We start from the raw sequence: 144,179 nt of genomic DNA on the forward strand, positions 1-144,179 counted from the left end.
ACACAACACACACACACACACACACACACACACACACACACACACACACACACACACACACACACACACACACACACACACACATAGTGTGGACAATGACAACAAGCACTATGCCAGAGAAAGGGCAAGAGGCATGTGAAAGAGCAATTTGCCAATTTTCAACTGCACAAACAGAAAAGAACACACAAACACGTATACACACACACACACACACACACACACACACACACAGTGATAATGAAAAACTCACATTAAAACCTTATGAGGAAAAATGTGTTCTGCCTAGATCAAATTCTCTACAAACTCCTTTAATCTCTGGGGGCAGTTGTATTTGTATGTTCAATGAATGCCACATAATTGGTGGCTTGTTAGCTAGCTTAGTCACTTAAAAATGATGTAATATTATTCAACAAAAATACATTACAAATTGTTTGTGTTAAATGTTTAAAATGGTGCTGCACAACACACAGCAGTCAGAGCTGAAATCATCAACACGTTGTTGTCCATTGTACATTTACAGTGTTTGTTCTGCTGCCGTACTGTATGTCAGTATATACAGCACAGTGTGACTCAATAGCCTACATCCTCCTGTGTAATATAATAGTGCAATTGGGCTTGCTGATTCAAACTTAATCTGTTACTGCAGTTGTTCAGCCGAGTCTCTGCTGTGAGTCTAGTTTGTGTGTGTGTGTGTGTGTGTGTGTGTGTGTGTGTGTGCGTGTGTGTGTGCGTGTGCGCGCGCGCATGCAGGGAACGTGGCAGCAGGCAGCAATTCCCCCTGAGGATCCTCGCTCATTACCCAGAGGTCACAGCCCACGCCTGGCCACTTCCTGCCTGACCTCCCTCCAGAGAGCAGAGCATGCTGGGCTGTGGATCACACGTGCTGGTCAAAAACAATCCTACTTCCTGTCCCAGTTTGGGTTAGAGTGAATAGAAAGAGAGACATAGAGAGGGAGAGAGAGACAGTCCTGGCTTCTATCTGCCACTTGCTGTGCTCACTTCCTCCATTCTCACGCTCTCTCTCTGTCTCTCGCTCTTATTCATTAGCCTCCTGACTATTCACCCCGGCCCAGCCGGACCAGCCTCAGTACTCGGAACAAAATACTCACTGGCCATCTTGTTCCAAACTTCCTCCCACACTCCTCTGTATAAAGACATGAGTCATATGGGCCTGAATCAATTTTGAATGAAGAGGTTTTTGGCACATTCTCAGCGCATTGAGTGTGATCTGAAGATAGTAAGTCGTTGTGCTGTTCTACATGGTTGGACCTAGGTAGCAACTTGTGCCATTAACGGTTTCTTATGATCTCAACCAAACATGAACCGAAAGGCTCAATGTTAACATTGTCGTTGTGAGCATGTTAGCATGCTGATGTTAGCATTTAGCTCAAAGCACTGACTTTTAGTCTTGTTTATTTGTTACTGTAAAAATGTAAATTGATGTTTGGTTTGTAGGTGACGGTTTAGAGGTGTGATTTAGAGGCACAAAATCACTGTATAAGAGGCACAGACACCAATTTCTCGACTAACCAAATTGGAATGATATAATTCACATTTTGGGTCTCTTTCTGAACTGGAAAACCTCTCGCTTTGATGCATAAAATACCCGCAGCATGCAATATTGTCCTCAGAAAACTCTATACACACTCACACAAACATTGCGATGAGAGGTGTGAGCTGTGATCTGAGACAGCAAACAGATAAAGAGGCCAACCAGTCTCATCCATCACCCTGAGAGATCACATCTGATCAGAGACCTGACCATACATGCTGCCTCACTAAAGGTCCTCAGGGGGATCTGTGTTAGTGTGTGAATGTTGATCTGTTTTTTCTACATGTAAATGTGTGCACCATCCAGTTTGTGTGTGAGTATATGTGTGTGAAATGGTTGCATGTGTAATCTTAAAGGGAATCACCATCTGGATTTTCTTAGAGTTAGTGCTGCATGGGTTGTGCTGCTCCTCACAATCACGCCTTGGTGAATAGCAGAATTGGACTGAACACCAGGAATCTGATCAATATGATAAATTGGGGCGTCACTGCACTGTGCAAGCTAATTCCAGCTAATTGGGACTTTTCACACATATCTCCAGAGCAGAATGCCTTCCCTAATGAGTGTGGCTGCATCCCTCTCTGATTTGTGGGCAGCAGCAGGAGCCTGGCCTGGCTGACCTGCTCGTCCCCCGGTGGTCAGCGCTGAGCCGGACACAACTCCCGGCTCAGCTCCAATGAATAGCTGCTCATCCCCTGTTCTCTGCAGGAGACCTCGGTCTTCTGAGCTCCAGGTCTGACCCCACGGGAGGGGAGCGGGCCAGGGTCAGGTCCCAGAGTCAACAGCCCTGGACCAGCCGCCACATCAGCGCGCTGCCCTCCGACCACCAGCCTCTACTGCCCTGACCTCGCTCAGGCCTTGCTGGGCCCCTGTGGTGAGTCAGGGGGTCAGTCTCCTGGAGGGTCATTGTATGATGATAAAAGGGCTTGTGGTCATGCCAAGGAGCCATGAAAGCGAGGGGATAGCAGCACCCCTGCCACTGCAGTCTAATTTGGCAGGATGCTGGTACGTCAGCGACAGACGCTGGACCAACAATGGCTCGACACTGGTAAACAATAATGTTTGTGCAAGGTCTCTTTCTTAGGGCCAATCTACTGCTCACACAGCCCATCTGGCATCAATAACATGTCCTGAGATGCTATTCAGCACATCGGTCTTCATTTTACCCAGCTTTTCAGCAAAGGACCTCTCTGGATGCTCAATACCCAGTGTTGGCTTACGCTTATGAAGTGACAGATGCTATAGATCTAAAGTTCTGGAGGTAAAGTGAGCATATGTGAAATCTATCTGCTATTAAATTCAAGATTTCATGCATGTGAAAGCGTGAAAAGACACAGTTGATGAGACAAGATTATTGATTTAGAAGCAACAAGTAAATGACTTGCCTTTAAAGGACAAATCCAGCGCAAAATGAACCTAGGGGTTAATAACACGTGTAATGAGTCGACCGTTCTCTGGGATTTGTTTTCATGCTAATCGAATGTGACCAGTTTTAGTGCAAACTGCCGTCGGGGCACAGGTAAAGCATAAAGAAATCAATATTTCTATGCCATGTATGACGAACGCTGTGTAACCAGTAATCAGTAACATAGCTCAAGCACGGCGTTTTTTGTTGGGACTGTTTTCCCAAGATGGCGCCTGCCTGTATACATGAACGGTACTGTCTTTTTAATAAACTGTCTGTACACTTACAAAGTTCTCAATGTTTCGATTTACATGTAGGGACCCTCATTATACTACCGTGGAAGTGTGGTGCTATTTTGAGCCTTGTTAGTGGTATAGAAATAGCGATTTCTTTTTACTTTAACCATGCCCCGACGACTAGCGTTATAAGCTAATTAGCAGTTTGCGCTAAAACTGATCACATTCAATTAGCATGAAAACAAATCTCAAAGAACTGTCAAATTGGTACACGTCTTATTAACCCCTAGGTTCATTTTGCACCGGATATGTCCTTTAAGAAACAAGAGAACAAAGAGTAAAACATGATAAGAACAACAACAATTATATTGTTCACTATTCACAGAAATGAAGAAATGAATAGAGTGCATCTTAGATTAACTTCTCTACATCTGATTTGGCTGATGATTGGGCCTTTCTTATTCATCATAAGAAGAAGGAGTTTATTTACAAACAGTGTTGCCATCACAGTACATAGTTTTCATAGTAAATAAACATGGTCACAATTCTTACATACAAATAAATTGAAGGCTGATACATCGTTACTGGATTATTTTAAACTCTCAAATATCAATATTGGTATTGGCCTTTAAAAATCCAGTATTGGTTGGATGCTAACAAGCAGACACAACAGGATCTTTCTTCATGGCTTTTCATGTTTTCTTCTACAGTCCTTGATGAACATGGTAGTTATTCTGTTTCGGTCTGTTTACATGCAGGTAATGTTTACAATTTTCAGCATCTTAGTTTAACTCTGAGCTATATGTTATATTTAATATCTCCAGATCAAAATGCGCGAGGTTCTCCATGCGATTGTAGTCTATCCAGAAGCTTTTTAATCCGGCCTGGAACTTCAGTGACTTTTTGGAGACCTTGCACAATAATTCCAATACAATAAATCCATGACTGAATGGGAATTTCATCTTTTTTTGTTATATTAAAAGCGATTGTTTACTATTAGCCACCGCCATCTTGGCTGCTGACAGGGAGTTTGCTCAGCCAATAGATAACCCTAACTGGATACAAGCAGGAGAGTATTTTATGCAGTGTGTGTATGTAGGCAGACAGACACAGGCAGGTCAGATGCAGCTCTGGATGTGTAAATGAGTTTGATTTGGCCTCCTGATGTCTCATAGCAGACAGGAAATGCATTGGAGATGGCACAACTAACTTTTTTGATAAAAGCGTATGGATTTTTCAGGGGAAAAATCTAAATATTTTTATATTTGTGTTAGTTACGGTGTTTATTTTTGTTTCCCCTGATTGCCAAGAACAATTTCCAAAAGCCAAAAGTCTACATTATTTTTCTCTGTGTGATTTCAATACATTTCTGTGAGATTAAATTTCCGTTTAGTTTTTTCTTATGTATTTATAGTAGGGCTGCATGATATGACCTAAAATCAAAATCACGATTAATTTGCACATTTTACCGCGATAACGATAAATGAACAATAATTAATCAAGTTTTTCTAAATCATCTTTTCTGAATGCTTGTTTCTGAATGAAATGTTTCCAAACGATGGACGCTGAGTTTTTGGGGGCACAAGTTGCTCAGTTGACTCGGCCTCGGTGTTTGAGTTATCCTCCATTATGCTTTCCATGCGGCTGACTGGTCCGGGCGAAATCACGTGACTACCCACGTGGTAGAATGTTTTTAAGGAGAAAGTAGGCCTATGAAAAGGAATAAATTATCGAAATTATCACCATGGGAAAAATATGTCGATAATAGCTTCAGAATTTCGATGTTTTGGATTAATCGTCCAGCCCTAATTTATAGTCATATTACAATTTATCCTCGATATCCCTGCAACACACTGTACATATCCTGATAGCCCAGGTTGTAATGAAAAAAGGATATCTATATTTTGTTTGTGCATAACAAGGTTGAGGTTAACAAGTATTAATACACTAATACACAAGGAAACCAGGCGAACCAAAGATTGGAAAAAATGGCTTAGACCTCAAAGGGTATTAAGTGGGTGTTCGCATGCAGACATTTGCTAATCAGCACATAACACAAAGTACAGCTGAAGGTGATGGGGATATCATCAGTTTTGCAGGTGTTTGTTGTGAAAACACAATACTGGACACATTTGACATTTAGACAGAAAGTAAAGGGATCAACAAAGTGATTGAAATTCATCCTAGGGGGGACATTTATCTGTGTATCAAATTTGGCAAACATGGCAATCCATCCAACAGTTGTCAGGACATTTAACTCAAAACCACAAATGATGGTGGCGCTAGATGAAAAGTCAGGGTATCCTCAGTCATTAGGATTAATCCTCTGGGAAACATGAATGTCTGGACAAAAATTCATGACAATCCATCCTGCAGTTGTGGAGATATTTCAGTCTGAACCAAAGTGGTGCACTGACCTACTGACAGACCCACATTACCATCCCTAGAGTACACAACAAAACACACAACCAGTCTACAAATGGCTCCAGCCTTCCGCATGCACCTCTGGTTTTTAGGCTGAATTGAGAGGGGGAAAAAGTGAAGAGGTCAGGAGGTGAACTGATAACACACAAAGACAGGTTGTGCCTTGTTCCATAAGACACCCTCATGTCTGTCTCCCCTCATCCATCCATCCATCCACCGAACCATACATCCATCTCTCTCTGTCGAGTGTGTGACTGAGCTCAGGCTTGGAGAGGAAGCCCCTGTCAAGATAGGGTCCTTATCATGACTAGGTCAGCCCCTCCTGTTCCCATCATCCATCAGACAGGCAGCCACCTGGACGACAGCTGACCCTCGCTACAACCTGATTGTACAGCCAGGCAGAGGGGACACACAGGAGTGGAAGAGATAAGATAGACAACAAGCCTGAGCACATTCTTGTGATTCAGCATTTTTTCCTCATGACATAGCAAGGGTTTGGGAGTCCATCATTTTTTTTTTCATCCAACAGGACCAGGAAGCCCATTCTCTTCTGGAGTTCAAGTCAATCTGGCCAATTTAAGCTGCCCTGGACTGTATTTTCATGACCTGTGGAAGTGTGAAAAGCCATCAGACCCCCTTTAGAGACATACTCCCTCTCCCTCACTCTACTCCTTTCATCCTCTTCACCTCCTCCTATTCTGTTTGTTTTGCTGGTATTAGTACCCCGGTGGACCGAATTATGGATCAACGGAGGAACATCCATCTCCATCTCGCTTAGCCTCCCGCTCGTGCTAAAATAAGTGGCCAATTAACTTGGCGGCGACCGTTTGTGCTTGTCCCCTTCTGACTGTAGATTAATGACCGGCCGATGCTTTCCCTCCCCAGGCCCATTTATCAGAACCAGCAACTAGGTCACATGATGATTAAACGTCCGGGCCGCCACAGCCTCTAGGGGCCGAGGTCCCAGCACGACTGTAGGCAATTGGATTTAATTGCTCGCCTTTAGCTTGGCTGTGAGAGGAAAAAGAGACAAGTCCATTGGCAGGTCCTATTAGCCTGTGAGGCGACAAGAGCTGAGGAGTCTGGGATGTCGCACGTCCTGTGAGTGTAGGTTTGAAGAGGAATTGTCGTCCACTTCATTAAAACATTCCCACTTAGGTGCAGTTGGACTTTCCTTAGACTCACTGCAGTGTCTCCCGTCTTATATCAAAGACTTGATAACATGTGATGAGTTGGTACAGTAGTAGAGGAGGGTGACTTATTAAAGGGGAATTCAAGTTTTGGACAACTTGGGTCTAATTTGTTGTAGTTTGGGCCTTATTTTCTATTTATAATAATAATGCATTGTCTTGAGCATGTTTTGTGATGATTCTATACAATGTGCTTTTGTTTCAAAAATATTACAGTAAAACACAACATCCATCAAGCTCATCTAAATTCCAATCCACATTCCCATACCTCTTGTATGTAAACTCTTCAATCAGTTCAGCTTTGTCCCAAATGGAGCCCAAAACATTCATCACAAAATGTAAACACCCCGAGCTTGTCAACAGAGAATTTAGCACTCCTCAGTAACATGATTATCCTTATTAATAATGTGTCCTAAAGTGAGGCTTATGTTACTTCAGTGGCCCTTGATGCTCCCACACCACTTCATCTCCCTGCCCACCTCATTGATCAGTATTAGTTTGGCTGAAAATGTGATTAGTGTGTGTAGGTTAGCGAGAGACACTTAATGAAATTAGGCTCACAGACGTAATAGAATTAACGTGTGGGTCAGTCTCTATGGTCTGAAGACATTAGCAGCTTTGAAAGTCGAAGTGAATCAGGAGTCTGGCAATGTCTTTTATCAGCCGCTAATTGAGTCCTGAGTCAACAAATGGAGGCTGTATGGAGCGTGTGTGTGTGTGTGTGTGTGTGTGTGTGTGTGTGTGTGTGTGTGTGTGTGTGTGTGTGTGTGTGTGTGTGTGTGTGTGTGTGTGTGTGTGTGTGCGTGTATGTGTGTGCGCGTGTGTGGTGGGATGAGAGACGGCATCCTGCAATACACCTTAAATCCTTTCATAAAATCTTAAATTACAAATTAAACGACAAGCATTAGTCCAGCAGCAAAACACATCTCTCTTGAGAATGAGACCCTTTGTCTCAATGAGATTACCTGTATAGATAAAAGTTAAATACAATTTTAAAAAGCCAATCATGGGGTTATTGGCATTATCTGATTTTCTTTAGTTGTACTGTATCTGAATATAAGATACTGTACGGTACTTGGAACACTATTAAATAATTTGTTCTTCCCCAGTAAAGGAATTTGCTTAAAGATACTTGACTCACTTTGGACGCTGTTTGGACAGCTAGCAGCATAAAATCGTTTTTTGGGTTACAAATGAAAGGAGGAAGAAGGGAATGCACCTTTGAATCCACAGAATATGATTGGTAACAAGACATAAGGCTTATTTTATCTTAACATTGGTAATACGGTAGTTTTCTAAATTCAATTGGTCTTATATAATATAATATTAATATATTTTGACATTTTACATTCTTAATGATTAGCTGATGCTCCTATCTAAAGCAATGCCATCCTCTGGTGATCACATCAGAAGTTGTCCATGACTGGGTGCTCGCCATGCAGAGATGGCCAGAAAGGAGGGAATCGATGGCATTTGAAAGGCAACAGAGCACTGCAGCCAGTCTGACCCTGTCCTGCCACGGCCTTTCAGCGCTGGGCCTTTCAGACATGGCTGGACAATACCGACTACTCTCCGGCCTTCGACTGGCTTCTGAGCCGATTAGGAACCGGACCTGCCACGGAGGGACAGAGCCATGGCCTGACACCACCCACATTCAACAACACCCCCCCCCCTTACTGGGCCTACGAAGGGGCTGCTGGGGGCCAAGGTCAGCGGACAAGCTGACCTCTGATCTCCCGCCATGTTTGGACACGTCCACACACAATGCGAGGCCCAAGGCAGCTGATTATAATATGGAGGAGATGAAAGAGGGCAAGAGGGCTCCGGACTGTTGCAGGCAGTGTGTGGGTGTGTGTGTGTGTGTGTGTGTGTGTGTGTGTGTGTGTGTGTGTGTGTGTGTGTGTGTGTGTGTGTGTGTGTGTGTGTGTTTGTTGTTGGCATAGCGACTGGTCAGTGACTGTCGGACCACCGGACCTTCCCTGAACCCCCTCCCCTCCCCCAGATGTGCAGCTCTTGTCCCAGGTCTCTTTGTTAGGGGCCAGGAGGGAGGAATTACACCAGGGATGATCCCGTATTACTGGGCCTGCCTGCCTTTCAGGTTGGGCTTAGTTTTGTTTGCTGGGTCTGGTCTTACCCTCCTCCCAGTGTTGCCAGCACTGAGCTGATCCCTTTGATGTCCTCATACACTGACCACCACATTGCAACAATTCACATCTTGTGGAGGAAATGTGTTGGATTTGGTGCAAAGGTAATTTGCAACACAGAGGAAGAAATAACTGAGGAATTCAGTTTCAATATGAGGTGAAAAAAATTGCACTTATGACATAAACATAGTTGGTTGGGGAAAAACTCAAGTTATTTCTATACATCATTTGCTATAAAGGTCACTTACAAAAAAACTGACACCTAAAATGACGTAAAGAGCCAAACATTTCATAGTGTGTTCTGTGGATAATTGTAATGTAGTTCTAAAGTAGCTCCAATGAAACTGTTGACAGTAATTGTGGGACTAAGTGGGACACTGATTCTCTAAAGACATAATGTAAATTACATTAATCTTTATTGTATTACGGTGCGTATCATTTAAAAACAAAATGGCTAAATACTACAGAGGTTAAATTTCAATTCAGTTCAATTTTATTTATAGTATCAATTCATAACAAGAGTTATCTCGAGATACTTTACAGATAGAGTAGGTCTAGACCACACTCTATAATTTACAAAGCCCCAACAATTTTAATAATTCCCCCAAGAGCAAGCTGAGCGACAGTGGCGAGGAAAAACTCCCTGTGGGACGGGATGCACAGAGATGAAAAGTGAGAGGAGAGAGCAGTCAAAGGAAAGAGGAGAGGAGAGAGTCAAAGGAAGGAAGTCCCCCGGACAGTCTAAAACTATAACAGCATAACTAAGAGTATAACTAAGAGAGACAGGCAGTTTAAGGAGAGGAGCCTGTTCGGGCTTGGAACTCTCCCCTGCCGGATCGGGCTGTACTAGCCTGCCTCCCTCTACTTTTGTTATATTATTAATCTGATGACTATGAAAAGAAGCAGGTGGGCCGGGTTAGGCGGACACTGCAACTCCTCCTCCCTAACTATAAGCTTTATCAAAGAGGATAGTTTTTAGTTTATTCTTAAAAGTGGTGATGGTGTATGCCTCCCAAACCCAGACTGGGAGCTGGTTCCACAGGAGCGGAGCCTGGTAGCTGAAGGCTCTGGCTCCCATTCTACTTTTAGAGACTCTAGGAACCACTAGTAGATCTGCATTCTGGGAGCGCAGTGCTCTAGCGGGACAATAAGGTACTAAGAGCTCTTCTAGATATGATGGTGCTTGACCATTTAGAGCTTTGTAGGTCAGGAGGAGGATTTTAAATTCAATCCTGGATTTTACAGGAAGCCAATGCAGAGAAGCTAATACAGGAGAAATATGATCTCTTTTCTTAGTTCTTGTCAGAACACGCGCTGCAGTGTTCTGGATCAGCTGGAGAGTCTTAAGGGACTTATTTGAGCAACCTGACAGTAGGGAATTACAATAGTCCAGCCTGGAAGTAACATGAGAGAATATGTTTATGTTTTTTGTGATATCGTGACATATTATAGAGACCGATAAGGACAAGAAGAAAGAGGGATTATATTTTACTTTGAGTCTGACATTCCCCAGAAAACCATAGTAACCTATTTGTGCATTACAGATGTGTGATTTGTGATTGCTATGCAATTGTTGGTATTATAAAAAACGTGCTGACCATCACGATAAAAACGAGATAAACATGTTTGTGTACACAAATCAAATTAAATTACGTGACCATTTCACGAACTGCTGTGAGACTGTGTTGGTATGTATGATGCCATCAGTCTATAAATCTTTCTTGGTCTACAGCACATAATGCTGCATGTGTGTTCATTTTCTTTCTTGCTTGCTTTATCCCCTCTGATCTTGTGTCCCATGTTTAATTATTTCTTTAGATAATAAATGATAAAATGTAGTTCAGTATTTAATTTACTACATTTTGTTAGTCTGTGCATCATTCCTTCTTACCGCTCTTCTTTCCTCCTTTCTCACTTCCCTCCTCTTTTTCTTCAACCTTATCAAGGTATGTTTTAAGAGGTCCAAGGCTGTTTTATCTTTTGTAACATTCTCTGTTTCCCTCTATAAAACAATCACACTCAATGCAAAAATGAACATTAGTTCTGAAACACACAGGAACTAAACAAACAGAGCTGCTCCTCGTCTCTACAGCTCCCCCTGTCCTGCCCATTTGGACTGTATTAACCTGCGACCCACAACTAACCCCTCACCTCCCAGCTGTGTGTGTGTGTGTGTGTGTGTGTGTGTGTGTGTGTGTGTGTGTTTAGTGAGACGCCTTGTGCATGACCAGTGGTCCATACATTTTTAACTGTTTGGTGCTGTGCACACCCAGAGGGTATGTGTATGTTGCTATGTGTGTGTGTGCGTGTCATGGTGGAGCAGGAATGTCCAGGGGTCTCGCTCTGACGCCCCTGTGTGTACTCATTCAGCACAGAGGTCGTGTGTCAGGGGTCAAAGGGTCTTTGGAGGGGAGGGAAGGGGGGGGGGGCCTCAGGGGGTGGGGGTGAAGGTGCACATGCCCCCAAGAAAGGTAGACTATCTCAATTGGCCACTGGAGACTTCAGGGAACGTGTGTGTGTGTTTTCTGAGACATGAGTTTTCTTTTTCATATTTATTGTCTGCTTTGCTGGTTTCCAAATGCATCACTTATGGTCGGCCTTTTTCAATTGATCAATTGTATTGCATACATTGTTAATTTAGTGGCCAGGTGGACTACTGAGCCAAACATCAATGTCCTCTTGAAATTTGTGTTAGTGTGGCTACTGTTGTGGCAGTATGTCTTTCTTGTCTTGTTTGTTGTCACCGTGATTGGGCAACCAAACTAGTTTTCACTCTGGGGATTGATGAAGTTATCTAACCTTATCTAATATAAATCTAAAAAACAAAAGCAAACTTGGAGGTGAAACAGATGAACTTAGAAGAAAGATAATAAACATGATTATTTAGAATAATAGAAAGAGGAATAAGAAACAGTTGTGAAGTTAATGAACACACTTTGTAGTGAATTCCTGGTAAAACATTGCTAATTTGGGAATATAAATCCAAATGAAAAAGCAAAAAAACAATATGAAAATACAGTGTAAGGTGATTAATTTAAACTATGCGTGGTTGTTAAAAGAGTGAACACGTGTTTGAGATTCTAAATCCTCAAAGAGAACTGAAAGTGTGTGAGAAATAAGAAAGACTAAACGTATACATTTCTTCTATACGTTCTTTATATCTTCTGTTTAGGAGAGCTGTCGGTCCGTGTGTGTGTCTGTCTGTCTGTGTGTGTATAGGCTGCCATGGTCCTGTTTGCTCAGGGACAGTCAGTCTTGTGCCCTGCGACCACATTATCCACCTATTAAAGTCCTGCCATTATTTACCTTCCTCCTCTTAAAGGGACGGGCCATGTCTGCCTGATAAAAGGCTGCAGAGTGTCTGTTTCAATTGAGGCTGGAGAGACGACGACAACTACAGTCACTGAGTGTTGGCAGAGCAAACATTCCTAAGCACCCAGGATCTCACTCTCATAGACACACACACACACACACACACACACACACAATGCAGAGGAAGGACACACACACAGCTCTGAAAAACTATTTAAAGGAAACAATCTCACATAATGGAAATTGATTGATTAACTGATAATGGAGACCATAACTGTGTCCAAATTCCACACTACATAGTAATAGTATTTAGAATGTGTTGTTTACTAATTGTCACATATAGCATAGTTTCTTCAGATGGTAAACAAAAAATCTATGTACTCTGTAGTTTTATACTGACAGGAAATTGTGTGGTAACTGCGCTGATGAATGCCACTGCCAAATTAACTTGATAAAGCAAATTTTTTGTGTTTGTTGTTTGATTGATTTCAGCAATCTTTCTGGAGGTGTCGCTCACCATTCACAAATTATTTTAAGTTTTTGCTGCTTTGTGTAGCTCTTCTATTTCCTTTGTACATTGCATTGTGGGACAATAAACATCACACGTCTACAGCTCACTGACAAATCAAGTGCATTTAGCACACATCCTTTTTAAAATATACTTTTATGCTTTTTTCAGGGTGAAACACCTGAAAACATACTAAAAACCTGTTTAAATTAGTATGTAGTATGGATTTGGGACACAACATACATTTATTGTACAATGTGTGTGCACCGTCTACACACTTAAATTGGGTTGTACTAAAAGAGATTCATCTAAAATAAGGGTTGAACATAACTGGTCCTAAAACGATAAATCTAGATTTGACTTTGAACTTAATTTACAAACTTTCAAACTGATTTAACATTAGAAACTTTCAGTTGAAACTGTCACATACTTGGGTGAACCAGTGATGACTGAAAAAATAATATTATTATATAGAATGTTTTTGGAACAATAGGGCTGTTGTTAATTCTAAAGGACTAAACTGAGATTTAAAGAAAGGTTTAAGATGAGCCTTGTTTACTTCAAAAGTTTGAAATTTTGATGTAATAAAAGAATGGTAAAATAAACCACAATTTAATCTAGGTTAATAGTTCATTCTAGTTGGTGTAGCCAATTGGTGTGTATCACTTATACACCCAGACACATGTGCTTAAACCAAGTGCACGCTATCACTACACACACACACACACACACACACACACACACACACACACACACACACACACACACACACACACACACACACACACACACACACACACACACACACACACACACACACACACACACACACACACACACACGCGCCTGCTGTTGCTGTTGTCCAGTGGTGGTACAGCTGTTCTCCAGCAACAGTCAAACAGCAGAGAAACCCTGACTGACTGGTTCAATATTTGCTGGTCCAGAGAGGAGGCGTGTGGAGGCTGCAGGGGGTCAGGAGGTCAGGGGGGCGAAGCGGTGGCCTTTCAGACTGGGCACGACTGACCGGCAGGTGAACAAACAGAGAGGCTGTAGCAGAGGAGGAACACAATGATGACATGATGATAGGGTGCCACAGAGATGGATTTCACTTTAAACATTTTAAAGTTTAGTTTTAAAATATGTACAGATGAACAACAACAAAAAAACAAACAGAAAAGCCCAAATCCATGACCAGTGTTAGTAGAACTTTTTTAGGAATATTAGGAGACACCGAAAGACAGAGAAACATTATAGTTTCAATATTCATTCAGCTATTCATTCACTTTCACTCCTCCATGTGTGTTACATCTTTACATCAGTAAATCAGAACAAGATGTTCTGGAGGACATGCTACATGTTAATTTCCCCAAACGTCTCAGAGCTGTTCGTAATTCAGTTCAACATCTTCTTAAATCTCTTCTTATCTTATATTCAACTTTTTTTGTGCAAAGGTCATGTGAAAGAAAAACAGTTTTTGTGAAGCAAATGTGCAAGAATTCCTGACAGCACTAAATATGTAACGTGGCAATTCCCTTGTCTTAATCTGATGTGGTGTCAGACAGAAAACACTGAACTATTCATTTAGATAAGCCTGTTTTACCGTTTAAGTCCAAAAACACATGTAAAACAGGCGTGTTCGAAAATGCAAATCTAATTAAAAGTATAAGCTCAGTGAAAATCAGATCAGGACTTCCTGAAAAGAGACAAAAACTCACAACTTGATCACTTTACCAGGCCTGTTGTTATTTCTGCTCTGCGTCAACACACGATGCTCCTAAAGTGACAGAGCCTCGCCTCAAACATTCACACTCAGGCTCACTGCGTGTTTGCTTTTGGTTTTAGCCCCTGCTAAGATACTATTGATGGCCAGTCAAGTAATGTCACCAGACCGTTTTTGGTCTGGCCTCACTGTGGCACTTAGATGATGAAAGCCGGTCCTCAGTGTCTCCCATCCGGCAACAAGCAGCCCCCTGTCAGCGCCACTCTGCAGGAGTAGGCAGATCAGCCTGACTGACGTAAGTAGTGTGGACAGATACAATATCAGCCTGGCAACGCAGCCAGGGTCTGGCAACCCTTCTCTGTGTTTACGTAAAGGCTAAGGCAGCTGAGCCCAGACCTCACCTGCTGGCCTCACTGGTTGCCATGAATGTCCACATAATCCCACTAAATCCATGCAAACCCAGAGACGCTTCTTGTGCTAAAAACTCAGAATCCCTCCCACTTACTAAGACCTCCACTCGATTAAGAAACAGTTTGTGCCACGATCAGTTTTTCCATGGCAACTTTGCATAACTCCATTCTGCAGCGGAAAGTTCCCACCGTTCTGTTGTTACACACACATACACACAGACACACTCACACACACACCCCTTTGCTTTCTTCACCCACTGTTTCAGCATTTTATCACTCAAGTCACACTTTACCCGTCATCTTGGGGACGCCGGTATGCCTTAAAACCAAATTCCTCAAAGTATTACAGTCTTTATGCCAGCGTGTAAACTGCAGGCTCATTTTGGTTACACTGTTCTTGCTGATTTTAGGACACATTTCAGTGGAAGTATTTTTGAAAACATTGTTTTTAACCAAAGTATAATCAAATCAGCTGTTTGGCTTTGTTTTCATTTGTGCTTAGTTCTGCATGCTAACACTGATTTAACTGAGCTGGTGTGAGCGACAGAAATTATGCCTGTTGCAGGTGAATATTGTCACATTTGAGCATTCAAAATAAAGATTTCCTTCTCTTTGGTATGAGTCTTAGAGGAGAGGTTTGTTGAAGAAGCCACCTGATGGGACAACCATTATAGAAAGGATCCTGCACACTGTCTGTGTCTGAAGCTCAGAACTACAGCATTTAACTGACAAGCAGACATTATTTTAATTTGAGGAAGATCCTCATCAGATTGAAACATCTCCTGTTTTGTCAATAAGTAGTTGTAATCTGCAGACGTGTGTGGGATCACTGGAGGTCATGTTTTTTGGAGACATACTGTATATTGGGATCCAATTTAGTAGTCCAGGTAGGTACTGTATTTGGGGAATGGTTCATTCATGCATTGCATCTTGTGGAATTAGTAGGAAAATCTAAATCCACCATGAGGGATTTATTAATGGAGTTTTCCCCCTCCACAATTAGCTGATTCATGTATGACGTCCTGTGAGACGATGAGGTCATTTTATAGATTATTTAAGGGTGGATGTCAGACTTGAATGGTGAGAACATTCAGTTGTCCTCTGCCTGGCCACCCCTGTAGAAAGACACACACACACACACACACACACACACACACACACACACACACACAACCACCGCAGGATTCACACGGTCGAACCTCCTTCAATTCCTAAAATTGAAGCACTGAGTGCTACCATAATTTATAGCTCACACAGAATAAGAACAGAGCTCTCTGTATATGTGTGTGTGTGTGTGTGTGTGTGTTGGGGTGTAACAAGAAGGGTCACTGACCTCTGTGACTTGGCTAAAATCCCCATGGGCCTAATTCAGCATTGGAATGGACCCCACAGCGCAATGGGAAGATGCCTCTAACATAATGAACACAAAGGCCAATTGTGACGCTATTCTCTGCAGGGCAGAAAGCAGCGGGCCCCGGGGACAGTAGAAGGTTTTGTTGGCTGAAACGGAGAAGGAAGCCTGTTGCTCCAACAAGCTTCTGATAAGATTCATCAGTGGTGATTCAACAGTGGCAGTTTGTCTCCCGGGGCGTAAAGTGTTAGATTTACATCCACTGTATTTCTGCACTTGTTGACTGGAGTGCTGATAAGTGACTCTCATAGGCCAAATTAGTGTCTTTTATGTGTTTTGGTGTCTCCTCAAATATTTCACATTCATGTCAGTATTTGTTATGGTCACAGGACCAAACTGGGCCATTCTGGGATGAAGTGCTCTTTTGCTCAGGTCATCATGGATGGGTTATCATTCAGTGGTCTTATAAGACTAATAAATAATAAGAAGAATAAGAAAATAACAGCATGGGTTTACTGTGCATGCATGCAAAAATAATAAGCTCCCGAAACTTAAATCTAAAGTATTTTCCGTTAAATATATGAAATATGCAACAATGCAAATTAAACTTAGGAAAAAAAAATTTCTTATTTATGAAAACTCAAAAACCCAGCTATTGTGCTTCAGCATGCTAAACTGATTGGTGAATGATTAGTGTACAGAAATACGTGACATCACCTTTGTCCACCTGGGTCCTGCCCACAATAATATAGAAAATCTCCCCAAAACAGTTTGAACTGTCACAGAAAATATTGTGTATATGTAGGACGCAAATATTTTAACGGCTTTTAACCAGTAATTTCTATCAAAATCTGAATTTAGAAACACTTGTTTACATTACTTTTAGAGCTTAATAGATTCAGATTTTCTTAAAGGTGGCATGTAACTCCACTTTCTCCAATATGTAGGTATACATCTTTACCCTTCTTGCACTTGTACCTTGTGAGTTTTAATGATTTATTACACAATCTTTAAAGTGGACTTTTTAAATCATTATACGTTTGGTAAATGTCCACCTGCTTTAAAGCACATATGCAGTGCCAACTAGTCAAAGTAAATTGACGGCCACTTAGACATACATTAATCTGGTTGCCAGAATCTCTGCCTCTCCCACAACACACGGCTCGATAACAGAGGGGGACAGAAAGACGAGAACAAAGCCAGTGTCGCCAACAAGAAGGCAAACAAATGCTAACACTGCTGCTACTGCCAAAAAACGCCCATCCTCACAATTTATTGCCCTTTTCTAAGACTTATTCAAAGTTTTCATCATATACCGACCAGCCACACCCCCTGCCAAAACACCCAGAATGTCTCTGTGTGATGAGGTGGGGGATTAAAGAAACGAAGCAACAAGATCGGCCCTTTCTTTTTCTTAAGAAAGACTAGAAATGAAGCTTTGTGCACGTCCGCTGCTGTGGCACATTTGAACAGTCTGGCCCGGCTGCTTTTGTGTCACCAACATAATGGGGATTGAGCGAAAACACAAACTGAACCACTGTGCCGTTGTGGCACTGGCTATTAGTCAACGTGACGGCCTTTGCAGATGCTAATGGTGTATAGTGTGTCCCGGCCGGCCTCCCTCCTCCCAGAACGTGGCTATCTGATAGCACAAAGGCCTTCTGCTGGAGGTTGACTTTTCCCCCCTTTCTTTTCTCGGCTGCTACAAAGTCATTAGGCTTTTTTCACTCCTTTTCTCTTGTTTTTGAGAAAACGGGAATATAATGGCCACACAGAAAATAGAAAGTTGACGTGAGGCAGTTATCTCTATGTGTAAAGCCTCAGGTGATGGTAGTGAGGATGAGGCCTCCCCCCTGTACATCCTCCCCTCCCACTCTGTTTCCCTTTGAGCAATGTGGAGATGAAGTAACAACCAGGCTCTTGTGAAAGAAGAGAGGATGCCCAGGAGTGGAGGACCTCTGGACTCGGACTTATTAATCAGTCAGGCAGGCCCTCAGCTGCATGCCGCCTCTCCCTAGCTGCTGCCTCAGGCTGCAACGTGTCTTCAGCCTGCTCAGGGTTGAGATAACAGCCTGCGGAGTTAAATACTCCGAGGGTTTGGCCAGACCTGGAGCAGAGGCCTCATCACATCAGCAATCAGGTCACTGCATCCAGATGCAACCAACTGTAGGACAACAGCACACTTTGTATTAAAAAAAAACTGCACAACTCTCAAAGGATGAGAGGAAAACAATGCATCAAAGGTGATTGCCGAGAACTTGCCAGGTCTTTATATAACTAAACATCTATTGGATGGATTACCACGGAATTTTCTACACACTCATTGAACCTAGAGGACGACTTGTGCAAGCAGCATCATCAGGTGCAGATTTTAAAATGTGTACTTTAGAGTATATATAATACTTTAGTTTGATTTATTTAAGTACGTAAAATATTGTCATTCTGAGCATCTTAGCATTTATCTCAAGACACTGTTAAAGTTACCATGTATGGGGTAGACGCTGGATCATATCCACCAAACGAGTCCCCGCTTGAAACTGGAATACTCCGCGAGTGTCAACAATTAAGTTAGCAGCTAGCTAGTTAGGTTAAAAGACTGGGTTTGGGTCACATATTCTTGTATAATAAATTATTAAGTAGATGATTTCTGCGTTTGGTCTTATTTTTTCATCACGTCACATAGTAGCAGGGTTCAAATAACTGTGGGCTTACGCCTGCGCAGAAAACCTGTCTTGTCGTTCGCTGGGTGCGATCTAGCATCTACCCTACCTTGGCTGTTGACGCTTAGTCTTGTTTTATTATGAGTTTTACTGTTAATTCTTAAACCTTGGAAACAATCTTACAACAACATGCATTTAGTTGTTTGGGTCATTTCATTTTTTTTTCTTTTCTGAGCATTTATGGACTTCAAGTCCATGTTGGCTCAAAAAAATCAAAAGAAATGATTGATTTGTCAGATGTCAACTTTTTTCAAGGTCAAGAATCGAACTTTGACTTTTAAGCAGACATGGAGAAGAAGTCTTTAACAGGCTTGGAAAAAATTTTTAAATTTGAAAACGTTTTCATAACTGGGCAAACTTCATCTGCTGGTAAAGATCATACAGTATATGGTCAGAAGCTCCACAAGAGCTACTAAATGGACTTTGAGATGAAATTGTTGTCAACATTTTATTTGGGTTTCTCACTGGCTGGATGACAATGCACTCAACAGCAGGCCACTTCAAATGTGCAAACAGGTCTACCACTGACTGGTCCAACTGACACGTCCTGGAAAAAAAAAAAAAGTCATTTTTATTCACGTCAATTTTATTTTCACTTTTTTTCCTTTTAAACACAAATTAAATAAATAAAGCACATCTGATGGGGTACACCATGCAAACATTACTTTCTACAACATTAAACAGTTTTTTGAACCAACTCACAGATTATCGGTTACACAAGTTGCTCACTCTGCATACACGTGCTGTACATGATAGTAGCTCCATGACTTTCCATTAACTTCACCTGTACAAAATGCACGGCCTATTATATATATATATATATTTTTTACACCCATATACACATGAATGAGTGGATAGGGTTAAAGCAGTCTCTCACCCCTCTTTAGGTCAAGCATCAGACAGTTTTTCAAGCTGGGACGAGTAAGTGGATGTCTATGTGGGTGATGGAAAGAGTCAGAATAGTCCAAATGATGGAGGTGGCTGTGAGATAAGGGGTTCTAGATGAGAATAAGGAGGAAGCACAAGATTGGGAGCCATGTGGAAACATCCGGTGCTGGACGATGACTTGTAGAATAATCAGTGAGTTGACAAAAAGCATATACTTTCAGTTTAAAATTAACCCATCAGTATGTTAAATATTTTCCTTTTTTTCTTAACTTTGGAGGACAATTCCTGTTCCCTTGGTTTTCGGGTGTTTGATCTCGTCCGTGAAGCAGCAAGAAGATCTTAATGACCATTCACAGACAGGAGAGGAAAAGTGAATAAGTACAAGCGCACCTGTGCTGTGTACATGTAGGAGACATAACTGTGCTGCCAAATAAACAGGACGTCAAACCTGGTGCAGACTGGAAATACATCAGAAGATCCCACCTTCTCTTGTGTAAGTGGAGGCGTGTTAACTGACAGATAGTTTCATAGCTTTGAAAATCAAATGAAATATACCTCTAAAGAGAAGAGAGTGCATTTTTATACAATTATTATGACATCTTTAACCGATGATGCAATGTGGCTATTGAGTAATGATGTCTTAAACCTAAGAAATAGGTATAACAATGTGATATTAATCAGTTAAAAAACTGCAGCACTAATTCATTTTATATGTCTAAACTATCTAGAAGCATTCTGAAGTTATGTTTAATTACAGTTTCAATCTATTGAGAGGGTGTCCTTATATGATTTTTTGGAAGTTGTATTATCATCTGTCAGTTGCAACATGGGGAGAGTATAGATTAAATGCTAACGTACATTGATGGAAATGCAAACATCCCAAACACGGAGACAGAAACAAAAGGCTGCACGACCAGGGCATTATGTGCATTTGGCAGACATATAAACATAGTATTGTCAAATAAACCCCATTAGATCAAAATAATAAGAAATATATCTATACATAATATTCTTTCCAGCACCTTCAGAGCTGATCGTATCCTGTTATTGAGTGGTGGTTGTGGTGTTACAATGGGGAGTGTTGATGGGAGGGAAGCTGAATATTGAACCAGGTAGTGGCTTTCTATTCTTCTTAGATTTAAGGGGATGACATCTGCTGGAACTAAACACGGTCTCATTATAGGGGTACATGGACCTGTAGAGTATAGCTGCAGCTTGGAGGGATAACTTAAGTGCTTTGGATCTGAAGTGCAACTAAAAAGAACTGTTAAATGTTAAATAGAGACTAGTTCTTGTGTACCAGATGGGTATCACGGTGTATTTTAGGAGCACCAGGTATGAAATTCAAGGTGGTTTCACCCATCAGCCAATAGTGTTTCTTTGTACAGAGATCAGTGAAGACACACTTCTAATCACATGTACACGGACACCATCAGCTGAAAAATAATTTAAAAAAATGTACACGATCCTCATTTATTGAAAATGAGTCAGATGTCTGTCAACACTGTGCACACTTCTCCACTCCTCCTGATCTGACTGTGTTTGGGCTTCTGTGCAAAAGCCCCCCTCTTGACGCAGGACAGTCGCAAGAGAAAAAGAAAACATAAAAAAAATCAAAGAGAAAGCTTGAAAACGGTTTCCTCTAGTTCAGGTCCATCGGCGCCAAAGGGGGACATGAAGCCAAGCCGCGGGTATTAAAGTCAGGTGAGTGGTGTGGGAAGGGGGTGATGACTGCCATTTACAGATTTAGTTGTCTTTGTTCAGTGCATTTCTCTGTTGTAATCCGTACATTTTCTTCCAATAGTTCTGTAAAGAAAAGGGGAAAAGGCACAACAGATCACATTTACATATGGTACACGCTTACCCTTTTCCCATTGCCAGTACAGATTTAGGATCTTGTTACGGCAATTTAAACACTATTATTTAACAACTGTTCAATTCATAATCCAATAATAAGTGCTTTGATTTTGCTGCATTACTGATGATCACTTCGGTAAAGGTAACTGTTACTACATAGTAGTAGAGTAGAGACAAATACCTGCTTCTCTTATTTTTCCTTGTGAAGAGCTTCGATGAAGGCTTCAAGTTTCTCCTGGATCTCACGAACTTTCTCTGCAGAAAAGCACAAAAAGTAGGCTGGTTAGTCAAACCCCTGATAAATACACACAAAAAAACACTTCCAGAACAGAAGCAATGTTAATTAATTAATTAGTCAACCAACAGAAAATTGGCAACGGCTGTTTTTAAGTCCTTTTTTAAGAAAAAAAGATGCCAAGAATTCACTATGTCAGCTTAGTAAACATGATCTGTTGCTCTTCTTTTTCTTCGACAATAGTAAACCGTACAGCTGAAACAATTAGTTATTTAATCAGTTAGTTAGCAGCAATCACTATGGTAATTGAGTAGGGCTGGATGATTAATCGAAAAATAATCGAAACCGAAATTCAGAGCCTATAACCAACGTAATTTTACCAAGTAGGATATTTCAGTCTTTTATTCATATTAATATTTCCGAGGCCGCTCATTGTGTGTTAATGTACTTTCCCATTAAAACATATTACGGCCGCTGCGTGTGTAGTCACGTGACTGCGCCCCGTCCAGTCTGCGACATTGAAGCAACATGGAGGAGAACTCAAACACCGAGTCAACTCAGCAACAGGAGCCGGAGCCGCTTGTACCAAAAAAACACGAAGTGTCCGTCGTTTGGACACATTTTGGTTTCAATAAAGACGACACCGAACAAACTCAAGTCAAATGCAAACACTGAAGAAAAACTGTTACAGCGACCAAAGGTAATACCAGCAATCTATTTCAACACCTGGAGCGCAATCACATTACCGAATATGAACAGTGCATGGCTCAAAAAAAAGAGAGAGGCTGACAATCGCCCAGCAACAAGTGCCTCCACAAAGCAGGTGTCGATAACACACGCATTTACAAATGCTACACAATATGAAAAGGATTCAAGAAAATGGAGAGAAATAACTGACGCCATTAGTTACTACATCGCGAAGGACATGGCTCCCATAGCTATGGTGGAGCACAGTGGGTTTAAACAACTCGTTAAAACACTCGACAGAAGATACACTGTGCCATCGCGACACTATTTTTCCCAAACTGCGCTGCCCAACATGTACCAAACATGTCGTAAAAAAGTAGCTGCTGAACTTAAGTCTGTTCAACACTTTGAAAAGGTAAACATGCTAGTGTTTCTTAGTAAGAACCTGGAGTAAATGCTTATGCATAGAGAGTGACAGGACAAGATCCCTGAGAGGAAGATCAAAAGGTTTACAAAGGATACAAGTTATATTTTGGCAATATTTACTTAATTTTAATTTATTTTATTTACAATAATTTATTTTGTTTACAAGACAGAAATTATATTTTACTTTTAAGATGGCATGGCAATATTTACCATCATTTTGTTTACAAAAAGAACTATTTTTAAAAGTTATTTATTTTCTACATTTTTAGGAAACTTTTTTTACATTAAAACTTAAATTACTTTATAAGACGTTTTTATTTCATTGTAAAATCTGTTATAGATTTCAGTTCAGTTGTTTGAAATATTTAATAAATAAGCATTAATTGCTATCTGTGTGGTGTTTCCTTATTTTAGAATCACAAAGATAGGATTATATGCACTCTTTCATTAGAAAAAATAACCGTGAACATATTTACAGTATAAGAATTTTTTTTTTTAAATAATCGTTCAATAATCGTTATCGAGGTAACTTGTTCGATTAATCGTGATTATGATTTTAGCCAAAATCGTCCAGCCCTATAATTGAGTAATCTTTTAGTAATTTTTCTCAGGCTTCTCAGATGTAAGGATTTGCAGCTTTTTCGTTTAAATATCTTTTGGTTTTGGACTGTTGGTCGGACAAAACAAGACGATATTTGAGGACGTCAGCTTGGACTCTGGGAAATTGCAATGAGCTTTAAAAAAACAACTACTTTCTGATGTTTAATAGACTGAACAATAATGGATTTACTGAGAAAATAATTGTTAGATAAATCAACAATGAAAAGAATCATTGCTTGTAGCCCGAGTAAGCTGAATGTGTTTTGGACTGTTGGTCTGACAAGGCAAAACAACCAAGTGTACTCTTGGAAACAGTGATTTACATTTTTTTTTTTTACATTATATAAATCAAATGATTAATTGGTCATCAGGAAACTAATCAACAAGTCCATTGACAATGGACATAATTGATAGCTGCAAACCTAAACACTTCCAATGATTTTCTTTAAGCATCAACTAGTTTCCTTCAAAACATATTGAGTACTAATGAAGCAACATCAGGATGGGTAGCAGGTTATAAACCTGCTCTTTAAACGGAGAAAATATAAAAAACTACAGTATATTCCCATCCCTAACCGTATACTTCTGCAGGTAGAAATTCCCTCCACACATTTTTCACCAAAACACCAGATGGTCTCCCCTCTGACAGTGACAGCAAAACCTCAAGGCAGACCTTCACACATCTGATGATGAGGCTTGTGTACCCTTTCCCAGTTAGCATAGACCACATCAAAGCTCTCACCCTCCCCTCCTCATGGTATGTACCTCACGGGCACATTGCTAATGGACAGAGGGAGATACCATAACAACATTTCACATGAAAGGGGGGAATCTACTGAAAAAACAGTCAGTCACTTCTTTTCAGGATTACACTCCTATTGACCGAAGACTGCAAAAGACGAGCAATCCCTCCACCCAACATGTACTGTCACACGAGATGAGCGAGCCATCTAAAGCGCTCTTAATCGCTGATTAAACAGTGGCTGAAGGAAGTCTGTGGGCCCACATGGAGGAAAAAGGAAGCCGTGGCTCCCAATGCCAGCTGCACCTCCAGGCCTGGCTTGCTCTCCAGCTTTCCTGTCACCCTCGCTAATCTGTCTGGATCTCCCCCAAGCACAAACTCAAACACCGGCTCCGAAAAACAAACTAGCACTGCTCCATCTTGATCAATCAGCCACACGAGATCCATAGGCGACCTATTGTCGATTATTTTCCTACGAGAAGGCCCAATGAAAACACAGCTTTAAAAAGATTTCCCGGTTTTTTTAGGGAGATAAATCATTTTGGTTTGGACCGCAGAGCAACAGTGTCCCAAGTGTCCATTTCAGGTCAGCACAAAGGTGATAACTGTGTGCGTGCTTTGGAGTGAAACTAAATATCGTACTTGGGGGCTTGTGTGCAGCCCCCTTTTGAAGGGAGCACGGCTGCTGAGGTATCCTTTTCCTGATGGATGAAAAGCGCACGGCTGTTAGGAGAGATGCAGGCACACCCCCACACACCCCCCCTGAAACGCCAGCAGAGTTGAGAAGTGCTGGATCTCACACCACACACACACACACACACACACACACAACACACACACACACAGGAATTCGGCAGAACTGAGAAAAGTAACTGACAGCCAGAAAAGCTTGGCCCTGAAAGAGACAAAGACAAAACCACCCTAATGTCTTGAAACCAGCTAGAGCTGTACAGTCATGCCACCTCCACCTCTTTTCACCTTCCTACACACTCACCGCTGGCAGGTGGCAAGAAAAAAATCCCCGGCCTTTGATACTGTTAACACACTCAGGCAAAATGGCAGGGCGTTAGGGGGAGATTACAACACCTAATGGAGGCATTAAGAGGGCCTGTCAAGGGGCACGCTGACAAGTCACTGCAGCAGGTGTGGGGTTGAATGAAACATAACCCTGCGGTACGCCCTTCCAACACCCAGCATACCGCAGGGCACGGCTCAAAGGCAACTGACAGAGTTCAGCCGTGTGGGCTGCATGCTCTGACCACAGAACAACACAGCTCCATCCAAGTCAATCAGAGCAGAATTACCAACATCTGTCCAACCTGAAGAAAAGGAGATGTGAGGTACAGGGGTGGAGCTTTGGTCGGTGTCAGGAAAGGAGGCTACTGTCAGATCATCAAAACATGGAAATCCCCTGGCTCAAGCTTCAAAGCTTCCAAGTTGGTTAAGATGTGGCTGATGATAAGGTGCTCCATGGAGCCTCAGTGCTTTACATGTAGACCGCTTAACATGGGTCAAACATTAAGGATCCTGCCAACTGTTGGGCAGAGACACTGATAAACACATTTTTTTTATGCAACCCAAAATCACAAGTCACTCATTTGCCTCAGAAAGCTTTACACTCTGTACAACATTTGACACCCTTCATCCTCAGGCCACATTCAGGCTGACTCCAGTACTGCATTGAAAAAAAACGCAACTCGTACATTTAATGCATTTTTTTATGTTCTAAGTCTCAACACCCACATCACCTCAATATAAATTTTAAAAAACTCGACGAAAAAACATTTTGGAAAAGAAAATAATAGGAAGAATGCACAGGAAGACCAGCGAACAGAAGTTACAGGAGTGTAATTACATTTTGGATAAGTAACAGGACAGTCAAGTGTAAAGTAAATATTACAGTAAGTGCAACTTCTAGGTTCCATCAAGTACAAAACCTCCTGTGTCACCCTGCAGGGTTCCTTCTTAACATCAGATTCAAGGACTTTCCAGGCCCAATTCCCTCAAATTCAAGGACCCAACACGACATAGTTTAAGACACGGATTAAGGTGAATTACTGTAACGCTGAAAATGTTTACAATGAGAACCAGCAGTCTTTACAGAAGCTTACAGACAAATAAAAAGACAGAGGATTGAATGTGTGAACACTTCTCAGTTATGCTGAGATACAGTGATGGCAGACTACGTGGTCTCTTGCACAGCAATACATTATATAGCCTATTTACTAAAGTTAAGTAAAAAATATATCAAAAGAACATAACATATAGAAATTCTAGCGTTTTCAACAACCCATGTCTATTTCAAAATCTTTCAAGGATTTTTTTCAGTGATTCCAAGGACCCGTGGGAACCATGCCGCTATGTGTCACAATGTTGGGAAAACGACCAGCCACCTATCCTAATATACATTTTAGTTTTACCTGTGCCTGGCTACTTGCGCAATTAGAGTTCCACCATGACATTTTGGAGAGAAGACCGAGATCTAGATGAGAACAGCAAAACCCATCAATCATTCCCCTACTGCGGGATGCTTAATGATTTTAAAATGAGCCCTCAGCAGCTTTCAGGAGCCCAGGAGGCCACCGGTAAATGTGAATGGTGTCTTTCAGAAAAGCCAATATTCTGTGGATAAAAACTGTGAGAAACAGATATTTTTTCCCCCCACACCATCTGTTTGCCACCAAAAGACAGCAGCAAAGGGAAGAAAAGGCCACAACAAGGCTTTCTTTTCTCCGTACTGTGGAAATGCAACAAAAACACAGTGGACAGAGTCACCATTGCCTGTTCCTCACGGAGCAGTGGGAGTAGCGATCTAAAACTCCATTTAGGCTCCTGTTTACCTAAGAGATGAGCCCCAAAACACAGTCATTCAACCGCTCACCCCTTTATCTGGTCATGAATATTCCCATAATCCTCTGGCCTCTATCCCAGAGGCCCCTTCTTTAAGATGCTGGGTGTTGTGTGGGTTGGCGAGGATGGAGGGACTCTTGCCCATTGAGAGAAAGAGAGGGGAGCCTTTTCCCCCAAATTCCCTCTTTCAAGGCCTTCTCTCGGCTGATCGCCACATGAAATGATATCTCATTCACTCTCACTCTTTCGAGTCCCCTAAGCCTGCTACGGCCGAAGCGCTGGCAGAAGGAGGGCTGAGCCACAAAGCCTTTAATTGACCTGTAATTAGACTGTGAAACTGCGTGGCCCTGCTGGACAAGTAGCCAACACAGAGGAGAGAAGAGAACATAGGAGAGAAAAAGATGAGAGGGAGAGGACAGGGAGGCCTGCAATTTACTGTGAGATAGAAAAAAAACTAATCCTCTCACTATGGGAGATGGCCACTCTCCCACTCTCCTGTAAAGAAAGGGTGGCTGTTATGAAAAAGTGGCAACAGAAAGCTATCAGCGTAAAAAGTTAGGTGCCAAGGTTGAGGCTACTTTAGCATGCAGCTCTTAATGTTTTCTACTGACAACTGAGCAGCAATTCATAGCACTAGTCACTAGAGAGACTGGGACGGAGGGTTTGGTTCCTGTTCCACCCGGTCATCATTCATGAAGAAACTTTTTATATCTCATGACTGCCAGGGTCACAGTGTAGGTGGGGACACTGAACACGTTAACACTCGGTAGTTTCCTTCTTTGAAAGCTGATCTCTTAATGTAACAAACAGAAAAGCCTTTTTCCTCAGCATGCTGCTTGATTTGTCACTAAATCTGGATTGTCATGCTATAAAAACTGGGCCATAGGGGACGTGGACACGGTCAGAGCAAGGATGTCGACGGCCCAAACGCCATGTCAGTGACAGAGCAATGAATCAGCCCTCGCACTCACGGCTCTTATCTAGAAAACAGATGCCTGGGAGTGAGCAGCCCAACCTGGGAGAGACATACGTAGGTCTGAACAGGTCAAAGTTTGAGGTCAGCCATAGGGCAGACTAAACAAAAACTGCAAAAAAAAAAAAACAGGGAAGAATCCTTGGAAAGAGCCAGGTGACAATTGTCGTTGGTCTGTGAGGGACAGGTTTTATTGCCAAGCATTGCTTGTGCCTTTGAAGGGCCAGACAAGAGTTCAGTACAGCGGGTTATAAAGATTAGCACAGTGGTGACAACATTTGAAAGATAGTTGGTTTAGCTTTAGGTCTGATGGGTTTTACTGAGGGAAGAGCTACAAAATTAAATGATGATGAACATAGACTAACTTAAATTGATCATCCAAATATAACCGTAAACGCGGTCGCCATCACTTCCCAAACGCATTCCTAAAAATGAACAGGTCTGAGACAGTAAGTCTACTTATGACTTGTGGTGTAAATCACAGAAAGTCAGGGCTGAAGTTTTCCAAGGCTCACCTTTTACTGTCAAACGGAGCCCTGTGCTGCTGAGGCTAAGTGGCAATCAATCTTGAGAAACCACATGGGCCTGGGACGTGAGGCTGACAAGTCTGGTTTAAACCGAGATCCTGTCATAATCCCTCAGAGAAACTCCCCTCTGCTGAATCGGACACAGGTGTGTGAACCAAGTTAACTAATGCTGAACTGAGCACACAAAACAAACACACGCACGTTTGAAAAGGCACGCATACATCCAGTCCTGTTCATACCTGGGCCTAAATGTAAAGGATCCATTTTTAATCACCTTCTCTCAGTCCCTTCTTGACATAGCACTGACCCCAAATCAGTCTGATCAAACAAGACGACAGAGGGAGATAAGACAGGCCAGGTCTCCTCTTCCCTCTGCTGCCCTCAGGTAAATACATGTTTCCAGCTGCTCTAGACCCCACACACCGTCACATCCATAGAACACTGAACTGAGGAGACAGCAAAGGCACCTGGAATTCCTTTGAGCCTTCAGCAAAGGCTGGAGTCACTGGACTGCAGGTGTTTTACTTGCAAAGGCAAACAGAAGTAGTACTTGTGCCTTAAAAAGTGCCATAGTAATTAATAGAGGTAACATTACTACACTAGAGAATTTCAAGAACCAGTTCATCTCTTTCTTGATGCTCAATACTGAAAAATGCCAGTGTAAATTAGTCAGGCTCTGCATTATCTTCATGACAGCATAGAGGAAACACATTGTATAGTGTGTTCCACTTCTTAAAGTCAGTCTAATTGGAAACAAAGTGTGTCCTATCTGAACAACATATTCTCAGCCCCAGGAACGGTTTGATAAACAAGATCCAAAATGCCTGTCTGTTAACAAGACAACAGTAAATCAGAAGAGGGTTAGACTGAACTCCTAGGGCAGTATGGTCATGACATGAGAAAATGCCAACCTAAAGTTTCCATCCCACCCCCTCCCAACCTTTCATAGAGAGGAAGTATATGGTTTTCCTATAACCTCATCTTAATCCATGGCAGATCATGGCATGTGTGCGAGTGACAGGAGGATCACGGGAATGGGTCCCTGGTGGCCACACTGTGCTGGAAACATGTGAACAGAAGCACACACATCCTTCTCTTTCCTACTTTCCCACACTATCTCTCTCTCTCTCTCTCTCTCTCTCTGAAGAGAATGAAAGATAGCTTCACATTCCCCTTCATAGTTTTACTTCTTTAATACCACTTCCATTGCCTGTTGGTTGGTTGTCATCTAATACATACAGCCCTTTTTCCTTGTTTCCTTTTGTTCAATGGATTTATTTCCTCAGTTTGTATACAGGAAGGATATTCAAAAGCAGCCAAATCACCTGCAGATTGTTCATTAGCCAACTAAACCTGACTTTCAATGCAACAACTGGTAATGTCTAAATGTTATCAACAACTTTAATGTAAGATATTTGGTATGGAGTATGAACGTAGGGACCCTAGAGTACAAGTGTGTGTAAAACCCACAGTGTTAGTACTGTACAATTTATTTTCTAATTAAACTAATATATAAAGATACTTTAGTGCTTTATCTAAGCCTGGCCATTGATCAACAGCTGTGTTATCAAAAGCCTGTCAATCTGATGCTGGATTGCTACGTGCAAAATTTCTTAGAAAGACATTCCTGGTTCCTGACATGAGAGGAAGGATGGCTGTACAGGAGTGAAGGGGGGAACCAGCCAGAGGGATGGGGAGGGAATACAGGGGGAGACGGATGGTGGGAAAGTGGAAAGAGACGCAGGTCACAACTTTGGTAAATGGGGGCAGATGGCTGGTTGAAGTCTTGATGAAGTGAGGTGAATTAGGAAGAGGACGACAAGCAGAGGTGAAAGAGTCTTCTGTCTTATACAGAAATTTAAAAAAATACTGACCGTTCACAGCAGAGTATAACCGACAGTAAGAAACTGGGGAGCTATGATAATGGGAGAGGGAGACGTAAAGAGGAAGTAAATGCAGAAGAGTTTAACAACGAAAACAGAGAGATGCCACATGCTTAACATCAGTCATGCTTCTTGTGATCTGTCTTGTGATGAGAGAAGGAAAAAGTTAGAGACAGTCAGAGTGGAGTAAAGAGCAACTATGACTGTGTGAAAGAGACAAGAAGCTGACAACTGGAGCAATACAGTCTATCAAAGTCAAACGCTAGACTGTGAAACAAAATAGTTTATTGGCGAAAATGAAATGTAGTGTTCAAAAGAAAACTAAGTGAATTGAAACTATATATGGGCAGTATCAAAACAAGAGCAGCAGGAATCCAGATATGATGACAATGATGTCTTTCATACTGAAACATTGTTCTCTTTAATAATCTAGTGGTGGCCACAGAACAAAAAAAAGCCAGCAAAGGAAGTGGAAAGAAATTATCAAGGCATTTACAGATGTTTTAGGGTGCCTTGTGATAGAAAAGTCAGTTCACTTTGGAAGTCACTTTTACACATTAACAATATAAGATAAAATGCAGGAGGGGCAGCTTCAACTGTGCTAGTGTTATGACAACTGTGGTTCTACGGTTTGTGTACATGATGCTCCCAGGAAGAAAATGGATCATTTGGCAGCAACTCTGCAGCCTGAGGTTTCCTCCTCCGTGGGAAAAAAACCCACTTATATTGTATCACTACTACTGTAAGACTTCTTAGTTTACAGAGCGACATTGCTGTCTAACTAGTGTCTATTTAATTCAGAGTCAAAAAAGATCGTAGCAGAAAGATTGGGATTGTTGAGTGTAAAAAAGAAAAGAAAGAGCAATTAAAGTGAAAAAAAAGAGGGAGCAAAAGACAGAAATGAGAGATATAGAAGCAAGGCAGTGTGGGAGGGAGTGAAATGGAGAGTGGCGACAACAGAAAGAGGTGTAGATGGAGAAACAAAACAACAGAGGAAGTAATTCAAATTCATAAACGTCATATTTAAGAGTGTGTTTAAGGGCAACAGGTCTGCCAACTCTCTCATTGCACAAAACCACCCCCACATTCCAAAATGCAGATCAGTTGACTTAGACCATGACTGCAATCATGCAGATACATTTCAAACTGCATCTTTTTATGGTTATTTATTGGTTTTCCATCCTAAAGTGCCATTTTCGACCCCTGAACTTGTTTTTTTTTTTCAAAAGATTGTCCACAGTGGGCAGTGATTACGAAGGATTGTGATGCAGTGTGGATGGTGAAAACTTAACTTATTAAAAAATGCTGATGCGTGTCAACTAGGGCTGGGCGATATGGACAAAATCAAATATCACAATATTTTTGACCAAATACCTCGATATCGATACCGCAACGATATTGTAGTGTTGACTATTGGTGCTTTCACAAAATATTAACACAATGAGATTTTTGAAATATAATCATCAGTAATGTGGATATAATAACTAAGTGGGTAAAGGGAAATAATAGAACAACAGTCTGGTAAGTTCAGAAAATGACATGTTTACTGTAATGCAGCCTTTAAAACCAGTAAAAGACAACACTTATGCCATATTACGATATAACGATATCCTAAATCTAAAACGATATTTAGTCTCATATCACGATGTCCATATAATATCGATATATTGCCCAGCTCTAGTGTCAACGTTCATTCACACAAACATCATCAGATACTACATCTAGCAGCAACGTAAAAAAGCTAAATTTCTGTATTTACTCAGTAAGTATGTCAACACAGCCAAACAGCTGTCTCACACGTACACTGACATAAAATAGTGATCTGATCTGTGGTCTCAATGCAGCAAGCCAGAAATGAGTGTCACTGGCTTTGGAGAAGCATTAGTAAACTGTGATCACGCAGGCACATGTGCACACAACACCTTAGGACGATACGTCATCAGAGGAGCACTTCTCATTGAGCCCTCACTAATCACTCTGAAGGAAGCTGCTCAAAGGAGGAGAGGAGGGGGATGAAAGGAAACAAAGTGAGCGTGAGGCTGAGAGGGCATTCCGGTGAGCAAGCCCAGACAACCAGAGCTTTATTGTATTCTGCTTCCCCACAAGAGAAAGGAAAAAGGAGAAAGTGACGGCAAGTGCAAACATGCAAACACTTCACACATTATCACTGTTCTTGAGAGCACCTTCTTTTGACACCTTTAATTCCTTAACCCTTAAATAGCCTAAAAACAAAAAAATCTTTTATTATCTGCACATTGTCCCAATTCATCAGTGGCAGTACAGTACACTGAACTCATTTTAAAAGGTTGTGTGTTGGCCACATGTTCATTTGAATGCGATCTTCCAAAAATGTGCCAGCAACCAGCAAAGTGGGACATTAATGGACTTGATTTCAGTGTCTGAAAACGTAAACACTGTAAAATGCTTTACTTCAAGAATAGAGATAATGTACTGTCCAGGATGTTTCCAAACCAATAAAAATAAAGCAGGAGGAAACTCACATACTCACTCACCACTTATCCTTAACCCTCACTCTGAATATACCAACTGTGAAACACATCTTTGAGTGGACAATACTATTTATGCTTAGGATTCTGTTCAATTAGCCTAGGAGAAATTATAACTCTTTTTTGATGCACTGCAAGACAAATGTTAACTTTTAAGATAGATATAGGAATATATCTGTGTTGTGACCAGATTTACTATTGCAAGGATCGTAGAATATAACTACTTTGGCTTCAGGCTCTATAAAAGAGTTAATGCAATAATCTGAAAAATGTAAAATATTTTGCCAAGGGTTGATCCAAAACACTAACGCAAAACTGCAAAAAAAACAACAAAACATTTGCTTGGACTAAAAAAACATGTTCTTATAAGAAAAGTACAACAAAGGAGACACACCCATACGTATATACTACGTCAGGGTCTCTCACATAACCCCTTTCCCATGACTAAGGTTTTAAACTCAACTGACCTCAACTTCACACAAAAGAGCTGATGTAATAATGTGTCAATAACAGCCGCAGGGTGTGTGACTGTGTGTGCATGCAGGTGCTCGTGCCAGTGCACTGTACACAAACTCTTGATCAAGCAGACAAGGCGGTTAAAAGCCACCACGAGGAAAGTGACAGCCAGGAACTGCTTCTTCCCAGTCATGGGCGGACAAATTCATGTGACAGAGGAAGAGGTGAAGCAGGAGGAATAGAAAAGAACAATGACTGCAATTTACACAGCAATTTGCCAACACTGTAAATGAAAAAAAAAAGAAGTGAAAGGCTATAGGTCACAGGTAGACAGAAATATTGACAGTCAAGGTAATAAGGGGTAAAACAAAATGGTTAAATAAGCCCTGAAGCTATAATAACCATTAAATCCCACCAACAGCTCCTTTGAAAAGGGGGTCTACTGTATACGTTTTACATGACAAATGTCCCATATGACATTTATGGTAGTTAGGTTTTATGTTCAAAAGTGGAAAGTATCTGGAAGCTCACAATATTAAATATGATGCCCAATACTTTATAATAGAGTAGTAACTCTGGAAACACTCTGGTATAGTGCACTTTCTCAACTCAGGCACCACAGTGCAACACTTTTTTCCTTGCTGCATGCGCGGCAACGAAGCAGCCAAGCGACATCCCAGTGGACTCCTAAGAGGCCTTTGCTTGAACATTAGGCCTGGGCTGTGCTCCAGAGACGGCACTGTGCCATACAGCTGGCACTGGCACACACACCTCTTTGCAGTGCACATTGTACCACTCATTAATAGTGCTTTCACGCTCTCACTCACTGAGGCACACACCTGACCTGTATTTGTAACCTGAGCAATGCTGAGCCTGCCTGCGAGTAGGGGCAAATACAGCTTAACAACTAACTGCCCCTGGGAGCACATTTCTGCCTTTGTTAAGTGTGTTTATCCTTTCTCCCGCCTCCTGTCTGCCCCTCTTCTCCCTCCTGTCTCCCCTCCTCTTTCTATAGTAGAGGTTGTGAGGTGAAGGTGGGCTCTCCACTATTTTTCTTATTCTTTAGAATAGAGAGGGGCAGGGTCAGTGGGAAATAATTTGACAGAGGCATGGAAAAAGTGATAGAAAGATCCAGAGAGATGGAAAAGAAAGTTAGCTGGATCAAGTAGCTTGTTGTATTAGCTGGCTGACCTGTGGGGTCAGACCATAGTTTGGACCTAAGGCGAACTGACCTGCTGTCTTTTGAAGGACTGAAGAATGCAACAGCTCTGAAGAATTATTTTTTAATAAATCAAGAAAGGTTGCTTCATAGTCATATAGAAAATCCCTTTTCCTGTAGAACACTGCATGCCTGTAAACAGGTGCCCTAAACCCCTCCTTTAAATAATCACACTACAAACAAATGTTTTCACAGGTTGGTGTCCTATAAATTGGGTGTATCTTGACCGATCCAAATTCCTGATAATACAGAATGCACAAAGAAATTATGCATATTTTCCCCCCAGATACCAAAAATCAGAGTCATTAAAGCTAGACCTTGCAGTAATTGGACATATTGAGGACAACAAGACTTTTAAAGACATTTTAAGAGCACCAACAGTGAAAAAACGTTTCTACAGATACTTATTTTGTTTAAAAGACTTTTGCCCCTTAGATTCTTGCTCACTTTGTGCTTTGAGGCATGTCACAGAGTCGGCCCATCAGCCATGCAGTTCAGTCTAGACTGATGGACCCACATACCCACGCCCACACACATGGGTCTAGGATGCATTATACAGAAAAGTCTGTGCAAAGTGTCAGACAGCTAATGACCCAGATCCTCCACTCACCCACTAACTCAACCAGACAGACTGACAAATCAAAAACTCTGAAACGTACATTTTCTTGATAAGAGGAAAAGAAAAATCTGCCATCACCATAAAATTAGGTCTTAGTGATATAAGCATGCTGAGAGGAATATTTGCAGAATATATTACAGGTATGAGTTACAACAAAATGAGGTGTTTTTTTGGGGGTATTTTCATGCAGCTTCTGGAGAGTAGACAGTAGAAACAGACAGGAAATAAGGAAGGAGAGACATGGGGAATAACATGCAACAACGCAGCATAAGGCGAACCAGGAACGGTGTGGTTAATGGTCAGCGCCATAAACCCCTAGAGCACCAGGGCGCCCAGAGTGGTTAGGTTTAGCTTTGCTAAATATATTTACATCTTTTCTCAAACTCTTTTACATCACACAACCATTGTAGAGTAGCAGGAATATTTTTTTTTTTACATCCCATGCTAGACCCCATGAGTCTGTGAAAGGATATGGTGTACATGCACAAGTGTGCTTCTACCTTCTAGATCCCATGACAGATTCCAACAACATTCCCACATCTATCAGTGTGTGGAGTCTTAGGTGGTGGGAAGTGTGGGAATGTCATGCCTGTTTGGGAAAGTTTAGGAGCGACTTGCCTTATAGGATATGCAAGGCCAGGCAGGTGTGGACATTCCTGACAGTGTGTAATGGAGACTGTGTGTGTGCGTGCGTGCGTGCGTGTGTCTGCGCGCGCTCTCCTATCGGCTGGTGTCACAGAACACCTGACTCCACTTCAGACTGAATGAAAACAGTCCCCTACAAAAACAACAGTGTGCATGTGTATCTCTTTTCTAGGTGTCTCTCCATGTAGTCTTACTGTGCCTTTATGCACCGTAAAGGTATGCTTTGTGAAAACTGTCTGCTTGATGCACAATATAGTCTCTATCCAGTATGTATATGATCTACATGTGTGTTTTCAATGGTAGTAAAGGAGAGAAAAGTCAATGAAGGTGTGTGTGTTTTCTCAGGGCGATAATTGAGTCTTGGTCAACCAAACCAAACACACAGATAGACCAACCACTAAAAGTCTTGCATCACTTATTTGTGGGTCTTTACAACACGAGTCCCCTATCAGTAGTCAGAAAGTGCATATAATGGCGGGAAACAATAGGGATTGTTTGCGCGTGTAAGAGTTTAAATAAATGTAGATTACAGGATTAATTTTGAATGGGTGTTGCCGGGTCCTCAAACATTCAATTAGATTCTGTATATAGAAGCCAAGAATATCTGGCAGCAGGAGCCAGAGGGCAAAGCACTGCAAATGGAATCATGTCACTACGTAGCCAGAATCAGAAATATGGCTGATGTACGAGTCATAAGGTCAGGGTATCTGCAAGTTGTAAAAACTCTAATAAAAAGTTCATGTGAAATTGGATTTTAGATCAAAATCAAGTGACTATTAATGATTGAGAATAGCCAATGAAAAGCTGAAAATACAAACTTTAAGTTCAAGAAAACATCTCAAGAAAACAGTCAATCTTGACTGAAGTCATTCAGCCTAGTGTTACTACAAAAATCATAAAAGGATATTCAAGAAAACTAAACATTAATGGATTATATTTTTAATTACCTCTAATTAGTGCATCTAAGGCTTTTTAATGTATATTATGCGAGCATTTGCAGGAGTTTTGAAGATTGTTGTTGTAAATGAGAGTATAGTGGTGTGTGTGTGTGTGTGCAACTTTGAGGTGGCTGTGTGAAAATTATGCTTGCCAGTGTGTGCCTTTGTGATGACTGGAACTATGATTATGTGTGTGTGTGTGTGTGTGTGTGTGTGTGTTTCGAAATGGCAGCAAGCCTTCACGTGCTGCTTTATAAATACAGACTTTGCTTAGCAAGCAGAGTTTTCCTAAATAAGACCAAAGCTGGAGAGGACTCAACCCTCAAGCTGTTAATAGGAGCCATTAGCAAGCAGACAGGTAAAAAATAGCAGATATGTCAGGCCCACCCCCAAGAAAAGTCTTCCAAGACTTCAAAAAACAAAACCGTGCAAAAATAGTACATGTGCACAGGGTCATTTTACAAACACTACATTCAGTACATACCTAAATGCTTCTTAACCAATGTAAAAGAGACAAATTCCTGCACATTTACTGATTCTGTATCTATTATTGCAACGCACATTCGTACATAGGCAGGAAACAAGTTTCCCACAGATCATGGTCAGGGTAAAGGAGAAGATTGGTCATCTGCTTTAACTGCCTCTCCACAGCAGGTTTATGGCTTTAATTCCTGTATAAGCAGGGAAACATTAGGCAAGAAATCCTAATTCATTGCACTCCCAACAACTGCTGTCAGTGGATGCTAACCAGCAGTGTGCCTTAATCAACCCCCTGTAAATAAATCAAGATTTACATATCCATGGAAACACAGGACAATATGTACAGGTCTGGTCATGTCACTGGTGGCACACTCCAAGACATGATTAATAGTCAACAACTAGAGGGGTTGCTAGCGGTGCCAAAAACAAAGAACTCTTCTCCATCTGTCTCTGGTTACCATTAACACTACGCTCAAACTGAGACCAGGGAACATACTGGTGGTCTGACTCATAGAAGCCTCATCAACCCAAACATACAACAAACCTACACAATATTGTGTGCTTGGGTTTCGTTCATGATGTTTAAAAAGACAAGGAGTTTCCAAATTTTTTTACTTTAAAAAAAATTAAAATAAATTTTTTTTTTTTGTATTAGTGTGTACTAAAACTATACACACACAAAAAAAACAATACCCAACCTTAATACTGACTCTAGATTCAAATGTGTGACTAGATTCACACATTTTTCTTTTGTTTACAGTAAATAAATAAATAAATAATAAACAAATAAAAATCTTAAAATCAAGTTCATAAAGTAGAGATGCACAGATTACAATTTTCTAGGCTGATTCCGATTTCCGACTTTTCGAATACCGATTTTAGCCGATTCCAATTTCATTTTTTCTAACCACTTTACAGCACACACAAATATTTATGTTCTATCCTTTCCTTAATAGAATATTTTACATTTTGCATAGAACATTTTTTGAATAGAAAATCGATCACTATAAAATAGAACTATATAAATTACTCCTGGTGTGGGAAATTCACACACACATCTAAAGTGCAATGTTATGGAAGAACCATTTCCTTCTTTTCACATCCAATATCCAACAAAAAAAAAGTGATATATTTAGATAAATAAACTTCTGTATGTATGAAAACAGGGAGAACAGGTAATGGCAATAAAATATATAAATAACAAATAAAAATAAAATAAATAAAGCCTTGCAGTTCAAAGATATTTCTCAAAACACACACACGCCTGTTTGAACGTGAACAGTAACGTTACCTGAAAAGAGCGTGTAGTTGTCGGAGGAATACAGCGTCTCTTTTTTTTAAGCTCTGTTTAAGCGGCCAGCGGGGCGTCAGAGGCAGAGGGACCACAGCGTTCTCTAACGTTAGCTTCTTGTCTCATTCATTCATTCATAAATTCATCAAAGTCAGTGTGCCCAATGCTATTTTCCGATAAACTGTAGCTGTCATATTTCACGGACCCGCGTGAGTGCGGTTTTCATGTTCCAGTTGTTCAGCCTCAGAGGGGAGAGAGAGAGTGGCTGACTGTTCACCTGAGATCAGTAGAGCAGACTGCTCTGCAGAGCCGTGTATAATTACGACTTTGACATAAAGCAGCTGATGCGGCAGTGCGCCGCTGCTACATGCATATATCGGAAACCCTGCATGTGCACGTGTGGTGCTGATGTTGCGCGCTGTAAATCACGCGGCGCCCAAGTGAATTTGACCGGCATAAAATCGGCATGTGTCAGACTGAGCGGCAGGTTGCCGGTCATGGCAGATGACGTGAAAATCGGCCAATTCCGGTCACCAGCCGGTCAATCGGTGCATCTCTATCATAAAGTAACTTTCTTTGCATTCATTTGATTCACAATTAAGATACACTGGTAAGAAGTGCTTTCCATTGTTAATATGTACTTAAAAACAGTTCTGAAATGCAAAATAATGTCCAAACTTTTGACTGGTACTGTATAACATAACTTTAGATCTACCCAACAAAGGTTGCCAGCAGTGTGTGTAAATCATTCAAAGTCGTGAATATCCAATTTTGGAACCAGAATTTTCAGAAGTATGCAGGAACACTTAAGGCTTCTAGAGCATTTTAGATGGCGATTTCTAATTTTAAGTGACTGAAAACATTTTACCCAAGTTCAGAGATCAAAGTGAAAGAGGGTTTGATTATAATGTATGTATGGTCGCTGAATAAGTAATAGTCAACATGCTCTGATGTGTATTTGTATCAGAAAGAGAGTCTGATGGACACACAGAGACAGAGAGCAAGTCTGGGCTTGTCTTTTAGGCATGTGGGCAATCTGCATATTGTGCTGTGTTTAATCAGCAGGGTTGAGAGCAGAGAGCTGGGCTGGTGGCTACACCTAACAGGCAGACAGCCAGCACATTGCTGCTACCGGTCAGACAGACACACACTTACTCTCTCACACACCAATTAAAGACTCCAAATATATAGTAAAAAACATATTTTTACATATGAGGGATTTCATTTTAGTCTCGTGGTGCAGAATACACATATAAATGTGTACAAAACCCTGTTTACAACATGGCAGCATTACTGATTATTATACCTTAAAAAGAAGCTTAAAAGGCAAATTGCCAGTTAACATCCAAGTTATTTTAACTTTCTTGCACGGTAACAGTTTGATGCTTCAACCGAATGAATACTGCTATATCAGACTGGTCAACACTATTTTCTTTAGTACTACTGCCACCTGTTGACAACTTCAAGAATTTCTATAAAAGAAACATTTACTAAACAGACCACATGTTGCGTATGGAAGCAAGTGTATGAGTTGCACTGGGGTCTAGTAGTTTTGGTAATTCAAATCAATTGTATGGTCCTTATAACAACCAATGGGACAAGCTGACAAACTGCCTCCTTAATCATGGCCTTCAAGTATACACTTGTGTTTTTATTTAAGTTATTAACGGTCATATTCTTCTGCTGGAAGTCATTGTGTGTCTTACTGAGATCCTCGGCCAGCTGGACTCGGCGGCCAGTGATGAGGTGGGTCTTCTTCTCCATGTCTTCCCCAAAGTCATCTAACACCTCCTTCACATTTTTCTCCAATCGACGCACTGAGAAGACGAATAGAGGAAAACACACACACACACACACACACACACACACACACACACACACACACACACACACACACACACACACACACACACACACACACACACACACACACACACACACACACACACACACACACACACACACACACACACAATATTCAATCAAACAACAATGCATCAGATTTTCTTCCCCGTTGTTGAATTATATGATCAACACAATTTACCATCGTAAATGATTGAGAAGGGAATTGTCTCTTCTCACTATACCCAAATACATGACAATTACACAATTTATCCAAATTTGAGAAGCAATGCGAGGCCAACTATGAGGCGCGAATATGTGAAAATAAACAGTGGCTAAGAGTTGGATATACTGTATAATCAAAACAGGATTTCAAAATAATCCATATTAACCCTTTTTTCCTTTAAATGATGGATACCATATTTTGTATCCCCAGTTCTTACCCTCAGTGTTGGTGAGCTGCTGTCGAAGAGTGTTGGCTGTGATGACCAGCATCCTCTGAATTCTCCAGAACAGTACCACATCATTGCACTCCAACTGGAAAAAAAACATGCAGGCAATCAGCTTTTCACACACTGACCTTAAATATAGCTGAGAATAAGGTGGAAAAGAAAGACAACTCAGGATTACTCATCCTCTCCCCTTACCTCAGAGTCAACAAAGTGTCTCTGGTAGTAGTAGAAACCTCTCCTGCAGAGGTTACAGTGAGACAGCGCCTTCTGCAAGAAGTGTCGGCGATACAGCTGATGCCACGTGTCCTTGATCTGACCAGGTAAGGAGATCCGTTATTCAGCAGTTAAGGGACAGTGAGCATTATGAAAGGGGGCATTGTACAGTTGAAAAATAGCAAGCTTGTGTTTAAAATTAGCAAAGAACAATATGATTAAAACTTGCAAAACAATTATTAAATTGAGAAATAATGAGCATTGGATTTTCACTATTGTCAGCATTTATAAAATTAACATATTTGTCCTATCTCTTGTTTAGAAACACAAGTGTTTTGATCTCACCAGCACAGGGTCAACTTCAACCCCTCGGCCCTCCAGATTCTTCCTGACTGTTGTGACCTCGTCATTGGCCAAGTAGGCTGTGTGCTCATCGTGTAGCTTCAGCAAGCGGTCCAGCTCATTTTTTGTTTCATTACGAACATGCTACAAGGTCAAACAAAAGGAAGTGAGCACTGTCCTCATGGTGGCAAATGGGTGTTGAGATGTACATGGTCATGTCATGTATTGTGTGCTTCTTTCAAGCTCTTAGACTTTAAGTACTGTGCATGAGGATCGACACTAATGGGGCAATTGGTATTATACCAGTTTAATAAGTGTATAATAGTTACAATCCTTCCACTTTTGTGGTGCTTCTAAAAAACCAGCTTGTTATACCCAGAAATTTGGAGAGAACTCTAGAACTCTGACCTGATCTGGTGTGCGATTAACCCAGTTCATCCACCTCTGCCTCCAGCCTGGACCCACCATATCTCTGATTACTGACTCAGCTAAAAAATAAAAAAAAATAAAAAAAGACATACACAAAGAGAATGAGATGTATGTTGTGAGTTTGTTACTTACTGTAGTAGCCACTTCTATCCACAGTTTTTCAAACAACCATGACATCATATGTCATGAACATTCATGGCGCACCGGAAACAGAGCTCTAACTGGAACACTAGACAAGATATCACATAAGCATGCCCTCTTCCTAATATGTGTGTCTGTGGTAATTTACCCCAAACTGTGGCAAATGTGCCAGAGCAAATTTAAGAATTTGATCTGTAATTTAAATGGATCTGACTTGACTATGTTCAAACAATAACCTTGTATCCTAATGGGGAGGAAGTATAAAAACAGTGCTAGCCAGGTAGAGAAGGCACTGAACAACCATTCTACTCACTGATGTGCAATCTTTGTTACAATTGTAACTGTGCAACTGTGTTAGTGCCATACTTTGTCAACTGGTCTACACATGGGGCTATGAGACATTTTGACAGGTAAGTTATTTTAGACTAGAAAGGGAATCTAGTACAGGGTAAGTGACACTGTATGAGGCCATCATGACTAACATACTGTCTTTGAGGCGTGACTGCAGGGTTTCCTCCATGAACTGGATGGCTGCGTCCCACTGGGGCTTGTCTGTGATGGAGCGGTCTTCTAGGGCGTTGTGCTGGATCACCCTCTGGCACACACAAACAGGGCAAGAAGAAAAACTTAGTTGAGCCGCAAAGTAATTGCAATGCATATTAGTATCAATGTAGGCAATACCAGTTTCTTGATATTCAGTGCACTTGATCATGAAAGTGTGTCTGCTTCAGGAAGTGTTAAATCAACTAGTGTGTTTGCTCTCTGTACCCTTGCACACAGGGTGAGTGGATTTACTGTGTGTTTACCAGGCTGTCCATGGCCCTCTCATTCCACTTGTGCCTCTTGATGCTCTCGTCCTTCACAGCCTCCTTCAACTTGTCAAAAATGTCGTCCTGGTCTTTGCCTTTGTATTCAGCCATGAAGCGGGCAAACTCTTCCTGCAGTGTCTCCCAGGCAATCTAATGGGAGGCCAAATATATTGTGGAAAGAGGAGGCTCATATTACCACAAGGCCATTGCCCTATTGAATATTTCTTAAACTTCTGCAGTCTGTGGCACAGTTATGGAACTAAATATAAGTAGTAAAGAACAATTAATTTATTATTTAGAAATGTCCTCATACAGTGCCTTGCGAAAGTATTCGGCCCCCTTGAACTTTTCGACCTTTTGCCACATTTCAGGCCTCAAACATAAAGATATAAAACTGTAATTTTTTGTGAAGAATCAACAACAAGTGGGACACACAAAGAAGTGGAACGGAATTTTATGGATATTTCAAACCTTTTAAAACAAATAAAAACTGAAATATTGGGCTGCAAAATTATTCAGCCCCTTAAGTTAATACTTTGTAGCGCCACCTTTTACTGCGATTACAGCTGTAAGTCGGTTGGGGTATGTCTCTATCAGTTTTGCACATCGAGAGACTGACATTTTTGCCCATTCCTCCTTGCAAAACAGCTCGAGCTCAGTGAGGTTGGATGGAGGCGTTGTGAACAGCAGTTTTCAGTTCTTTCCACAGATTCTCGATTGGATTCAGGTCTGGGATTTTGACTTGGCCATTCTAACACCTGGATATGTTTATTTGTGAACCATTCCATTGTAGATTTTGCTTTATGTTTTGGATCATTGTCTTGTTGGAAGACAAATCTCAGTCCCAGTCTCAGGTCTTTTGCAGACTCCATCAGGTTTTCTTCCAGAATGGTCCTGTATTTGGCTCCATCCATCTTCCCATCAATTTTAACCATCTTCCCTGTCCCTGCTGAAGAAAAGCAGGCCCAAACCATGATGCTGCCACCACCATGTTTGACAGTGGGGATGGTGTGTTCAGGGTGATGAGCTGTGTTGCTTTTACGCCAAACATAACGTTTTGCATTGTTGCCAAAAAGTTCGATTTTGGTTTCATCTGACCACAGCACCTTCTTCCACATGTTTGGTGTGTCTCCCAGGTGGCTTTTGGCAAACTTTAAACGACACTTTTATGGATATCTTTAAGAAATGGCTTTCTTCTTGCCACTCTTCCATAAAGGCCAGATTTGTGCAGTATACGACTGATTGTTGTCCTATGGACAGAGTCTCCCACCTCAGCTGTAGATCTCTGCAGTTCATCCAGAGTGATCATGGGCCTCTTTTTGGCTGCATCTCTGATCAGTCTTCTCATTGTATGAGCTGAAAGTTTAGAGGGACGGCCGGGTCTTCGTAGATTTGTAGTGGTCTGATACTCCTTCCATTTCAATATTATCGCTTGCACAGTGCTCCTTGGGATGTTTAAAGCTTGGGAAATCTTTTTGTATCCAACCGGCTTTAAACTTCTCCACAACAGTATCTCGGACCTGCCTGGTGTGTTCCTTGTTCTTCATGATGCTCTCGCTTTTACACGGACCTCTGAGACTATCACGCAGCAGGTGCATTTATACGGAGACTTGATTACACACAGCTGGATTCTATTTATCATCATTAGTCATTTAGGTCAACATTGGATCATTCAGAGATCCTCACTGAACTTCTGGAGAGAGTTTGCTGCACTGAAAGTAAAGGGGCTGAATAATTTTGCACGCCCACTTTTTCAGTTTTTTATTTGTTAAAAAAGTTTGAAATAGCCAATGAATTTCGTTCCACTTCATAATTGGGACCCACTTGTTGTTGATTCTTCACAAAAAATTACAGTTTTATATCTTTATGTTTGAGGCCTGAAATGTGGCAAAAGGTCGAAATGTTCAAGGGGGCCGAATACTTTCGCAAGGCACTGTATCTGCAGAGGGGTAATTTAGGAGTTCTGATCTAACCAAAGAATGATTTGATTTACATCCCCCTTTAAACAATCTGAATTACCAATTGACCAGTTGTATAAAGACAGTGTGCATTACCTCCAGCGCTTTGTGTGGAAGCTGCTTGTCGGTCCACTGCTTGAGTTTGATGTCTACGGTGGTGTTAAAGGTCCCCGAGTCCATTGTTTGGGCAGCAGGCAGGTAGATGTTCTCAATCACATGGGTGGAAACACGTTCCCACAGCTTCTTCTGCAAGATGGCCTCCCTGGGAGAGAAAAAGATGAGTCATGCCAACTTTGAGTAACTTGAGGGAAGAAGATATCTTTTGATTGGCCCCTCTAGCTGTTGTGATTTTGGTTCTCACTGTTCTGACTTCTAGTAACATGCTGAAGGTGCTTGGAACATACACTAGATGCATGTAACTTTTTTTGTGGGGATTCTAATCATTATTGTTTTAGATTCAGATTTAGGATCTAAAAAGCAAGAGTGTTTGTAACAAAGTTGCTTCCAGGTGTCCAGCTCAGACAGTTAAGTGACTCAATAGGGTAAGAAAACAATGAGTGAAGAGGGATCGCTCTTGGCTGCGCTGCTTTAACTCGTGTAGTCAGTGCTGCTGCAATTGCACTTGACTGTAGATTCCAATACAGCTCCAGTCTGACCCTGTTAACAGCTAACAGCCTCCACACTCTCGCTCTCTCTCTATAGGGCAGTGTGACAATGGAACAAAACCCTACCCAAGTCCACCTGAGACCAGGGCAGTGTTGTGCCTCACTCATTTATCATAAACGCACACCCATATTTCATTAGGCTGCCCTTTTGTTCAGGATAGCACTCCTCACTGTCAATAAGCGCTATGTCCAATACTGCTGTCTGGCTGCTGGCTGGCTGGCTAACAGGGCCACCCCTGTTCCCGTCTATTGGCCATTCATCAGAGTATTGATCTGATGGCACGCACACTGGGGACGGCCACAACACCATGCATTAATCTCATTTAGCAAGGTTTTCCTCATTGGGGGTGAGGTATAACTATACATTCATGCACAGATAAATGCACCCAGAGATAGAGACTTGCAGTTTGCTCTAAAAATAGCTTTCCACTCATGTCTGGTTGAGTGCTGGAGCAGTGCAAATACATTATCTAATTGCTTTTAAGCAAAGACCAGGTAGACAATTTTACACAGTTCAAGGGTGGCATCTCATTAAGAACAATATCCCATATAGTGTGGATAATACACTAATACTAACAATAGTAAAATGATGATCTATATTTCCAATGCTAGAACCACCATCTGACCCAACTAAAGGAGGAATTAATGTGCATTTTAAGAACCGGATCACATCTTTACTCCCAAAATAAAAAAAGAAAACATCTTGCACTTGGGTCCTTGATAAGTTAAAAAAAAAAGGTTTAACTACAGTTCAAAATGTTGGTGCTGCTAATGGTATTTAAATGTATACATTTTATATAAAAATAGAAAAATCAGTTGAACCTAAATTTCTGTTTTATAAAAGATTTTTACCCGTTTTCAAAATTAACACTGGCAGCAGCATTGAGAGATATATATATAATTTTTTTGTTTTTTTTTGTTTAAGATAGCAACCAAAAATAATTACCCCAGAAATTAGCTCATCATTAACTTACCAGTGTTGTGGGGTTACTTGACTCAAACTAATGACTTCATCCAAAATTTCATTTTTGGCCTTTTCGAATAGTTCATTCTGCAAAAAACAAAACAAAATAAATATCTGTATTGTTACTATAACGTCTTTGGAAAACTTTATTGGTGTGCAGCTGTTGTTTATCTTTACACAAATCCTTTGTTTTCCAAACATGCTACCACTTTTTTCTCTCCATCCTTCGTTTTTTGTCGCGCCTCTATTAAAAAGCAATGTAAATGTGTCATTTAAGTGCCACTGCAGTTTGTATTTCTCACTCTGTCCAGCTCTCTCAGACGAGGGTAGTTGTTCTTCCATTCGGTCTCCAGGTTGAAGCGAGATGCTGGGGTGAGGAGGAACAGTGAAATGAAGATTTGAATTAAAACAAACATTGGACAACTTTATATTTTACATAAGTTAAATTATAGTTGAATATTAATGGTTTCATTATAGCCTTAAACTTAACCAGGCCTCTTAAAATATCTAACTAAATCTACCTTGATACGCGTCAACTGTGCTCATTCTCATGCCTGGACGAAACATATCTCTTACCATCTCCTATTTTTTTTATTGCTTTTTCAGCTTTGATGTTACCCTCCATCAAACAGTAATTATCTATAGTCGGCAGGCATTGACCATACAGGGACAGGGCCTGCTTTGTTTAACTTGCTTAGTTTTCAGACTGCAAATGGTGCCTATCCCTTAATAAAAAAGTGGGTGTGTACTTTGCACACTAACTCTCTTAACTGGTCCCTTAGGAGATGAGGGGATGGGGCCAATCACAAACTCGTAATCAAAAGTCTGAGTTTTAGTTCTCATATATGCACACTCAACACGCACTCCACACCTCCCTATCCACAGTGGAGATTAGGCTAATTGCTGGTTTGTGGGGCCACGGTGGCGCCAAGCATGGAGAATTGAGGCCGGCAGTGCGTGATTTGATGGGCTATGGATCGATACGCTACACAATGGACCTATGGGAACTGCAGTCTCACAGCCATAAATCTCCTGTACTGTTAGCAAAGGGCTTGAGATGTCGAGACCAACTGCAGTTGGAAGGCAGGACTGAGGGAGTGGAAAAGTGTGGCGTGGTGAGCAGAAGCAGAAGAGGAGTAGTAGCACCCCCACCTGTTCCCTGTACAGTAAGGGCGTTTTCACACCGACAGCCGTAAGTTCAGTTGAATCGAACTAGAGTTTGTTTGTCCCGCTGGTGCGGTTCGTTTGGGCAGGTGAGAACGCAGCAATCGAACTCGGGTGCGCACCAAAATTTCTTGCTCCCTCCCACAGACATATCCGACAAATAAGAAGGCTGGATGTTCTTGTCTGATTTGTAATGACGCATTTTGGTACGCTTGGATTTTTCCAGGTGTGAAACCAAACCAAACAGAGGGCAAATCGCTCCAAGTTTACTACCTCACCAATTGATGCGGACCAAAGCAAACGAACTACAGGTGTGAAAACGCCCTAAATGGATAAAATCCTACCATGTGCATTCACAATATTAAAACGTGCCTGGGAATGTAAAAGGCATTAGATATAAACAGTCACTTAATGGCACAAATAACAAGGCACATAAATCAGTCAACCCTCCCTGGGATAACAGTCATAAGCAGTCATACCTTTGAAGACATCAGCCTGCTGCTCAACAGACTCTCTAACCATCTTCCAAAAGCAGTCAGAGACGGCCAGACTCAAGTTCTTTGTTGTCACCTGGTGGGCCTTCAGCATGCCATCCCTATTTGCACACACACATTCATTGTCAGATTTTGATTAATGATTTGACTGAATTCATTTGATGAAGCATTAATGTTTGCTGAATCATGTGTGCCTTAGTAATCTGGAGTTCTGGAAGAAGTCTTCCTCATAGTCTTTAATGGAGTCTATGCTTTCACCACTGCTCCCTGCACACAAGAAGACAGCAGAACAAGGTGTAAGTAAAAAAACAACATTACAGAATAATCATAACTAATTGTATGTGATCACAGTAGTAGTGCTACACAGTTCAGGTTATACAGGGCAAAACATTCCTCCAAAAGAATGTATGCAAATAACAATATGTTGGAAAAACGCCAAGTAACTTCAATCTAGCTCCATGGTGTCTAAAACTAAGTTAGTGAATTCAGACATGATCATGACCTGAAAGTTCTCATGAAATAATGTGAAATTAAATGCAGCATGATGGACTACTCAGTTGCAGATGTTACCTTTTCCTGTCACCACTGCAAAGTAGCCCAGGGCCTTCATGGGAAACAGCTTCCCTTCCACTATTTGCTGGATCTGAAAAGGAAAATGTAAAATAAATGACTTAAATTCACACCAGTCCACTCTGTAGTACAAGCTTCTACAACATTTGCTCACTGAGGGATAATTTGGTTAGAATAAAAAGTACTGAGCTCCCTCTAGTGGAGCAGCTGCATATAGCGTCACTCACAGGGGCTGGCACTTTATCCAATGGTTTGCAACGGTTTTGAAATCGGAATCTCCAAATGCAGATGTTTTGTAAATTAAAATCAGCTTTTTGCTGTCTTTGCTCCCTATTTCTGCCATCTCCTTGCCATTTAAGTAGGACTTGAATTGACGAGTCAAGAACATGATGACTGACAATGCAAATTTCAACTGTGTTATTGTCCCTTTTAATGACGACAATATATAAATAAAGAGCCTGTAGACAGATCCATGCTTTCATTACAATATTTGTGATAAATTAAATAAGTGCCAAGCTATTAATATATATAGTATAGTCCTTTACATACAAAGACACATTTTGTTGTATTTAACTTTTGGGACAGTTCAGCATTCTTACTCTGTTCGGGCTGGCCAGGTTCTTCTCAGCCAAGTCCACCTTGGTCAGGACAAAGATGGTCCTCTTCCCCTGGGGGTCCATCTGGCTAACCAAGTCTGTTACAATGCTCCTCTCTGCATCCACACTGCCATCTGGAAGGAGGCAAGGAGGGCACAGGAGATGTAATAATGGTGTACATATCATAACAAGGAGGATGGTAAGGAGGATAAAAACAACGATAGACTGAGATTTGGTGTTTTGCTTAAGAACACAACAACTGGACATAAGTGGAAGGGTATTTTAAGTTCTCTGACAGACTATCTCCTGTTTACTACGACAAATGCTCCCTTTATATGCGATTATTGCAACTGTTAATAGTATCGTCACAGCTCACCCTGAATACAGAGGATGATTGCATTGGGGTTCTGCATGTAGGCCTTGCTGATGCTGAAGATGGTTTCCTTAGTATCTGAGGCCATGCCTGCAGTCACAGTCTGAGAGACACACACATTAAAAAAACTTTAAAAGACTATTTGTGAAGACAAGTTTTGTCTACTGGCTTTGATTTGAGAAAAATGAATTATCTGGAACACAATCATGCAAACAATAATATATAAAATGTTTAGCAATAATGTGTATACATTACAGAAAGTATCCAGTATACATTTGTAAACATTCCCACCCTTATTAAGAATGTATACTCACACTGATGACTCCTGGTAAGTCAACAAGCACCATCCTCTGGATGCCGGGGCCTTTGACACTCAAGGATATTGTCTGATATGCAAAAATTAAACATCATTATTCTATGAAACATTAAAAAGATGTAAATCGGCAAGTAGCAGCTTTGTTAGCAATCTGAATGGAAGCATTATGTCCAACCTCACAGCTGACGGTCTGTCCCTGCTTCACACTCTTCCTCATCCTCAGCTCAATCTCATGCCTCAGAGCAGCCAGCTACAGTACAGAGGCAGAGATGCCAGTCATAATGAGGTTAACAGGTAAAAACATTTGTGAGAAAATTGATCTTAGGTTGATGGAGTGAGTGACTTTGTGACTTACGTCTTCCTCCTTGGTGAGGTCAAACTCTCGGCCACTGTCCTTAAACATGGCCACGTGGTGGGGGCCTTCGCTTAGTGTTACCTGCAGAAAGAAGATCAGTATTGTCAAGGATGCAGATAAACTACAGAAATCCATCAGAGCTGGGTTCCTACACATTTTCCTTTCACACAAAACCTTAAGTGTCGATTCTTGCTCACAACTGCTGTCAATGCCGTCATTTTAGGACAACACATTCTGACAACATGTTCAGTACAAATAAAGGGGTGAATCTTTTTTTCTGTCCTTTTAAAAAGGAAAGATTACATAAAACATCGGCCAGTGTGGTCCCACATACCTTGACAGGAGAGCGGGTCATCATCTCTCCTGAGCCCCTGGGGAAGATCCTGGCCTGGGCTATCATCTCCAGCACGCTAGTCTTCCCAGCACTCTGATCCCCAACCACAACCACCTGAAACCGAAGGAAGAGGAACAGACAGAAGAGGAGGAGGACATAGTGGAAAAGGGAACAGGAGGTAAGTGATTAGGATCCAAAGTAATATAATATAAAAGTAATATATAAAGTAAAATAACACACATTTATAAATTTGGTGTAAAGAGGATTTAATTTAATTAAGATATTAGAAACAAAAAACTGGTTAGAAAATAAATCCTTCTAGCATTTTGTGAATGGAGGGCTAACAGACCCTCTTTGATAAAATCCATTTCCCATGAACAGTAGAACTACATTTAACTGCTCCTCCTTACCCTGGGTAGGTGGTCCTGGGTGTTGTAGTTGGCATCATAATCAGACAAGATGTCCAGGACTTCAGAATACAAATCAATAAGGGATTTCTAGGAGACAATAACAATGAATATTAAAGATATGTATATTTACATTGTAATTAGCTGACACTCTTATCCAGTGGCAATGACAGCCAGGAATAACTAAAGGAATAGAGGAATAACTAAACTAATATAACAGGCAACAAACAGCAGCATTACAGTCACTATACACAAAGAATTTAAGAAAACATTTCTGTATCTGTATAATTGTTATGCTTAATAAAGCAATGCCAAGTATTGAAAAATCCAAGCGTAATGGGAAAAACTATTAAATCGTTGGCGTGTTTATTTAGTGTATGTGTTCATATGTGCAACCCACCTTCACTTTCCGCTGATGAATCCCCTTATCATCTTTTTGCAGCACCACTTTCCTTAACTCTTTATTCTCCTTCTCCAGTCTCTCCAGCATGCGCTGATATTTTAGCTATGGGATTAATGGTAGAATCTAATCAACAATCAGCAGCAACAGAAACATTTTTGTCCAAAAACTGGTGGTATTTGATCTAATGGTGAAATTGTGGGACTTACCACCTTTTTGAGATGTATGAACAGTATAGTACAACTAATTATTTATGTAGGTTTAACAAAGACCTTTAAAAGGGTTGTACTCAAAATACAAAAAAATATAAAAAATCAGAAGGCTGGGATTGCCTTCACACAGCTCTCACAGACAATTCTCCAATAAGTGAAGTACCTACGTTTTTTCACGGCCACATGCACTAACATGCATGTGCAGCTGGACCGGCCATCACAATAAAGAACAGAGAAGCTCAGATAACAAGACATACAGAGGAAGAGTGACTTCATTCTCTGTACAGAACATCATTATTCCACTATAGCTTTACATAGCAAATATTTGTTTAATGCTATATTAATGTTCTGAATGTCGAGTACAGTCCGTTTAACCTATTTGACTTTTTGGCCATGTTTGGCAATTTCATTTTCACATCAGGACAAGCATTCCTCCGATCTACCAAGACACAGATTATATCAAAAGTAACACACATCTACTGTACCTGCGTACGGAGCAGTTCTTCTTGAAGCTGGTCTATCTTTTCTTTGTCTGATGACTAGAGGTTGGAGTAGAAAAATAGAAAAAGAACAGCAACAAATTGAGTTAATGCTTTCTTTCGGTTTTGAAAATAAGGGCCTTCCGTTACTCTCACTGTGCAACTTCACAAGCACGAAATCCCACCAGCACCACGAAGGTTCATAACGTGCACACTGTATTTCAGAGAGAACCAGAGTTGAGAGTCAAGTTAATACATTAAGAGAGAGGGAAAAAAAAAAATTTAAAATAAAAATTCAGGCAGACACTACTCATTCTGGTATAACTCCGCCCTGATCAACAAGCTCTTATTCCCAAACAGGTACAAATCCCACAGCCAAAATTAATAGCAAAGTCATTTAGTCATGACAGCTTGAATTTTTTATGATTGGGCAAACCATATTTAATTATATATTTTGTACACTTAGAACGTGTTTGTTAGGATGAGAGACAGGACAGAAAGCAGGAGACACAGCATACATGAACAAATGGGATTGGCAGCAGAAGAAAGGAAATTTAACAAGACACACCAAACAACTTCATGAAAAACTATTTCTACACTACAAAAATAAGTGCGCTATAAGCTACCTTCTAGCAATATGCGCCAACAGTGTACTAAAATGTTTTAAATTTCCATAATTAAGACACCTATTTAGGCAATACAAAACTATTCATAAGCTTAAGGCTTCTCGGTTGCTGTTGACAACATAGTCAACTCTCAAATTATTATATAGCTGGATGCATTCATGGTTGCTTCCAAAAGTGCAGCTCACACCATGCAGCTGGTTTCCACTTCACTCCATGCAGTGTTTCCGTACATTAATGAAGGGATGCTGATGATTATCCATCCATTTGCATGAGAGTGAGCTACGTCACTGTGCTTCTGGAACCAGGCTATGAAGGTCCATGCATGCCTTCTCAACAACCAAAGCTTAGTGTGGCAGACTACGGGTTGATACATGGAGGCTGCTGTTGGGTATTGTAGGGGACAGACTGAAGTATTGACAGGCCAATTCGTCTGCTCTACAAATATTAAAGTAGAGGGCTAGACACCTGTAAAATAAAATGCAATCCAATGCAATAGCAATGCAATAAATACAGTCAGAGAGGAGGTGTATAATTTATGGTGCTGTTGTACTGTGTAGCATTTTATCTTAAGACGTTGCTGTCTATGTGGTCTGCATAACACACATTGCAATTATTGCAAGGCCACAGCACTGGAATGAGTTATTGTGTTAATAAATTACATTTTGCAGCTGTTCATGTTGTTGTGTCTACCATACCCTGTATATTAGGGTGTAACAGAAATCAATCAACTTCAATTCTTTTATAAGAAATATTCAGCCAGCTCTATTCTTACAAATTAAGTTAGTTGAAGAGCAACTTAACATCAGCTGAAAATCTTGTTTTTGTGACCTCTAGTGGTTTAACGTCTCACCCTGCTGAAGTGATGTTGAAGTTCAGATCCAACTACACCAATTAGGGATGACAGTTGTGGTCAGAGGTGCAACAGACTTCAAACTTTTTACCACAGAGGACAGTGAAACACTGCTTTTCAGCCTGGTGTTAAATTACTCTATTATTTGACAAGGCGGCTGCTAGAAATGAAATTGTCCTAGAATATATATACATATGTATACTCTATTTTTTCTCTGCAGCTGTGACCTTTTAGGAGACTTTGGTAGGATAGGGCGGATCTAAGTGGGGTGGGACCTTCACCTTGCGTTTCTGTTGAGGGGGGCTGGGGTTCGGAGGCGGACTGGGAGCAGGCTCTGGTGGTGGGGGACACGCACTATTGGCTGCTGCGGCCCGCCGGACCTCCTCCTCGTGCAGCTGGATCTGCTGCTGAATAAGAATGAGCTCGCCAAGCAGACCCTGCTGGGGTACGTCATAATGAGAGACAGGTAGGAGCAGCAACAAAGACATGAGCCAGCCACTGGGCTCAGCCATACACGCAAATGCTGCATCCAATCAGAGGGCTACAACAGAGGAAACCTGGCCTGTGTCTCAGTCACTGGCATTGGTGCTGTTAAAGTTAGAGAATGAGGATCCGGTCGAAGCTCAAGTTTAACAGAATCAAGGTCTTTGGCTTTGTTGATCTTGCCACCATAATCGATGCTACCCAACAAAGTCAGTCTCTCACAAACACAAAGCGGAGATGCCATACTTTGCCAGACTAAAGGCTGAAGAGGTGACTAATACCACAACCAGCACCTCTCAGCAAGCGCCAAAAACAGTGAATCCATTCTCTTTTCTCGTCATTATTCACCAATGAGGATTGATGACTAATCACCAGACAACCCTATAACTGATTTTCATATTTAAACTTAGCAGTATAAAATACCATAAGAGAGTAGAAATTCTGGTTTTACTGTCACAGTAAAATAATAACCAAGTTAAGACGATGATCTTTTAATGTGCTGCAACACAATGATGTTAGGCGGTCCTGAACATCATCTGTCTGATGATGCTAAAGATGATGATGATTAAAATAAGCAAAGCCAGCACTGGGATATTTCTTTATCAGGGGTGAAGCACAAAGCATACAGTATAGCAGGTGAAATCTGTTTAGGTCAGGGGTCCCCAACATGACGATCATCATTAAACTCTAAGCTGTTTGCTTCTTTCTGCTGTGAAATACACATACCGTACAATATTTGTTAAATGTAATTTTAAGCGAAACATCAACTTGTAAGAGTTGTGTTGTGTTATATGTGCTCATGTTGGAGACCATGATTGCAGAGTAAAAGCAGGGTATAGGAGAGGAAAGGCAACATCTATTTTCTTCTTTTTTTAAATGCAGCTTTTCTTAATATTTGATGTCAAACCTTCACATAATGTTTTCATTGTTTAAACTTTAACTGTGTACAGTGATAAAAACACACACAAAAACATAAAAAATAGAACAGAGGGACACTGAAACTGGTTGGTTTGCAGAAAAGAACAAAACACAAAAGGAACAAGAAAAAGAGAGGACAACAGCAACGAAAACAAATGTGCATACAAAGTCTTCGGCCAGAGACAGGTGTTTAATATAAAGCTAGAAAAATGAGTGGTCTCCATAAACTCGATTTCTGGAACAGATGCATGACAAGTAGTAAAGGTACTTTAAATGCAATGATAAATATCTGTGTGCATACACTGTAAGCTCATGCTCAACAGAATGCGTGCCATACAGTACGTACATGGTAATGGTGATTTGGAATCACACAGTTACTGCTATTGTTCTTACCATAACATTGCCACATGGACTTAAAAACTTTGCTTGATTATACTCTGGGCTGCCAGAGTGTGAAACTCAAAATTCACATTCAGATGAACTGATTGAATCAAAACACACTCAAAAAGATTTCACTTCCCCATATTAAAAAATATATGCCAGTTAGGGATCACTTTTATTCAAAGTGCTCAGGTCCCTCAAATGCTATGGTTTGTGCCTTGATCAATACAAACTCATGTATACGTTTGAGTAGATTTGGATTCAATCCACAACAGTTCCTTCCACTGAAGTGAGAGATAGCCAAGCTGCAGAGAGGAGCGGAGTGAAACTAAGCAGTGGTAAAGTAGAGAGGACAAAGCTGAGAAGTGTCAGCAGGTTTTACAAACTTGCCTTTTTGTATTGTTTGTCGCTGCCATCTTGTGTGGCTGCAGCAGAAGAATCTGTGGCTTTGAGAGGAGGATCGCCTGAGGTTTCTACCAGAGGAGACACAACAAAACAAAATGAGGTTACTTGTGAAAATGCATCTTTGAATACTGAATATAAACAAGCTTAGGGAGACAATAATGCCCATAGCAAAAATATGCCAGATAGCATCATTTAAAGCATGCATATGATTAAAGAAATAAAGACCAGAGTGATTCAATTTCAAATGTTTGGAAAATCTTGCACGGGGAGATAGGTCGACCATTGACCAAAAATAAAAAATTGCCAAACTCAACTTTAGTCTTAACGGAATAACGCAGTCCAATCAAGATCTTGAATTTATTGTGATTATAGTATTATTGATCCAAGTAATCATTTGCAGTAACTTTACTTATTGTAGTGTTTTATAATGTGAAGTAATGTATTAATAGTGCAGGCCAATTAAAAAAATTATATAATTAGTTCCAGTAAGAGGAAAAAGTATCTTTAAAAGGTGCTCTAAGCGATGTCACGCGTTTTTTTAGGCTACAACTTTTTTTTGTCACATACAGCAAACATCTCCTCACTATCCGCGAGCTGCCTGTCCCCTGAACACACTGTAAAAAAAATAAAAAATAAAACACGGTCTCTGAAGACAGCCCAGGCTCCACAAATGCCAACAAAAACAAACTGTGCCAACCTGCACCACGAAACATAACAAACAGTCTTCCAGCGTTCCAGCCAATAACCGACAAGATTTGGGGGTGGGGGTTGTGGGGGTTAGTGCGTGGAAGCACGGAAGGGAAGGAGAGGGGACGGGATGAGGAGGAGGGAGGGGTGAGCTAGCCTCGTTTTGTTTGAAAATACTTTGAACATCAACAAGAAGGGCCGTCACCCAACATCGCTTAGAGCACCTTTAACATATTTAGTGCACCTGGAGTTCTTTATACAACTGGCAATAAAACGATCACACCGTTTACTGAAATTTTGACTGGTGAAATAAAACACCCTGACAATAACGATGTCCAAAGAAAACTACCACTGAATGCTGAAATAAAAACAAGAAATAATTAAGATCTTTAAACAAATGTAAAAACACACACTGAATATTAAGATCCACTTTGTCTAAAGTGATTAACTATGAACTAACATGCTGATATTGCCTTGCACAAAGCAAAGTCTGCTTAGCCATATAAATGAGGCAGGTGTTTACAAAGGCACCACACTGTAATGTGATGCAGAGGCAAACGTAACATCTAAGTACATAAAAATATATAAATATAAAAACATGAAACTCGAAACATATTTGAAACGTATTTTCCTTAAGCCATGAAAGGGTGGTAAGTTGAGAGGAGCTAAGAACACTCCTTTGCTGATTTTATGACTCACAGCAGAGGTGTGGTCCATCTGGCCTGGCAATGTCTTTGAAATATAAGGCACTTCCATGTAACACTGTACATGACCACTATTTAACACTATTTGACATAATTTAAAAGAGAAATCATTTAAAAGAGAAATATTTAGGGTACATATGCCAACATTCCTGACTTATTAAAATTTCAACGGATATGTAAAATGTATTCTGTGTGCATTTTCCAAACATTTGAGAATTAAATAATTGAAATATCTAAAAGCAGATGGAGACCACCCCAAAGATTAGTAAATGTGAGTGTAATTATAGAAAGCAGCCCATACAGGCCAGGGGAGAGAGGGAATGGAAGTCAAAGGAGGCAAAAACCACACAGAGAGGACAAAGTACAGCCAAGGACAGTCAGGTTAAAGAAAGTCTAAGGGGAAGAGGGGGATATACTAAAGGCGAACACAATGGATCTGCATTTGAGTTAAAATTTAAAATGATGGCGTGTTATTGACACTATTTAACACTTTGTGTGTGTGTGTGTGTGTGTCTCTGAGTGTTTATACAAGAACTATGGAATATTAACCAGGATATTAAAATAATTGAGAAAGGAGGAGTGGATTTTAAAGAGTGAGGCTTTTAAAATTGGATGCCTGCATTAATATAAGCATACTTTTTAAGAAACTTTTGCACCATCTTAGTGACAGGTCATAGATTTCACTGAATACAGAACCTGTGTTAACCATGAACACTGCCATTTAGGACAGCAGCACTGGTCTGCAACCTGGAAGCCAACGTCCTGGGAAGATTCTCTGCTACCGCCTTTAGAGCTGGACCATGGCGAGCAGGAACCCACAACCATACCAATATTGTGGTGGTCAAGCGCCACAGAGAAAAGAGGGGAGTGGGCAGTGCTACTGCGGGGTTTACACACCTAACAACAGATGCAGACCAGAAGCTCCTTTGACTTCACTACCCAAACTCACACCTGTGAAGAATGTGGAGGAGGACAGGAGGGTTGGGGAGGAGGAGAAAGGAAGAACAACACAAGATAAAAAAATCATAAAAGACAGAAGCAGAGGGATGGTGGTCAAAGCAGGGACACGGCTTGATGATGTGTATTAAAACAAAGCCACTGCTGTGCTTGAGCTTCGAGTGAAGTAGCCACTTAATGAGAAACTGTTAAAAGAGATAAGTACACACCAAACTGGGCCTTTCCTCTTCCTATTTTAAAAAGGTATTTCTTCCACTTGCTAGTGATTTTATAGGCAAAATAAGATTTATCTGTCAATGTTGCATTATGACATTAAACATTAGGACTACCATTTCCCTTGTAACTTGATGCAACTCCAATTGCTGAATTCAAAACACCCGGGACGAAATTTTTCAATTTGTTTGTGTTGTTAGATAATGTTTTAAATAAATGAAGTTATTGAACATAAAATTGTTTATTTATTATATACACCGGTATATAAACCTTAATATTTGACAAAAGTCTTTCCAGGACTGCTCACCAATGTGCACCTGGTCCCATCTAAATAAATGACTGTTTGCAACACCATGGTACAAGACATGTGTTTTAGCATTGCCTACAAAACCACTGATCCAAAACACGTTGCTTATAGGTTATTTGGTGTAAAGGAGGGTTCTTTGTAGAAAAATATAGCAACCACAACCGTAGACAGGATGGCTGTTGCAGAAAAGGTAGAAATTTAGAGCATGAAGCAAGCTACTTCCCTTATATTGCTGTAATAATATGTATGATATTACTTTTGTTAAGGTCACTTTGAGGCAGGACAAACCGCAGATACCATACTTTAAGTATCGCGTAGGGCAACCAACTAAGCCGTTAGATACAGTAATATATAACAATAATAGAGATGTGGAAGACAGGTTTGCTTGGGGTACAATTACTGTATTCTTCATTTGAAACATGGACACTGGACTAAACACTGATGTTTGCAAATAATGATTTAATTTTGTTATGATGCAGTAACGTAATGAAGACATAGTTAAGGTTTTGTTCCCTTACCAGAGGACAGGAGGCTTTTGAGGAAAGTGAAGTTCTCGCCTATCTTGTCGAAGTCAGGTAGTAGCTTGGCTATTTCCTCCATCTCTGGTAGAGCTTTGGCCAGTTTATCTGGGAATAGAAGAGATGATAGGTCAAGTGGAGAAGACGGAAAGGTTGGGAGTCTTATCTCCTAATGCATAATTGTGCAGCCATGTTTCAAGTATAACCTAAGAATAATTGTCCCTGTTTGACTTACTGAAATCAGGGATCCTGTACAAATAAGGCAAGGGCAGGTATTAGCACATAATCTGAATCATGACATCGAAATGAAAACTTACCAAGATCAATTTGTTCACTCAGTTCCCAGACAAAATCAGGAATGACCCAGTTGTATTCACTAAAATCAGGCAGCATGTCCTTCCACTCGTCATAGGTCTGGAGATAAAATGACAAGCTTATGAATCCTCTACTGTTTTCAATGAGCACCAGTGTGCAATCATGGCTAGAAAAGTAAGGGGACAGCTCTTAGCGCCCAGGAAAGGTTTTGCTGCACGGCACATGACAGCATGGGCAAAACTAAGATGGTTGGCGACTACTTATGTTGCCCTCTGTATATTTTCTATTTATCGCATGGCTCATACGACAAGATTACAACTCTAACTCTGCGATGATGCAATAACTGAGAACTCAAAACTAGTTGATAGGCAAGAAAATCTACTGAATCGTTCAGAAACCCTGAGTTGGAAACACTCAATACTGACCTTTTTAGCGGTGTACCCTCCTCCTACTGCCGACCCCAGCAGAATGTATCGGAGCCTTAGGAGCCGGGCAGCAAGGCGGGCCACCCAGAAGTTGCGCTGCTGCTGGTGGCCACGGCCCCCTGACCCTGGGGGAGGCTTGGGAGGCCGCATGGGCAACCGTGACATAGAGGTAAAATAGCGGGCTGCCGTGCGATGAGGGGGTCGTTGGGGGTTGGTGTTTCCCGAGTAGCGATGGTGGATGGCACGAGACAGAGGGTGCAGCTTTTGCAGTGGTACTCGAAATCTCACCCCCATGTTGGTGGAGACCAGGTTCCTGCAAGCCATGCTGAGATGACAGAGAAATGGACAATAAATTACACAAGCTACATAAACTATAAACACCATAACCCTTCAATGTATGTATAATCTGAGTGAATGCTTATGGTCATTACCCCCAATTCTATCCCTGATGATACTGGTACTGGCCAAAGAGTAACACAAAACCAAATTTTAGTCTCAAGAGAATCATTCTACCAGATAAAATCTAAAGCTTGTATTAGTAGTATCACTGAATGATATGTATTACCAAAGTAAGTTTACACTTGCAAGGTATTTACCTTTGTCTATTTGGTGCATACAATAAGATGTTAAAAAGGGAATACACAATAAGGCAAAGTACTGCTACAGTCAAGAACATAAATAAAGAATAGATATATTACAATAAAAGGTATGTAAAAAGACACTATAACAAAAAGATGTACATTATAACTGTTTAAGAAAGGGAAAGAAGGAAGGCTGTACAGTTTAGTGCAGGGTGTGCAAAATTACTGTTCAGGGGATGTTGCAGTCATGGGCGATATGGAGAAAATCAAATATCACTATATTTTTGACCAAATACCTAACGATATTGTAGTGTTGACTATTGGTGCTTTCACAAAATATTTACACAATGAGATTTTTGATAAATAATCATCAGTAATGTATAATAGAACAGTTACAACAGTCTGGTAAGTTCAGAAAATGACATCACTTTACTGTAATGCAGCCTTTAAAACCAGGAAAAGACAACACTTATGTCATATCACGATATCCAAAATCTAAGACAATATCTAGTCTCATATCACGATATCGATATATTGCCCAGCTCTACTTGCAGTACACAATTAGCTAAGTCAGCCTACGAGATACAGTACAGAGAGTAGCAACTGTTAGTGTAATAGAATGCATAGCTAAATTACCGATTATGAATCGTCCTTTTAATACAAGAAGGTACGAACATGCAGGCGAAGAAAAGATTTGGTACATATTTTAAGGTAACGTTAACTATAACAACCTGTCAGCAACAGACATTCAAATACATTCTGTAAATACATTCATCACGTTTACGCTATATTACTATCACATGCTTAGCTAGCTAGCTAAGCAAACAGTATTAAAGAATAAAAGAAAGGGCATGTCAAATCACAATAACGTTAATCTGTAACGTTAAGTAAATTTGTTTGAGACTGTAGGATAAATAACGTAGCTAGCTAACGTTACTGTAGGATAATAACTAACGTTAGCTAACTTACGTTACCTGGCTAACGTTAAGGAACGTCAACAGCGGCACAGGTCGCTTTGCATCTTCTAATAAATGTCAGTGGCAGTTTGTGGAGAGAGGTTAGTTAGCATCTAACGTTAGTTTTATAAAGGACGATGGCTATTTACACGAAGCAGGTAGGTAGCTAGCTAGCTAGCGACGCTGTCCTCAGCTGTCAAAATTACCAGCTAGCTAGGTTTACTTCTACCACAGCTAGCTAACACAACTAGCTTGTGCTACAGTTATCTTTATTAAATGTGAACTTACCAGGCAGCGTTACTCCCGACACGCAACATGGTGGTTATCAACAGCGGGTTAACACAAATCTCTTTCAAAATCACCCTTTAAGCATGATTTAATTCATCTTTACAAATGGTACACATTTGCTTGCCTGTTATGGCAGCCAACTAGCTAGCTCGTTAGCTCTTCAGCTAACAAGGACACAGCCAACTGACAGTCGACTTCCTGTGAATAGTACTTCCTTCAAATCAGCACGGACAGAAAACGCATCACTGTATTAGTTCCTACGTGTAGGAGGATACAACGTTCTTATAATACATCCATGGGATACAAGGACTCTAAATTCTATATGGGACATCACTTTGCTTAATGGCTGATGTCATCAGATAATAATAAAATAATCAGCCTTCATAGGACAAGGAGCCACTAGTATATACATGTGAAGTTAAAATGACTTTCTGTCACCCCTGCTTTAAGTTACATCAGAATGGTAAGAATTCTAAGTAATTCCCTAATGCAAAGTAAGGGACAGTTACATGGGTAATGCTAATAACATGATTGATACGGATGTCATTTGAATAAACAGGTGCAGATTAAGACTAGTTAAGATTTCTCTAAGTAAGACTCTCTAGTCTCACTTTTAAAATAATTTTTAGGAAATCCAATTGTTGCAATGGTGCACCTGCCTCCTGATTTACACAGGATCTTATGTAAGCTACAGTTGTGTACTTAAGGGTGAGGAACTGCACAAGACTGAAGCTGTACCGTATGTCCCAATTCAGGGGTTAGATCCTCTAAAGACCACATATCTAGTATGAATGCATCAAAATGGGCCAGTCACATTTCAAAAGACTCTGCCAAATGAGATATCTAACCCCTGAATTTGGAGGACACAACCTGTGTAACCTTAGCGGCCCTCAGTGTCCCACAATGTATTACGTGCTGCTCAGTTGCAGTGGTGGAAGAAGTATTCGGAACCTTTACTTAAGTAAAAGAACTAATACCACACTGTAAAAATACTGTGACAAGTAAATTTCCTGCATTGAAAATGTTACTTAAGTAAAAGTATATAAGTATCATCAGGAAAATGTACTTAAAGTATTCAAGTACTCAATGCAGAAAAATCCTCCCATTTTAGAAACTGGAAATGATAACAGTTCTGTCAAATCAACAAGTGTTTAATCGGCTAATCATTTCAGCTTGACTTGTAGGCCTATATATTGTTTGGTAGTTACATTTATAATAAAACGTATTTTATAAACTACATGTGTTTTGGGTGCAAAATCTTAATATGTAAAGTAACTAAAGATGTCAGATTAATGTAGTGGAGTAAACAGCACAATATTTCCCTCTGAAATGTGGTGGAGTAGAAGTAGAAAGTGTCATGGAAAGAAAAGACTCCAGTAAAGTACCTCAAATGTACAGTACTTGAGTAAATGTACTTAGTTACATTCCACCACTGCTCAGTTGTTTACATTTAGGTCCCAGTCAACTTCTAAAGTCAGTAAATATCTTGTGGTTACACAAGATATTTACAGTAACCTGGTGCAGCACTAAACTCTAAAAAACACCATACTTTGAATTTCTCTTTGGCAACTGGAGGCCTGCTAACTATTCTCTACATATAACTATATACTTTGCTGTAGCGTCTGCAGCATTATGCTATCCTATTTATGCTAAATGGACACACATTTCTCTTAGACGTCATAGACCAATTTCAGAACATTTATTGAAAAGAAATCAAGATAAATCTGAAATACAATCCTCAGGGAGAAAGAAGTGAAAATAAATTAAAAAATAAATTATAGAGTACAAAAAGTACATCTCTGCCAATAAAAACACATATGCCCTAGATGAGCCTCTTGCTCAGGTGTAGGCTGCAAATAAAAAGCACACCAGATAAACTGTACTGAAAGCTGACATACAGACAGACTGTACAGTAATAAAAAGTTTTAACAGTATATTTTCATTCAGTATGGGCATCAATGTTTATTATTTTCTTTATTCATTACAAATAGACACATTTCCCTGAGGAAACAACATCCGCATGAGGCTTTGTATACACAGTGGCTAACTCAATCTAAATGCCATTCGATGGTTTGTTTAAAATACATGTGAAAAAGAGGCCAATGCTGTCAGCAGTGGGTATATGTTGTACCTGTATAAGAGCATAGAGGTTTCAGCATAAAAGCCATTGCTTTAACGTAGCTGTGTCAGAATAAAGGCAAAAATGTAGCGTAGAAGACGAGCAATAGTAGTATTTACACTTTGCAAGTCATTCAATTGATGAATTGTCTGTATCAAGGTGCAGTTATGACAGCTGAGACTGAATCATTTTGCCCCTAGCAGCAACATAGTCACTTTTACAAACGACTGCTAATATCTAGCAGCAATGCACATTCTTTTTGCCAATTACATTGTCATTTTACATGGATGTAAAAGATCTTTAAAAATATGTACATTAGATGATCTAACAAGATCAGCAGATGTTGCTCAAATTCTGAATTTGCTGAGAGAAGGGGCCAAATATACTACACCAGTTGAATTCCCTTCTTGTGTCAGGTCCTTGGTATTATACAAAGCATTGAGACAAAAGAGAAGCAAAAAAAAAAAGCTGAGAATTCAATCTACTTAAAACCCCTTTAGAGAAAGAGAGTAAACTCTAAAGTAGACATGTGCTGTTTATCCAAGACAGAACAAATATCGATCCAATCACACTTCACAATAACTGATTCAAATTGTGAAATAAATGCCCAGGATTCATGCCCAAATAAGAAAGATCCAAGCTAATGCAACTCCATAACAAAAGTGAAAGTACAAATAAATCCAAGACAGTACAAATCAAAAGACAACTAATTGTAACACAGTACCAAAATAGTAGAAAAAGACAAACCAGCCCTTTGATAATCCAAAACCCATAAATGTTTATGACTACATCTTTTGACTTGTATGCACATACTAGAAATGTAAATCTTATATGTACACAGATAGAATCCAACCTCTAATATAATTAATACCTTTTAAAGTCCATTTCTGCTGAGACAAATCAGATTTGACAGAACTTAACACAGTCTAAAATTAAACATTTCTTCTTCTCAAATACAGATGTGATGAAAAGTCTTTGGGAAAAAAAAAAATCAATAACCATAGTATTGCATTGCATTCAATTCTGCTCTCTACACAACATTCATTTTTACCCTCAGGAGGTATCTAGAGAAGAAAAAAAAAACCTGAAAGCAAATTTAAAAAAGAAAACATACCACTGAGTATTGAGAGGCAGAGAAATCCATGTAACCCATGTTTTTGACAAATTGGCACAAGAATGTCCATTTGAGCCAAGTTATGCATTTCTCACCAGTTTCATCTACAGTACTGTTTATCCTTTTTCTCACGCTGGGAATTTACCCACAAAATACTATAACAAAATACTATTACTTTGCTCATCAAATAAAAAATGTATCTGTGAAAACTCACATATCACATATGAGCTTGTCATAAAAACAATATGGATCCAAGTTTCATATGCATTTGTTATATTACAAGCATCTCAATAGACAATGGCTTTTAGGAACTGAGCAACTTCAGACTCGTTATTACAGATATTGAGGGATTCTGTTTCGATTTTGTTTCTATATGAATAAAATCGTCAATAATCAATGGACAAGCTTTATGTGATGTCATGCACAATTAAGTGTCACATAATACAGCGCTGTTACCAGATATTTGAGAAATAATTTGTCAGTGATGAAAGGTATACATTTAGTTTGACATTCGTTGACGTGTCTCAAAACCACTGATTAGCACTCTGAAAATACTTTGGGACACTATTAAACCATACATGAAAGGCAGGCTGCTAGGCAGAGTATACAGTTATATTGACATTGAGAACCAGCTGCAAGCATGTTGGTGTCTTTGCTTTAAAGTGATACTCCACCCTAAATCTGCCTCTTGAGGATCCAACATTATCTCTGGCGGCTGTAAAAAGTATGATTTCCAATAGTACCAATTTCAATGGCTTAAAAAAGTAGCCAAATGCAAATGAAAACTCCTCAATCCATTCTGTTGTATAAACTGCTTCTCTGCTGTCCACCTGTTAGCTCAGTATGCCATTATTGTTATCGATCCTTTTTTTTTTTTTTTATAAAGATAATTGTTTTGCCATTTTAGGACAGGAAAGCTGAAGACATGAAAGAAGAGAGAGAGAGAGAGAGAGAGGGGGGGGAAATGACATGCAGCAAAGGGCCGTAGGTCGGAGCCGAACCCATGGCCGCTGCGTCGAGGAGTAAACCTCTATATATGGGTGCACGCTCTACCAGGTGAGCTACCCAGCTGCCCATTATGGTTATCTTAAATCTAACAAATTATCTTATCTTAAAATGAATTTCCAGTCAGGTTTTTAGTGAGGAAGAAGCAACACTTTTACAGCCACCTTCAAAGCTTACAGGGAGTGAGTATAGATTCTGGGAAGAATCACCTTCAACGTCAAAGAAAGAGTAGTGAATGTAAAATATAGCCCTTAACTCTCTATGCAGGTAGCCTATGTGTTATACATGGAGTGGATATGCTAATCGACATCCATCATATGCAGCAGGTGTTGTTGCATGGATGTTTTGAATGTGCAGCGAGCTGATGAGATGCACAATGCCTTGCCTTAATTTATTATCACGCTTTTATCACATCTTCCATAGGAAGAAATTTAGTTTTTAAAGAAAAATAAAAGTAGTGGCTTTCAGGAGCCAATCTGACATGAGTTTGTAAATGTAGGATGCTTTGATTTGTATGGTCTTATGCATTCAATTAACTGTCCACGATAACCAGCGTTTTTTTAATACAGAGATGTTCATGTAAATGTTTCTTAATTCTACAGTGATGCTGTATTTGTAGTAATGTTTCTAGTATTCCAACCATCAAGTCTTCAGAACATGAAGATAGGGAGCTGGCTTTATGCAAGTGTTGGTATGTTTTCAGTCTCCTGTCTAATGCTGACAGGCCATGGCTCATAGATGCAAAAACAAAAAATGAAATGTGTGAGGCCCATTAGGGTGTAAAGCTCATTACACACTAGAAAACATTATTTGATGGATGAAAAGTACTGTAGAGACACGTTTGCTGTTGTTGGATCTTTACCACTAGTGGGGCAAATGTATTGCCTGAGGGGAGCGCCAGAGGAAAAGGCTGTGATGTTCCCTATCAAACCTGTTAGCAGGGTATGCTAACACATATGGTATGCTAACACGTACGTACTAACATTTTGTATGTTAGTGTGCTACGTTAGGATAATCACAGCTGAGGTATCCTGTTATGAAGTGTTGTTGACCGGTTGGTGCATGGACCAATGAATGCAGTAGCTTTCCTAAAAAAGCGGAGATGAAATTAATCTTTTTGTCAGGGTTTTTTTTTCAGTTTTTTCTTCATAATATCTTCATTAAAAACCCTAAAATGGTAAAAATGAAGATCCTGCCACAGGTCCCAGCCTGTGGTTGAGGGAAGATGAGCACATCTGTCTCCCTCGCTCTTCTCTTTAAGTCCTTTACTTTTTACAAGCCGCAATGTTTGACTATGTATAAAACTTTTGGCCAAATTATGAGGAAAATGCAACCTTAGATTACTTTCTGCTGTTTATCAATTTGTAGTTTCAATCATCAATCTGATGTATAATGTACTGTATTTTGTAATTAAGGCTTGCAATTTTTATAGCCCACTTTCATTTCAAGTCATTTTCTAAATTTCCGAGGGTTTAACTGAAAAGTGGCCAGGAACAACAGTAAGATTGACCATGCAACATTACGGTGCTGACAGCAGATTTACAAATACTCTTAAGTGTCCCATCAGCTTTGAAAAAACTTGAATATTTTCACACTTATTGTGCATTTTCCAAATCTTACAAAATCTGTAAATGCCCAATTTAATTTACAATATTTTTCCAGAGTTATATCATTGGCTCTTGACAGCCAATGAGCCTATTTGTGCATTTACTTGTGAGCTTCTGCCTGGAGTGTGCAACTGAACAACAAGTTGATTGAAGCCGTTCCAAGATTCCCCAATCTCCTACAACGTGCAGTTTGCTTAAAAAACTATTTAATTACTGGTTTCTCAAGTGAGTAATTTCATTCAATGGTAAGCTTTAAAGCTTTTTTTTTTTTGGTCATGATTCCATGCTCTCAAATAGGACCCCCTTAAAAATGAGATGCTAGATCTCATGGGGCTATCCTTTCAATAAATTCAATGAGTGCTTGCCAGATGGTAATGCTAGCTCATTAAAATGACTATATATGTTTATTAACTGTATAAGACCACTACATAGTAGCAATCAGAGCCTGCACCACCTGCAACAGGGTAGACCTGTAAATCGTTACTAACTATGTAACATCCTAAAAGTAAGGTGGTGGCTGCTCAGAAACACAAACATAGAGTGGACTTGCTGCTGCTTTTAAAAAAACAAACTAAACGATCAGATCGTTGAAACTTCTTTCTTTCACCCTCTTCCTTAAACTCATCCACACTCTCTTTTTCGACCAATTACCTTACTCGCAGTTTAAGTAACAGTGGGTCATACTAGATGGCCAAAGTACAACCCCTCTTCTAGGTTAGCATCTGTTTCTACCTTTCTCCACATTCTATTTTTGTCAGTGATCATTCTGAAAGGCTCAGACATGATATTCCGCTTTTTTTTTTACTCTTTGTCTAAAATTGACATCTTGTACTGTGGTTGCTAATGAAATCTGAAGACGCCATTACATGACAATTCTGACAGCACATGTATGTCAGAAGATAGCTCTGAAGTAGAGTTGGAATTTGGCTTACTTTTATACCTCTTTCACACAGACAAAGTGGAGTGGGATATTAAAACTGCATTGGCAGTCAATCTGAAGAGGTCAACGTGCATATTCGACCTGGCTTATCACCTCTCCCCAAGCCTGGGTTGAATGCTGCTCAGCTTTGGTGAACAAACATTGCAATTAGGATTTTGGAATTATTGATGTTTATATAATATTTAAGACAAGCAAGAGAGACCTGAGAGCGTGCGAGTGGTTGTGCCAGAGAGAGTGCTGAGAGAACTGAAACTTAACTTTATTTGGTACTTATGTGCAATCCTAAGGATTTTGCAACACCATCTCTGGAACTACAGTATTTGACGCAAATCTCTGTGAACCGTAATGACAAGCAATAATCCTGTGACAGTTCATTTGGATCGGCATTCAATGAACATGTGTCAAATGCTAGCATGTCTCCTATATGAAAGGGATAGATTTTTTTTTTCTGTGAGGGGCTGTGGGGGGTGCTAGGAGTTGGTCATTATTTGATAGGAGGAGCCATTTTCTGGGAGGGACTTGGCTTCAGTGGTGGTGGTTGGCTTTGGAGGCCAGTCAGGGTCCACACTGAGCTCCTGGGCCAGATGCATGTAGCGAGCCTTGGGTGCCATCTTGCTTGGGCAGCACAGCCGGGATAGACACTTGTACGCTCGCAGGTCAATGGCACCCTGAAAATACGACAACCCCAAAAATAAACAAAAATAAAATTAAAATAAAAGACAAAAGGAGGAAATAAAGGGATGAAAGGTTCCATGAATTGGTGTCATATTTTGTTCAGGTTTTCTAAAACACTATTACTGACCAATGCAAATCTGACAGTGGCATGCTAATATAACCGTTGCATGCAAAATATAAAACCGCTTACACTGGTAAATTGCAACAAGAGTTCATGCATGCAAGTCATTCAAAAACAAAATGCAGCATGATAATAGTTTGAAAAAGTTGTCAGTAGACAGCTTAACGACTGAGCCCACTCCCTAAAAACAAGCTGATGGAGTCAAAGATCAAACAAACAAAGGATTCCACAGCAGATAAATGGATTCAAACATTTCTCCATAAAGTTATATTGGAAAAGACATTTAAGGTTAGCTTGCTTCGATTTAAATATTCTTGATATGAACCACTGACAGAGTTGAAAGACATAGTTATCTAGGACCTAATAGGGAAACTAGTGCAGCAAATATAGCTTCGTAGGACCTTTATCACCTTGCTAAAGGTTGTAAAAGCCTTCAGCAAGGTGGTTCTATGGTGGTTTCTAAAGGAGGTGAGAGCATTATGCATTCACTTGATCATCAAGCTTCAAAATAAACAAATTACTTCCCAGTCATAAACCCATCTATCTCAATTTAAACGTGTTTAAAAGTGACCCCCAGTAGCTCCAAATTTCAAAATAGCTTTTAGCTTAAGCAAGAATGTTATTAAGTGAATTGCTTGTCTTTAAGAGCAGTTATGAAGCTTATCTCAAAACAGAGCTGGAGAACAGAATGGTTTGGAGTAAAACTGCAACTGTTGTCAAGTCCTGAACAGAAGGCCCATCAGAGGGACACCAGAAGGAGAGCACATGCATGTGTTAGTTAGAAGTTACAATAGAAAGGTGCGCTTCGTCAGAGAAACAGAGAAAGAAGAGGGAACACCACACAAGAGGAAAATGAAAGGGCTGAAGAAAAATGTGTCAGATTTTCCCAACCTGTGGTGTCGGAGCGACAGGAGTGACGCCAAAGCTGCCCTGTTTGTCTCGGCTGAACACAAGCTTCCATAAGACGATGTCAAGGATGAAGGTCTATGAAATAGCGTAGTGGGCAGGGGTAAGAATTACAGAGATGCTAACTTGATTTCACATAGCTTCTGCATTGGTTTTTTGCACAGAGGTCTTCAATTGTTTTTGCAGAGCCACAATGTATTACAGCTTTAAGTAATATGTGTGGCAACGATTTTCTTCCATCAAGTTGTGCATAAATAATTACATGTGAGGTTAAACAAATTAGTAGGAAGAGTGTGTATGGAAACTACTGTCTCAAAATACTGCAAAACTGCTAAAGGTTTTTTTTTTTAATTAACTTAAAACAATTAAGGAATTTGCACTGGAAGTTTAGGAAGCAGCATCATCTAGGGTGTCTGCTAAGCAGTACATGTATGCAAGGGCAGTCATCTAAAAGAAGGCAGAGGCATAGTGATACACTGTGTGTGGCAAGCCAGCATGAACTATCTATTATCATGCAGTGGTACAGCAATAAATGATTTTCTTAAAGAGCACCCATCTACCCAAAAGTATGCTGCTTTGATGATTTCCAAAAGCCCAACAAACGTTAACATTTCACCAATAAAACATTCACATACTTTTAGTGTTAACAATAACAGATACTGTAGTTTGTCTCGTCACTTTAAGGAAGAGAACATTTTCATTTAACAACATAAATTCTTCTCACAACATAAGATCTATTCTGCTGCCCAGCTAAATGAGACAAAGATGAGTACACTGCATGAAAAAAACAAAAGCTGAACATGAGAAAAACATCTACTGTTACCATGTGTTGAAGGGTGTGTCTTACCTCCACCAAAACAGAAGCAGCAGCATTGACTAAGATGATGAGGAAGAGTTTTACCCTCCATTCAAACGGAACACAAACAATCTGTACAGAGAGAGAAAGAGATACAACGCTGACCTTCAGAGATTATTAGCGAAATAGCCTTATTTTAAGGCTTCATGTATCTGCAACACTTCAGTTTGGCACATCTTAGTGAAATTACAGACTTTGACTTTATATTATATGAAATATTACAAGAGTATAAAGGTCGACAAGAAAGCTCAATAAAATAAGCTCCAGTCTACACCAGAGCCGAGTAAAGCGGTATGTTTCTTGTGTTTGAAGTTTTCTTACCTCTAAAAACGTGTCAATACTTTTGACAGGATGGAACAGGAGGAAAAGCAGAAAAACATACAAACTCAGGGCAGACAGCACAAAAGGCACTGGGGAGAGAAAACACAAGCACACACAAACAATTTTATAACATATAAAAGTAACTTGGCAACTATTTTAGAACCGATTTATTGAGAAGCATGTTTCTTACAATTCTTGTAGCTAGGCTGCCTGAAGGGTTTGCCCTTTGAGAAAACGACGGCAACAACAAGATACTGGAAGGAGGAGACATAAAAGAGGCTGGTGTTTTCGTAGTTTTGGATGTTGTGGTCGTCCACCTCTGTGTCGTTGTGGTCAGACGCATTAACATGTGATGACAGGATGCAGGCACTGGGTGAGAGGAGAGTTCAATTCAAGAACAATCAAATAACATTTTCAGTCTGTAGTCAAAATACAGTAATATGTGCACATGGAAATTATTTAAAGGAGCAGTGTGTAGGATTAAGGGGGTTATGTTGGCAGAAATTGAATATAAAATTCATAACTATTTTTTCATTAGTGTATAATCATCTGAAACTAAGAATCGTTATTTTTGTTTGCTTAGAAGGAGCCCTTCAATGGCGCGGAGCTCCGTGGCCTGCTCAGCTAGGCTACTACTCGCGCGAGAATTGTCATATTGCGGCGCTTCCGCCTCCTATCTGAACCCTGAAGGCCACTAAATCGTGATATGTGATTATTCACAAATCATATCTAGTTAACAAATATGTTGTAATGTTATTTTTGTTTGGCTGGGGTACATCGACAATGACAGCAGGTACTCACTCTGTAAGTGGTGTCCAAGCTGTGTACCAGGACTGCTGTCGGACCCAAAGGAATGTAATGGTCTGGAAGCCCAAGCAGATGAGGATCTGGGTTAGCACAGAGAACAGCAGCGGCCCTGAGATCAGACCTGATGGGGGACGACGTGACACCAGTTCTTTCCACGCTGGATTCAGACTCACTGAAGAGGAGCAGGGAAAATGATGAAGATGGGCAGAAAACAGACATTGTGGGTGGGGAAAAGAGGCAGGAAGTAAAGATATAGGTTAAGAAAAATAAAAGCACATAGTACATGGTAAAAAAAACATTTTACCTTATCCTACTGTTCTTATACTTACTAGTAAAGACAATAAGGAGGATGATGGCAATATCGATGAAGAGGAACTGGAAGTCTCCAAGGTTACTGAGGATCTAAGAAACAAAAACAACACAGCGCAGATCAGAGACTGGATTTCTCATTAATTCCTCAGCTAATATTTATGGTGGAAGCAGCATTACGTACAGAGTAAAGGAGAGTGACACTGATGTACTGGATGATGCTGTAGAGGGCCATGAACTTGAACACACAGAAGGAGGTGATGAGAGCAGCACGCCCCTCCCTATAAAAGCAAGCAAACATTGTCTCATCTCCCCATCCAACATTTGAAGTAACTTTATGTCATGTAGCCATAAAAAACACAAATTGACGTAAAAAAGCACTTTTTAAGCACCATGAATTAATTCTGGGGCACACAAATATAAAGAAGGAAAGAGAAACCTGATGAGGCTGGGGACACAGGAGATGTTGGGGGTCCTGGAGGTGAAGGGAGAGGCTACTGAGGCCTCGAGCTCTGACAGAGAGATGCCCCCATGAGCCCTCTTCAGAGCCTGTGGATGAGGAAAGTGAGAAATATAAAGTATGTCCAGACTAGGGCTGCACGATTTGGAGAAAAAGTTACATTGCGATTGTGATTTACAATACTGCGATTACGATATAATGGTATCATGAGTTTACTTGATTATCAAAGAAAATGCAGAAAATAAGCTACTAAAATTTTGAAGTGTTTTTTTTTTTTTTAACATGAACATACAAAGTTAAACGAACATAAGAAGAAATATATAAACAAAAACGTGTAAAACTTTAAAATATAATAAGAAAATTAAATAACAAAAATACAAATTCTTATTAAAATCATACATTGTATATGCCCTTATAAATGATGACATTCAAGATGGGTGTAATATAATAACTATTGATTAAGTTACAAAATATATTTTGTACAACCTCTTCTTCTCGTCTGCATGCTCTGAACCGCTCTACACGTCTGATACTCACATGACCATACACGACATAAGTGCTACTGCCTTAACAGACTGACGGGTCATATCTTTTGTTGACGTTATGAGGGCGCGCTTAATACATTCAATTCAATTTCAATTCAATTTTATTTATAGTATCAAATCATAAGAAGAGTTATCTCGAGACACTTTACAGATAGAGCAGGTCTAGACCACACTCTATAATTTCCAGAGCCCCAACAATTCCAGTAATTCCCTCAAGAGCAGGCATTAGCAGTGGCTATTGCAACATTGGCGAGGAAAAACGACTGCAATCAATTACTGTCACATTGATAATTACTTTTTGAGTGAATGTACATACCCCACAGTCGTTTGCTCCGTCTCCACACATCCCCACAAAGTAGCTGATAAAATAAATAAAGAGCAAATAAAGAAGAGCAGTGACTCGGTGCTCAAAACACATAGACACACATACACACACATATACACACACACACACACACACACACACACACACACACACACACACACACACACACACACACACACACACACACACACACACACACACACACACACACACACACACACACACACACACACACATATATTTTTCTTTTTCAGTTCAGACTGATGGCTACCAACAGCGGTAGAGCTGTTGGTTATTTAATACACTCTCATTGGCAAGTAGCATTATTACTTACTCTACGCCCTGAAGCGCCTCAATGAGCTGGGTTTTCTGGTCTGGGGCCATTCTGGCAAACACTGTCCCATGCAGCACCAGCTTCAAGGCAGAACACAGGATCATAACAACACACACATTAGGTAGGCTATCATGGAGAGAATTGTACCCAAGAGCAGTAGGAGCAACTTAACATTTCTACTCCAGTTACAGAAAAGGTTGCACTGGTGTCCACTCTCATTTAAAAGGCCTCATACCTTTTGAAGCATGTCAGGGAAATGCTCGGAGATGACCGCAAACGATTTTCCGTTCATAGCAAAGTGGTACAGCTCTTGTGTTTTGGGCTCATCTACATGGCACACTTCCTCCAGACTGATGTTCACTTCCTGTTGAAGTAATGCAAGTATGGATTAGAGCCAAAACATTAGAAGATACCAATATACTGTACGGTTGCCTCAATAACTTTAGAGTTGAACCAACTTCTCAGACTGTTAATAACAATTAAGAATTACATTTTTTGCAAGGGTCATATATTATGATTCAGCTGTTGTATTGGAAATGTAAAAAAATGTATTTAGTTGTTTAAACTATTTTTTTTTATACACTAACAAATGTATTTGAATCATGCAACATTTTATTGTGTGTGTCTGATTGTGCAAGCCTTTTCATTGGTTGCTCTGTCTGCGAGTTTTGTGTTTGTGCGAGTATTTGTGTAAGCATTCGCCCCATTGCCTCACCTCCAGGTGAGATGTCTTGCTCGGCTTCTCGGCATATCTCCAGGTGATCTTAGCGGCTTGTCCATCATGGGGAGGGAGGGCATCAGCAATGATTACTGTGTCTTTGGGAGGGATCATTCCACAGTCCCGGGCCACAGAGATGGCGGTCAGCATGTTGTCACCTGGAATGTTAATATACAGCATTACTTCTTTTATGATGAACAGCTTGTATTATAGATGGGCAGGGGATGTTAATACAGTGTCAAGCTGAGACATAAAATTGTTCTTTGTTTAATTTTACTCTGTTCTTCCCTATTATCCTCTACCTTTCTCACAAATACACATGCATTATAAAGATTTTCTGTGATCCATTCCTCAACAACCCAAATTAGTATGTATATAGTATGGGTATGTGATGGTAGGATGGTGAATGGAAACAGGAGCTTATTGTCCTGGAGCCCTCTACATGAAGATTTGGAGACATATGGAGTATGAGGAGAAAGCCTGGTTCTGAAATGGTGTTGTGTGTGTACATCATGAATAACTCCAACCTGTGAAGCAACCTTCAGAAGACAGATGATAAGGTGAAAGCCAAGCAAGGAAGTAAAAACAATCCTCTGGCAGATATTGAAGTTAGTTTGTGCCAGTTACACTGAGCAGCCTAGAAAAGTTATTAGATGAGATTAAAAGGTACAGCTGTGTAAATACAAGAGGGATCCAATCTTATGAGGGACAATATGCAGATTACCAAACTCATTATGCTGCCTGTGTTGCATCAATACATGATCTTTAAGCAACTACACACTGAGAGAGGAATGAATTGAAGATAGTGTGTCATGTGCACTGTATGTTTTCTTTTGCATGTCTGTGCGTTTGTTTGTTCTACTTAATGGCCATATATTGATGCCATTAGTAGTTTAGTTAAAGCCTGTGTAAATGTGTGTATGTGTGCACGGTCTCACCAGTAACCATGACGGTGCGGATGCTGGCTCGGTGGAGGTCCTGCAGCACCGCTGGGGTTTCTGCCTTCAGCTTGTTTTGCATGATGATCAGACCCAGGAACTCCATGTTTGCCTCTATGTGATCCCTGGTTTAAAGAAAAATAAGTACACATTTGTACTTATGTGCCAAGATCAAAATACCTAAAATAGAAGAGGGACTTGCATACATTTGCTCCCATTAAATTACTTTTTTACATTTTGAGTACACAAAGGATTTTTATTTGACACAAGATAGCCTTCACCTAATGTTATTTATTTATTTATATGTCTTAGACTAGAGGAATGCAGGGTGACAGTGTAACGTCGGCAGTGTAATGTAGCACGCAAAAAAACTTCTGGAGTTCTCTGGATAGGTTTAAAATGAAGTTCAAAAGGCAACAATTTTAACAATATGCAGTAGGCTACCTGTTGATGTTCTGGACTTTGTGCCAGGTGAGTTTGGATTCAAGTCGACGATGAGCCAGAGCAATGACCCTGAAACCCTGCTTGGTGTAGCCCTCCAAAATCTCTGCAAAGTTTTCTGGCACTGCAAAGACACAGACAGAGACATTGAAATCAGCATTCAGGGCTGGGTTTTCAGTGGTTCCCTATTCTGCAACCGGGTATAATTATCGACTGAAATTCCATTATCGGAACAATAACAATAACGTAATTATTGTAGTTATCGGCCAATAATGTGTCATCCACTAATGTATCGTGTATCCTTAAAGAATAATAATTTTCAGTGCTGTTCACGACCATAGCCATCATAGTTACAGTTACTAGACACCTCACCTGTCTCTTTCTTGCAGAGACTAGCCACCACCTCTGGCGCCCCCTTCATATAGGCATCCATACGTTTCTCTCCCAGCAGACGAGCCACCACACACATCCTCTGGAGTGCTGAGGAAAAGGGAAACTGGCGCACAATACCTATCTCATACGCGGACTGCACATGCACACCCACACATACACACAAAAACAGATAACCGTCTTCATCATTCAAGTCAAGGAGATGATGAAGACTAAAAACTAAATGTCCATCATGGATAATGCTATTAAATGACTCATTACAAAATTACTAAGAATAGGATATTGGATGACTTTAATGTTGGTTGACAAAATCATGACACCTATACAGATTAGAGCCTCATTTTTTTTTGATACTGAATAAAAAACAAACTAAGACTGTCAAGACTTTTACAATAACTGGAAAACATTACTAAATATAATGCTCAATATTATGCTCAATTTTACTGCTCTTTAAAATCTGAACTGTTAATCGGCTAGAAAAAGAGGAATTTCATGATTATATTTTCAAAAAGGAATAAGGCTACTTACCGAGAGCTCATACAGTTCCTAGAATGAGAAAAAGAGCAGAGTGGGTAATGGTAAAACAAATAAACCAATCATTGTCAGTATTACTAATGTTGCTATTGTTATGCTAGGGTGGAAGTGTCCATTTATGTTGCATCAAGGCACAATAATATTTTGGTTTTAAATATAGCCAATATACTAAAATTGTCAAAGAATGAATATACAATGCCCAAAAACTGCACTACAGCTCTAATAGTTTATTAATATCATTAGATTGATAGATCTGTATGGATTTCAATGTCAAGGTTTGTACTGCTAAGACCTGATTTTGGACATTTTTCAGACTTTGAAGACCTGTGGTTATCTTGCTGAATGACTGGGTTGAAGTTCATACCATGTCCTGCTCTGGTGATACGGCAGGCTCTGGGGGCAACAGCTGTTTTGGGGGTCGAACCACAGTGGGCATGATACGGTTGTGAAGAGATGTTTCCTCCTCAGTGGCCTCCTCCAGGATCTGGGCAGACAATAATTTAGAGAAAATAAGGTTCAGAAACATGTTGATGCAACAACAGTAAGATATATTAAGAATGTGTAAAAAAAATAAAAATAAAAATGGGGCTGTCAAAAATGAATGCAGTAATAACGAATTAACGTAAATTCCTTTAAGCACCACCATTTTGAGCAGAACTGGATAAAGAAAAGGGTCTTTTGAATGGCAAGTTTAGTTTCAAAGCCCTTCCAGATAGTTCTCTCGACAAGACCAAAGACATGTACATCGCGAGTTAACTTTGGACAATCATTCAATCAAATCGATTAATATTAAATATTGTAATAGATTAACAGTCCTAGTAAAATATTTTACATAATAAATATATTTTAGATTCTTTAGAATGCTTTCATTTTTCATTAAAAAGGAACACGCAGACTTATTGGGACTAGCTTATTCACCGTATCCCCCAGAGTTAGATAAGTCCATACATACCCTTCTCATTCGTGTCATAACTCTGTCTGACGCACCCACCGCTAGCCTCGCTTAGCACCTTCTAGCCTACAGCTCCCAATACGTAACGGCAACATTTTCCTATTTACATGTTGTGATTTGTATAGTAACATAGTTACGACACGCACAGAGATGAAAAGGTAGAGAATGAGAACGTATGGACTTATCTAACTCTGGGGGATAAGTCCATAAGTGAATAAGCTAAAGTCCCAATAAGTCGGCATGTTCCTTTAAGGGTGGTCTGACTAATAACTTTCCCCACTGTCCTTCCCTGACCAACATTATGCTTTAGATACAGAACAACTCACCCAGCCTGTAGCCTCAAACATTTTGAGGTCCAGCGGGTCTCCAGACAGCTGGCCCTCTATTTTAGTAAGAGTGTGGCAGGTGGCCATACAAGCCACAAACTGGGACTTGACGAGATTTTCCTTGTATGCATTTTCCTCTGACAGGTGGAAACTAGAGAGGCAAAAGAAACTGTTATTTTTATGTTATATTACATGATGAGAATAAAAAATTATTCCATAAGCAATGATTTTCAATGACAAAAAAAACTAGTATATAGTAGCATTGCACCACAATGTCTAGATTTATACCATTAATTTGCTTAAGAAATATGCACATCATTATTCTAAACATAACCTCATAATCAATAACTACTAGTCTTAATGTAGGGAAATAAATAACCATCACTCAATATTTCTGCACATTACAATATCTGACAAACAACTATTACTGTACACAGATTAACAAATGTAATAAGTGGACACTGGTTGGTTGAAGATTTTGTTGATATCTTCTGGTATCTGAATAACTTCAGCTGTGTGAGACAATCACAACGCAATCATCCCAGTTCATCATCAGTGAGATTTCAGCATTTGGAGGAAATAGAAACGAGACCTTCAGAAAAAGATATACCAGTACTTTCCAAATCCTTTCCACCAGGTAATCGGCAAAGTAATACAAGCACAGCAACGGCTAACTAAGACAATGACTTGGGATGCAGTGGCAATGCATTGAAACAGTGGAAGTTCCACGTTTGATAAATTAGAGTACAAACCAGCTTACCTGCCATTCTCAACCCTCTGGACTCCCCACAGGTCTAACCCATCTTCTGTCAGAGTTCCAGTCTGTACGCAGAAAGAAAGCAGAACTTTAGAAGTAGAGTTTGATTGAATCGAATCAAATTGAATTTCTGAAATCCAATTACTAAAAATGTTCTAGTCCTATTACTATTCATATCACTATATGGATATTTCTTTATATTTTGTTTGTTTCAGGTGTGTACTTTCTTGTTGGACTCCAGACAATAGTCTTTAATTAAAACTTCTATTCTTCAGCAATACGTAAGGTAAGTGCCTACTTGCATTGCAAAAACAGCAGTCATACCAACAACTAGTACTCACTTTGTCAAAGCAGACCAGATTGATTTGACCACAGATATTGATCCTCTGTGGGCTGATGCAGAAAATGCCAAGGTGCTTGAGGCGTCGCTGGGCGTACACAATGCCAGCTGTCATGGCGGCTGGCAGCGCTGGTGGCACAGTGATGGTGATGATGTCCAGGGACTCTATGATGATGGTCTTAGCTGGCACCTGGGCAGGCAGAAAGAAAAAAGTCAGGAAACGTTTGTATGTTTGATAATCACTTGTCTTTGATCACCACCTATACAGCGATAAATCAGCACTTCTTAAACTGGTAATGATTCTCAGTTTACACTCACTCATTGGTTGAAGGGGCAGCTAAAATCCTGGTTTGAGAGTGTGTGTGTCACATTTCCCAACATAAGCTGTCAAGAACCACTTTTAAAACTGAACAGTGTGGTACAGTCTCTCTGCCGCATGTTTCTCCTTTGATTGTTCATGTTAACAACAAATCCAGAGCAAGAACTCAAATGACTGATCCTCTAAATCCGTTGACAACCTCACAACAACCATGCAATCATACAACAAGCGTTACAGAGAAGGAAAAACTAATGTCTCAAACTAGTTCACGTTCTGCAGCACACTGTGATTCAGAAATGCTGTTTGTTGTTAAAAAAGCTTTTGCACAATGTTGCACCAAGGGAAGGAAAAGCAAAATAACTCATTTTCACCCACCCTTTACTTCTGAAAGTCTGAACCCATGTAACTCAAAATCAGAACATTGGCATTTGTTAAATCTGCTGGTCACCTCCAAGATTACCTTGTTCAGGATGCTGAGGACGATGGAGTAGACAAAGCCAATTCCAGCCACAGCCACCAGACACAACAGGAAGAGGTAGGCATCACGGTACAGCTTGAAGTCGGTAGGTTTTGGGTAAAGTATGGAGCGCACCAGCTGGCCTTTGGCTGTGCTGAAACCTGCGTGAAGAAGTTGTTATGAAAAGTTCTGAGTGGAACGTTATTAAATATTTGACCGTACACTAATTTCGGACAGTGGCTCAGGTCTCTGAACTGTGAAGAACAAGGATTAAACTGCAAAGCAAGTAATATGATGGCTTCCTGAATGAAATGACCTCTAAAATGCTGCGTTTCTCTTGTAATGAGCAGCAGTAGAACCTGGGATTTCTGTGCCTTTAGATAACAGTCTTTTTAGTGTAAGTCTGTTACAGACCCTTGTATTTCAGTCAACTTCGTTAAGTACAGCACACTCTATGGAAGTAGCATCTCCAGCAAGAGACTGAGGTCATTACAGGTCGGGTCAGCATGTCAGTAGGATTACATCATAGAAGCAATTCTCATATAGTAAGTTGTGTCTCTCAGTAAAACTCAAAAGACATTTACACCAATTTACAGATCTTTCAAACACTACCACTTCTAAAGACAGACAGACAGACAGACAGACAGACAGACAGACAGACAGACAGACAGACACACACACCTACCTGTGCGGACCACCACAGCCTTGACCAGTTCGCCTGTGTAGAAGCGGGTCTGGATGACGTGGGTGCCACAGAAGAGTGTGTGTCTCTTATGCTCCTCTGTGTTATAGGCACTATCAGCCTCCTCCCCACTCTCCCCAGGCAATGGGTTTGGGAGGTTGGTCTTTGTCACAGGAACACTCTCGCCTGATGGGGCAGAGACTGATATTAGGACCAGCTGATGGGAGATTTACAGGAAAAGCATTTTGCGGTTTGGTGTCTTCTGTGGTAGCGTATGTACAAATATTCCAAGAGTCTCTCTCTCGTTCAACTTAAATTTTCAGATGTCGCCTCTAACCTGTGAGCATGCTTTCATTGACGATGCAGGTGCCGCTGACCAGCACGGCGTCACATGGCATGATGGTCCCATTGCTGGGGATGACCATCACATCACCCGGCACCAGATCAGTAGACAAAATCTCTTCAATTTCTGCCAGGAAGGGGGGTGCAATGGAGGAGTGGAGAAGGTATACGTGTGCATTAAATACAGACAGGTGGAGTGCAGTGTGGATAACAAAATAGAAGACAGAAAATGATGAGTATGAAGAAAGGTGAAAAGTGTGTAAATGAGCAGTAGTAACAGTAGCAGATGGTGGATGTGGGGGTGAAAAAGGAGATATACTGTGTGTCAGAGCCCCAGAGTCTTGTTCAGCAACTCTCATTACTAACGCCTCTCTATGCAGCAAGAAAAATCCTGAGGCATCACAAGCAGGGGTCTGTGCAGCAAATGGATGCAAAAAGAAAAGTATAAACGGTGTACAAACTTCCACAGCAAAGTTTCCAACTCATTCTGAGCATGAGTTTAATTTTGTCCTTTGGCCAACTGATGGAATTAACTTTACTTGGCTATAAGACATCTGATGATACTGCCAATGCTCATGCATCTCCTCTGCAGACATAATCACCTATTTTAAAAAGGAGTTCAGGCATACAAAAGCATGTGCAGAACTATTAAAGAGTGCTTTTAAATGTAAATACACGTTATGCCTGCTGTCTAACATACACACTCTCTCTAAGTCTGCATTGTTCCACTTCAGCAGCCATCTGGAGGACAGCCAAAGCAGGATGACTGTGTAATTGAGTTTGGCCAAGCACAGAAGGCACACACAGGTTTGGTTTGGAAAGGACTCATCAGAAGCAGGAATAGAATACATCATGCTGTGTACTACTATTAAAATGACTTGACAGAGGCCATCTGCAAAAAATAAATAAAAATAAATAAATTGACAAACCATTGCTGGCTCGGCATACAGACACACGGACAACACTGTGAGTTGCCACCATATCGTGAAGCATGACGTATTGCTGGAAGAAAGAACAAAGAACACAGATGAGAAACAGGAATTTGCATACCAAATTGCATGGCAATCTGGCCAGTAGTTGTTGAGGTGTCTTGCGCTGGATCAAAGTGCTGGGACGTATGGATGGATGGACAAACCAATATAGTCAAACAGAAGACAGATTAGGCCCTGTTACTAAAGTAAAAATAATAGCAAAAAGCTGCCATAAATGTGTCTTAAAAAAATCTTTATTTCAACTACAGTAAACATAATCTAGTTACAAATTGTGAAATGTGAGGGGTTAATGCTGATCTCTAAGCTTGTGTGTGAATGTGTGGAACAGCACATGAATCTCATTTCTAGTCCAATTCCATTTAACTAGGTCTTGCCATAACTATAAGGTCAGATAAAAGTCTCTGGATTGATAAAGACTCAACGTTTTGTGGAGCTCACCTTTTTGATGGTGTACAGAGAGGTAGCTATGGATATGACCGACATGAAAAGAATGGCCACAGCATAATAGTAATACTCATCGGCACTCCACAGGATCACGCTGAAGAGCTGGAAGATGTAGAAAGGGTTGAGTACCTGCAGGAGGAGAGAGAGAGAGAGAGAGAAAGAAAGAAAGAAAGAAAGAAAGAGAGAGAGAGTAGTGTGGCAAAAGCAGAGGTGAGAAAATTAAGACACAACTACAATGAATTTACAAACAGAGATGTTTACTTCAGGACATGACCAAGATGCTACCAGGAGACTGAGGGGAAAAATCTGCTGAATACAAATGATCAAGTTCCCATATGTCCACATAATTCCCATTTACAAGATATAGTTATTCATGTAGTTTGAGATATTGGTGTTACATGTGCAGGTATTTTAGCAGTGTCCCAGGTGTAGGGTTAAGATACCACAAACTAAGTGTTAAATAATAGTGCCAAAGAGCCCCAAATTGTTTGAACGTGAGCTGTGACTCACATCACTGTGTTGGTCTGCAGGGGGTATTGTGTAGTATTTACCAACAGACCTCAAACATATTGTGGATACATTCCTCTTGTAGAAATACAGTAAGTAGATGTCCCAAATAGTTTCCTTAATAAGTATGCACATAACTGGAAAGGTCTCTATGTCTACTAGCTGCGAACAAGTAATAGTAAGATACTGTAGATTAGTTAGTGTTCGTTGGACATGTTTGCTTTTGCAAGAACTGAACTGAAACTGAATTTTACAAGTATACAAGCTGTAATGGACGAGCACACAAGTTGACAAGGTGTCTTTCATTCAGGGACAATTCAAACTCTGAGTTAAAGAAAATGCTGCCTGTGTTAAAGCAAACTGGGCCCTACCTCTTTGATAAGCAGCTTGAAAACAGAAGGCACTTTCACTGCAATTTCATTCACTCCGAAGAACAGTTTCCTGGCAAGAGGTAAAAGAAATATTCATGAGCCAAGTGTGAACCAGATCTTCATATACACACACGCACGATATACAATATTATTAAAACAAAAAGAAAAAAAGTTATTAAAACATTGTGCATCGTAAAAGAAAAATAGGCTATAAAATCAATTTCTTAACTGCTAGTTACTTAGCTGCTCTTTTTTTCTGCTCATGGCTCTTTGCTGGATGGCACTCACAGCAAAGAGCTACTTGACACATGCCACTATACCGATGTGGTCTAGCGGGTTAAATCGGCAGACAGCTGACAACCTTGTGGATGTGGTGAAGACAGGCTCACGCCGCTGACCGCTGTGGACTTCTGTCAGCTGTGCAAGTTGTTCCAGGAAAGTGGCTGCATATGCCCACGACAATGCACGGAACAACGTGGCAGAGCAACCGCTACAAGTCATCAGCTGTCCACGGAATGCGGAAAGTATGTCCGAGCCACCCGGACGGGTGAACTGGGACTCCATTGACGGCTTTTCGGTTAACGGTTAATGATCGGTTAACGAGGGTCGGCTTTTGGTCAGGAAAAAAAAAGCAGTGTGACCTATCCTTCAACCAGGTAAGATGTTACCTGTACTCCTGCTGGTTCCTGGTCAGGCCAGCACTGTGCTCTGAGTGGAGGGTGGAGCAGCTGACCTGCAGATCATCCAGGCCGCTGTAGGAGAAATATTGGTCAAAGCAGAAGACAAGTCAACACTTTTGATTACACATAACTGTGCTACAACGTTAGTGTAACATTGAATACAGTTGTAAATGCAAAGGCTTATTTGTTTTACTTTACAGCTCTTATGAGTTAGTTATCATTACTGTTGTGTATTACTGTACACATACTGCCAGATAAAACCCTTAACCAATTTAGCCTCCTGAAAGGGAGGGGTTTTCTGCAGCAAAAGTGCCTGCAAACTGGTATAAAAATAGCCCATAGAATTTCTGGAGATAATCAAAGAATGCTTACGTAAAAACGTCAAAGTTCTGCAACCCGTCGTTCCAATAATACTTTGTGCTATGGAAGGTAAAATAGCGAATCTGAGGGAAATACAATAGGGGAGGGGCAGAGAACGTCACGTCAGCATTGCTGTATTGTTGTCCACATGCTTAAAAGGCAAGTAACAAAGTACATTTAAAAGGAAACTGATGAGCAGTTTCACAAAGTGCAACATATATAATTCCAATTCCAATAAAGTCAATTTGAATAATTGGAGGAAATTAATTTGTATTGTTAGCACAAGGCCTTATGTAATAAACGTGGTTAATAGACAGTGCCCACAGGGACAGCAAGGCTAATGAGTGCATGTGTCTCTGTGCCTTAACAAAAGAGAGGGGCAAAGGAAGAATTCAGTTTCATGTAAAATATATTTAACAATCTGTGATATCACTATCATAACGTATGGAGTGTAACTACACATTAAAACATGGCAACCCTATCAACTTTGGAAACAAAACACTGATAGGTGGTTGCCAGTTGGTGCATTCAGTGTGTGTGTGTGTGTGTGTGTGTGTGTGTGTGTGTGTGTGTGTGTGTGTGTGTGTGTGTGTGTGTGTGTGTGTGTGTGTGTGTGTGTGTGTGAGAAATACAGTATATTGTGGAGACGGGCGCCTACCTGTGTGGGCTGGTAGTCGGCATATCTTCTGATGAGCTCCTGAGCGTGGCTGCCATCAGAGGGGTGGGGGGTATGTCCGTTTGCCAGAGAAGGGGAGGAGAAGGGACATGATGGAGAGGAAGGGGAGGTGGTCTGGGTCTCCAGGCTGTGGAAGGGATTACTCCCCGGGGCCAGCATCACTCGCACCCTGGCCAGGAACCAGCGCCGGAACTCGTCCTAATCAAACAAATACACACAAAGCTCTAGTACTGGACTTTGAGGGACCTTCGCTCATTAACCCCATAACCCACCTTCATTATTAACTAATCTTAAAAGGTCCCATGGCATGAAAATTTCACTTTATGAGGTTTTTTAACATTAATACGAGTTCCCCCGGCCTGCCTATGGTCCCCAATTGGCTTGAAATGGTGATAGATGTAAACCGAGCCCTGGGTATCCTGCTCTGCCTTTGAGAAAATGAAAGCTCAGATGGGCCGATCTGGAATCTTGCTTGTTATGAGGTCATAACAAGCGAGGTTACCTCCCCTTTCTCTGATTTGCCCGCCCAGAGAATTTGGCCAACCCATGAGAGAGACAGACCTCATGGCTTTGAAATGAGAAAAAGTGGCAGTTGGTCAAGGCCACACCCCCACCCTCCACCTTGCCCCTCCCTCTCCTCCTCAATAGCTACAGACACAGAAATGGCACATCCTAAGGAAAGCTCATTGTGGGACTGGCTCTAGTGGCTGTAATTCTGCACCAAGGCTGAATTTCGGGAAAGAGACTTCAGATACAGTATTAGGGGACCACTAAGGTCTATAGAAAAGCATCCAAAGATCACCATGTAATGGGACCTTTAACACTTATGGCGCTTTTCCATTACATGGTACTTGCTCGACTCGCCTCGACTCTACTCGCCTTTTTTGGTTTTCCATTACGAAAAAAAGTACCTGGTACCTGCTAACAGATACTTTTTTTAGTACCACCTCAGTAGAGGTTCCAAGCGAGCTGAGGCGAGCCGAAAAGGTGAAAGGTGAAAACCTGCAGGCTGCTGACTGGTCGGAAAGAATCGTCACTGATCACTGCATACGGCATTTTTAAATAGTTTAGCCAGCGGTGTTTTTTTGCTGCCTGAGGCTCCACGCAGAGCTTTCTCCGTAGCATACAAGTGGCCTGATGTGTGCATGTGTGTGTGTGCGCATGTGTGATGTGTGTGTGTGTGGGGAGCTGGTGAGCGAGGGAGAAGTGAGAGAGTGACGGCAATTATCTCCGCAGCGAGTAGCGACTCTAGAGTCATATATATATGAGAGAAACAAAGTGTCTCCCCTGTTCTTTCTGACCACGGTGGGAAATCTGGAGCAGTAAACGTTAACTATCTCTTTGATATCATGTTGTTTACGGAGACGGAGAACCAGGAAATGAGTCGGGGAAAAGCAACGCTACTAAGCCACGCCCACGGCAGTCTCTATGACGACCAGCCACGCTGAGGCGGTACTAAAATCTGCAATGGAAAACGGACGCACAGCGCGTCGAGGCGAGTAGAGTCGAGGCGAGTCGAGCAGGTACCATGTAATGGAAAAACGCCATTATTCTGCTGTCTTTAGTACATTCCTGTCAAGGATGCCTGTGTAAAAACATTAGGAAGCCAGATATATATAGCATATGGCCCTTATGTAGCCACCTTAAAATACTGAACTGCATTTGGTGCTTTGCAGGTGTTATTTTCAGACCCTGCTTTACCCTTCCTAACCCTACTCTAACCAAAACTTTTCCTATTCCTATTTCTGAATGAGCCTCTTTAAGAAGTGAGCAGTAGCAAAATGTTTACACTTGAAGGGTGCTCTTAAAGGTATTGTGGAGGATTTTCTTTTTCCGGGTGGATCATCAAGACTATTGGTCCTCCTAGTTGTCAATCATTCTGGCGCTATGTTTACGTAAGGCCTTTCTGCGCATGAATACTTTCAGGTGTGTATGTGTGGTGAGCTACGAGTGTCTACGAAAGGTATGACAAGAAGAGAAAGGCCTCTGAAGAAAGAAACAAGACCGGAGTGTTTTTGGGAGAATGTTTCACACGCTGGCGTGCGCTAAAAGCACAGGTTGGGCTCTCCACTGATGCCTCAGTCGCGAAGTTTCTACTCGACAGGTAAAGTTTGGCATGCTATTTGGAGAAATCCATTTAAAATCACTGCTAGTGAAAGTTGATGTAAGCTATGATTAGCGATGCTAGCCCTGGCACAAGTCACGCACCGCGACAGACACGTGTAAACATCTCAATTTGTGAAAAAGTCCAAATCTTCTTTTGGAAAGTAGGCTTGTATGAACCATGCCGACAGCAACTTGTAAACAGTGCACTCTCGCACGCACGCGATTAGTGGCGTTTACGTCCGGAGCAGGTAGAGTGTTGGCGATGCATTTTTTCAAAAAGTGGAGAGGGCGGATCTTTTCTAAAATTCGGGAAAATCCTCCACTATACCTTTAATGCTTTAACCATAATGAGGTTATTTAAAATTCAACAGCCACATAAATGGATTCATGCACAGATGGTCATGGAGGAATGCAAACACACACACACACACACACACACACACACACACACACACACACACACACACACACACACACACACACACACACACACACACACACACACACACACACACACACACACACACACACACACACTCTGTCTGTAGGCATCAGTCAGGCTATATGTATTTACAGTAACACTAGAACATATCGGTTGTATTCACAGTTTTAAAAGCTCATGAGCTTGAGGTTTCTATTTTTACCTATAGTATTACAGGATTTGGACTGGACTCTCCTGCAGTTAACTAGCTTGAAGATTTAAAAAGAGAAAAAAAAGAAAAAAAGAACCCTGGGAGTGTTTCTATTAAACCACAGAGTATAAAAGTAACATAAAATGTAATTATGCTTGCTAGATGCCTGATACTGAAGCAGGCTTGCAAATTAAGTTATAAGTGCAATTTAAAAAGTGCACCTTCCAGGATGCTGCTACACTGGGCTACAGTTTAACCTTTTTTATACGAGCCACAGTGGTAAATCTCCCACTGCACTACTTTACCATTCAACTACCCTTCTGGGCTTTTAATGGCTCAACATGAGAGTTGTAAAAATCTACTTTTTAACAAACTATTGAAATAGTATAAATGTAAATATAAAACCTCACATCTTAGCTTGCAATAAGCTGCTTCAAACACTTAATTTTATTATCGATTAAACTGCAGATTATTTTCTTGATTAATTGTTAAGTTTGGTTGGGTACCGAGACCCGGTGCTAATACGGCATCGGTGCCTTAACGACCAGTATCTACCGGACCGAATAGATAGTAGTAATCAGAGAAGCTGTGTCGTTGTTAGTTAAACCAATCAGGGTCGGCCATTTGTCACGAGCCTATCACAGCTTGATATCCTGCTTTAAATCTGTTCTCTCTTCCGCGGTTGGCAGTTGTCGTTTCAGGAAATTGAGTGCGTCCCACCTCCTCCCCTTCTGCCACCGGCGGTCACGCCCTCGGACCTGGGTTCATCTGCGCTTGGCTGTCGATGGCTCCTCTGCTCGTTCACCACCACCAGTGTCTGGACTCCATCGGGGGATATGTTTGGGTTTCCTTAAACCCTTTAGGACATTTGGGTTCGATGGAGTCCAATCTCCAGAGACTTGTACATTTACATGTTTGTCTTTACAATAAATATGTTCATAATTGCAAGGAAGTCTCTCCTGATTGAAATGGCCTTAGGACTAAACAAGCCGTTCTTAAATGTCACGACTGTAGTTTTTGTGCTCTTTTTTTAATTCTTTATGCTGGTATTGGTTCAGCCACCGGCACCGTTTAAGGTACCGGTATCTGAAAAAACCCAAACGACACCTAAGCCTATTATTAAGTCTATAAAATCTTTAAAGATCGTGAAATGAATGCCATTTACAAATTCTTCAAGCCAACAGTGATGTCTTCAATTAGCTTGTTTTGTGCGATAAACAGCCCAAAACCTAAAGACATTTAAATTTACGGTCATCCATGACAAAGAAAAGCAGCAAATCATCACATCTAAGAAACTAAAACCAGAGAATATTTGCTTTAAAAATGACTAAAACGATTAATCAATGATCCAAGTAGAGTAACTGATTAATTACTGCAGTCCTCCGTTCGACCTACCGTGGAGCGCAGCAATACCACTTCGGCATCACGGGCTGTGGTACGGTTGCAGGTGGATTTGACGCACCACTCTGGCATCCAGTAGAGCAGCAGGAGGAGGAAGCCCCCTGTACACAGCACCCCAATGCCCACAAGGGCCAGCCGCCAACGACACAAACGGTAGCCCTGCAGCTCCTAAAGAGTGGAAGGAGAAAAGGGGCTGCACTCTAATAGGTTCGGAAAGCATGAATTCCCACATTGGCACTGATGTAAAATAAAAAAAGAGGCATACCATCTCCTCCTCTTCCCCTTTGTTGAGGACCTTCAGATCTTCCTTCGCCATGCTGCAGAACAGTATGCCAAGCCCCTCCCTTAGTCACTGTAAACACAACAGACAAAATGTCAGAGTGAACAGTGTGGAAAAACATTTCAGCTCTGAAACAGCAAATCAAAACAGTGGTTCGACACCAGAGGGTCAGACCCCCAAGGCATGGTCACAAGATGCTTTCCAACAATATGATGCAAAAGTGTATTGTGTGGAAAATACTGTGTATTTGTCATCAACACATTTATCCCATTTTGCTATATATAATGATGCAAAACAGGCTGAAAAGCTTTATTTTACGCAGTTAACTCTGGATTTCTGTGTCCCGTACATACAACGGTGCTGAGCAAATGGGGATGAGGAACAACTGATATTCTCTCATCTAATTCATCTAAAATACATGTCTGATGCTTTCATATTTCAACACTTTCACTAACATTAGGTTAGAGACCTAATTTACCTGTTGGGCCACAGACTAAAGGAAGTGACACCACCGAAACTATATATAATATAAATATATATATATATATATACATACATACACACACACACACATATATATACACACACACACATATATATATATATACACACACACATATATATATATATATATATATATACATACACACATATATATACACACACACACACACACACACACACACAAAACACACACACACACACACACACACACACACACACACACAAACACACACACACACCACACACACACACACACACACACACACACACACAACACACACACACACACACACACACACACACACACACACACACACACAACACACGAACACACAGGCCAACACACACACACACACACACCAACACACACACACACACAACACAAAACACACACAACAAAACACACACACACACAATACAACACACAGAAAACAAAAACATACAGTGAGAGAGAAAGAAACACAAAAAATAACACACAAAACACACAAAACAAAAATAGACACAACACAAAAACACACACACAGAGGATACACAACATAACACACAACAAAAAAACACACACAAGAAACACAACAGGAAACATATAAAAAGAGCAAAAAAAAAGGGAGGGGAGTGAGGAGAAAAGAGAGAGAGAGAGAGAAAGAGAGAGGAAAGGAGAGAAGAGAGAAGGAAGAGAGGAGAGGAAGAAGGAGGAGAGGAGAGAGGAGAGAGAAGGAGAGGAAAAAGGAGAAAGAAGAAAGGAAATGAAGGAAGAAAAGATAGAGTAATATATATAGAGTAGTAAAAGAGAGAAAGAAAGAGAGAGAGAGGAGAGAGGAGAGAGAATATATAGAGAGAGAAAGAAAGAAAGAGAGGAGGCACCCAACACAAACAAAAACACAAAAAAAAAAAAAAACGGGAGGAAAGGAGAAATAAAGAAAAAGAGTGGAAATAGAAAAATGATATAGAATAGACCTATAGGATAGTGAGTGGTGCAATGGAGAGGCAGCAGATGAGAACACTGTGACAAAGACTTACAAATGTGTAAGATTGTAATAATGATTTCCAAGCATCATGGACTTATTTGATAGGTTACATTCAACATATTTTGAATACAGCTGTGGTGACACCTGCTGTTGCCTGTTCAGCAGCAGTGTTCTTGTAATTCACCTCATTGTTTGAATGACAGGTTAGTCATCTGTGTCTTCTGGTAACCTAGGCCCAGTTTTATTACACAAGGTCTCTCTTTTTCCCTGCAGGCACCCATCTGGTTATGTGGCAGTTCACTTTTATTATATGCATTTTACAACATTCACACACCTTACCCAATGCACACCCTATACTACTGGCAATGGTGATGTACACATCCCATGCCTTTAGAGGTTTTGTCATGTATAGAATTCCGTTACTTTTGTTAAATAAATTACTTTATCTAATCTCTAAAACAGTGTGTCTCCCACTTTGTCTTAGCCTTAAGAGCCATGTTGTGACAGCAGCAAAGATAAAGACTAAGCAGGTGCCTTACAATTCCATAATCAAAGTATTTTAGAGTAGATTTTTTTGGAATAATCCATTTAGAGTGATTTCTGAGCAGCATACAGTATTAAACACAAAATCAGAAATGTGTCAGTGAATATTAGTCAGTAGGTATAACCATTATCAGAAACTGGAGGTGGATGACACTGCAATGCATCTAACCAATCACTCTCAAGGAATTAGGCATGAGATATCCAACTTTTTCAGTTTTGCCTATATTTAAAATATAAATCACAAGCAGCAGATTTCTACTATAGACAGAAATTGTTTTAGTTTTTGAGACAAGTACATGCACTAGGGAAATGTTCAATGGTACACAGACTTTAATGAGGAACAGGGTGAGCTGGGATGCAAAGGTTCTCCCCAACGGTCAGTGGAGAAAAAGCTATAACAAAGGAGGATACTAACGTCTAAGGAAACAAAGTTCAGGTAAGATAACAGAGGTCAGTAGTTCATTGGAGCACATGGGAACTTCAAGAACGCCCAGCACTTCCAAGACAGCTGCTCCACCTCGGATCACCTGAGATTATCACTTAAGAGTGTCAACACACACAGACCAACTGACATCATCAGATATGTGTGTTATCCAATATCAAGCTTGACCCTATTACCCACCTCTCAGTTGTCCCTGAGGACCAGCCAGCTGCCAAAGAGGGCACTGTCACTTTGTGGGAGTGTGTATGTGAATTCTGCATTAACAGAGAGGGGCATCTACGTCAAAATATGAGCAGGGCCCTGGAAATACCAGTTAGGCTGCAATCTGTTTTATGTTACAGAGAGAAAGAGTAAAACCTGAATGTGTGTGGATTAAAACAAGTAGTATGAAGGAGAGGTTAATTAGGTTACTGGCACGGCTCAGAGCACAACAAAGACAGGACGCCCTGTGAACTAGAGGTTGAGATTGAAAATCAGAGTTGGAAATCAGTAAGTCAATCAGGTCCACTGTGGATTTCACTAGGGCTTCTGGGGGAACTGGTGACCCAGTCAGGGCTCTACAGTGCAAGCCTTTCGCTCACATATTGTTCTTTTATCGGTAAGAAACCTGGGAGTGAAATTAGTAGAGCTGAAAATATAATTCTGGACACAAAATCAATTCAGTGCACAGCACTTTCCCTAATGCAACGGTTTAGGAAAGCATAGTAACATTCTCCATTGAAAAACAATGGTCTTCATCTGTGCAGTGATGGTTTCTTTGTATGAAAGAGTATACACACACACAGAAAAAAAAAAAAATATGTAAAAAAATGCATTAAGTGACACAAACACAGTTATCGCTGAGGTACGCTGCCACAGCGTGTCAGGGCATGGTGCCCATAAGGCTACCCTGCTACTGCCCCCAACACCCTGTAACACCCCCTGATCCTGCATCACTGCCCACCACACTCTGATTTTATCTGCCAGCTGCAGCCGGGTGGACTTTTTCTCTGGCATACAGCGGGATATTTTGCTTAGGACCAAGCCCTTCCTAGTATTTTACAATAGCAGCCCCCTGGCCGGCGCTAGGCAGTGCAACAAGAACAATCCCTCCCACCTCTCTGCTATGACTGGAAATGTCGACACCAGTGCATCATGCACACACTCTTTTACAAGATTGCTATCCTGGCATGGTGACTCACAGATAACACAACTGTAACCAAAGATTGTTACATAGTCTGTTATGTTGGAATCATCTGTTCTGCTAAAAGAGGGTTGTGACCTCAGAAAACATGCAGGGTCCCATAATTATAGGCTCCAAACAGAAAAGAGGCCAGGGTTCAAACTTGGTGGCTAAGAAGCCAGACATGTTAACCCTGTTTATGGCTCGAGTACCAATATGTTACAGGTTAACTCAGGCTGGAGACAAGTTAAGTTATACTTTCATTCAGGTTAACTTGTGCAAGAGCAGGGATGGGGAACTGTTGCAAAACCTATGTGTATTATTTTTTTTTTTAAACAATGTTAACATAGTGTACAGAGTGAAAATAAAAGAAAGAACTGACAACAAAATAATCCAGAGTAAGCCCTCATAAATAACCAAACTGTGTTAGATGTAAAAAGTTATTTCACAGCTAGTCAGTATAATTGCAGTGCACTCAGCTCTGCCTGGGTGTCTGGTGTCTGTTTGAAGGTGGAGTTCTGTGGATGATGTGGCTGAAGATGGTGATCTGGTTAGGACATTATGAAATTATGAAAAGTAGCCAATCAATACGATGTCCGTGAAAAAAACAAGAACCCAAAGCAGAGACTCAAGAGTTTGGAGAAGATTTGGGTTAGGTTCATGGATGTCCGTGGGTCGCATTAAGCTGCTGTTGTAATGGCAAAAATTACATTTAAGCATAATTCCCTGTATTTTTATGTTTTATTTCTACTTTAATTCTCTCACATTATTGAAAGACAGTTTATCTCAGTTTCTGCTTAAATTGCTGAGGTATCCAGTCTGGAACATTATGTGAGCTGTTTGTCTGAACAGATAAAAGGGACAAGGTCACCCTAAAACTCTCATGTTTTCCCATGCCAGTTAAGATTTAACTGGGGGGTGAAAGTCGTACAGGGAGGAGGAGGCGAAATGGCTCCAAGATGTCTCTTGCATTTCTCTGATTGTCTTCATGTGTATCGGATTGCCTGTAAAAATTGTAGCGTCATAATAAGCCAAGTGCGCGTGTGCTGTCACTCTGAAGATGCATAAAAGCCTGATGTTCTGTTCACTCATTTGAGAAACTGACTCCACACTGGGCTGTGGCCTTTTGTGAAATCATGTTGCTCCTATATTTGCAAATATATCTTTTTTAATAAAATACAAAAACCAAACTTGGTGTTTAGTCTCAGTCTGTCTTATTTGTTTCAATTTACTAAACTCTGAAATTTCGCCCCCTGCTGCAAAGGAAACTTCCACGACACTGCGCATGTACATTTCCGAAATGTGTGTAATTTATTCAGTAAGGAACATTCACTCTTCTAGGCTGCAACTCCTTAGCAAGCAGAAAAAAGATAAAGGTTTCTAGTTGGTTGGTGGTGCGCGCCTACCTTGAGAGCCAGGGACACGATGCCCCAGGCGGTCCTGTTCCCCGCAGTTAGCTTGCTCTCTCACCAAACCAACCTGGAACCCTGGGGCAGCAAAAAATAAAATACAAAAAATACAATGCACATTAGAGCTGCACGATATGAGGAAAATATGCAATATGCGAGAACTTTGTTGAATATTGCAATACCAATATTACTTGTGATAAATAAACAGATATTAAAGTGTACTCCGTTCTGCTGCTTTCAGTATTCTGCTAAAATTCAACAAATTGCTTGTTGAATTTGAAACTAATGAAAGAGATCATTTCCAACATTCATTTCTTGAAGAAAATTGAACATTGAATATAAAAAGGAACCACTAAAAAAAGTGAGTTAATTTTAAGGTGCAGTTTTCTACTGATATTTTCTTTCAACTAACACAAAAAAATCGGAGTGTCTTTCCGATATGTCGCAGCCTTTCGCAATGTGTTTATTGCACCGGTTGATATAGCGATGACGATAAAAAAAACTATATATTGTGCAAAACTTTAGGTCTTTCCAGTAAACTGACTATGATAAACTGGGGAGAGAGACTTTCCCAAAACAGGAACATATCATCCCAAGGAGAAAACAATAATGGTTAATGGGTATTGAACTGGTAATGTAAAAGCACACGCCAAGGTGTTCACTGGTGTACAATTGTAGAGAGGATAATCTACTCATTGTGTATGCACTTGGCAAGTACATGGATAGGACCCTCTTTTAAGTATGGACTTGACAACTGACAATCATTTAATTCCGTTGCCTCTACTGGCAACTTTTTGAATTCTTTAAAAAAAATGAGAAATTAAACTGTTAAGTGACGTAAATAAGTCCAATAATGAGTTGTCAGTATTATGAAATACCCCACAGGGGAGTACCAACACCGAGCGCACGTCAACACTGATGCAGATTTTAGGACAAATTATCATGGACTAGACAACATTGGAGGGTAAGTGCTAGGTTTTCCCATCATTTCAAATTCAGTACTTCTTCCTGCTCCCACTAGCCCCTGTGGACTTCTGTTGTCGCTAATCCTGTCCCGTTCAGACCCTGTTAATTTAATGCTTCATCCCCAGTTATTATTTCCCAAAAGTAAAACCTGGGAACTGTAGGTGGCAACATGATAAGCAATGTCTTGAGCAAATAATCATGACCTCATGTTGAAATGGCTAGAGTGTATATGAAAGAACTGTCAGGTGATTCCTCCTGACTCCCATCCACTCACGAGGCTTGGTATTCCTTTCCTGTCCCAATGCCATAATATGATAAACATAAGGATGACAGGAGAAAGCCCTGTTTTACTGGAATATAAAGGCCCCTTATAGGGCCTCTAACAGTCAGCATGAGAGCATAAGAGATATTTATAGATTCCTCCAGCCCTGCCTAAAGCCACATTGTTGTCTCTCATTTGATTAGTCTGCTATTGTATTAACAAGCAATGCTAGCATGGGAAAAAAAACACATGAGGCAGCTGTTGATCTTTTTTCTAAAAACAAGATTAAACATGACAATCATCAGTGTTCCTGGAAAGAAATTGTTAGAAATCAGCAGCTCAGTCAGAAAAATAAAGTACACGTGTATCAAAACACAACAGAGGTACAAACATGAATGACAGTTGTTAGAGTCTAAAAACAGATCTGGTTCTATGATTAAGCACAACTTTTACAGAGGTCAATATGTATTATGAAGTGATTATCTATAGACCCAATTCATTATTAATTTATTTGACAGTACTATGAGCTGTCTGACTCCAATTCCTTAACTGCTTTCAACCTACTATCAGAAATGTGTTCATTATCATTATAATTTGTGTGGGATTATGGCTTACTAACAAACATTTTCTTAAATCCTCAATCTGCTGATTATTTTCTCAATAAATACATATTTTGGTCTATTAAAAAGGTTAAACATTCTAAAAAAAAATGTAAATCACAATATCTCAAAAACCCAAAGGTGTTGTTTTTAAATTGCTTGTTTTGTCCAACCAACGGTCCCTAATACAAATTATCACATTTAGGCCTAGTCACCGACTGATGATTCAAAATGTCATTGTTTTTAGTATAGTAGGTTTGTCATTGTCATGCATTACCTCATGTTAGTCATGCTTCAAGTCCCGTGTTTGCATGATGAGTATAAACAAGGGTTTTATATCATAATTTGCTAAATATCATTTGTACAAAGTTGAGATCACTTTTGAGTGAGGTTGAGCCTTTTGTAGCAGATCAGACAATTTACATATATTTCACAAGAACCTGAACATGGTATACAAATACACAAATAAACTCCAAGATAGCTAAGACTAAACTTTCCCTTTCTGTCCGGTTCTTCAACACACAAACCGAAAGGGAAAAAGTGAACAATGAGCCATGACCTAATGACAGAGGTCTATAATTCATGGAAGCATTTGGAGGAAAAGTGTTTTGTTACCATCATGCTCAGCACTCAATGTGCTTTCTTTATCACTTCCCCTCCTACTCATGGGGCATTATAGCCAAGCCTTGTTCCCCGCCATGGGCCAATCAAGCTGTTTATCACTGTGACCACTGACCTTACTAAAAATCTATGTCTATCTGCCCTTCCTCTGCTGTCTGAACAGATAACTCTTCCTCAGCCAATTTAAGAGCCCACTACTGACATAATCAAACAATTCCCTCTTATCAACTTTCCAAAGGAGAAAACATGTGTATAAATAACATTTTATTTTAAATTCATGCATACAGAGCAGATGTAGCAAGTCAACAAGCACACAAATGCTTCCAGTTAAATAATTAGTTGGGAGAAAAATCTAACAGGACAGATATGCAATTAACTGTAAAGTTCCTTGCCTCTCAAACTTCAAACTCAGTTCAAGGCAAGCTTAACAAAATATGAATCACCTAGACACCTCACCCATAGATGTAGCAAACATCCACACCTCTCACAAATAATCCAGAGTATCTGCCTCAAAATGCATAATAATTACAGGCTCTGTATGTTTTTAGATGATATACACACACACATTTTAAAATCACAACCAAGTGAGAATAATTGCTTACGTTACAGGCTACTATGATCGATGCAGAGGGAAATGGGAGTTGGAAGCAACAACATGACATCATGAATTCTCGTAAACATACACGCCCACTTTCTTAAGCCAAGTGGCGGGTTATCTGTACGCATTTTGAGCTATCCGCGTCTATGTCTATGCTGTATACTGCGGACGTAAACATACACGCCACTTTCCGTGTTATCGCGAGAAGAAAGCTACTGTTGGGTTTAGGAAACGTGGGTTTAAGAAAAGAAGAACCGGTTGGGTTTAAGAAATAAGAAATTAGTAAAAGAAGAAAGCAACTGTTGAGTTTAGGAAACACGGGACATGATCACCCGTTCTCCTGGGTGAAAGTCCTGTGTTTGACCCATCCACCACCCCGACCAACCTCTCTACACGGATTTTCGCCCTTTCATACTACTCGCTACGGCGTAAATTCACACGCAATCGCAAGGTAATGTAAGTCAATGGAGGCCAAACGGCGTTGATAAACACACTAAAAAGCAAGTATGCGTCTTGATAACGCCAATAATGGCATACGAATTGGCGTTTCACACATACGCCATTTCATGAGATCAGTCTGGAAGCAACATGGATGACATCAGGGAGTGGAGGACAAAAAGAGATCTACAAAGAGCCGGTATGTGAACTCTACTCCTGTGAAAGAAAAAAAAATTGAGGGAAAGGGCTGGGAAAAAAACAATAATCCTACAGATCAAGTGTGTTGAGTTTTAAGTCAGACCACATGCTCTTGGATTAACAGTGGCATTGCCTGACAGTCTGTGAGAAACTGCTGATACCACTGTACAAGAAATTAAAAAACGTTTTTACTTGATTGAGCGACTTATTGGTATGTGTAATAAACATGTAATATTTCTATATGGATGTAATAGATTATTGAATTATTCAAAGTTTCCTTATTTCATGAGCAAAATAAAGTTTTAAATGTCAGTTCTTTATTAGGGCAAACCAAGATGAAAGACGTAAATCAGCTGAGGTTTATTACAGTCATACATATGAGAAACAAACATGTCCTTACTGCCACAATCAAACATGTCCCTGTAGGGCTGGGTTTTGGCACTTGACAACTTCTCCAGCAAACAATACCTGCATTCCATTCTTTTTGTACCCAGATCTAGTAAAAAAAATGACTATTTGTATGGTTATGCTCACAGCCAATTATGGCTGGGCAATATATCGATATTTTGTGAAAGCACCAATAGTCTTTCGCCACAATATCGACATCAATGTATTAGGTTAAAAATATCGTGATATTTGATTTTCTCCGTATCGCCCAGCTCTACAGCCAATCACCGCAGGCATTCTTCGATTTAATGCGATGTGTGATTGGCCCACTACTGCAGCAGCAACAACCCATATAGTCGGTTGTGTGGTTAAGTCGAGCGCAGTGCATTTAACTGTACTCTATTGGTATCGGTATCACTTATACTGGAATTTGTTACTGGTAGTGGAATTTTTTGAAACGATACCCAGCCCTAAACCCCTGAGACAGAGACAGAGCAGTCAGACAGAGAATATGTTTGGGCTGCTACTGCGTAGCGAATGGTGGAGTACTGTGATATCATGCTGCAGGCTAATTGTCTTCCAAGGTATTTTCAAAGCCAGAGTGTGCCTAGGAGTAATTTCTTTATGTATCAGAGTTTCAGCAGTTGCTTTTTCTACACCGCATCTCATACAGTTTTGCAACCGTAAAATTAACCACTGTGGGACTCCGGCGATTCACCACAGGGTTTTGCGGTGGTGGGAGGGTCACTTAAATGGCCCATTTGTGTGACGTCCTGTTATGTTGTTAAACCCCAATGCAGCACAAGTAGACTATGTTTCACAATTATTGTTTTCCGTCAGATAGCTTTCTGTCAGAAATTGTTCTAACAGCTGCTGATAAGTGTGAGCTAGAGTGAACTGTGGGGGACACACCACAAAAACTATGAATGATGGTCCTCTATACATGTCAGCCAAAAGCATCTGAAAACCGACAGCCAGCGTCCTTAGGAATGCAGTCGAGACATTCTCATTTTAGGACTGCAAGCAGATTTGTAAGGGATTAAAAGCTAAAATGTGTAGGCTCCAGGCTAAGCAAAGCCTTAAAAGCCCTCTGTAAAGTCCTTAAATTGATTCTAAAATAAATAAACTACCTTACTGGCTGGATAGCCCTGATTTACAATATGATTTAAATCAGCAGGGAAATTTGAATCAACGATGAAATCAATCCATCTGCAAAGCCTGATCCATCTAATTGCACAACTCTATTTTCAGCTTTGCGTCACGGTGTTACATTTCACAGTTGTTTCTATTTTCATTTAAAGTGTTTCATTTCACTTCCACTGATGCGGGCCGCTGGTTTGTCCTGGTCTTGTTGGAGGCAAACCGCTGGCCCGGCACTAGAAAGATCTGTTTCTCTATCGTGCTGCTGCAGTGCTCCCACACCAAACAGCGCTGGGTTGATGACATGACGTTTACATGTCAGGATATTTCTCATCTCCACTCTGAATCAACACTGGCAGGCTTTCCATCAAAGGGTGTTGTCTTAAAGCTCACCTGTGAAAAGTCTTGAGGCATTGGCTCAAAGGCCAGTGGAATATTGGCGCCTCATTTCTTAAACCGAGATGAAACCGCTTTCAAATCTTCAGTTTGGACAAGACCTCAAGCTCTCTCACAGAGAGGAAGAAAGTTTAAAGGTGAAAAGGGCAAGTTTGATTCCTCGATTCCAGGAATCCAGATGTGTGATGTGCAACATGAACTAAGCTAGTTAGGCTTCCCCCCTCTCTATGTCTATGCTACCTGGTTCAGTTTGGCTGATCTCCTACTAGTAGACCTAATTCTAACAGAAGACAGAGCCACTTAAACTAAATATTAGATTAAATAGTAGAGCTGCAACGATTAGTTGACTGTCTAAAAGACAAAAGTGAAATTCAGTGGATGGTCTGCTTATACACAAATCTGAAATGTGAACTTGTTGACTCACCAGTTGGGAATCTCTCTCACTGCTGCATACACAGCTCAAGTTAGGAGTCATAAATGTAGCTATATCATTTTAAAAAGGCTGTCAGCACCTCCCCCCTCCCCCCTCCCCTACCCCCGGCAATATTGTTGTATAGAATTGTATGGGTAAACCCTGACGAACTTCAGGTAAATTGGGGATTTGCTCTGCAAGTCAGTCTGGCGAAGAGCCCATTCAAACCCATTTCCAATGTCCCCAAAATCGAGGCACCAATCACAACCACTGAGGCGGGCTTTACACCAATCACAACCGTTGAGGCGGGCATTACGCGACGATGATAGCGCAGCGATGGCGAGCAGCTTTTTGTTTACATTCAACATGACGGCTACCGAAGCGCAGCGTCACCCGGATCGTTGGTCTGATTGGTTGGACTATCCAATGCACCCAGAGGCATTTGAGCGGCGTCCGTTGGTGACGCCCCTTTGGAAATGAACTGTCAATGAACCTTTCCCAGACCCACTCTCAGTTACAACTAAGAAGGGTCTGGTGTCAACCAGGCTACCTAGTCCTATGTCAGGGGTCATCAATTACATTTTGCCGGGGGCCAGAATACAACCAGCATCATCATCAAGAATGAAGACGTGAACATAAAGATGGCTTCATTCACATGCATATTAAGTAGCCACGTTGGTTTGTTTTGGTCTTACAATACATCCAAAAATGCTCCAGCAGAGGATGGTTAGCTTAGCCAGTAGTTAAGTTTACAAGAATTTGTCCAAATTTCAAGATTTGTGGAAAACTAAGATAAACAGTTAGACTACAAACCGACAGCTTTTGTTTTAGCTTGTTTGTCAAAATTTGCAATTTAGAGTAGAGTAGAGCTGCGTTTGTGTAAACAGCACGGTGGATGAGAGTGGACTGACCGATCAGATCAGATTGAAATATATCGCTTCCTACATGTGTATGCCTGTAGACAGGTGAGTGGGTATTGATACATATTTACTTTTAGGTGTTATTGTAGCCTACTTACAGTAACGAGCATAGCGGTATCTTTCCCGGTCAGGTGCATGTGCTGCGTGTTGTAACACATCTCTGCTGTGTGTGTGTGTGTGTGTGTGTGTGTGTGTGTGTGTGTGTGTGTGTGTGTGTGTGTGTGTGTGTGTGTGTGTGTGTGTAGCGGGCATCGCTGTTCGGAATTCCGTCTATCTTCCAAAATGTAAAGCTTGTATCCAAACGAATTGTGCTTGGAGCTGCAGGCCATCCAATTATAACAACCTCATCCACATTGTCGAAATCATTTAGATATTGAGCCATTACATTGAAAATCTTTTAGATAACAGGAGCCTTTGATTTACTGTAGCCATCCTAACAACACACTACCTGAACGGGAACGCCTTTTTCTAGTCTCCCGTTTCACTTTCCACAACGCTGTCTTTGTCACATCGTGAGATCGATTACAGTTAGCTAGCTAGCCTGTTTAGGTTTCTTGTAATGTTAGCCTTAGTTATTTATTTCTTACCTTGATTTTGGTGCCTGCGTTTCAAAGCCATCTCCAGCGGTGACGTTTTTGGTGGAGCTGTTCGTTTATTAGCCGATTCGGAAGAAAGCAAACGTTTTGACAAAAAACTACATCAACACAACAGTATGTGGAGTTAAACTGGACGGGCCCAATAACCTCTGAATAGTTCTACTTGTTGTTAAATTGCAATGTGAGCGGCAGGATCATTTAAAAGGCAACCGCAACTACATTGTGCATCTGCCCTATTTCTGATACCGTGGCGGAAGATATTTTGCCATGGCGGGCCGCCCCAATAAAATCAACATAGAGGAAACACTGTTACTAGGAAAACTCAGCCCAGAGTAATTTTATTCTCCCCGAAAAAAGTTTCCTTTTTATTTTTCAAGAAGTATACCAAAAAAAAACTTCAACTTCAACTTCATTGCAACAAAAAACAAAACACATTGCAACTTTTATTGCAATTTTTTTACAAAAGCTCCCGCAAAATCATGCATTTTGGGCCGCAACAATCAAAAAAAAAGCTGCGAAATCCTGGTGGGACTGAATAGAGCATATCACCTCTGAATCATAAATTGTGCGGTCAAAGGCTGCACAGGTTAATGTGTGAAGCTTTTCTTCATATGGAACAACAAAACTCTCAACTCAAAGGTCACATCCTCAATAAAGCCACACAAACTAATTATCTACTCAACCTCACTGTTACAGCATAACACTGTCAGTTAATGTATTAAGTGAATAGACAATGAATAAATGTGTCCTGAGCTGCACTGTACGATTATTATTTGAGCTACACAAATAAACTTAAACTCAATCAGGACATCTTTAAATTAAATCGGTGTTGGCTATATAAAGCCCAATCCCTTTCTTATCCTCTGTTTACTGAAATATTTTGAGATCCGGCTATGCCAGCCATGACATGGCACTAATAAATTTGGTATAATTAATGATATCGACACGGACAGTGTGCAGCCACTTCAAGACTTGTTACCATCTGGCCAAGTGAAAATGTATCCCACAAACATAACAAAAGTATTCACAAAAGCATTAATTCCCTTTGCTATTACAGACTTAAATAATCCTAACTGTTTGATGGAGGTTGCATAAAGTTGTATGGACATCATCAGTGTATAATTAAGGTGTGACAATTGAGTTTAGATTGAATATGACTGCATTCAGAAAGCCTAATTGCTGGTAAATCAATTATCTGGTCAAATCTACATCATATTAAAGCAATATTCAAAACAATTTCTTGCATTTTGGGCTTGCAGTTGTTCTTTTCAAAGAGTTAAAAAGTCTTTTTGGTTATAAGCTTTTCCATTTAGGTATGGCAATAGGCGGAAAAGGTGCATATTATCAAGATATAAAGGACCAAAGGAACAGTCTTACAATCACAGCTGTGTCATGTGTAACTTAACTGTCACAGGTCTACGTTATAAACATATATTTTATCTTTCACAAGATAATGTTACCGACATCCCTGATGACATCCACCAGCAATAAATGACCTAATTGCTGACATCGAAGCATTGCCTCAAGCTCAGGGTGCTTCATCGGGAAGACGAGAAGGCATCGCTGGATGTTGGCTAGCTGGCTAACGTTAGCCGAACTCCATTGTTAGCCCGCTGATTAGTCACTAGCTTAATATTAACATCAATGTGTCTTCCACGGTTGATCCTGCTTTCGGTTACAGAATCTGTTGGAGCGAAACGGCGTTTCAAAGCCAACACTGACCGGTGTTCCCGGAAACTCATCAGCTACCGTTAGCTTTATTCCAGCTAGCAAGGCACCGACTGACACATGGGTGATGATGACAGCGATGTAACGTTAGGCAAACATTCTCCAGAGTAACACACTCACCCAGAACCACCTCTGAAGATCACCTCCGAGTCATAGTGAGACGAGAGGAGCTGTTATCTGAAGGAAAACGTCGTTGAAGAGAAAAATGGACTAAGTGTAATAGAAAAATGTCGCAACAGGCAGAGTGGAGGGTGTGTGTTGACAGCTCAGACAGACTGAGTACTACAGCAGTAGTGTGAACTGGCCCGAACTGGCTGTCTGACGGCAGGAAGTGACACGTCGTGACATCACAGGAGGAGTCTACGCATAGACTGTAAAAAAAAAATAACAGTCTATGAGTCTCCGCCATGGATGTAAAAAAAAAAAAAAAAAAACCTTTAAAAAAAAAAAAAAAGAATAAATAAAAAATAATGCACTTTTTGTGGAGCACGGGAATCTTTAATTGTGGGATTGTAGAATAAGAATCCATGACCTGTTGAATGTCTGTCTGTTCACCCTAAATATTATTACAGCAATAAAAGAGACTCTCATGTGTCACAGCTTGGAATGACCACAGAAATGGCACGTGATGGTAAGGTAATAATGAAGTAATGATCCATTATTAGTATGACCAGCTCAGCACGATGCAGGGACAAAAAAATAACATAAGGAAGCACTGAATTTTGGACTCCTCAGAAGAGATACGTCTCTAAAGTCATTCCCACTTCCTATTGCACGTTCTGTCAACCTGAACAAACTGGAACTTTCCTGCACATGGTCTGGGTGCATGAGTTCTGGAATAAAATTACATCAATATCTGATGTGATAGGATGTTGAATTCCTACTGACCTGATTGTCTTGTTACTTAATGACGACTCTAAATTACACCTGCTTGGGAGACAGAAGAAAGTTTGGCTAGCCGGCTCAACCGCAACCAAGAAAATGATAGCTCCCCCCCCCTCGCTTTGTATGAAAAACTGGTTGGTGACGTATTTTCTAGACATAGTTATGCTTGAGCTCTCTACAGCAAGGATTAACAAATCCAAATCATCGACTATAGATCTATGGAAAAACGCAGCAGCACAAGTATCAGTCCTAATGACCTCAGCATCACAAGGATTAGAGGAAAGCGACTAGGCAAGGTGTGATCTCTGTTTTTGCTTATTTGTCTGTTTTTGTTTTCCTCGAGACCACAGAGGGTGGGGGTGGGAGAGGGTTTTTGTTCTTGTTCAATTGTTTGTCTGTTAAAAAATATAAAAATCATAAAAAAATGATCTAAAAAACTCTCCAGTGACTTGGTATTGCACCTCCATAAAGTTGTGAATTGCAAGAAACAAAGTAAACAAGAAGTGTTCAAAATTGAAGCTGCACAGGCCACGATATTCTAGATCCTAGACTAGATCATCATTTCCCATAATGCAACCAAAAGCTCCTGATTAATAAGGGTTTTAAATTCCATGTTCCCAGTTTGTAATGCAGACTTTCTGTAAGAAATTCAAAGTCTTGCGTAGAGACATCAATCAGGGTCTTTACACTTTACATTATACTGTTTTCCCAGACTGTTACTACAATTAAACAAATCAAATCGGTTCAGTCCCATTTTTACAGTTCTCATCTTCTCACTGGTATATTATCCTTTACTCAGAGCTATTCAGTAAGAACTATTCATTTCAGCTTTCAATTTCTGATATATTCTTCACTCATTTACTGCCACTATTTAGGAACAAGGTGAACAAAATGTCCTGCAGGCTCAAATCATCCAGCACTTACATGTCCTCTTCAGTGGAGCGATCACTGACGCACGGGCCAAGAAAAACAGAAAGGCCCGTTCCCCACTGCTGCTTCAGATGTGCTAATCCGTGCTCTTCATCACTTCTGCAAACAGAATTCCACCTTTTTATATGGGACACACAGCTTGTTTTCCTTTGGCCCAGTCTCAGAAGGGACAGAGATGAGGCCCAGAGATGGAGCAATGCTAGCTCAGCACTCCTCATGACATCAGATGACTTTAACAGAGTACAAACACATAATTGTTTTTCTTCAGTTTACTTGATCTGTTTGGAAATACAGATGAAAAAAGGCAAATTGTGTTTTGGTCTTGTCCAAGATGGTCAACAGTTTGGTTCTCAGTTGTACAACAACCAAACAGATAAATCTATTACAAAAAGAATGCCCCCAGTAAAGTTCAGGAGACATATGTTGCAATATGAGCTCCAGTTAAACAGCCACTATGTGAGTAATAATTGATCATATTCAGCACCTCAGATTTCAGGCCTCCTTACTAAGCGATTTTAAAAAGAAAAGGAATTTTTACTTGCTTTTTTAAAATAGATCTTCAGTGGAATCAATTCCCTACACCACAAAGGAGACAAAGTGCGTGTTGCTACTCTTTCTACTAAGCTATACACAAGGGATATATTCCTCTCCATCAGTAACATTAGATTGGCCTAAGCAGCAGGAAGCACTACATGGCTTTTCATTGTGGGTTGATTAATCACATACCACAACAGAAATAAATATATATGAAGCACTGACTGAATTAAAGATATCAAAAGTATTTCCACTATCAGTAGGGCTGAACTATATAGTTGAAAACATTATCAGAATATTAATATAGATTTTATGACATGAGGAATGCATATAAAACACATAAAATAATCAGAGATATTGAAAGCACTTCATTCCTTTCCAGTGTTAAGCAATACATAAGACCTAATTCTTCATATGCGACAAACTAAAATTGCCTGCTCAAAATCATTCATTTTATCATTAATCATTAACAGTACCTCATAGAACAATGACATAACACCACATAATCTTGATATGTTGATGATATTCAGTAAACAATATTATTGAATTATTTCCCAGCCCAACCTATGGTGTCATGTTTACACGCCAAACAAGGTGTTAAGTTAAATTTATTTCTACTGCTGATATCAGCAATTGCTTTGTTATACTTCATTAGTTGTTTCCCAGTCATTTGTCTCAGACAGACATGTCATTTGAGGAAATGTAACAGGGAGGAGTAAAATGTGCTCCATGACTTTGCTCTAATCTGTTTATTGTTTCGTTATCAGGTTTTAGGAAGTTCCTTCAGTTAAAAATGCCCTGGTCTGTTGCTCCAGCATTATCGTCTAAAGCCTCAGAGCAGGCAGATGGAGGGATGATGGAGAGGACAGAGGAGCCCTGGCCATCAAGTCTGGTGCTTATCTGCTCTGCCCGGCCTTTTCCCAGTCCAGCCCTGATAACCCGGGTTGACTAGCAAAATACAGGATATGACCCAATAACCATGCAAGGCAGGAGGGGTCGCAATATTGTTTTATTGGGGGAGGTATTTTTTTTTAAACCTTCCTTTACATTGTGGGAGCGTGCATACTAGATGGCAGATGTGCTCATGGATGTCTTCAACATCTCCCTGAGCCAGGCTTTCACTCCTTCATGTCACCACCACTAGCACCCCAGTGCTGAAAAAGTAATCAATGTCCTGCCTCAATGACTACCGCCCTGTAGCACTCACACCAATCACAATGAAGTGCTTCGAGAAGCTGGTCTTGGACCACAAGAAATTCTGTCTCCCCACCTCACTTGACCCCCTCCAGTTTGCAAATCGCCCCAACACGTGCACAGGCAACGTCATCTCCTCGGCCCTCCACCTAGCTGTAACACCTGGTAATAAAAATACTCAAGTGAGAATGCTGTTCATTGATTTCATTTCAGCATTCAACACAATTATCCCCCAGAAGCTGCTATGGAAGTTGGGCCCCCTGGGCCTGAACACCTCCCATTGTAACTGGATCCTGGACATTCTCTCCCAGACAGTCTGCATTGGGATCAGCACCGGCGCCCCCCAGGGATGTGTGCTCAGCCCACTGCTGTTCACACAATGATCCACGACTGCTCTGCCAAATAGGACTCCAATGGTATTATTAAGCTCGGACACACAACACTGGTGGGCCTCATCAGCAACGAGACCGCATACAGGGCACACACACGGTTTATCACTTAACATTCGTTTACATTTATTTACACCAACTGTATTTATACTTACCCTACTCATATTTATAGTTCATTATTGCACTACATTTTTGTCATTGGTGCACTACATGTCTGTACCTGTCTTGCATCTTGTTCTGTACCTGTTTTTTGTAGCGTGCTTGCACCTTATGTTCATTCATTATTTTTTCATTGCTGTTGAGGTGAGGAGAAAGATGCAGTTTATTGCACACTTTGATTAAACTTTAAAAGTAAAACAAGACAGATAACAGGTCAGTGTTTACACATTTTATTTCCCTTCAAATTAATGCACCAGATGTGTAACACATCACTAACAAGAATGACATGTCTGTCATTTTGCCAAGCTTGCAGAGTAGACGCTTTCACCCTCTTCTGTACCAGACAGAGTTTTTGGTGGGAGTCTAAACATGGCACAGGTGCAGATGTTAAAGGGTTTGGGATTTGTTTGCCACTCCTGATGTGGAAACTCATCCCCCTCCTGTTGTTTTGCTGTTGGTTCACTCCACCGGGCATTTGCCTCTTCAAAATCCCACTGGAAAATACAGACAGGTCAAGAAATTACTATGCAGAATTACAGCCGGAGGATAATGAGGTCATATTTTACAATGCTTATATGAGAGACATCATGCCTTACCTTCTTAACCATCCCTGTGGCTATTCATGTATTTATTTTAGCTTATTCTGCGTCTTGGGAGAATTAAAAAATGTTATGCTGTAAACAAGACATTAAGGCCTCAAGAGGGGTATTTTGCTTAATTGACAGATGTCTCATAGTGGCTACAGTTTGCTTACACAATCTCAACTGTATCCTGACTGAAAATACCCTTCATCTAGCACATCTTTGTCTTGCCTGATAAATTCCAGAGCACAGGAATATTTTCATTACTTTGTCTGAGGCCCTGATCCTTATCCTATTTTACATTGGTTATTTGTAACGTTAAGAGATCCTGAAATGAAATACCTTTTTATGACTCATGTTATGTAAGAGACTCAGCTACATGTCAAGAATGCAAAAGGCTTCGACTTCCTCATACACAGAGTTAAGTCCTGGACAGCAGGCATCACACAAGAGACCATAAACGTCTCCCAAAATAGCAGAGGGTAACACTGGCCCCCTATAGACAAGGCAACCATTTCACACTACTTCCTAGGCAGACAGGCCCAACCCTGGTCTTTAATCAAGGCTCCTTTACAGGAGAACAATTGGGCCATAAGGCAAATCTCAAAACAGTCCCCACCCTCACTGTAACCCTCAGTCCCCCCCCCAACCCAACCTCCACCTCAGCTAAGAACCGGCACTCAGCAGAAATGTGCAAGAAACACACAGCACAATGGACAACTCAAGCTGCTGGCTGCAGTGAATGCTGCACACTGCTGTTCAGACTGTGTTTGCAGGCAGCACACTCCAAAACATTATGTGGTTTTATCATGATCAGCAATTATGGTGATATTGTAAAAAGCAGACATTTAAAGTTACGTTATATGTATATCCATCTAAAAATTGTTCACTAGCACTATGATCTTTTTCTTTCTGTCCTCAGCTTGCTTTTACATTTTACAGTTAGGTAACCTCTGTGTTTAATGTAGTTGGAAAGTTTTGAACTCAAATGGAGTTATGTGTATTAGAGATTAAACATTTGACACCGTCCGTATAAACCCTCAATCCATAAAATCACAATCAAAGTAAACAGCTTCTGTTAATTCTTACTTGCCAGTGGGTAAAGTCCCAGAGAGGGGGGAGGGACCAATTCATGAAAATACCTGCTGTTGTCCCATGTTTAGAAAGACTTTAGACTAGTGATTTGTTCAGTACTGATCAGAAAAGATTAGCAGTTATTATCAGGAGTTTAATAGATTTGGTTATATAGACTAATCTGCCCCCAAAACACTGAATATTTGGAAGCTCGTGAAGCATTCTGGCAAACAAGCCTCCACCTACCAACGAGAGTTGAAATTAGATTACGGTAAGTAGAAGAGGAAGAGTTTTCACACAGCCAGAGAGAGTTGTATGCTTTACCACATACAACATTGTACACATAGTACAAAATGTTGTAAAAGTCCTTCTCTAACTCTAACTATACTAAGGACATTCATGAAATTTGCTCATTCCTGTTTGGTGAACGTATCAAGCTGCAATTGTTTATGCTCACACCATTTGCCTTTGTTTCTGATTAAATGACATCCTCCATAGTTTGGCTTTCTACAGCACAACAGTTAGGGAGTTGCTCTTGTGGCCGTGTGTGCCTGAACAGGAAAAAGCTTGCAATTTCACTCTCCCTGCAACTCAAACTATTCCTTTTCAAAGAGAGGAGTTCATTTAAACATGAGCCGTTCTCTAAAACAAGACTGTTTTTTTTGCTGTGTAGTCGATATTTAATTCTGGGCACAACTGTACACTGCAGAATGAAGCCACGTTTCACTTAACTTCAAATCACCAGTTAAAATATAAACCCTGCTTCTCACAAATATTCTCTCCATACACTTTTACTCACAAACACACACACAGGTCTCTAGAGTTTGACTCATCGATCCTACAAGAGTATGCTGACTGTTGTCTTCTTACAAGAACCTCTGACAACTGTCTGATTTACTTCCCTCAGAGTCACATGTGAAAAGCACAAAGCTTGGTGTGAGGCAGCACAAACTCCTGACCTGTCTGAGCGCTGGACTTTCATTTGCTCATTATAAATTCTAAAATTAATTTGTGAGGCATTTAATCTAATCCCACACAGAGAGCCCATTATACAGGAGGTATACATATCTAGAGAAGCCTGAAGTAGGTGGACAGAAGAACAGATAGTGTTGTTTCAACCCTTTAAGTAGGTCAATTACAATGGCTCTTCATAAGCTGCCGTGCGGTGTTGTGCAGGGAAAGGCAAGAAATTAAGTAATCACAGCAGGTCGCACAAGGTAATATAGCACAAGTTAACAGCAGTCAAACACCCTGTTATATTCATTCATACTTTCACAGTAAATCACACAACACACAATTATGTCAACATGCTGTCGCCATCTAGTGGCACACTATAAGAAGTACACCTCATAGCTATAATTATTGACTGACTTGAGCTTCAGATATTCAAAACATTTTCAACAAGTGTAATCAGGCAACACAAAACTGAAGTGGATATTTGAGGTATTAAGATGAGTCAATGTATTGATTGAAATGAAATAAATGTAAAATATTACTTCCAGGTTATTCCTGGATAAACACTAAATCAGAGGAGTTAATGATTGTTGATAAAAAGCAACAATGACAACAATTTATTGTGCAGTTGCTGACTGCAGTGTCAGTATTTTTGCTTTAAATGTATTAATTAAGCATTTCTATCAGATATCTGCTCTAATCGGTTAGCGCACTCAAGTTTGTAAGAAAATGTCATGCTGCTCACCAACAGGGCTAAATAGGGCTCCAACCCACCTCCAGATCTGAGCTGACTTGTGAAGAGTCACAGGAGTCATCTGAAGAGCAGAAACTGTCGACTTGCACCGTCCTGTTGAGAGGCCGGTCCTCCACATCCTCCTTGGACAACTTTACCGCCTTCAGAAAAAAAAAAAAACATACATACATATTCCACTACAAGAATGACCACTGATTAATGTAAAGAAAATATGCAGCGAGTATGCAGTCTGTACCACCACAGATTATTTGCTTACTTTTTTTGCGGGTTGAACACTGACATCCATATAACGGCCCATCTCAGTCATCTTCTGGACATTTTCGGTCTTTGAAGAAAAGGTTTAATAGAAGTTCAAAACAAGACATTTCATGAAAATGACTCAGATGCAAAGGAATGCCTGCATCCTGTCGTACTTTATGCACATTTAAGCTGATACATCCAGATAAATCAATAAGTGAAGTGACAGAGTAAGTAAAATTCCTATATTGTCAATGTTAAATATAAAACAATTACTTAGTTTGTACTTAAATTCACTCAGAAATATCAGGATTCATGTATGATTCCAAGGGTTTAAGAACACAAATAGGACCTAAAATAGGAAGTATGAAAACATACTTTTGTTCGTGCTGATGAATGAACTTGCCGTTTTCTCTGTCTCTTCATGACAGCGTTATCCTCGTGGGGGAAGCTCGAGCCACCTAAAAGGCTCTCTGTGTCTAAAGAAAAAGTGGTAAGCTGCTGTCTGGTCCCTCTCTTCCACCAATAGAGGACAAGAATCTGAAGAAGTTGGATTTAAGGTAAACAGATCACACCTGGTTGAAAATCAGTACAATTCACATACATTCAAGCAACTGAAGACATCATTGAACTCAACAGTGTGGGCAGTATTGTGAACTTTTGGGTTTCTGTTTGTGCTGCACTTTTTCCTGTCAGTCATGGTGCCTTTTGCTATTGCTGCTGCTGAAAAGGTTACCAGAGAGAGTTCAGAACTTGGAAAAGCTAAATCAATAGTGTGTTATAAATGCTACAGACCACCTCCAGTTCTGTGGTCAAAGCAACTGGTTAAAGGCTTTGGTAGCTGGTGTGAGGCCCTGAGTCCGACAGAGTAAGTAACATGCGATCACTCTTTGCTATATAAGAATACAAGAAGGTCCAGGATGACACAGCATATTGCTGACAGCAGCCACGGCATGACTCTTAAGAGAAACGCAAACTGAGTGCCGTAGAGGAGTATGGCAGCAGCATAGAGCGCACCAGCCAGTGAGCACAGCAGTCCAGAGAACATGTAGGCCCCGGTCAGCATCCGTCCTCTGTACTAAAGGGAGAAAACAAATGTGATTGCTTTATAAGCGATTTAACACTGGGAGCTATTTTGGGAAAGCAATACGTGGCTCTGACAACAATATACTCATGGACTGTTTGTCACTTACTACTCTGCAGAGTGCAGGGAACCTGGAGGTACAGGCGATCACACAGGACAGCAGACCAAGCATGTAACCCAGGATCTCAGTGTTGTCCTGTTAGAAGAACAGTTTTAAGTTGTTATGTCGGACACATTACTACAAGGCCGGGGTATTAAGTCTAAATAGGCCGGGTTGAAGAACGTGAACATCCATCCACGCTGCAGAAATTGAAGATGTTGTGAAATATATGAACTACTGAGTATTTAAAACTACGGAACGACAGGTTAAGTGTGAGTGAAGTGTAAATGCACAAATACATTCCACCCGTCACTCACAACACATTATATGGAAATGCGTTTGTCCATGGAACTGCACTGCGCTGTACAATTAAAGGACTACAACTGGCCACGGTGGTGGTGGTGTGTGTGCTTACTTGCAGGGTGGCATGCAGCAGTCTCCTCACGCTGAGAGGCCTGTCTGCTGGCTGGGTCACCGTGGACTTCAGAAAACCTCCTGCAACCACCATCAATACACACACAGCAAGGAGTAGCTGCCTCCTCCGCCCCCTCTTCATCCTCAGCCTCCTTTCTGAGGGAGAACACACACACACACACACACACACACACACACACACACACACACACACACACACACTTTTGCAGTTGGGCACAGTTGTAACACATCCTCTATTCATTTGTTTGGTTATCTGTAGAGCATCTCTGATAAGTCTCCTTGCTGTTTTGCCTAGGTGCTAATACTAAAACACCTGTGCTGCCTTCCTCCACTTTGTTTGAACACTGTACAGTTGATCGATTTCTGGGAATGATAAGGTTTGCATTAATATTGAGAACTGGCATTACTCTAAACGTACCTGCCTTTGAGTTCCAGCACAGGAGCACAGGGAAACAGCCTGCCATAAAACTGACAGCATCCATAGCAGCAGCAAAAGCACCCATCAAAACCTACAGAGAGGAAGCAGAAATGAGTTATTCTAACTATTATTAAACTAAAAAACGTGCCACGATTAAAAGTATGCTACCTGAATATGCAGCTGTCTCGACAGAATTGCTCCAAGTGTGCTGCACATGTTACCGAGGAGGCTGTAGAGGAAAGTGATGGTTTCTCCTGGATAAACTCCCCGAAATGTGCACCTCTGATACACGAGCCTTTAAGAGTTGACACGGGTTTAATGTGTGATCATTTTCAATAAATTACTGGAACAAGTACTGCATGAAAAACTACTTACAGAAAGCACGACAGCAGTAAAAGCAGCGCAGACAGGAAGCTGAGGCCGATGGGGACGCAAAGTTTGTCTGCGCCATGAGAGAAACAGGTAGTGACTGAATCGACGCAAAATTCAACCAAACTGTAGAGAAAAGTGTTGAGATTTCCTCTCGTCTGACCCTCTAGGGTCAATGAACGTCCCCCCATGTTAATTGCGAATATGTTGTTTGCATTTCGTGCTACTAGAAAGAAAAAAAACCCGAATCCGTGCAACACCTGTTCTGCAAGGCATCCGCCAGAAGCGCGAAAGCGTAATGGAAGCGCCTTCTTATTTTAGGGAGGAGCTCACCTGTGATACACTACGGAATACTGGATGTTGTGGGACATCAGCTGTAGGCTAGAAGTCTCACGTTTGAAAGCTAATTTGAAATGAATGCATCCCTTCTAAAAAAAAAATAGGTTTGACTAAAATAAGTCAAACCTGTATCAAAGTCGAGCATTGGCAGACATTGGCATCCAGTAATCAGGATCACGGTCCTGCCCACCTCGAGGAGCAGGATCCTATGTCAGGTGCTGCATCCTCCCGAAGTTCAGGCTCACACAGGACCTGGTGGTCCTGATGATGGAGGAAAGTTCTGCTCAACTGTTTTACACCCATGGCGCAGGAGAGAACCCCTTTTATTACCAGGACACAGTCCTGGGAGTGGGCTCTAAAGACCTCTCCTCATTCATTGTTTAGAAGGGTCATGGCCTCTGTTGTTGGCTCGAAGGCCTCTTGGCTGTAAGCACTGGGCAATCAATGAACACAATTCCTTGATTGGCTCGACAACCTTGAGATCTGATAATAAATCAATTCAATATGCTAGTCTGGGTATTACATTCCCCCATAACACAAAGCTCGAGATCAAATCTAGAGGTTTTGAGGGCTGCCCCCAGCTCTTATTTTTAAACAATCACCTGCAAAGTTTTGGTGAATTCAGCTTTGTTATAAACACTATCGGTGATCCTTCTCACATGAGTCATTTCATTAAATTGATTAATGTAAATTTTTTATACTTCTAAACTGCAGCAAATAAAGCCTTTAAAGAGATGAACCTTAACAGGAATGCATATGCCCTCGTAGATGAATAATTATTTAAATTTGCGATTTGAATTTTCCAAGCGTTTGCTAGTACACAGATTATTTTTCTTTCAGTTTGCACTGTGCAGCAATAACCAATGATAGCCTTGTGGAAATGGAGTAAAGGAGGGATGCACGAACATAAAAACATTCAATTTATTGTATAATCTTAGTAACATTAATCACAACTGTATATGGATAAAAGCCATATCAAACATACAGTAATGTATATGGTTAATGTAGACTTTGTAATGTGTCTTTTGAAACACCTTCAAAATACAAATTGAAAATGTCCTGTTCAATGTGTAATCAAATTCCCATCCTCTGAATGTTGAGTCCATTTCTGAACACTGTGGGGAGATCGGGTGTACAACTGGTGATCCAGTTTATGGAATGCATTGCACCAATATGATTTTCTACCCAGAGCTGTACATGATTATCATTTGTTAATATAATAATAGAGACAGTCTGACCTTTCCATACTCGCAGGATTAAAAGGGCCTACATCTACCTACAGATACTGATCAGCATAAATTCCTTTGGAATCACATGTGAACTGCAGTGGAGTGGTTTTCCATTCCTGCTGAAATGATCTGTAATTAAAAATGCTTTGATTTCAGATCATCGTCAGGCCTCCAGATGCTTGGTAAGACGGCGTACTTTCTCCTTCTTGTTGTGGTTGCCGTGTTTTTTCCAGGGTTTTCCCACCACCGCCTCTGATCCAGGTTTTCCAGGGCCGACGGGTCCGCTGCCTGGCTTGTAGCCCATGACCGACTGAACCCCCTTAGAGAGCGCCCGCACATTCTCCTGAAAACAGAGATCCCATCAATACTCAAGCATTTAAATTTTTTATTTTATGACAACTGATAACTGCTGCAAAGGCATTTTTCTTACTAATAAGAGGACAGAAGATCTACCGTACCTGATGGAAGAAGTTCTTGTCAACCACATTTTCAATTCTGCGGATTTTCTGTTTGTTTGTTGCTGTGGAGGAGGAGGAGGAGGAGGAGAGGTCACAGTCTCTATTCAGGAACTTGTTGTGCTGCGGCTGGAAGTCTTCAGCATTAATATGTGAAGGAGCATGGCAGTACAGAAGCTTTCCCTGTAAGGAGTCAACATTGTTAGGAAGAGTTTGTTGGGGAGAGGATGTTTTTTTCAGTATGCACATATTTTATATCATAAATCTTTAGTCAATGATACAGGTGTTACAGGAGACTGTCTCAATGGATGTTTCCCTTATGCCCCTGTTCAACCTTACATAATGTCAATGATGATGTTGCACCTTACTATTGATAGCTAATGATACTGCACTTTATGTTTTTATAATGTAGAGATATTTGGTGTTGTGTATTGTTGTTGTGCAGGGGGGGAGGGATGGTTTAGTGGTCCTGTTGTATGTTGTCTATGGTCTGTCTGTCTGTCTGTAGAGCTGTATGGTGCAAGATTAATTTTCGAAAGGATTAATACATGTCTATCTATCTATAATATACAAAAGAAAGCAAAACCAACAACAAAAATACTAGTGACTAGTTTATACTACTTTTTCAGTTCTGACTCGGGTCTGGCACTTACGCAGACATAATCCTTCAAGATGTACCGGGCTGATCTGGACTGATCAGGCTGGCCATGCGTCGTCATGAAGCCTCTCATGTCTGAAATAGAGGGAAACGCAATAATAAACTTTTGGGGCTCTTACCTAAAAGCAGAGTTTACACAATGCTTTCAAAAACAGCAGATAAAAAGAACACAGAAGAAACTAAGAAAACAAGCCAACATGAAGTGGGCAATAAATATCCGGTATTCTCACATCCATAAGCCATCAGCAGCTCCTCAGACGTGGGGGGCCTGTCGGGGTCTTCATCTTCTCGTGGTCGGATGATGTTGATGCCGTAGGTGCCTTCTAACACATGCCTAGGGATCAGCTGACATATGTGACAAATCTGTTAAGGACCAAGTCCAAGAAATTCTTAAAGTTGGAGGGGCTGCTCATGATGTTCAAATTCAAGATTCTAGGTAAATCATTTTTAACATCAACACAACAATGTAAAATGTATTTGGGTTATTTGAAGTCATTGCAGTAAATAAATCAACAACTGATGCTGGGGTTTAGCGACAGAAGGGTGCAGTCGATCACACGGCCATGATTGGATGATTCCGTTTCAGGCCGTTGTGTCACGGACTGAAAAAGCTGCTGCAGAAAGGATATATGGGAGACTGCAGGTACGTGATCTCTCATCTGGTCAATGGGCAGGATCCCAGAGCAGATCATCTCAGCTTTGGTAGAAACAAAGGAGGGCATGACCAGCCCTGGGCAGTCACAGAGGCACAGGCCTGGCTCCACATACAGAGTCTGTGATACATCAAGAAAAGGCAACAAAATCAATGCTTTCGGCTTTTCGGACTTAAAATCACGTTGAGAGGTTTGAAGAGTAGTCCTGTACCTGAAAGTGCTTAGTGTGTCCAGGAGTGGCTGAAACGGACACCTTCTTGTTCCTTAAAATAGTGTTGATGGTGGAACTTTTTCCCACATTAGGATACCCGACCTGTTGAATTCATACACATAGTCAAATCACAAAACTCATAGGGTGACTTGATCAAAGCATGCATTTTGCAGTCGAATGTATAGTGTTAAGTTTTCCCCACCAGTCCCACTGTCAGTTGTCCTTCCTTACACCTGGGCCCGTTATGAACAGCCTTAAACATGTCAAGCAGCTCATCCTTATGCAGCAGACGGCTGGAGTTGTAGAAGGAGGGTTTATTGGAGGAACCAACAGCCCCGTCCTCTTCGCCATCTTCTGAGCAGGTGTACCAGTCCTCCTCCTCTACGGTTATCTTTTCCTGCTGCTCTTCGTCTGTACCACTCTCTTCTCCCTCTTCATCTTCATCTTCCTTCTCCTTCGCCACCTTTACTTCCTCCTCTCCAGCTGCTCCTTTTTGGGTCAAGTCATTGTCTGGCTGTCCTTCCTCTTCCGGGTCACTCTCTCCACACTCTGGATCCTCCACTTCCATGCCCTGTGAGAAGAGACGTTTGGCACTTTGATACTGGGTTTAAAAGGCAGCAGCAAGTCTCTACTCACATTCACAAGCATTCCCTCCAAAACAATCTGAAATTACAAACTGATAGCATTCAGCTCCCCATGGTAAAGAAATGTATTTGCTCGCAAGAAATGTAAATAAATGTATTAACACATACATTATAATTCAGAGGTTATGTACACCTTCTCACCTTTTCCTCTGCCTCCAGTCGGTCTCTCTCAGCCAGCGCAGACCAGAAAACCGCCCTAAGGCCCTCTTTTTGGAAGTATCTGGCCCAGGACCGCCGCTGCTCCCTGGTCAGCAGGTCTGCCTTATTTAACAACAGCATGTTCACCTTATGCTCCGACGCTTCCTTTACGTACAACTCCTGGCAGCACACAGCAGAAATGTGACAAATGTTCAGTTCACCTTTGTACAGTATTCCTGCGGTTTTATTCCTTTTATTTAATTTGATTATTTTACTTATTTATAAATAACTACATTAAGAACAAATCTTTGAGGACAAAATCTCAGAGGAAAGATAAGAGCTTGAAGGAAATCAAAACTCTACAAGAGAACAAACGGTGACAGAAACCCAGCACTGAGAATGTGTATCTTAATGCAGGGATAAAGGTCATTACAAACATTGAAAGGTGTAGTCACAGTTCAGTTACAGCCACCTTCAGCAGTGCACGCAACTTCCCTTTCCCATTTAAGCAACCCTGCTAAATGCACTCACTAGGTCAGGACATCTGAACAGCAAAGGATTTCTGGCATCAACAATTTGCACGACAACATCACTACAGGAAAACACAAAAACAGGTTTGTCTTAAGTATTACATAAGGAAAACACATTCCTTATTAAAGATGTATGAGCTGACAGCTGTATACAGTTTTCGTTTCTCACCTCCTCTCGATCACTCTCCACAGTTGTCTCCAGAACTCCAGGTTCCTCTCAAATGGGGTGAGAATTAACTTCTGTTCTTCTTCTAGCCTTTAGAGGTAACACTTGTAGTTAGACAGCTGATACTGATAATCCTACACTGATGTAACCAATATTGCAAATGCTCTTTATTTTGTGCTCAATTTCTCAACAGTGAACATGTAACAATAACACAACTGCTTATAAGGAAACAATCTTTGTAAGAGCAAAGGTGACTGAGTTTACAGAATATTACACACTGTGCAAGCACTCGTCTCCACTCCAAGAAGCTGTCTTTCTCTGCTTGCTGAAGCGCATCTGGACTGGTGCCTTCGTCCCAGTGGGGGCTTAAAATTGGGGGAGAGAGATATAAACAATGCAAAACAATGCAAAACATACAGTACATAAATGTCCTAAAATGATGTAGCTCTGTTCTAATTACCGCCGAGGAATTCTGAGGAAATGCTTGTTGTCTTCATGCAGCTTCTTCAGCCTGGTTCGCTCCTCAGCTGTTAATAAGCCTGCTCTGGCTTCCGCTGGCACAAACTTGATGTTGAGTTTCTCTAAGAAAACAAAGCAAAAAATAGTCAGAGTAAAATTAAAGGACAGAGGAGCAGTGCATAACACAGTAATATTTAAAACAAAATATATTCGAACACCCTCGAAGCTGCTGCCTAAATTTCAACTTCCTCCAGAACACAGGAACAATTTATCTATGAACCTCTAAGCAGCAAGGGTGAGACACACTGTAACCAAGCAGTCCATGTGCTCAATGACAAGACTATTAGGCATGAGCAAGTCCATTTTATACCTAGGAAAGAGTGGATAGACACATTGCAGCTCCATACAACACAGTATCAGTAGGTACAACCCAAAATTTGCTGTGCAGCAACCAGTGTGAATTTGGTTTTAGAGTCAACAATTAACTACTAAATCTGCATTCAGCTTGATATGATGTATACATACAACAACTGTGTCCGAGAATGGCATGCATGGGGGCTATGGGTACACCTAGTCATGCTTGATATGTAAAGATTATTGACAATCTTTGGACGCAATATACATGCACAACAACCCAAGAACTACACATGACCTAATTGAAGTATTACTTATACCTGCAACAAACTCTGTTCCCGCCAGTTCGGCAGTGGCCAGAAAGTCATCCATGGAACTCTGTTCGGTCACCGACTGCAGGTTTAGCCGCCCCCAGTCATAGCCATCGTTCAGCTCACTGGTGTGAATCTGCAAATGTGGAAAAAGGGTCAAATAAGGCCTTCATTAATAACAACATATTAGTCTAGCGTTGTAGTGAGTACTACAGAAAAAGCATCCACAATAAACCATGACTGTCATGAGGACATACTTTATCTCTGTTGTGTTCTGCAGAAACAGTTCTAATTGTAGCGTGTTAGCTCACACTTGTTTTGCATGAAAACATACCGTTGCTTAGTAGATAGCCTAAACCAGTTCCAATAATCTTTTGATTGGCAAAAACAACGCTCCTGTATAATTTATCTCCATGCCGAATTTACCACGGGAGCTTATTTATTACGAACAGGTATTAAAGTGCTTGACGTTGCCGATGTGCAAAGGAGCGATGGAATTAGGCTACACTTTCTTAAGGCAGTTTGGCTCAAACAACAACACGTTTCAAAACTATTGACAGCTGTTCTGAAATCCACGTGCTGTGTGGCAGTTAAAACAATGGCCGGCAGTGAACTTGAACTTCATAATATATAATGAACAGTGGTATAATTATGCTCTAGTTGTTGCTATGACATACCCACGAGTCGCCCCTCTTGTTTCCTCGGCCTGCCTGGAGTCTCTCCTTGATCAGAGCTCGGCCCAGCCCGCTTCCTCCGCCTGCTTTCTTCTTACCCATACTAACTTCTGATGTTGTCACTTCTGTAATAAAATACGATATTTCACACACCAAAAAAAGTAAAATATTATATCTGAAGAGTGCAATAACGCTATATGTCACTAGCAAGTGTGCCCCATGTGCACTACAGTTGTTAGGGTTGTAAAAACAGGAAGTGGGACAAACCATTCGAGACTCATATCCGGACGAATCGACCTCAACTACTTGGAGATATTGATTGATATATTTTATTTAAGTAGTACGAATTGTCATACGACATCTGCATAATTAACCACTAAAAACCTGGGGTAATATCCGCTTTATTGTAAGCATCTCCAGTGACATAGCTATGGTTCTTTTTTATATCCATGTGGTACAGTCCACTTGTTTGCAACTATCAAAGGTGCCCTGAAGAAAAAAGGAAAGTACCAATATTCGTTCCCCGTGCCTACTCGCCATCAGGTTTACAATTAAATAAATGTAAATACAATCCTCGTGAATATGTTACTAAAGTAGATTACAATTCACAAGTCAATATTGCGCAAAGTAATAAGAAAATCATCATCTATCATCACGCAAACACACAAGATGAAAAAAAGACAATAAAAAAAAGATGAAAAAAGACACTTCTGATGTCAACCAAAAGATGGCAGCAAAAAACAGCATTATCAGAATGACTACATTACTTTCACAAAATAAACCAAAATGATGAACTCACTGATAAAGTAATTATTTGGCTACTTTATATTATATTTCTTAATTTACCGTTGGATCAATGTGTTATTCTGATCGCTCTGTGTTTTTATTGTTAAAATTGCGTTTAAGTGCGATACAAAAGATTGTTGATGGTGAATGTGTTGGTTCCATCTCAGGAGAGAACACTCAAAGTCCCAATGTTTTAATAGATAGGCCTCTAGTAAATCACTCATTATTAATCTAACTTTAAAAAAATGTGAGAGACGATGTCAATACATTTTTTTCAAACAAACCTTATTTGGTGGGGTGGAAACGGTTGCCTAATATGCGTAAGGCATTACAATTACAGTTATTGATCTAAAATATATGGGGACTTTGTACTCAGTGGTGATTTTACTTGTTTTAAACTATATTCCTTATGTTTTAACCTCTTAAACTATCACTATGATAGTCCTATAGAAATGTAGACATATGTTGTTATACATAGGCTATATATGTTATAGCCTATGTCTCCCATTTGTCTGTATAGTACTAACCTATAGATATTAATTGGCATTCCCAGTTACACCTTGTATAAAGGAATGTTAATAATATTATGCTGCTAAATGTTGAAAAGATTATGTTTTAGTTATTATTATTAGCCTGTAAAACTGTATAAAAATATGCTGCAGCTATTTGGAAACAGCAGGCAAACGTGAGAGTTTTTGTATCAATGAACACAATCGATACTAACCAATGCAGGTCTATTCTCATTTGGTTGAGCCACCCCCCCATACAGTGTCTCAAATGGTTTCTCCCTGTATATAATCTGCGAAACTCGTCCTACAGCAGCAGACTCCATTCAGAACTTCGGCGAGATAGGCGACACCGCAATGGACAAGAGCACTTCAGAGGATGAACAGATGAAGTACGGCGTCTTTGCGATCATTTCTCACAGAGTAGCTTATAAATGACCTGACAGGGAAATAAACGCTTTACGGATATAGTAGTAGTAGGTTAATACAAAGTTTATGTGTTTCTTTCTCTCTCAGTAGACTTTGTTGCTGTTGACTGGACACAGCAATAAAATGCTGCCTTGGAAAAAGAATAAGTTCGACCTGATTGAGGAAGACAAGCAGTCCAAGCAGAAGGGCTATGCGGTGAGCCTCAACTACTCTGTGCTCACCTCTTTCGCCAAGTCCTGCCCCGAGAGCGCACTCAACAGGGTGGGCAGCATGTTCAAGTCAAAGAGGAAAAAGGTGAAGATCACCAGTGATGACCCCACATACACGGTGCTCTACCTGGGGAATGCCACCACCATCCAGTCCAAAGGGGACGGCTGCACGGACGTGGCCGTGAGCAAAATCTGGGGCAAAAGCGAAATGGGCAAGAACGGTACCAAGATGAGGCTGACCATCAGTTCGCAGGGCATCCGGATGGTGCATATGGACGACAAGGCCAGGAGGCCGGGACACTTGTACTTGCTGCACCGGATAACCTACTGCGTCGCGGACCCGAGGCTACCCAAGATTTTCGCCTGGGTTTACAGGCACGAAATGAAGCACAAGGCCGTGATGCTGCGCTGCCACGCAGTGCTGGTGTCCAAGCCGGAGAAGGCAAAGGCCATGGCGCTGCTGCTGTACCAGACATCGGCCACGGCCCTGGCTGAGTTCAAAAGACTAAAACGGAGGGACGATGCAAGGCACCAGCAGCAGCAGCTCATAGGGGAACAAACCATCCCATTGGTCCCCATCAGGAAGCTGCTGAACGGACAGTGTTACTACAAACCCCCGGTGGAGCGCAGCCGGAGCGCGCCCAAACTGGGCTCCATCACAGAGGACTTGGTCGGGGAGGAGGAGGAGGAGAAAGCGATGCACTTTGAGTGCGAGGACATTCTGGACACGGACGATGATTGTGTTGCCAACGGTAAACAGGAGTTGACTCAGATTATTAACGATTTGGGAGAGATGAGCATAGGAAACGATGTGCGGACACTGAAAGCTGACCTCAGAGTCACCAGACTTCTGTCTGGAGAGAGCACGGGGAGTGAGTCCTCCATAGAGAGCAACCAGGAGCCCCCACCGCTCACTAACGGGTTTGAGGAGGTAAAGGTGCAGGAAATTGCCTGAATAAGTTTAGGCATTTCTGGGAACCTCTGTTATGTTGTCTCCACAAGAAACATTTCCTCTGTCGTCAACCTTATTGGAGAGTGTTTGTCTAATCTGGTGCCTCCACTACTAGCTGAAATGATCCAGAAAAAAAAGAGGATTCTGGGACAATTACCGCACTAAACACACAATTAGGCTACTGAATGATATTTTTTTGTGATTGTGTAAACACAGAAAAAAATGGAAAAAACCAAGTACATGCCCATTTGAGAGATGACTGGTTGAACCAACAAAAATCCCAGTGCGCCCTAGAACGCACGGCACTAACTACATCTCTTTTATTATTTAAGAGGATTTGTTGTATCCTCAAGCTTGTTTACTTAACTTTTTTCTCTCTCTTTTGAAAATTACATTTTTCTATTGAAAGATGCTCATCATGATCCAAAAACATTCTGTTGTTAAAGCACGTTGTGTTCTTTTCCCAAGTGGTTCAGTGGGTCTAAACAGGCATCCTTAATTTTCCTGTCAGGGCGCTTCTGTAACAGCCTGTTTATTTACATTTATTTTGCACTGTTGTGTAATTCAGTTAAGTATTATGTTGACTACATGTACAAAATGTTTGTTGGTATGTTGTCTGAAACATAAATGTCATATCTTTGCTGTGCAAAAGAAAAAACCTTTATGTATTAAGATGTAAAGTGAAGATGTTTAAATATGTTATTTTTTAAAGAAAATGTGGTTTGTTATGTGAACCTCATAGAATTATCAATAAAAAAAGAAAATTATATAATGTCGTTGTGTAGATTTGTATTGGAAAACAAGCAGGCCATGTTTTCCTCTGGTGCTTTTTAATATAAATGGGGTTTACCTTCAGAGGCTCAAATTGAGGTCAGATGCGCTGTGCTGCTAAATAAAGTGTAATAAAATAAATGGACTATATATATATTATGGTCTTGGCTGGAGCTTTGTCCTTTTTTTCGCCAAATTGCTTTCAGGGAACAGGCTGTAGAAGTTATTCTATTAAGGTACTGAAGGCCCATTCATTCTGACTGGCCTCAGGGAAGCCAAGCCACACAGGAGGATGTCACCATGAGCACAAGCTGTTAGAACATCACATGGGTCTTTTAATGACAAGGCAGCTGAAGCACCAGAGGACTTTTAACAACATACGTATTGTCTTTTTATTTGCTCTTATGTCTGTCCTCCTTTGGTGATACGCTACAGAAAATCTTAGGGCCAAAACAAGTGCTTGTAAATCTACATACTGTAATGCTGTATGTATAGAATCATCAGAACCAGCTGATACTTTTTATTTACATTTACCCTACATACTGAAATCAGAACAACTGCATTAATAGTGTCACATGCAGTTGTGGAAGAAGTACTCAGACCTTTTACTTAAGTAAAAGTAGCAATACCACAGTGTAAAAAGTAAAAGTCCTGTATTCAAATGTTGACTTAAGTAAAAGTATAACAAGTATTAGCATTAAATATATACTTAAAGTACTAATTATACAGAATGGCCCATTTCAGGATTATATATAATATATTAGTGGATTATAGTTAATGATGCATTCATGTGTTCATCACTTTAATGTTACAACTGGTAAAGGTGGAGCTCATTTCAATAACTTTATATATTGCTGGGTTGCTTATAATACTATATCATAATATATTAGTTGATTTAAAAATTGTATTGATAATCTAAACCTGCAAAGTAACTAGTAACTAAAGCCGTCAGACAAATTTAGTGCAGTAGGAAGTACAATATTTACCTCTGAGATGTAATGGAATAGACGTATACAAAATGGAAATGCAAGTACTGCAAAATTGTACATATAGTACTTGAGTAAATGTACCTAGTTATATTCCACCAGTGGTCACGTGTTAGTTCGACTTCACTAAAATAACAGTTAGTACATGAAAGTGACACTGATGAAAGATAAGGTTACTTCTTTCTATTAAATGCCAGTACATTAAGCTTAATATGTGACACCTACAGGGGCAAAGAGACAGACTCACCTCGCATGCCAGCTCCTATGACCTGTGGTCAGAGAGGCAGGTGACTAAGCAGCAGTGACACAACTTGTCTTGGTTCTCTAAATGTGGAAGACCTGTCACTGTCACTTCCTTTCACACACAGCAACAAGCCTACGCAAAAGCACACAGTTCTTGCCAGTTATGCAGATAGAACAGTATCAACTGGAACACACAGATATTGATGCATTGATGTACGTAAGCCATTAGTGTCAATGCGCCTGTCTGCTGGGGCCGCATCCCAAAGGCCACAGCATACAGGGATGCTCCCCCAGAGCCAGGCTTACTAACACCACTAGTGCACACTAACAGGGCTGAATAAGACATGGGGAGGGAGAAAAGAGGCTCCCTGCTGCTCAGTGGAGGTGGATATGGGGATTGTTATCTGCACAGACAGTGTTTTACCAGCTGACACAATCCCATTGGCCATGCTGAGGTATTCACTGAAAACAAAAACACTCCCACTATGGATTTAGAAAGAGATCCAGAGACAGAAGGTTAATGTATTTTCAGCCAGCGGTTGGTGAGTCCTATAAAAAGCTTCTCAGCAGCTCATTATGAATTGATGTGCTTTCAGGACACACACACACACACACACACACACACACACACACACACACACACACACACACACACACACACACACACACACACACACACACATGCACACACACACACACACACACAAAAAAAAAAAAAAAAAAAAAAAAGAGAGACAGAGACACTTGCTAAATCATTGTGGCTTGTCAAATGGTTACCGTGCATGTGAGTTGAAATGGCAGCAGCGCAGAAACCCATACAGTTAGTTTCTCTTCCTTCCGTGGTGCCCTGTCTACACCAGCTGCAGCCCAGCAGAAGTTGCCCTTATACTGCGAAGATAGCATTACATCATAAGCATGTGCCCAGCTCAATGTAATTAGTGGACAGCCAGTACTCTTACCACATAAACACATAGACATATGAGCAGCAGGCCATCCGTCTTCTATTCCTGCTTTTTACAGCTGCTCAAAGCATTTGTAGTTTAATATTTCTGTCTGAGCAACATTTTCGTACAGCCTGTCCTTGTGTCCCACCTCTGCAAAAGCAATCTTGATCTCTGTAGGGTTACCTGGGTATGAGTCACATGTGCAGCCAGCCCACTAACACAATTAAAGGATTGAAAGTGTTTGTGTTGTGTTTGACGACAAGTGGTTGTAGAACATGTTTCAAGCTGTCAAGGGAGAGAGTTCCTGGCTTATATGAGAGAACTTGCATGTCACATTCACTTTTCCCTCAAACAAATACTGAGGTGTTTGTTTAACCTACTGTCAGGTGTGAATCACAGGGAAAGAGGCTATGCAACAATACAATTGCCTGGCACTCACAGAAGTCAAGTGTATTGCTGTTGGATTTTAATGCTTGCCCATCTTTCATGCTGTTATTAAACATGCTATCTGGCAATGGACAAAAGCATTTTTATTTTTTCAGTGACAGATGATTATGAAATACTCAAGTACGTTAAAGGGGTGATAGAATGATTATATAGGGTATTTCACACTGTTCCTTATGGTCTCCTAATGGGGTATGTAACATTGGTTGGGCTGAAAATGGCCTGGTTGATATTTTATTGGACCTTATGCATCCCTGCGTTTTGGCCCTATTTGTAACAAGAGCTTTTCTTCCAAATATGGTATGCTCATGAATATTTAGATGAGCTGTGCGCTGATTGGTTGAGCAAATTGCCATACACACACATTAGAGACGCGCGCTGATTGGTTGAGCGAATCCCCAATACACACACATTAGAGACACGACAGAATCTCATTTTCCAGACACTGCAAAATGTTTAGGTTACACTTACTGCAAATTAACTATATAAAGCTGAAGACTTTTTTTAAAAAAAAAAAAAAATTTTATGGCTAATTGCAAATTTGGTAAGACTTGTCGGACTTTAGGAGCTCCACACAGTCTGACAAGAAAGCGGCAGCCTGCTGGGCTCCATACCCAGGGCAAAGTCACCCTTCGTGGATACTGCACTACCGGGGCTCCGCGGCCGGCTGCCGGCATAACTATAATATATTTACAGTTTGAATTTCGTCACGCCACTTATATAACATCTACCCCAATGTCTTATAAAGCTAATCGTTGTGTCCGATTTAATTTTAAGGCATTTTTATGAACGCGAGGAGTCTTGTTAGGACAAGCAGCTAGCTAGCTATATGTCCTATTCAATACAATGGGAAATGATTGCAGCTAGCTAGCTACACTTTTGGCATAACTATAGTATATTTACAGTTTGAATTTCGTCACGCCACTTATAAAACATCTACCCCAATGTCTTATAAAGCTTAGCTAACACTTGTCCGATTTCATTTCATTTTCATTTTCATTTTTAATGCATTTTTGGTCTCGTTAGGAGGAGCCGTGACAGAGCCCAATCGAGCTCACAGCAGGCCGGGGTCTGTGAAGGAAGGCAGGCCAGGCAGCGAGGCAGCTACACAGGCAGCACCGGCCGCTGATCTCCGACATAGTCGGACAAAATTTGCAATTAGACATAAATTTTCGTAAAACGGCCCATATTTGACCTCTACATAGTTGATTTCTCGCATAAAAAAAGTCTCAGAAGTGAATTTAATGGTACAATAGCAGAAAAACAATGTATACAATTTCTGAGATCTGCCCGACCTAGATTCAGAAGACTAACTGATCCCAGGTCAGTTGTGTAGCCTATGTAAATGTTGGGGCGTGACAAACATAGAGACTAGAGCCAAATGAGGAGGAGCCGCCGAGTTGACATCAACTAGGCGGCTTGTTGAGATTTTCCCGTTTTCAGAGGCAGTTTCAAATTGTGAGATTTGCAGAGGAAAGAGGTGTCAATGGGATTTAGAGGTTCTATGTATGTCCTAGTTACCCACTAAACTGTCATTATTCAACTATGACAAGGTAAAATCGGTTTTGCATTCTATCACCCCTTTAAAACTGCATAGTACTCGAGTAAATGTACTTTCTACCACTGTATAAAAGTGTAGCACAGGGTTTAATGAGCATAAAGTATTCTCTGGGTACTTGCCATTTTCTCCTCTTTGCAGTGATACCCTGTTAACATGAAAACCCTTCATCAAGATAATGCACATAAGATATTTAATTAGATTGATTATAATTTTAAGTTCACTTAACCATCCTCAAAACAAAGAATAAATTACGGTCACTGCCTCGTCTGACACAAAAGCAGAAGAGCAGAGTTTACCTACTAGTTCCCTGCTAGCGGAATGAAGCTGCAGGCCATCGCTGTACCAGACCATCACCAGTGCCAGGCAGACACACAGCTTCATTTTGAACCACGCATGAAAATCTGTTCGTCAATAATGCAGGAGGGAGGGCCAGGAAAGCACCAGAGCCGTTAGTTAGTATGCCCAGATTGGATTACACTAGCAGCACTAAGATATCAGAGAGGTTGAATCAGAGCATAGAGGGATTGTGACCTTCTCTTGACTGTGGAAACATTAAAAACAAATCTCCAGGAATAGCAGGGGGTAACATGTCCCAGCATGCCCTCACATCATAATTAGACGCTTTATGTAGACAGCATATTAGAACTTGGGGCAGGTGAGGAGGAGCTGGATGCGACACTACTATTTGTAGCATTAAGGTGTGTAATTAACAAGGTCATCAGCTACAGAAACAACAATTGGAGTCATTTTACGCACAACATAGAATTAGAAGTGCAGCAGACCTTATAGGCAAAGTTGTGGCCTTTTTATTTGGAGAAGATGATGTATTTTGACCCCGTGCTTCACAGGCAGACAGTGTCAGACAATGTCAGAGTCCACTCATGACTTCACAAGGATGCTGTGAATGTGCGAAAGACAGAGACAGACAGATAGAGAGAGAAAAATCCATTATGATGCCAACCTCAGCTCTCATTAGTTTGAATCTGACAGCTTTCCTCTGGGAGTTGTAGTGTGTGTGTGTGTGTGTGTGTGTGTGTGTGTGTGTGTGTGTGTGTGTGTGTGTGTGTGTGTGTGTGTGTGTGTGTATGTATGTATGTATGTATAGGTACATGCTCAACTGTCTTCATTTCATGTGCTGCGTCCTCAAAGGTGCTGCTCTGGCTGAAGTGGAGAAAAGATGCATCAACCTGCAATAACAGACATGCTTTAATGAATTATTGAGAAAGTGCATCCATTAAAAGTGACTGTAAAACATTCAGATAGATGATACATTCAGTGATTCTATGCACCGGTGGCTGGCAAGTTGAGTTATGTAATCTAAAAGAAACAACTTTGATGAAAAAATAAATTTGTATGAGGAGTCTACAGCCATGCTAAGAGCTCTGTGAGGCAGTAGTTACGCACAGCGGCTCTTTGAGCCAAATGCTAACATGAGCATGCTAACAATGCCCACAATGACAATGCTAACAAGCTGATGTCCAGCAGGTAGTTTGTACCATGTTAACCAACTTGGTTTAGCGTGTTAGTATGCTAACATTCGCTATTTAGCACTAAGAACAAAGTACAGCTGAGGCTGATGGGGTGATGACCTGATGATGTCACTCGATGAAAAGTCAGGAGGATCGGTATGAGGTCAGAGCAGATAATTACAGCGGGTCGGGAAAACAATTGCATAACTTGGCATCAAAGGGAAATATACGAAAATAGGCCTTCTGAGCATAAAACGCACAACAACACTGACTGCACAAGTAATGGCAATCTATACAAGAGCGCAGATTTAATTTAAACATGGGAGGGGGATAAAATATTATGTGGGGGGTCTGGGGGTCCTCTTACCCCAGGACATCCTTTTTGCGTTAAACACTTCATTTACTGCATTCTGGTGAATTCTTCTGCTAACATTTATGGTGGATTTTTTTGTGTGTGTGTGTGTGGAAGTAACCTCTTTAAATGTGCCTGTTCACATCAATGATAAATGAATGCATTTTTATTAATTTATAAACCCCTGGACTTTAATAGCTCAGATGTGTTTCAGCAAGATTTCTGCTCATGGCTACAACTTTCTGCACATTTGAAACATATCCGACATAAATGTGTTTTCTGTGTTCTATTTGCTTTTAAGAAGTGATGAGGACAGAAGAGACTATGTCAAAAAGCCTCCCCAGTATAAATGACACCTATGGCCACAGAGGTAGCGTGGCTAAAAATCAGGGAAGAAGAAAGAATCATAAGAGATGCATGGGAGAAAAGGTTTTATGGGACTCAACGCTAGTTTCCCTCAGCTAGGATCTCATAACCTCTCCTTCCTCAGTTGACCACATACACAGTTACAGGTACTTACAGAATATTTCATCACTGTGCACTCAGCCATCATTCAGCTTCAGTCCAGCATTTTATCTCCACCGTTAATCATACATGCTGAGTGTCTCATAAGACACTTCTCAGTTGGTCTCCATACAGTCTGCTCATGTAATGAGCCTTGTCTGTGTCTATGTCCCCATGAGGCCTTGAAACTCTAGATCTCGCAGTGTCCCATTCAGCCCTTGCTGCTCTTGTTTTCCACTTGCTCTGACACAAAAGCATCGCCCCTGGAGAGCCATAGATTTCAGCAGGGTTATTTCGGTCTTTCCGTTCATGGGGAGGAAATGGAATAATAACAGAGGGGAGAGAGAAAATCACGGGGTGACCCTCAGACAGAGCAGAATGTAGAATCCAAAATGCGATTTGTGAGGCGTTTTTGTGCTTTTAACAAGATACCCATCAGCATGTTTTGTGTAGGGGGAGACTTGAGATACATCCATGCCACCAAAACACTCGCTCTCCTTTGCTTTTATTGTTCAGTGGCAAGAGCAAATTAAGGCAAGGTTAAGAGCAACTGTGGCCTACTTTTCAGAACTGTGAGGAAACTCTGGTGAAATCCACATTTGTTCTGTTTCAAATACAGACAGGAAACAGATGCAATGTCCAACACCTCAGTTCATAGGCATGTCCCATAGGATGCACATGTTTCTGTGTGTGCAGGTGCTTTTATCTGCTGACAGGAAGACTTGGGGCACCAGAGGCTAGATCTGAGGAACGAAATACAAATATATCCCCAATCTGAGAAAACCATCACCAAAAAGGGTAAAGGATTTTGCCACAATAAAAAAAAAAATCTTATTTATATTTATTTGCTTTGCAGCTAGGTGTGGTTTTATAAATGGCTGTTATCTCAACACAAGCTTTCATTATCCAAGCTCTGATTGCACTTTGTACTGAGGGTGCTTTATGTTTTAAGTCTCATAATATTCTTAAATGTCAATACATTACACATCAGTGAAGGACCTCAGTGTTGAACACAGTGGCATATTTACTGAGAGACTCCGAGTACTCAGAGACATTGATTAGACTAATCAAATCGCAATTTTCCATTGAGCTGCCTTCCCTGTAACAGACAGACCTCGTCACTGATAGATACGTCCTGACCACAGCATTTAGATCAATGCTACGCAGGGCACTGTGTTAGCTGTGCAAGTCTGTGCACCGGTGTTCGATTCATCGCATTTTGCCAGCACATCATCAGTCGACATCCATGAATAGCTGACCTACTGACAGCCCAGATCAACGCTAATCAATAGACGGCCTGGTCGCCAGGGTGCAGCCACCTTTGCACTTGTAGAAAATACAGTTTTCTCACCCATTTACACATGTTAATACTTTGGTCTAGTGAAATATTCAGAGTGGACTTGATGAAAAGAGAATGGTGTCATAAAAGAAACTGCATGATGCTATTTTACTGCTGCTAATCTTCATAAAAAACATACTTTTGTGTATATATAACACAGTATACGATATATTAGTGTCAAGATTTCAAGAGCTGAGAAAAACATCTGTGTTTCTAGTTTTAACACTGTGCTGTGTTAAAATATATTAAACATGGGGAAGTTGTAATTTCCGCAGCACAGTAGTTGGAACTGGACTGTAAGCATATAGGCCTTTGACAGGTGAGCAGACTGGTAGGGTGAAGGCTGTGTGCCAACATGTTCCCTCCCTGCAGGCTTGTATTGTACTGTACTACACTGATGTGGTGTGTGTGACACTGTCTACACCCACAACCATGCTGCAAAACAAAATCATTGCTGAGGTATAAAACAAATTATGCTTTATGGCAACATCACCTGCTTAATATTTCTTCATACTCAATGCTTAATACATACTAATTTTGCTCTTTAAAAAAATCCAGTTTACAATACATAACACAGCACAGACTTGTTGCTGAACAAGGGCAAGCCTGTCTCCAGCACATTTAGTGTTCATTTTTTATTTATTATACAAACGTATACTGTTTTGCAAGAACACATTAAAATGTTATAAAAAAGACAGTATCAACATTTTATCAACAACAACAAAATAAAAGAATAATATTCTTAAAGTGGCTATTTATAACTTTCAGTTTGTGTTGATCATAGCGGCCACTTTGGACAAAAGTGTTAGTGTTTTTACCACACCTGCTGTCGTAAAGCTCTTTTCTTTAAGGTGCTGTATTGCCCACTGTAGATTACTGAGTAAGCGTTACAGGGAGGTCATGTAGTATTAATAGTTTGCTCAGACAGAAAATCATTCATTTACAATAAAAGAATATGTTACATCGTTGCATTTTGAGTGTTGCACACTTTGGATGTATCGTGAGCGAAACCGGGTATCACTATTACTGCGTCCCGAGCCAAAGCATTAAGAGTTTGTTGTAGCAACCAACGTAATAATAACTTATTTAATATAGCACATTTCATGAAACCCACGGACGCTTTACACAGGTACAGGGGGACAAGGGGAAAGAAAATAGTAGGCCAACACAAACACAGACTGAAAGGAATAAAACAGCTGCGCTAAATGGAAGGGGGATGTAATTTAATATAGGCTACTGACATTATTTTATTAATGATATAAACATATTACATACCTGAGGGCCAATTCGGGGTGGGTTTTGAATCATTTACAATCCTGTTATTGTCTCCATCTGTTGAAATACCCGACTGAGTTTGACTCGGATTCTTGCCAGTCGTCTGTAACTTTCCCTTTTAGCTTTTAGTTGTTCTTAGTTTAATTTCCTTTTTTTGCCCTGCCCCAGTATCAGCCATAACTAGAGATAACTAACAGATAACTTCTAAATAAAATTAAAATACTATTAGGCCTATATAAAGAAATCTCCTGCTACCTTTTACCTGGCTGGATACGCTAACACAGGCTTTTCCGGTGTTACAAAGAAAATCTGTGACCCGTCAGAATGTGTAACTGTAGAGCCGTTCTACCTGGACTTTATGGGAAAAATCGGACCCGGGCAAAGGCACTAATAAAAACGATATGAAAACAGCGTTCTTTTCACTGTTGGTCTCGTTTGGTGTTACAGGTCATTTATGATCGTTTTATGAAAAATTACACAGTTTCAGAAACATTAAAAAGTTACATGTAGTAACTTTAAAAGGGACACGGCTGACTTGTTTTTTCTATCGCTAAGTTCTTTAATATTTAAAAATGTTATGGCCTCCACCTCTGCTTAACATTTCCCTCTCTCTCAGTGTGTGGGTGTGGCTGATTACTCAAGCAGAGTCAGGTGTGCCGGACCTGAGTGGAACTTCTGTTCCCCCCTGTGTCTAGTGCTTGGGTTCCGTAGCTCCCCCGTAACAAAAGAAAATGACTTACAGTATAGTTAAAACAGAATTTGCAATGTGCGCATGTAAATCAAACATCAAGGAGCTATTACAGAAAAAAGAATGAATTTGCATGTTAGACACATTTTAGATTTAACACACCAAAACAGCGGAGTCAACATGCCAACCATGTGTGGCTGTCTGTTCGGGATTTAGCCAGATGGCGGTTCATCTCTTCCAAGCCTTTAAAAGCCTCTTAAGACACAGGCCATGAGCTCCAGGTAAACAACAGAGCAACTTTGCTGGACTTCCACTGCCAGACTGTAATCTTAACCCCCCCCCCCGAACAACACTGTCGGTCTCCATGGAATTAGCATGGTGTCATGAGCCACACACCGTCTAGGAACATCTAGTGTCCTCTGCTGTTGCTATGTCCACTGGCTTACCTGAAGCTTAAAGTGACAGTATATGAGTGTGATCTTTAATTTGTGTTTTTTGCTGCCAAACACAGACTTTATAGATTCTCTTCAGTTTCTTTACTGACGTTTTTACGAGTTCAGTCACAGTTGTTATTGCATGCCGTGCCAACTACAAAGTTTTTCTTTACTTTATCCCCAGTTGCTGCTGCCAAGAACATAAAAACCCATCACATCCTGTTTCCTGTGAAGGAGCTACCTTACACTCTGTGCTTAGACCAGCAAGTTTTCCCAAAATGGCTGGACTTTGTGTTTTATTACTGTAACTAGTAGCAGAGGAGATCTCTTTAAAAACAAGACTGATTAAGAGGTTTCTGCACTTCAAAACAAACTGATCAGCTATCATTGCGAATCGGTCAGTATATATATATATATATATATATATATATATATATATATATATATATATATATATATATATATATATATCATTCAAAATACCTTCAGTTGTCTTTACTTTTTCTGTCTTGGTGTTTAATTAGTGCCAAATATCCAAGTGACACTAAATGTAACAATTATATCACAGAATGCAATGTCCTGTATCTGATTGGCTCAGATGATTAAAAGCATAATCATGTCCACCACACACACACACACACACACACACACACACACACACAAAGACAAGATGTCCCCTCTGTAACACATACAGTATGAAATGCTTTCAAGGCCAACGAGGGAAATGTTTTTCTGTTTTACAGGAATGACAAAAAAATGTGTTTTGAAGTTAATTGTTTCACAGAGAAGACAAACTATATCAAAACATTGTTAAGCTGAAAGATGAGAAGCAGACTTTTTCAGAAGATGTGTGTGTGTGCGCTCACGCGTACACTGAGTTGTGCTCATCTGTGTGAAGATATGTGATAACAGTCAGGCCAGTGACATTCTTGCAATGACCTTTGACCTTCCTTTCACGGTCTTTTCTTTTTTTTTTGTGTTTTTGTGAATCATGTTTGTTCCCGAGCTCCTGAATGTATCTTAGGTCAAGGAGAAAGTTTCTTAAATTAATGTAGTTTTTCTTTTATATACATTTTAGCTGTTATGCTGCTGGTGTGGCACTGCAGGCTGGTTAAAGTAAATGAAAGGAAATCTCTCCTGGCCTTGTTTGATCCAGGCCTGTCATGTTGTGGCAGCAGTGTTTGTGTCGCCACTCCAGCTTGCTGCCCCTGTGGGTTATCAGTGATCACTATGAAAGAACTGGCTTCCTACGCTGCCTCGCTCTCAAGTTAATGCACAAAAAAGCTTTATTTTGCCACGGCTCAGCTGAATAATGTGCAAAAATCATTTCATTTTTGCATGATTTACCTGCTCTCACTCAAAAATATCTCTTTCAAGAGCTTAATGTCAAAAAGAGACGAGAGCAGTTTGAAAAATGGGACGCTGACTTTGACAAAATCAGTGCTGAATGAAAGGAAAAATAATTGAAGTCATAAGCTGTTATGAGGTTTCTGCTTAGAAAGTATAACTGTTGTGAATGCAAAGTAAGATTGTTTTATATAAATATCAAACATGCATTTAAGTCAGGTTTGTCTTTTTTTTGTTTTGTTTTTTCTCCAGTCTGTTTGCCCACATCTTTCTCACTTGTTTCTCTTTCACTGACAGTCTGTCTACCTAACCCAGGAATTCATTCTTCCCCCTCTCTCCTTATTCTCCAAGTTCGTTGTTTACCATCCTGTGTCTCAGATCCTGTGTACCAGAGTTTTCATCACAGTCACAACAACAATAGGCTGTATGTGTGTGTGTGTGTGGTGTGTGTGTGTGTGTGTGTGTGTGTGTGTGTGTGTGTGTTTCCATACAGGATGACAAAGAGAGAGGGGTAGTTTTGCAGTTTCGGAGAGCAAGCCTTCGTCATTTCCTTCCCGTTTCCTTCATTTAATTCTCCAGTCTCCTGCTGCAAGTTGCCCCCTCTTTCCTCCACCTACAGACACACACACACACACACACCCACACACACCACACACACACACACACACACACACACACACACACACACACACACACACACACACACACACACAAAGAACCTGACACAAACACAAACAAGCTCGCAAAATAGTTTTCATGCACATTCTTTTGAACACACATAAAAGCAAGCAAATACAATGCAGGTGCATGTACAGGAATTTCACTAACAAAGCATCAGTAATCCAGCACTGCAGCAAACAGCCACTCATGAATATAGCTTACATTCATTCATATTCAATAAAGTGCTCATTTTTTCCCTTTCCTTTATTGTGTTATATATATTTTAGTGCATGTAATAGGTTAATAAAGTGAAAAAGCCCAAAGTCCATCCCAAAGGGATTTACCATCTCCAGCAGAAAACACTGTTCATAAACTGCTCCAAACAGCTCTATTGTAGTCCAGCCTTTACTTCTGTGACGAACGTGCGTCACTTTGTAACACTGTAGCTAAAACGGAGAGCTCAACACACAGGGTGAAAAGAGGAGCTGCAACAATGTGCAGTACAACAAATATATGGTGTTTTTTGAAAATTAAACCACATGAACCTATTCTGGTACAACCTCTAAATACAATTATGAACCTGAAAATGAGCATAATATGAGCACTTTAATATACTTTTACATGCAAATAATTTACATCTTAACAGCTGACATGTTGTATATAGCAGTTATACAGTGCATGTATAACTGCCTATATTATTACATTTGTTTGTCAATTTTTAGGTCGTTGGGTTCTCTACTATAAATCTGTATAAAGTTGTCAATGACACAGCAATGCAGTCTTTCAGGTACAGCAGCGTATGCAAATGGGAGTCAGCAGGTCTAAACAGAGGCTTTTCTCTAATACTATAGCAATAATACCTGAGAGGCTGCTCATTAGTGTCAATATTGGTGTGATTGTGTCATTGGGCCAGCTGAGAGATGCTGTCAGAATCAACAAAGTAACTTCAATAATATGTATACAACCGTTTCCGTTGCACAGAGTTTACTGCATAAAACATGTCCAGCTATGTGTAATGGGAAAGATCAGCATGGAATGCACCTGACAATCAGTTTGCTAAACTCACATACAACATGGTGCCTGTCAGACGTGGGAAAGCAGAGGAATTGCGGTGCGCTGGACTGGATACAAAGGATAAGCACATCGCTCTGTAATCTTTCAGCTTATGAAAATGAAATTGACAGATACCATTGTTTGCTCTAATAAGCAAATCGTACAAACTCTGTGCGACAGGAATGCACCCAGTCAGGATTCTTGTGATTAAATGGGATTGTACTTGAACACTGTGTGTTTGTGTGTGTTTGTGTGTGTGTGTGTGTGTGTGTTGCTTTGTCAAAACAACTTGCATTAACCCTGTAATACTAAACACAACCTGTAAAATCCTCAAGTTCTCCCAAACCAAACTATCACTTTGTTTGTAGTATGTGTCAGCCCTGTCTCCTAAAAATTGTGTTGTTATAGAAATATTTTGCAGTAGAAAATACTGTTGTAACACTGCCCAGATTATGTTTTTGTGTAATAAGGAAATGCTTATGCTGAACATCTGTGCAAAGTGTTCACTGCCAACGCAAAATATTCATGCTGAAGGTTTAAGAAACTGAGAGCATGAGAAACTGAAATCCTCCAGGGAGACGAGGTAAGGCTAAGGTTGGAGGTTGTGGGGGCAGAGTTTGATTCCTCTGGGTCTTGTTCCCTTCCAATTCCAAAAGGGTCACGTGCCTCCACTCGCCTGCTAACCTGTCCACCTCGACACAGCTGAGCCGATAGGAATGCAATGCCGCTCATGTCTGGCCTCTCTAAAGACCTTGGCATTCCTCCAATCGCTTAGGAAGATCAAAGAAGAAAGAAATGAGAGAGAAGTTCAAAGAGTGTCTCTGTTTAATTATATTATAGAAATACAATTATGAGATGAGTATAGTTAACAGTAAGGAAGCTGTGAAACATTAAATTCATCCACACACTTTCATTATGTTGCACTGTTGTTTAGGGACAGATGGGTATAACAATGTATTCCCAGGGTTCATAAAAATAATGCTATAAATGTAAATAATTCCAAATGGACAGAGAATATGAAAAACTAGAGCTACAGAAAAAAATGTTCATTAGGAAAGAGAATCCAAACATGTCAGGGTTCATATATGTGGAAGCCAAATAAGTGAAAATATTTTTGAAGCTGAGGTTCCTTAATTTACATTTAGCTGCAACTTCCTGCATGTTGTAACCCTGTGTAACAGTGAGAGGTCATCAGAAAAGATGGCTGAAGACTTGTGTAAAAGTCTCAATTCATCATTGCCAAACTTGAAAGTAAAGCAGCCAAGTGTGATGCAAGAGGGCTTAGTGCTTGATTTCAACATGTGAAAAATATAAACATCTTATTGGCTTTGTTAATATGGAGATATGTGCCTGGGTGGTTAATGGTGCTCCACCAGACTGACCGCAAAATTAAAGGGTCAGCTAACCAGATTACAAAATATAAATACATGTTTAAGTTCACTCATAGTATTGTTCACTCATAGTACTATAGGCAAATAATAATAATAATAATAATAATAATAATAATAATAATAATAATAATAATAATAATAATAATAATAATAATAATAAAGAAAAAAAGTTCACTTATAGTAGAATCTAGATATGGAAATAGTTTCAGTTGTATCTGCTGGAGTTTTGAAATGTCTGCTGATAAGATTTCTGCTTCCACTTTAATGCATTGCAGGTGACTGAAATTTAATTTGTTGTGCTCCAGATATTGAAAAATGAACACACCACAGCAGCTTGTCTTTCACAGACATACAATACTCGGGGTTTAGAGTGGGAAATTATGATGGTCTTAATTTTGCATTTATTGCAGTTGACTCGTGTCAAAGATGTTCCACACAACTACTATTGTCTGCAATTGGTTATCACTGGCACATTATTTTGGTCCATTTATTTTTAGCTTACATCCACAGTTATGCTCCACTCACCATGCTTTGCCCTTGTTTTAAGTCTATGACTATACTTGCAGCTGTCAGAGAACATACCAAATTAGATTTACAGTAGTTTGAAATCTTCTCCAATGTTCTGTGTGACCTCTGACCTTTCTGTGGAGCAGACCAGGAGAAAAGTGAAAGGCCCCTTCAGTTTGGAGACTCTCAGTTTGGAACACGTGAGCCTGTTTTATGTGCTGTGTTTGCAAGCTGCAGTCGTTGCCTTTGTTTCAGGCATAGGAAAGATGGTGGACAAGAGGCTTTAAATCAAACCAATAAATGAAATGGTTTTGTATAATCCTCCGCCTATATAATCTTTCAAGGATTCCATTGGAAATCACTACTGTCTTTTCTTATCCAGCCATACAGTATTTCCAGGGATGTGGCTGATAATTATAAAAATGTGCATCTGCATGTGAGTTTGAAAGTGACATTTAAAGACATTGTGCATGACAAGCTCCATTAGCAACACTGACATTTAGCTGAAAAGGGCTGTAATGTGTCAAAGGGAAACAGATTGTACTATAGACATAACCTCCACCACGGATGTGCTGTGCTTTTCCAAATGATAACATCCGCAGCAGATTTACACATTAGATTGGAAGCTATCAGGTCAACTCCCTTGAGATTTAACCCACTGAAACTTAAACATAGTATGACTTTGATTAGGCTTTCAAGGAATGTTGTTAATCGACATGCACAACTTTAGTCGTTTTCCAAATTCCTCACATTCTGTTGTTTCCACCTTTCTCCCTCGGTCTAACCTGAAAGAGAGAGAGGCAGATGAACGAGAGTCAGAGATGTATGAAATGAGAAAGTACAGGAGGGGAAAGTAGGTCAGAAAGGCCTTCCTATGTCAAGTGTTGCATATGCATTAAGATAATTAAAAACAGCTGCAGCAACAAACTAACAACAACAAACGGTGGGATGAGATTCAGCTCAGCTATACGAGGGCATCCTCCCCTGAGAACAAAGTTTTGGCTGCTGTCGTTGGTGTGGTCACACCTTTAATAAACACTTTTGGGTCTGAAAAATGAAGTGACAAAGAGAGTGTGTGTGTGTGAGAGTATGCTTTCTGTGTGTCTGCAGACATATACTGTATTATTCATGTGCCCGTCTGTACTTTGTTTATGCTCATATAACAGATTCCTAAACAGTTGCCCTTGTGTTGTTGAACACATTCTGTAATCATTATTATTAAAGAAGGTTGTGTAAAAATTAAATTTAGATGATTTTCCTGTCTGACAAAAATAACATTCATCATTAAGGTAATTTTTCAGGTCATAAAATACTTGATATCAGCAGCTTTGGTCTAAAATAATAACCAAAGCGTTGTATGCACATTGCTAAGAGTGTCGGTTTGTTTATTGTATGTGTGCACATGTACATATTTTCCTCTCTCACACACGTTAACAAAGAGAGAGAAAGAATGTGCGTGTTTGTTTTGCATGTGTGTGAGCTCTGAGTATCTTCAGTAGGGCTTATTGTTGTTGTGCAGAGGCTGCCTGTCTGCCTAAATAAAAGAAAGTCTCTTATCTCTGCGGCTGCATGGGAAACATGGGTTTACAGCATTTGTTTTGCAAAAGCCAGAGCTCACCGCTAAGAAACACACCAAGCTGACTCTGCCCAATACACAAATGTGTGGTTAAAAATAGATACCCAACACGGGGTATCTGAAGCAGCCTGTTGCTGAGCTTGTGCCTTTTCTGGCTGCTGGGTGGGAAAAGAAAGAGGGGGTGGGGGTTGTGGTTGGAGGAGCTTAATAAAGATTGTGTCGGTGTGAGGGTGATCCCCCTGGTGTTTTCTCTGGCTGTGTCATCACTTTCACTCCAAGCCCCCAGTGTTTGACATGGGGTAACAAACATGCATTGACTCATCCATAATCTGTGGTCATTGCTGTACAAACTATAGACCCAGGCGTTTCAGGCCTACAGTGATAAATAGATAGATAGATAGATAGATAGATAGATAGATAGATAGATAGATAGATAGATAGATAGATAGATAGATAGATAGATAGATAGATAGATACTTTATTCATCTCAAGGGACATTTTAGCCATGGAATCATGCATTAAATTGGCTGGTGCTGAGTCAAACTACGTTGTTAAAAAGTTTAAAAGTCTGGCACTTAAACACAATTTAGGAGGACAATGAAAAATAAAAAACTCAAAAACAATTATACAAACCAAAACAATCCCAAAAGTAACTAGTAATCATGCAAACAGAAATTAAATAAATAATTAAAGCACAGTAAATAGATTAATAAACATGCAAAACACACGACAAATCAGGAATAAATAAGGCAAAAGAAAACCAAAACATACTTGCAAAAAACTATAACCAAACACAAATTCTGTGCCATGTGACACATCTCGTCTCAGTCCTTTCCCATTCTGGGGTTCACCACTTATTGAATTTTAGGTATCCTGTCCCGCATTATGCCTCTTTAGAAACTCTCCTATGTCTTCTTTTTTTATAAACTGGTCAAATGGTTTCAAGATTTTCTCATACTCCTCCAATTATTTTTTTATATATATGTTAATCTCTCCATGGGCATGCAGTACTTTATGCCATATTCTTGATCCAAGCACCAATTGTACTGTAGGTGCCTCCATTTTCTTCCAGATGAGAGCTATAGTCCTTTTTGCCTGTAGTATAGCAAAATCAATACATATATATACTTGGGGTTCAGAGGTTTTATTGATCACCTCCCTCCAGAATGTTTTAATATAGTCACACTCCCATACACAGAAAACAAAGGTCAGGTATATTACTGTTCTATTTATTTAATTTAATAGGAGTTGTGTATGTCTGCATCAGCCAATTATATTGGAGTAGCTTTAAATTAGATTTTGCTGTTTGTTTCTGAGATGCGTCACAGGTTTTTTTCCAATCGTTTTCTGTGCGTCCTCTTTTAAGTCCGCCCTCCATGTCATGTCTCAAGTCTGGTTATTGATGTTTCTCTATAGAGCCAGATGCAAGACAGCTATAGACTGATGAAATTAAACCCCTCTCATTGCAATTGTTTGTTACAATTTCTTCTAAAGATGAGAATGCAGGAATCCCGAGTGATTAGTATTATATATAGAAGAAATAAAGTTCCTCACTTGGAGATATTAAAAAAAATGCTATCTTGTAATGTCATACATTTGAGAGAGATTTCTTCAAAGGTCATTAGAATCTCTTCTTGAAAGAGGTCACCTACTTTACTTAATAATTTCTTTGCCCACATCTGGAATCCTGCATCCAGCTAGCCTGGTTTAAATGAAAAATTGCCCCACACTGGGCTGAATTGTGACAGAGAGTCCAGTATGTTCATATGTTCTTTTACCTCATACCATAAATTAACCATATTAAGAACTATAGGGTGCGTTCTTCTCTCTACACAAAGGACACAACAGGCACAAATATTCGAACACTGCAGCCTCCTCCTAGGTCTGAACTGACACATTCACAAAGCTTCGATTTATCGTTGGAATGAGGGTGTGTGCTGTATGTTTGGGTGTGCAACTGAGACAGACAACAGATGCAAAAGGGGGTACAGAGAAAGAGCAACATTTACACTAAAATAAAGATTAAATAAAAATGGTCAAACATGCAGAGACTCAAACGCAGACACACACACACACACACACTAGCTGTCCAGCATAAACACACTGGAAGTGTGATGGATAAACAGTCGTCAAGGCGGATGGAAAGTGTGGCCACAATAGGCCTCTTCACTGAAATGTTTTCTTTGATTCAGTGACCTGCGCTTTTCTGCCTCCCCTCACCTTTTGACCCACCTTCAAATATAGAGTGCGGCCGTTTTCCTTTCTTCTGTTTTTAACAAAAAAATTATAATTTCAGCCAATCTCTGCATGAAGGCTCAGAAGCTCTTTTCCATTGTTTAAAACTTTCCTCAGTTGTTGTAGTAGAGACTAATCAGATATAACCTATCAGACAAAATTGGGTGAAGTTTAATTTGATGGGTTCTGAAACTTTTCTGGCCAGGGTGGGTGTGGCCTACCTGCATCACCGGGCAGAAAAGCATCTGTGAGGCAGACAATGGGAGGCTCAGTCCAGCCACCTTCATTCCAGGTGGCTAAG

At 40.5% G+C, this 144,179-nt stretch overlaps 5 protein-coding genes across 16 annotated transcripts; 1 reads left to right on the top strand and 4 right to left on the bottom strand.

Annotated features, from left to right (window-relative positions):
- Positions 1-20,547: 20,547 nt before the first annotated feature.
- opa1 (OPA1 mitochondrial dynamin like GTPase) lies at positions 20,548-62,147 on the bottom strand. 5 transcript variants are annotated; one of them, XM_039811297.1, is made up of 31 exons: positions 61,925-62,147; positions 60,100-60,424; positions 59,677-59,773; positions 59,360-59,467; positions 58,262-58,315; positions 55,959-56,041; positions 54,068-54,223; positions 52,317-52,370; positions 51,620-51,724; positions 51,223-51,309; positions 50,813-50,926; positions 50,479-50,559; positions 50,299-50,373; positions 50,122-50,193; positions 49,811-49,910; positions 49,438-49,568; positions 48,839-48,911; positions 48,463-48,535; positions 48,254-48,369; positions 46,913-46,977; positions 46,621-46,697; positions 45,078-45,243; positions 43,021-43,173; positions 42,701-42,809; positions 42,053-42,132; positions 41,648-41,788; positions 41,285-41,401; positions 41,081-41,174; positions 40,502-40,612; positions 21,903-21,972; positions 20,548-21,666 (listed from the first exon to the last, which is right to left on the bottom strand). In XM_039811297.1, exons 1-30 carry the CDS (start codon positions 61,951-61,953, stop codon positions 21,908-21,910), a joined length of 3,111 nt encoding a protein of 1,036 aa, XP_039667231.1. In that variant the 5' UTR covers positions 61,954-62,147; the 3' UTR covers positions 20,548-21,666; positions 21,903-21,907. The 5 variants fall into 5 exon arrangements, with proteins under 5 accessions (XP_039667231.1, XP_039667230.1, XP_039667232.1 ...); XM_039811296.1 differs by having other exon boundaries at positions 21,899-21,972; XM_039811298.1 differs by lacking the exon at positions 58,262-58,315 and having other exon boundaries at positions 21,899-21,972; positions 61,925-62,146.
- A 1,460-nt stretch (positions 62,148-63,607) lies between these two features.
- atp13a3 (ATPase 13A3) lies at positions 63,608-106,127 on the bottom strand. Of its 6 annotated transcripts, none has more exons than XM_039810576.1 (34): positions 106,109-106,127; positions 95,036-95,116; positions 89,999-90,085; positions 89,728-89,901; positions 85,577-85,792; positions 84,931-85,001; positions 84,547-84,630; positions 83,879-83,948; positions 82,995-83,129; positions 82,494-82,566; positions 81,560-81,691; positions 81,226-81,408; positions 80,544-80,701; positions 79,766-79,954; positions 79,428-79,489; positions 78,668-78,818; positions 77,754-77,873; positions 77,384-77,401; positions 76,838-76,991; positions 76,469-76,589; positions 76,025-76,149; positions 75,084-75,244; positions 74,604-74,732; positions 74,369-74,448; positions 74,026-74,068; positions 73,144-73,253; positions 72,889-72,985; positions 72,725-72,797; positions 72,390-72,567; positions 71,779-71,957; positions 71,589-71,677; positions 71,259-71,339; positions 70,397-70,489; positions 63,608-69,377 (listed from the first exon to the last, which is right to left on the bottom strand). In XM_039810576.1, the coding sequence occupies exons 3-34, from the start codon at positions 90,047-90,049 to the stop codon at positions 69,180-69,182; spliced, it is 3,798 nt and encodes a 1,265-aa protein (XP_039666510.1). In that variant the 5' UTR covers positions 90,050-90,085; positions 95,036-95,116; positions 106,109-106,127; the 3' UTR covers positions 63,608-69,179. The 6 variants fall into 6 exon arrangements, with proteins under 6 accessions (XP_039666510.1, XP_039666507.1, XP_039666509.1 ...); XM_039810573.1 differs by lacking the exon at positions 106,109-106,127 and adding an exon at positions 104,420-104,611; XM_039810575.1 differs by lacking the exon at positions 106,109-106,127 and adding an exon at positions 102,563-102,723.
- A 2,477-nt stretch (positions 106,128-108,604) lies between these two features.
- On the bottom strand, positions 108,605-114,857 carry tmem44 (transmembrane protein 44). The gene is given in 11 exon segments (XM_039811427.1): positions 108,605-108,884; positions 111,774-111,893; positions 112,010-112,078; positions 112,369-112,530; positions 112,898-113,068; positions 113,184-113,270; positions 113,590-113,744; positions 114,028-114,118; positions 114,196-114,322; positions 114,403-114,635; positions 114,637-114,857. Coding segments are annotated over 11 exon segments (1,452 nt in total). The 5' UTR covers positions 114,673-114,857; the 3' UTR covers positions 108,605-108,683.
- Positions 114,858-115,638: 781 nt separating this feature from the next.
- lsg1 (large 60S subunit nuclear export GTPase 1) lies at positions 115,639-126,971 on the bottom strand. Of its 3 annotated transcripts, XM_039811425.1 has the most exons (16): positions 126,877-126,971; positions 126,104-126,232; positions 121,221-121,342; positions 120,553-120,679; positions 119,880-120,000; positions 119,698-119,784; positions 119,423-119,509; positions 119,255-119,315; positions 118,727-118,903; positions 118,144-118,512; positions 117,942-118,043; positions 117,707-117,850; positions 117,308-117,431; positions 117,073-117,152; positions 116,423-116,602; positions 115,639-116,307 (listed from the first exon to the last, which is right to left on the bottom strand). In XM_039811425.1, the coding sequence occupies exons 2-16, from the start codon at positions 126,108-126,110 to the stop codon at positions 116,128-116,130; spliced, it is 1,968 nt and encodes a 655-aa protein (XP_039667359.1). In that variant the 5' UTR covers positions 126,111-126,232; positions 126,877-126,971; the 3' UTR covers positions 115,639-116,127. The 3 variants fall into 3 exon arrangements, with proteins under 3 accessions (XP_039667359.1, XP_039667358.1, XP_039667360.1); XM_039811424.1 differs by lacking the exon at positions 126,104-126,232 and having other exon boundaries at positions 126,877-126,966; XM_039811426.1 differs by lacking the exons at positions 126,104-126,232; positions 126,877-126,971 and adding an exon at positions 121,485-121,501.
- fam43a (family with sequence similarity 43 member A) lies at positions 122,837-125,027 on the top strand. The gene is made up of 2 exons (XM_039811429.1): positions 122,837-122,901; positions 123,026-125,027. The coding sequence occupies exon 2, from the start codon at positions 123,062-123,064 to the stop codon at positions 124,100-124,102; it is 1,041 nt and encodes a 346-aa protein (XP_039667363.1). The 5' UTR covers positions 122,837-122,901; positions 123,026-123,061; the 3' UTR covers positions 124,103-125,027.
- Positions 126,972-144,179: the final 17,208 nt, after the last annotated feature.

This window comes from Perca fluviatilis, chromosome 9 (assembly GCF_010015445.1).
Source record: "Perca fluviatilis chromosome 9, GENO_Pfluv_1.0, whole genome shotgun sequence".
NCBI lineage: Eukaryota > Metazoa > Chordata > Actinopteri > Perciformes > Percidae > Perca > Perca fluviatilis.

What these genes read in the sequence shown, in the direction of transcription:
- opa1 (XM_039811297.1), bottom strand. Translation starts at nt 61,953, where the DNA reads ATGTTGCGTGTCGGGAGTAACGCTGCCTG. An exon ending in TGACCCGCTCTCCTGTCAAG is followed by an intron (nt 50,560 to 50,812) that starts GTATGTGGGACC and finishes TTCTTTCTGCAG; the next exon opens with GTAACACTAAGCGAAGGCCC. An exon ending in GACAGACCGTCAGCTGTGAG is followed by an intron (nt 50,194 to 50,298) that starts GTTGGACATAAT and finishes TTTGCATATCAG; the next exon opens with ACAATATCCTTGAGTGTCAA.
- atp13a3 (XM_039810576.1), bottom strand. Translation starts at nt 90,049, where the DNA reads ATGGCGAAGGAAGATCTGAAGGTCCTCAACAAAGGGGAAGAGGAGGAG. An exon ending in TGTTTGAGGCTACAGGCTGG is followed by an intron (nt 77,874 to 78,667) that starts GTGAGTTGTTCT and finishes TTGTCTGCCCAG; the next exon opens with ATCCTGGAGGAGGCCACTGA. An exon ending in CCGCACCGTCATGGTTACTG is followed by an intron (nt 75,245 to 76,024) that starts GTGAGACCGTGC and finishes TTAACATTCCAG; the next exon opens with GTGACAACATGCTGACCGCC.
- fam43a (XM_039811429.1), top strand. Translation starts at nt 123,062, where the DNA reads ATGCTGCCTTGGAAAAAGAATAAGTTCGACCTGATTGAGGAAGACAAG.
- lsg1 (XM_039811424.1), bottom strand. Translation starts at nt 126,916, where the DNA reads ATGGGTTTCTGCGCTGCTGCCATTTCAACTCACATGCACG. An exon ending in GACACACTAAGCACTTTCAG is followed by an intron (nt 117,851 to 117,941) that starts GTACAGGACTAC and finishes GATGTATCACAG; the next exon opens with ACTCTGTATGTGGAGCCAGG. An exon ending in TCTTGAAGGATTATGTCTGC is followed by an intron (nt 116,603 to 117,072) that starts GTAAGTGCCAGA and finishes GACTCCTTACAG; the next exon opens with GGAAAGCTTCTGTACTGCCA.